General features: G+C 39.6%; 2 protein-coding genes and 1 long non-coding RNA gene across 7 annotated transcripts in view; all 3 read right to left on the bottom strand.

Moving 5' to 3' along the window:
• Positions 1 to 30,229: 30,229 nt before the first annotated feature.
• Positions 30,230 to 115,211, bottom strand: CYB5R4 (cytochrome b5 reductase 4). 5 transcript variants are annotated; one of them, XM_082405872.1, is made up of 16 exons: positions 114,979 to 115,211; positions 109,508 to 109,661; positions 86,971 to 87,071; positions 81,971 to 82,052; positions 68,783 to 68,812; positions 66,563 to 66,623; positions 65,088 to 65,145; positions 63,379 to 63,472; positions 61,533 to 61,565; positions 59,446 to 59,568; positions 47,281 to 47,421; positions 45,517 to 45,669; positions 42,585 to 42,735; positions 42,189 to 42,275; positions 33,053 to 33,217; positions 30,230 to 30,910 (listed from the first exon to the last, which is right to left on the bottom strand). In XM_082405872.1, the coding sequence occupies exons 1-16, from the start codon at positions 115,051 to 115,053 to the stop codon at positions 30,856 to 30,858; spliced, it is 1,563 nt and encodes a 520-aa protein (XP_082261998.1). In that variant the 5' UTR covers positions 115,054 to 115,211; the 3' UTR covers positions 30,230 to 30,855. The 5 variants fall into 5 exon arrangements, with proteins under 5 accessions (XP_082261998.1, XP_082261996.1, XP_082261995.1 ...); XM_082405870.1 differs by lacking the exon at positions 47,281 to 47,421 and having other exon boundaries at positions 114,979 to 115,196; XM_082405869.1 differs by lacking the exon at positions 61,533 to 61,565 and having other exon boundaries at positions 114,979 to 115,196.
• A 1,260-nt stretch (positions 115,212 to 116,471) lies between these two features.
• On the bottom strand, positions 116,472 to 141,484 carry RIPPLY2 (ripply transcriptional repressor 2). Its single transcript, XM_082405895.1, has 4 exons — positions 128,342 to 141,484; positions 120,987 to 128,014; positions 120,608 to 120,672; positions 116,472 to 117,542 (listed from the first exon to the last, which is right to left on the bottom strand). Exons 2-4 carry the CDS (start codon positions 121,353 to 121,355, stop codon positions 117,395 to 117,397), a joined length of 582 nt encoding a protein of 193 aa, XP_082262021.1. The 5' UTR covers positions 121,356 to 128,014; positions 128,342 to 141,484; the 3' UTR covers positions 116,472 to 117,394.
• Positions 141,485 to 143,868: 2,384 nt separating this feature from the next.
• The window catches only part of LOC309635088, a 16,120-nt gene continuing 15,809 nt past the window's right edge, over positions 143,869 to 144,179 (bottom strand). The window contains exon 2 of the long non-coding RNA XR_014248627.1: positions 143,869 to 144,179. This exon is cut by the window's right edge and continues 15,507 nt beyond it. This is a non-coding gene — a long non-coding RNA (uncharacterized lncRNA).

Raw genomic sequence — 144,179 nt, 5'->3', positions numbered from 1 at the left:
CTGCTCACCAGCAATGCCTCAGCAGTGCTCAGCATCACATGCAAGTCAAGCAAGTACATCCTGCCCTTCAGGGTGCCTACAAGGCATGAAATCAGATTAGGTGATGAGAGCAGATAAAAAGGCCTGTATAAGCACAACCGTGCAAACCCTGGACAGACACATCAAATGCGTAATAGACTGTTGCTTTTTAACGCCAAGCCAAAGAACTTGGCACAGAAGGGACCGACTTTAATCTGTGAGAAAGAACAATAGTCGGCAAAGTGATTCCCTCTAACTCCTATATTCCATCAACTGGTAGCAGAAGTAAAGCTATAGGACGCTCCCCCAGATAACAGCCTCTCCTTAGAGTTCTCTTTTTGGTCTAAATGTGGGTATGACAACACTGGGCAGTGTTTCCCCCAGTGTGGGCTGAGAGCCCTTTTCCCCATAAATCACCAGGGCGGATTATTTAAAAACGTAATTTTGTAGACTCCATCTCAGAGCCAAATCAGAAGCTCTGGGGGGTGGGGATGCTGGCAGTGTGTATTTTAACCAGATCCCCAAATGTGAGACCCACCCATGTAGAGAATATGGGGTTTTACTAACATAACACATTTCCCAAATGTGCCTGGAGCCCTGAGGATCTTTTTAAACAGACTCCCAGGCCCCTTCCCTGGAGATGCAGGTTCAGTAGGTCTGGGGCAGAGCCCTGGAATCTGTATACTTCATAAGTATTCCGAGTGATTCCTCTGGTGGGGCAGGTTTGGGGAACTCTGATAGGAGGCGATTGCAAAGCACATCCCAGTTAAACTATAATAGTAAATCTGCCAGTTATTGCATCCTTACCACTAAACACTCTGCTGAATGTTTTCCAATGATAGCTCATCTCAAAACGATCGTAGGAGGTAAGTGGTATTCTGACTGCTATTTTAATGCAGGAGGAAAATGAGACTTAGCAAAGTAATTTGAGGTCACAGAGCTCGTAAGTACTGAACTCAAGTCTAGGAGTTAAAGGTCCCTGCTCTTTCCCAGGGGACCAGCCTGTCTCTCTTTACACACCAGACAAGCACAAGAATGGAGTGTCTTCCCTCCTGTACTACACTGGAGAGATTCTCTTCTATGTGGCTTTGCGATGTTTGGAATCAGGCCTTAGTATTCAAGGTCATAAAATACATTCCTCTTCATTTTGTAAAATGTTTTTCTGACCAAAACCTTTTTAGGTTTTCATTTTTTAAATTCTTGGTCTGATGCTCACATTTTATACAAAATTCACTTCTTCATCAGAACACCTGAAGTTTCATACCATCAGGTTCTCCCCCAGTGACCTTGTGGAATTCACCTCTATGTCATAGTGCAGAACTCGGAATTATTTATTACTGCCAAGAGGCTAGAATGAACATCACAGAATCTCCCTCTGAGCAGCTTCAACAAAGATGCCTTGGTCTTAGGTGTTCTTGATCTTTTTTTTTTCTAACTATATCTAATGTTCACATGAAAATTCCAGGTCAGGCTGAACTCCTGAGCTTGTAAACTAATTTTGAAATTTGCTGGAGAAAGCTTGTACAAAAATAATCTTCAGAAAGCTACTTTCTGTGCGTACATATTGCCTGGGGCTGCAGTACATCAAAGAAAGGATTGTGTCAGGGTTAGAAAAGGACATGGGGAGGTCTGGGTGAGGTGGGAGTGGGGAGGAGATGAAGTTGGTCTTATCCTAAATTAATGGACAGTATATGTCATTTCTCATTCAAATTTCAAAGGTGGAAAAAAGAACTTGATGGTGGGCAAGCCAAGCCTGATTTTCAGTGTGGCCACCATCTTAACGGGTTATTTGGTTCTGGGCAGTCTCTGAGCTCCAGAGCAATGGATCATGAGTAGTTCAGATGGACAGGGAAAACAAATCAGGAACTGTTCTTAAAAAGTAATTGCATTTTTGATATACATGTTGTTGGATTGGAAAAAATCAGTATTATTAAAATGACCATACTACCCAAGGCAATCCACAGATTCAATGCAATTCCGATTCAAAGCACCAATGGCATTCTTCACAGAACTAGAACAAAATTTTTTTAAATTTGTATGGAAACACAAAAGACCTCAAATAGCCGAAACAATCTTGAGAAAGAAGAACAGAGCTGGAAGTATCATGCTCCCTGACTTCAGACTATACTACAAAGTTACAGTAATCAAAACAATATGGTACTGGCACAAAAACAGACACATAGAACAATGGAACAGGATAGAGAGCCCAGAAATAAACCCACACACTTATGGTCAATTAATCTACAACAAAGGAGGCAAGAATATACGGTGGAGAAATGACGGTCTCTTCAATACGTGGTGCTGGGAAAACTGGACAACTACATGTAAAAGATGAAATTAGAACATTCTCTAATGCCATATACAAAAAAACTCAAAATGGATTAAAGACCTAAATATAAGACCAGATACTGTAAAACTCCTAGAGAAAAACATAGGCATAACCCTCTTTGACATAAATCTCAGCAATATTTTTTTTTGGATTCATCTCCTAGAGTAATGGAAAAAATAAACAAATGGAACCTAATTAAACTTAAAAGCTTTTGCACAACAAAGGAAACCATAAACAAAACAAAAAAACAACCTATGGGATGGGAGAAACTATATGCAAACGATATGACCAACAAGGGATTAGTTTCCAAAATATACTAACAGCTCATACAGCTCAACATCAAAAAAACAAACAACCCAATCAAAAAATGGGCAGAAGACCTAAACAGACATTTCTCCAAAGAAGACAGACGGCTAACAGGCACATGAAAAAATGCTCAACATCGCTAATTATTAGAGAAATGCAAATCAAGACTACAATGAGGTATCACCTCACCACAATCAGAATGGCCATCATCAAAAAGTCTACAAATAATAAATGCTGGAGAGGGTGTGGAGAAAAGGGAACCCTCCTGCACTGTTGGTAGGAATGTAAATTGGTGCAACCACATGGAAAACAGTATGGAGGTTCCTTAAAAAACTAAAAATAGAGCTACCATATGATCCAGTAATGCCACTCCTGGGCATATATTTGGAAAAGACAAAAGCTCTAGTTTTAAAAGATACATGCACCCCAACGTTCATAGCAGCACTATTTACAATAGCCAAGACATGGAAGCAACATATATATATATAATGGAATATTACTCAGCCATAAAAAAGAATGAAATAATGCCATTTTTCATTAGATTAGAGATTTTTAGACTAGAGATTATCACACTAAGTGAAGTAAGTCAGAGAAAGACAAATATCATATGATATCACTTATATGTGGAATCTTTAAAAATGATACAAATTAACTTATTTACAAAACAGAAATAGACTCACAGACATAGATAACAAATTTAAGGTTGCCAAAGGGGAAATGGGAAGGGGAGGGATAAATTAGGAGTTTGGGATTAACAAATCAACACTACTATATATAAAACGGATAAACAACAAGGACCTACTTTATGGCACAGGGAACTATACTCAATATCTTGTAATAACCTGTAAAGGAAAAGAATCTGAAAAAGAATATATATATATAACTGAATCACTTTGCTGTATACCTGAAACTAATACAACATTGTAAATCAACTATATTTCAACAAAAAGTTGTTTGTTTTGAAAACAATTTTTAAAAAATACTTGAAATATTGGGGGAAAAAGTAATTGCATTTTTGTAATCAGATGAAATAGCGGCCTGTTTAGTTTTTGGGAATGCTTAAGGCACCACTCAGACCTGACTGCTTCAGTGTCCTCTTTCTCTCTTTGTTTTTCCCTTTAAAGAAAAGTTTAACAGTTTTATTGAAGTATAATTGGCATAGATACACTGCACATATTTAGAGTGTACAATTTGATAAGTTTTGGCATTTGTATACACCGTGAACCATCACCACAATCAACATAATGAACTATGCATAAGTTTCCTTTTGGGTTGTTTCTAGTTTGGAGCCATTATGAATAAAGCTGCTATGAACATTTGTTTACAAATCTTTGTGTGATATATGCTTTTATTTCTCTTAGGTAAATACCTAGGGGAGGAATGGTAGGGTCACTTAATTGATGCAGTCTTTTATTTTTAAGAAACTCCCAAACAGTTTTCCAAAGTGGTGGTACCATTTTGCACTCCCACCAACAGTGTTTGAGAGCTCTGGTTCTTCCATATCCTCAACCAGCACCTGGTATGGTAGGTCTTTTTAATTTTAGCCATTCCAATAAATGTGTAGCCATATCTCATTGTGATTTTAATTCACATTTCTCTAATGACTTACAATGCTGAGCATCTTTTCATGTGCTTATTTGTCATCCATATATCCTCTCTGGTAATATGTTTGTTGAAATCATTTGCCCTTTTTTTTAATAGCATGTTTTTTTTTAACTTTTGAGTTTTAAGAGTTGTTGTTGTTGCTTTTTTTAACATTCTGGATATAAGTTCTTCATCAATTGTATGATTTGCAAATAGCTTCTCCTAGCCTATGGCTTTTCTTTTCATCCTCATAGTCCTTTAAGAAGCCTGTTAATTAGAGGAATCAAATCTGCCAGCAGCCTGGGTGTGGCATGCCCACTGCCCACTCAACCCCATGTGAGAAGAGCCAGAGGAAGGCCTAGGACCTCCAGCAGCTGTGAGTCAATGCCCCAAGGTGATGTCAGGGTCAAGAGTGGAGGGCTGGTGCCAGGGCAGGCCGTGGGCAGGGGAGACAGGAAGGGCATCTGCTAGAAACAGGTACTGGGCTAGAGGCTCCCTCATATTTCCTTACTCTTGTCTCACACTCAGTCCTAAGAGTTAGCCGCTGTTACCCTGATTCTATAGCAACTTGCCGAAGGCTACAGAGCCTTCTGTAGCAAGGCTTCAAATCAAACTATGTATGTCTGACTACAAAACCAGTGTTTTGGTTTTCGTTTTGTTTTGGTTTTCACGATGTCACCCTGTCTCCACCACAGCCTTGCATGGCCGTGGGCTGGGATAAGTGGGTAAGACCGCCAACCTAATCGAACACAATACCAGTCCAACAAGAGTTCACTGAAGCCCATCTGTGTACGGAATAAAGAAAAAATCGTCTTAAATAAGCATCTGAAGGCCAGAGGATCTCATGGGACTCTTATGCCCTAGAGACAGGGCCCAGTCATTTTATAAGAAATATCGTAAAATGCACATGCTTTGTCCACCATATTGTTTGTACATAGGAAAAGGCCAGTCACTAAATTAGCCTTGAGAAAATGGGTCGTCTTCAACGAGCATTTGAGGAGACCCTAGTATTGCTGCGTTTGCCAATAGATAATGTAATAGATAAAGTAAGTCCATCAACCTGAAAAAAACTGACTGTAATCACTCACTGGTGTGTGGTATCAACAGAGGCAATCCCGTGTGCAACTGATCCAATCTGAAGTGATTTGAAGGCTTGGCCAACATGATGTGACTAATTCAAATGTATAATAATGACCTGCTTCTCCTGAACAAACTGCAGACAAAGATTCTGTGCTTCCAGGAGACAAGTCTTCTCCAGTTGCCTTGCCAGTGTCTGAAAAAGCCTAAACTAGAAAGGAAGGTTTATTTATTTTTTTTACATCTTTATTGGAGTATAATTGTTTTACAATGTTGTGTTAGTTTCTGCTGTATAACAAAGTGAATCAGCTATACATACACATATATCGCCATATCTCCTCCCTCTTGTGTCTCCCTCCCACCCTCCCTATCCCACCCCTCTAGGTGGTCACAAAGCACTGAGCTGATCTCCCTGTGCTATGTGGCTGCTTCCCACTAGCTATCTATTTTACGTTTGGTAGTGTATATATGTCAGTGCTACTCTCTCACTTAGTCCCAGCTTACCCTTCCCCCTCCCTGTGTCCTCAAGTCCATTCTCTACGTCTACGTCTTTATTCCTGTCCTGCCCCTAGGTTCATCAGAACCTTTTTTTTTTTTTAGAATCTATATGTGTTAGCATACTGTATTTGTTTTTCTGACTTACTTCACTCTGTATAATAGACTCTAGGTCCATCCACCTCACTACAAATAACTCAATTTCGTTTCTTTTTATGGCTGAGTAATATTCCATTGTATATATGTGCCACATCTTCTTTATCCAGTCATCTGTTGATGGACACTTAGGTTGCTTCCATGTCCTGGCTATTGTAAATAGTGCTGCAATGAACACTGTGGTACATGTGTAGTTTTGAATTATGGTTTTCTCAGGGTATAAGCCCAGTAGTGGGATGGCTGGGTCATATGGTGGTTCTATTTTTAGTTTTTTAAGGAACCTCCATACTGTTCTCCATAGTGCCTGTATCAATTTACATTCCCACCAACAGTGCAGGAGGGTTCCTTTTTCTCCATCCCCTCTCCAGCATTTATTGTTTGTAGATTTTCTGATAATGGCCATTCTGACCGGTGTGAAGTGATACCTCATTGTGGTTTTGAGTTGCATTTCTCTGATGATTAGTGATGTTGAGCATCCTTTCATGTGTTTGTTGGCAATCTGTATATCTTCTTTGGAGAAATGTCTATTTAGGTCTTCTTCCCATTTTTGGATTGGGTTGTTTTGATATTGAGCTGCATGAGCTGTTTGTATATTTTGGAGATTAATCCTTTGTCAGTTGCTTCATTTGCAAATATTTTCTCCCATTCTGAGGGTTGTCTTTTTGTCTTGTTTGTTTTCCTTTGCTGTGCAAAAGCTTTGCAGTTTCATTAGGTCCCATTTGTTTATTTTTGTTTTTATTTCCATTTCTCTGGGAGGTGGGTCAAAAAGGATCTTGCTGTAATGTATGTCATACAGTGTTCTGCCTATGTTTTCCTTTAAGAGTTTGATAGTATCTGGCCTTACATTTAGGCCTTTAATCCATTTTGAGTGTATTTTTGTGTATGGTGTTAGGGAGTGTTCTAATTTCATTCTTTTACACGTAGCTGTCCAGTTTCCCCAGCACCACTTATTGAAGAGGCTGTCTTTTCTTCATTGCATATTCTTGCCTCCTTTATCAAAGATAAGGTGACCATATGTGCGTGGGTTTATCTCTGAGCTTTCTATCCTGTTCCATTGATCAATATTTCTGTTTCTGTGAAAGGAAGATTTATTGATCCTTTTAGTCAGGATGGCTTTTTCCAACTACACAGGATTTGTAACACAATCCAGAGATGTTTATTCCCAGTCGGAACTTATTTTTCTTCCCTTCCTCTGTTTTTTTTTTTCCCCTCTGAGTAATTTCTGCTCTGAGAGAATGCTCTTCTCCACCTCCTTCTGATGGAATTTGATATTTATACACAGCAGAAGGATACCCCGTGAAACAGTTGTGTTTGAAAGATAATACTTTCACTTGTCCTAGACGTGGAAACTTTGTTCTGGGGGTAGAATGGTCCGTCTCAAGATGCAGCCAGACATGACCCAATAGGGGAGGGTGAGGCAGTCTCTCACGAGCCAGGATGTGGGTCCAGAGAACTGCTCACTGGGGCAGGCGGGTGCTGGGGGAAGGGGCTCTAGAACTGGAGACCCCCACCCCCATCCTGAGTCTGACTCTCTTCTAAAGGTTGACCAAGCCCTACTGCACTTATCTTCAAATGTATTTAATAAACAATTATAAAGAGCTTACTGTGGCCAGGCATCATCCTAATCACTTTACACAGATTCACTCGTGAAATTTTCATTATTGCTCTGTGAGGGTGATACCGTTTTGATCCTCACTATACAGAGGAAGGAACAAAGTCACTGGCAGGTTAACAAGCTTGACCCCAAAGTCACCCCAAAGCCAGGAGGTGGTAGAGCCTGACAGTGGGTGTCTGAGTCCACTCCCTCTATCCCTACCTGTGCTGCTTCCAAGAAAAGCCCGACGTGGACAACGGGCCATGGCAGCAGTCACGGAAGAGTCAGATGGGAGCAGGTGGCACTCAGGGGTCCAGGCCAAGGGAGGGTATAAAGGAAGTCTGTGGGACGATAGAGCCAGGACTCAGGCTCTCAGACCAGCCCACATGTGGGTGAGGAAGGAAGCTCTGAACCAGAAACTCCAAATGTGGCACCCGCATTCAAAGCCTCAGCCTTGCTTCTAATTTGTCTTATAGCTAAACCTGATGGTTTGATTAAGGAATCTATTCATTCATCCATTTGCACATTCATTCACTCATTTATTCATCATTTATTTGGTCAATCAGTCAGTCATTCAAAAAACATTTACTGAATGTGTCATACTGCCAGGAACTTTGCTAAATGCCAAGGAGAAAACATAGCAATAAACCACAGACTGTACACTAATTTAAGAATTAATAATATCCCTAAATTAAAATAATCCCTGCTTGAGAAGCCCAGGGAATAATTTACATTTAGACCTATTTTTAAATGAAGGCTGATTTAAATTGAGATAGAGAGGAATACGTTTGCCCATGAGTCAACAGTAGTACACATCTAATGTGGAGCCTATTCATTGAACCATTTTGGTCAAATGAGTCCATTTTCCCCCTTTGGCTAAGCTAATACTAAAATTAAAGAAAGGGTAATAGGAGGTGAAAATATAAGTTTTGACTTCAAATTCACTAAAAAGAAAAAAAAAAACTATAGGTACTATTGAACCATACATTTAAATGCTAAATCAATGTTATTGTTTGAGCAGCTGTTCTTTTATGAACAATTTTAGAAGGCATAAGCTAAATTTTATTTCATTAGCAGAGTATAGCTTTTCAATAAACAATGTAAATATAATAGGCAATTTCAATTAAGGCATTAATTAAATAAATTGGGTGAACTAGGGTTTAATTTAGACCAGTGGTTCTCAAATATTTTGTCCTCAGAATTCCTTTATGCTCTTAAAAATCATTGAAGACCCTAAAGAGCTTTTGTTTATGTGGATTATATTTATTCAATATTTATCATTTTAGAAATTAAAGCTAAGAATGAAAATATATATTAATTGATTTTAAAATAACAATAAACCCATTTCATGTTCACATATTTATGAAAAATATATTTTCTAAAACAGTAATGTTTAGGAACAAGAGTGGCATTGTTTTACATTTTTGCACATCTCTACTGCCTAGCTTAAGAGATTCTCATATTTTCTTTTGCATTCAATCTGTTGCAATACACAGTTTTGGTAGAAAAAAATCAAACTTCACAGAGATATTTAGTTGGAAAGGAGAGGAGCATTTTTAAAAGCTTTATTATTGAGGTTAATTGACAAATAGAATTTTTAAATATTTAAAGTGTACATCCTGGTGATCAGATACATGAATAGATTGTGAAAGGATTCTTCCCATCTAGTTAATTAACTTAGTATAATGCCCCAAATTCCATTCCCATTGTTACAAACAGCAGGATTTCCTTCTTTCTCACGGCTGAATAATATTCCACTGTGTGTGTGTGTGTGTGTGTGTGTGTGTGTGTGTATGTGTGTGTGTGTGTGTGTGTGTGTGTATATGACACATCTTTATCTGCTGACACTTAGGTTGTTTTCATATCTTGGCTCTTGTGAATAATACTACAATTAACATGATAATGCAGATACCTCTTCAAGATCCTGTTTTTTGTTTCCTTTGGATATATACTCTGAAATGATGCTCATGGATCATACGGTAGTTCTATTTTTAATTTTTTGAGGACCCTCCATACTGTTTTCCACAATGGCTGTACCAATTTCCATTCCTACCAGCAATGCACAAGGATCCCCTTTTCTCCACATGAGAGGAGCATTTAAATAGCCTTTAAATAACTGCGGATAACCTTCTTTGGTACAATACCCAAACTCAACAGCAGTACTTTCTTACAGGTAAACTGCATTGTGGAACCTGAAATATCAATGAACCTTTTGTACTTTGTAACATTAAAATCCACTGGTCTATCTTGTACTTCAAGTCGATCTCTTACTTATGCATATATTTTTTTACTAGATCACATATTGGTAAATATCCGCTCATAACACTGTGCAGATTTTCCAAATGTTGATATCAACAAATTGTACAATATCCAAAAAAATCACATTTATCAATATCTCCATCGATCTAATCAAAAATTATCTTTTTTAATTTTTTAAAATTTGGCTGCGCCAGGTCTTAGTTGCAGCATGTGGACTTCTTAGTTGTGGCATGCGGGATCTAGTTCCCTGACCAGGGATTGGACCCGGGCCCCCTGTATTGGAAGGGCGGAGTCTTATCCACTGGACCACCAGGAAAGTCCCAAAAATATCTTTAAGTATTGGGAAGCTGTCAAACTCACAGTAGAAGATACAGGTTTTCCAAAATTCGAATCTCTTGAAAGTCAAAACTTTATCATTAGCAAAAAATACAAAATTAGCCAAAAATGTCAGTCCTGGCAGTGACAGTCTACTTTGTTAGTTTTCCAAAAAAATGCCCGCCAAATCCACCAGTCTGAATAATCATGGTTTGTATGTCATTTGTTCTATTAAGTAAAAATGGTCTTCTACATATAAAGCTGCCAGCTCAGCTTGCAATTCAAAGAGCTTTTCCTTAAAACAACTGTCTTCAGTCTATAGCAGAGATGTCTTATGTGTCCTCACTGTTTTGTCTCACATAATATTTTCCTGTTGCATCAAGGTCATTGTTAAGTGAAACTGGCATTTGTTTTTTCAGGGCGTGAGTGATGCTGGAAGAATACAAACACCACTGGTGCAGTGCAATTGCCTTAATTTGTATTAAGGCACCAGCGTTTTTACCCACCACAGCTTTTGCGTCTTCAATAAAATGTCAACACATTTGTCCCAAGGATAAACCATAAGATTCAGAAAAAGTGGTTCAATGCTTTGAATTTTCCAGTGCGGCTGGAGCTTATTATGGAACATTCATGTATAGGAACCTCTTCTTTGTGCTTAGTTAGTGCTGATATGAGATGAACGTCAGCAAAAAGTCAGTCCAGCCATGTCTATAGACCAATCCATTTGTAGGGTGAAAAGTGCAATTCTGCAGAAGAGATGTGAACTCCATCTTCACGTTTGTAGCTAAATCTTGAATTCACTGAGTTGCTGTAACCTTGGAAAGTGGTACTGCTGGGATTTCCTTTACTTACTCTCTGTCCAGCAGGCAGTGAGCAACGTCTGATTACAAAATCGTTACAGGATTTATTTGTCTCTGAGTTGTTTGTGCTCCTTCAGTCACATAACTTATCCTAGAACATGCTTCACGGAGTTTTCATTTCTAGTTCAAAAAGTTGGAACAAATCATTTTTGGCATTTAAAGAGCTCATCAAGTCTATGTTTAAAATACTCGATTATTTATTCTTTAAACTCTGAGTTACTGGTCTCAAAATTGGCAAATCTAAATTGGCAATATAGAATGACAATTTAATTGATACTCTATATTATCTGAAAATTTTCTGTTGCATAAGACCCAGTTGGCAAATTATCAACACCCACAAAATGAAGGAAACAGAACTTTTGTCATTTGTTTCATGTAGAGTTTTGCACAGTCTCTTTTGAGAGTCACAGAATTCTGTTGTGTCAGTTTCCACATTCTTCCGCATCTTTAGACATGGATGGTACAACTGTGGGTTGAGAAAGCAAATCGTCTAATCTTTCCTTTTTATGCCAAGATCCCTTCTTTAAATATAAGAAAAATATATTATAATTTTAAATTTTACAATAAAATTATTGAACTCAAAATTTTCAAATATGTTTTCAATAAACTTTTAAAAGCATTGCAAAATTGTGTATACAGTATGATCTCACTTAAACAAAAATACATATGTGTATATATCTAAATATAAAAAAGACATGCAAGAATGGCCACAGACATGTTAATGGCGATCATCTCTGAGTGGCGGGATTTTAGCCATTTTTGCTTTTTCCTTTATATTTTCGCGTATTGCCTTAATTTTTGTTGTGTTTTTAAAATAGTTTTTAAAAGCTATTTTCCTTGTTTGTTGCAGGGAGGGTACCCGTTCCCAACCTTGGATGCTGCTGTTTGACGTGCTGTGGAAAGGAGGAGTGGGACTAGTCAGACGGTTTGATTGATGAATCTGATGGATCTGCCCAGAACTAATATGGGAAAGAGAACTTGTCCATGCTAATCAGAGCTTGCAAAGTTGTATTTGAATACCAAAACATGAATACTTTTACTTGATTTACTGAGAGAACTATAGCTGTCAAATTCCACCAGAATATCATCTCATTCTTTTCCAAATCACAGTGCCGATGGGAGAAAACAAATTATGGAGTCATAGAAGGCCAGAACAAGAAAGAAATTTTAGAGATCATCTGGCCCAACCCTGTCACGTTACAGACAAGAATACTGGGCTCCAAGAGGAGGAAGTACGTCTTCCAGGTCACGGAGAAATCTCGGAGTGTGTGTGTGGTGAGGACCAGTGCCATTTGGGAGGCCTGAGATTATGTCCTCATAGAGCCCTGATTTATCAGCCCTGGAGAAAGTGTGTCCCAGCCCTGACTCTCCTTCTCTCCCTTATCAACATCACCAAGACTTCCCATAAGAGTCTTGTCATGGCTCCAAGATGTCTTCTTATCATGGTTTAATTACATTTACTCTACAATCTTCCTGTTTTCTTCAGAGATGCCACCTCATCCTCATAAACATATGATATTGAAGTCTTAAGGCAGAATGAGCAGTCTTAATGCATTAATGAGTCGGCTGTTAATGTTTATTACTATCAGTTGCTGACTGAATCCTATTTCCAGATTCCAGAGTTCAGTCTCTGCTGAACCCATCATTTTAATTCCTTTAATGTATGTGCTGTAAAGATCATCAGCCAGCAGGGCAATGGTCTGGAAAAGTGAGCAAGGGATTGAGAGGAAATAAAGGAGTTGCTCCAAACTCTACTGCAGGCACATTCCTTGCCCTAAAAAATTGCTTAAACCTACAAAATGTAAAGCCAGGTTGCACTGAATGTGGCTGCCTAGCCATCTGGAAACACTTCTGGAAAAAGGTGGGGTAGGTATTACAGTTCTCCAGAGAAACAGAACCAACAGAAGATATATATAACAGATGGGTAGATAGATAGATAGATACATCGATCTATATATAGGAATATATAGAGAGAGAAGATTAATTGATTGACTGACAGAGAGAGAGATTTATCGTCAAGCAGAGTATGCTGTATTGATTACCAACCTCAGGAAAGGACTCCACACACTTATGCCCATTGCATCTTGGTATTGGTGTGACCAAGGAAGACACTACGCAGTCAAGCACTAGATAGAACAAGTCTTTACTCACATAGAGAAGGGGCAGAGCAGGATTAGCTCCAATAGTATGCCGTGGCTCTCACGGCTGGTGGGTCCACCTCCACCATGGCCAATGCAAGGCAATTGCCTATGAAGCCCCAAGCTCCTGAGCGCCCCTCCCCAGCGGCAATAGAAGGACCCTGACCAGGTCTGAAATACCGAAAGATGGGGGTGTGCCTGAGGGCCGCTGACATACCTGCTTAAACAGAACAAAGGGACACTCATCTGGGAAAAACATTTCCACACTAGGTGATAACCTACACGGGCTGTATGGGCTCTTTATCTCTAAGGCCCAAGGCCCGTTCTTATTCCACCAGATTGGGGTGAAAATACTGTGCACATGACACTGTCTTTGCCAACATTCATTTTAAGGAACTGGCTCACATGACTGTTGGGGACTTCTAAGTCCAAAATCAGTGGCTAGAAAGTCAGGTAAGAGTTGATGCCGTGTCCTGAGTCCAAAACCTGCAGGACAGGGCAGTTGGCAGGCTGGACAGTCAGCAGGATTTCTATGTCTTGAGGCAGAATTCCTTCTTCAGGAAACCTCAGTCTTTACTCTTAAGGCCTTGAACTGATTGGATGAGGCCCACCCACATTATGGAGGGTCAACTGCATCGCTTACAGCCTACTGATTAGTCACGTCTTAGAAATACCTTCACAGCAACATCTGCATTAATGTTTGATCAAACAGCTGGGCATCATACTCTAGCAAACTTGAATTTTAATGCATTGATTACCTTCCTTATGCCCTAAATCACTGGCTCCTCTCTGGAAGAGTATCACTGATTCTTAATTATCCTCTCACTGTGCCATTTCCCTGCGGGAAAATGTTCAGAGGGTCTCCACTGCCACTATAGTTATATACAAACTCCTTATTCTGACACATAAAACATATGACCTGGCCACACACATCACCTGCCATCACTCATCCCCATGCAGGCAGCCAACCTGTTTCCCAGGCTCTTCCAGGCTCTTGTACTTGCTCCCTAGGCTGCCCCCAGCCCTGCCCATCAAAATCCTACTGCCTGAGAAAGGTCAGCTCAAAGACCAAATCCATTCAAAAATCTTATTTGTTGCTCAATTGAAAAATCTCCCTCTTCTATGTTTTCAAAATATAGTTCCTTTTTTTTTTCTTTTTTTTTGGGGGGGGGCATGTGGCATACAGGATTTTAGTTCCCCAACCAGGGATGGAACCACGCCCCCTGCAGTGGAAGTGTGGAGCCTTAACCAATGGACCACAAGGGAGGTCCCCCAGAATAGGTTCTTTAAAACTTTTATTTTTAATGTTCTGCCTTCTACAGAGACCTTTCAAATTCACTATATCCCTTTGGAATGTAAGCATCCTGAGGACAAGGATCATCTTGACATCCTCACAGAACAGGCGTTCAGAGATCCAAATAATTTCAGAGTCTGAGAAATAAGGGAGTAGAACAATGTTCTCAAGGTTACCAAGCAGCATGAGAATAATCTTTACTTTGAGGTGAAAAAAGCAAAGTCCTGCTGTAACTACCTGCCCCCTCTCTCCTCCTGCACACTGCCCTCTGAGACCACTTCAGCCCCACCTGTACACTCCAGCTGCCCCGACCACGGCCTTGGAGGAAGGAATGTAAGGTGTATGAGATCAAATCCTCTAATCGCTGACCCTGCTCTCACTTCAGACTCCCACTGTGCTTCCCCAGGACTGAGACCCACTCAGTCCACCAGACCTTAAAGGACTAGACTCCTGCCCACGTCCATCCTCTCATAACTAACCAAGAGTTACCCGAGGCCGCAGCTGTGGTTAGGGAGAGGAGCGTGGGCTGAGTCTAAAGATCTGGGTGTGAGTCCTGAATGTTCCACTCACCAGCTTGGTTAGTTATGTAACTTCCCCCAGCACCTCTTCCCCATCTGCAAGGTGAGCATTATTGATACAGTGCAATGCGTAGGGCGCAGGGTTTGGTAAGGAATAGGTGAGATGCAGCTCATGAAAATGCTCTGTAACATTTGCTACAGATCTCAGTTATTCCCTTGATTGGGTCTCATTGCAGCCCCTCTGCCCCGGAAACACTTGGAATCAGGGACTTACCCCAATTTACCAGCCTTTCATGTGGGGTCATGTGGGAGGACAGAGGGAAGGAAAAATGCTCACTGAAGTGAGAAGACATCATGAGACAGAAAAGCGAGAGGGGCAGCTCCCTATAATCAATGAATCAGTTTATTATAGGGTAACTTACTCAGAGGGTGGGATTGGGATGGGAGGTGGTGGGGAAGAAAATGATCTGGAAGAATGTGGCATTTGCAGCTGCATTCTGCACCGCCAAGGGGCCATTGGGACAATTTTATAGTTAACCTAGGGTATGGGGGGGGCAGGGGTAGGTGCTTAGAAACAGGAAGTACATTCTTAAGTCAAGATTCATGAATGGATAACTAGTTTCATGGGCACCGGGAATACGTCACCAAAGCTTTTCATCATTGTTTGCGGACTAACTCAGCATACAGGTTACCTGGTCCTAATGACTATTAAATAATACCTATTAACTACAAAGCCCTTGATGACAGAGAAGTGATTTGCTGCACAGTACAGTCCTGGATAGGGTCAGAAGAAGGACAGGAGAAACAGTAAGGGCCCAAGATGGTATCAGTTATGCACATTCCGCCCCCAACAACTTGATGGCCCCTACAGTCTTATCTGACATTCTTCCACATAGACCCAAGAGCCGGATATAAAGATTAAGATCTTTATATCAACTGATGTAAGTGTAAGAAATTCTAACACAATTTTCTTATGTTTCTTATGGCAATAATTTTGAAGTTATTTTTGAAATAGAACATTCTCTAAGAATGTTTAGGTCCTCTATTTGCGGCCCCTTCCCACATGGTGGGGTCAGCCTGCTGGTCAACCAGCATGGTCTTCATCTAGCTTTCATGTCCTAAGGCATGGCTTTTACTGACTGGATCAAGCTGGGACCCAATCCCTGACCACCCTGGGCTGGCTTAGCTGATACTCTCTTCTAGAAATGACAAGGTAGGAGAAAAGGTCAGCAAGTGGCAGGGTCTAGTCATCTGAGGGCACATGCAGGTGGCAGACCAGCCAGGTGAGACGGGAGCCCATAGCTCAGCCTTGGAGGGGCTCTAGTTGAGTGAGTGGCACCGTCCTCCTTTAGGTGAAACCAGAGAGTTGGTACCCATCTTCTGTGCTGGACAGCACCACCGCCGATCCAATAAGAAAGGGATGCTCCACCACTCCCTCCTCCACTCTTCCCTCCTTTCTTATTCCTGGAGCGTTTCAGCAGATGCGACACTGGCTCCTCTGTGGCCTGGCCTCACTGCCTTTATACGGTCCACCAATCCCTTCATCCCTCTGGCCTTAACTGCTCTTACCCCTCCATGCCCGCTCTGAAAGGGATTCCACCAGCCTTCCTCCAGGAAACCTGGTATGATTCCTTAAGACTAGGGAAGGATTCTGTCTCTAGCTCTTGTGGTACTCTTTGCACATTTCTAATGCAGCATTTATTGTAACGCACCACACTTGTTTGTTTACTTATTTGTACCCACTAACTTAGGAGCATCTGGATTAAAAAAAAAATTATGTTATATTGAGAGATGGAAGTGTCCGCCCAAAGTGGGCTCAGAGGACATCAGAAATTCTGAGTTAACAAAAGGACAGGATGGGTGGGTGACCATAATGATCTAGATGAACAAACTTCCTAACAATTGCGTATCACTTGGGTCCTTGAAGATGCTGGGAGTATAGGGAAACTCCTGCCGTTTGTGTGGGCCTTGGTTCCGTGTGAGTAGGCATGCATCAGCAAGGCAAAATGCCAGAGCTCAGCCTGGGAACTGTGACTTAGAAATAAATTATATAGATAGTCATCGAATAAATTATATAGATAGTCATCACTTTCTTATATTCTCCTCCCTTGCCTACCATGCTGTAACATATCATTTATGAGCTCTGCAATGAATCACAACAAGAAAGAAAATAGTGATCCCTTTCAGTTTGCCTCTAAGATTGCATAGAAATTTGTTATGCAATAAAAACAGCACTAACATTCTCTGAAAATATTCCCCTAGAACATACCTTCTAGGGCTTTCCAAATAGCTCAAAAGAAGGGTTTCAAAACTTTTCCTGTAAAGAACAACTTGAGTCTAGCACTTCTCAGAAGAAATGCCAGCCTCAATTTTTCTCGGCTTAATTTCATTTCAAGAATAGTACATTTTCTTCTTCCTCCAATTAAGCTCCACTGCCTGGTCCCAGGAAGAAAAGGAGTCGTGGTAAAGCAGCCACAGTTAATAGATGAAGAAAGGAAGAGCAAAGCAATGAGACTGACAACAAAAATACATTTGGGAGGATGGACAAAACCAGAAATTCATTATTTAAAAACACTAATAAAATAGCTAAAGCTTTGAAAAGACTGATGAGAGAGAGAGATAACTAGCAAATAACAGGAATGAAGAAAATGCCTTTAACTACAAATTAATATGCAATACCCAAAACAAGAAAATACTATGAACAATTTTTTCCCAGTGAATTAGAAAAGTTAGATAAAACAAACCATTTTCTAGATGAATATGTTCTCAAAACTGACTCAAAGGGGAAAAAAAGCACAGAATCCCTGCTGTAGTCTAAATGTTTATGTCCCCTCAAACTCATATATTGAAATCCTAACCCCTAAAGGTGATGGTATCAGTAGGTGGGGACTTTGGGGGATGCTTAAGCCATGGGAGTGGAGCCCTCATGAATAACATTAGTGCCCTATAAAAGAAAGATCTCTAGCCCCTTCCACCATATGAGGACACAGAAAGAAAGTGCCAGCTATGAACCAGGAAGAGGCCTTTCACCAGAATAGCACCATGCTGGCACCTTGATCTTGGGCTTTTCAGTCCCCAAGACTGTGGGAAATAAATTTCTGTTGTTTATAAGCTACCCAGTCTGTGGCATTTTGTTACAGCAACTCAAATGGACTAAGACAACTCCAAATAGACTTTAAAATATTAAAGATGATCAAGAATATAAAAATCTGCCCATGGGATCGGGGGAAAGTGATGAAACAGTTTTACAAATGAGATCTACCAACAACTGAAGGAACAGATCCCTGTCATGTAGGAATTTTACCATAAAATAGAAAAAGAGGAAGAATTGTCCACCCCAAAACACACGTTACATGACCAGTATTACTCCGATATCAAAACCAGGTTAGAATGATTTAAAGAATGAAAATAACAACACTAATCTCACAAACACTGATAAAAACCTCCTTAATAAAATATTAGCAAAGAAGATTCAGTGATTAGAAAACAAAACAAAAATTATGACCCAACTGGGTAACTGGTTTTATCCCAAGAATATGAGTTAAGTTTAGAAAAACCTATTGTTTTTTAAATCTATATTTTATCTACTATCACATTAGCTGAATAAAAGGGAAAAACAAAATCATCTCAGTAGATGGAGAAAAACTTTTTTTTAATTTATGATTTAAAAAACATAGCATATTTGTTTGCAAAATTAGAAGGATATTTCCTCAACTTAATAAAAATTTTGACACAACAAAAAAATCATACTTAATATAGAATAAGAAAAACATTTGATAAAATTAACATTATTAAAAATTAAAAACACAGATTCACAGATACAGAGAACAAACTAGTGGTTACCAGTGCGGAGAGGGAAGCGGGGAGGGGCAAGAGAGAGGTAGAGGATTAAAAGGTACAAACTATTAGGTATAAAATAAGTTACAAGGATATATTGTACAACACAGGGAATATAGCCAATATTATATAATAACTATGAATGGAGTATAACCTTTAAAAGTTGTGAATCACTATATTGTACACCTGAAACATATAATATTGTACAGCAACTATACTTCAATTAAAAAAAATTAAAAACAAATGCCATGCACATATATTTGGAGAAAACTGTAATTCGAAAAGATATACACACCCCAGTGTTCACTGCAGCACAATTTACAATAGCCAAGACATGGAAACAACCTATGTCAATCAACAGATGAATGGATAAAGAAGATGTGATATATATATATATATATATATATATATATATATATACACACACACACACACACACACACACAATGGAATACTACTCAGCCATAAAAAAGAATGAAATGCCATTTGCAGCAACATGGATGCAACTAGAGATTATCGCACTAAGTGAAAAACTCAAAAAAAGGAAGACAAATACCATATGCTATCACTGATATGTGGAATCTAAAATATGACACAAATGAACTTATCTATGAAAGAGAAGCAGACTCACAGACATAGAGAACAGACTTGTGGTTGCCAAGGGGGAGGGGGTTGGGGGAGGGATGGATTGGGAGTTTGGGATTAGCAGATGCAAACTACTATATATAGAATGGATAAACAACAAGTCCTACCATAGAGCACAGGGAACTATATTCAGTATCCTGTGATAAACCACAATGGAAAAGAATAAGAAAAAGAATGTACATATATATATATACACACACACTTATATATAACTGAATCACTTTGCTGTACAGCAGAAATTAGCACAACATTGTAAATCAGCTATAATTCAATAAATTTAAAAAAACAACAAAACAAAAGTGCTGTGCAAACTCGGAATAAAAAGGCACTTCCTTAACCTGGTAAAATTTGTAAAACTGTAGCAAATATCCTATTTAATGGTGAAACATTAGTTTTAAATAATTTAAAAATTATTTTAAAGGAAGAAATAAAACAATCATTCACAGCTAGTATTCATTATCTAACTCAAACTTGAGAAAACTCAAGAGAAAAACAGACCAATTATTAGAATTATAAATTGAGGTCAGAATAAGACAAATATATATAAATAGGTTGCATTCCTACACACAAATATATATATATGCATACAATTTTAAAGCATATCGTATATAATAGCAACAAAATGTAAGGTACTAGAAGTAAATCTAATGCAAATGTGCATATTTTTATGAAGGAAATTATAAACATTTATTGAAAGACATTAAAGAAGTTCTATGTAAGTGGAGATATATCCCCTTCAAGGATAAGAGTGAATATGATAAGGTTGTTAATCTCCCCCAAATAAGCTATAAAGCTTCAGTTATAATCCCAACAGTATTGTTCATGGACTTTGACAACTTTGTCTTAAAATTTATGTAGAAGAGCAAAGAACCAAGAACAGACATGACAATTCCGAAGAACTTCAAGGTGGGTGAGGACCCTCATCTTGGCAGCTACGAAGGTCTTCCTAAAGCTTGAAGAATGAAGCAACATGGTACAGGGAAGGGACAAAGAAACCTACGAACAGAATGGGAAACTCAGGCATTGACATATTCATAGACGAAAACCTGACACGTGACAGAAGTGGCTTTGGAAATCAGAAAGGAAAGGACAGAATAGTCCAGTGTTTTTCACATTTTGTTTTACCAATTACCCACAGTGAGAAATGCATTTAACACTGTAACTCAAACCATACAGTCATGTGTATGTAGGTAAATATATACATATAACGAAAACAGAAGATTCAAGGAAAATAGTTACAATTACTATGTGCAGTGCATTCTGGTATTTTTCTATTCAGCCCTGTTTTATTTAAAACACACACACACAAAATTGTTGCAACCCATACAGTTGATTCCATAAGCACTACAGAGTTGTAACCTTCAATTTGAAAAACTGCACTGTGCAACAAGGTTCTTGATAGAGAGTTCTGTGCAGTGGGCATGCTAGTATGGTTCCCCAGGGGTTGGAGAGGGAGTTGATTTGTAGCGTTTGCCCATAACTGTGGTATAAAAATTCCTGCCGTGGCCCATATGAGCTAGCAATGTGTTTAACAACCAGCTAACGCGATGCCTGAGAATTAACAATGAACTTTCATGAGCTGGTACGAGGTAGCTGCAGCACGCTGCTGATTCTAGGATAACTGGTTACCCATATGAAAGAAATAAATAATCAGACCTGTACACCACACCATATATGAACATTAATTTCAGGTGAACTAAATACCTGACACATGAAAAACAAAGATGTGAATGTGAAATGTGAAAAGCAAAAGTTAGAAAAGTGCAAAACAAAAAACAGTACTATGTCTTTTTAACTCCTGAGTAGGAAAGGATTCTTAAATGATGTGAAAATCACAAGCCACAAAGGGAAAGCTTGATACGTCTGACTACATTTAAAATAGACATTCCTGAGCATTAAAATTCATCACTTAAAAAGTGAAAAAACAAGCCACAGACCAGGATACAACATTTGCAACTCATATACATTCAGAATTTTATAGGAATTCTTATAAATCAATAAGAAAAGAAAACCCTATAGAAAAATACACAAAGACACGTGCAATTAATTTACAGCAGAGACGATCTAAATGGCAGAAGAAAAAGGAAGAGAGGGAAAGAGGAATGGAGGGAAGAAGAAAGAAAAAGAAAAGCTCAATCCCACTTGGGTTAGATGTATCAGCTGGGTTCAGACTGGAAAGCAACATTCACACCCAGTCTTTCAATTCAGAGGAAATTTAATTCAGAGACTTTGGAAACCCAAAAGGCGAGGCAACCAAGAGACATAACTGCAGGAACCCCTAGGCTGGAAAGGAAAGAGAAGACATGGTGTTTTCAGAATCCAGGACCTGGGGCTTCCCAGCAGGCCCTGAGTGGAGAAGGGGCCATCCAGCTGAGTCAGAGCCACGGCAGGGGCTGGCCAAGGTGAGCTGGGGCCATGGACACCCCATTGGAGGCAGAGTGGATGGGCAAAAAGACCCTGGCTTCTCCCATTTAACCTTCCACCAGTGCTTCACATTAGCTGAATGAAAACGGAAGCCAGCAGGCAAGGGACCCAGGGAACTGTCCTTTTAGAGACGGGTTCCCTCCAGGATAAGAGAAAGGAAAGATCTGAGAGAAAACATGTAAATGCCCAACACATCAGGGGATGCACTGAGACCACTCTGTATCCACTAGATCTGGAATATTTCTAAAGTCAAACAATAAAAAACATTTTAAGGATGTGAATGTATGAGAAATCTAATACACTGGTAGTGAACGAGGAAACTGACACAACCAATTTTGAAAATAGAGGTTTTTTTTCTCTAGTAAAATAGAAGGTGCACACATCTGTGACCTAAAAATTCTACTCCTAGGTATAAATTCCAGAGAAAATTCTCACATATATGCACAAGGAGACATGTACAAGAATATTAACCATTTGGAGATGGTTTCAAAAGTGGAAATAATTTCAATGTCCATCGTTAGGAGAATTAATTTTTTAATGTTATATATTCATATAATAATGGAATACTATATCACAGTTAAAACGAAGGAACTAGTGCTACATGTATTAACATGGATTTATCCCTCAAACCATGCCATTAAAACAAAGCAAGGAGCAGAAGACCATATACAATATCATTCATATAAAGTTTAAAAACATAAAAGACAATTCTGTATTTTGCACAGGGATATTGTTTAGGACCACATACAGAGGATAAAGTATAAGAAACATGCAAGGGAAAGATAAACACAAAATGCACGATAATGGTAACCCTGGGAGTGATCTCGAGGAAAATGGCATCATGGAAGGGTCCCTAGGAGTCTTCATCAATATCTAAGTGCTTTGCTTCTCAGGTTAGGTGGGCAATACTTGCCTGTTCCTGACAGTTTCTCTCCACCTTCTTATATGTCTGAAATATTTGATTTTTATTAAAAAGATAAGGAAGGACTAGCATTAAATTACTTTATTACTCACCTATATATATATCAATCCTCATATTGGTCAAAACTCTGAAATGTGTTTATAAGAATTCATAACACAAAGCTGGTGTGAGAAATAGAAATGGTTGGTAAATTGCCTGTTAATTACTCCCTATGTTTTTGGACTTACAAAGAACTTGTGATCTTTCCTCCAAAAAGGTCAGCTCCTTCGTTCCATCAAATATATAAAAACCCAGAACATTTGGAGATAGTATTAGTGGCTAATATGTATTAAGTATGTCCTCTGCTTCAGGCACCTATGATCCCCACTGTATGTATGAGAAAAACAGGGCACCAAGAGAGGAAGTCGATTTCCCAAAGCCACCTAGCTAATCGGGGACAGAGCCTTTTCCACGCTCACTCTTCTGCCCCACCCAGGTCAGCCCTTGTTTTTCTGTCTTACCTCGGAGTAATTTTTAAACCAGGGTAGATGAAATAAGGGTGCTTCTGGCAATCTCTAGACCTGACCATAACGTGGAGGTTTCTAATGTCACGGAATAGAAAACAAAATTCAGAGGGCTCTCTGGGGAGAAGCGAGCACTCCCTATGGGCACCCCTGGCTCTGAGGCCACGCGACAGCTCCCACCAGCGTGTGACCTTGGGCAAGTTAATCAAACCAACTGCATTCCAGTCCCGGTTCTACCACTTTCTGACCCGTCACTTAGCTTCTTTAAGCCTCATCGAAAAAACAGAGTATTTAATACCTTCCTCGTTGAGTTTGTCTGAGGGTGCTAAGTGAAAGCATGTCAGAAGTTCTTGCACCCTGCCTGCTCCGTAACCTGAGATGGTTACCAACGGGGCAGAGCCAACAGTGCCCATCCCTTCCCAACTCCACATTCAGTCACCTCACGTTGAAATTGGCCATAGTGAGACAGGCTGGGACCTGGGACCCTTTGCTACAGTGCTTGCACCTGGGCAAACATCTCCCCAAGCAACAAAATGCAAAGAAACTATAAGGGACTAAAAACAACTGTGTGCATGTGCAGTTGGGGCAAATTATGGACAACAAGATACAAAAAGACCAAAAAAAATATCAGCTGCCACTTCTGAAGAGCCAGGAACAAAAGCAGGACACTGCGCACGCCCCCTGCACTCAACACCACCAAGGAAGTGGGTAAAGCATCTAAGCCACCCCTCCAGCCAGACCCCTGGACACAGCCCTACCCTCACCCCATATAAGGAACCAGCTCAGCCCCTACCTCGGGGCTCAAGCCAGCGAAACTGTGGCTTGTTCTCGCTCCCCTCTGCTGCAGCAGGAAGCCCAGTAAAGCTTTGCCTGAATTTCTTGTCTGGCCTCTTATCAATTTCTATTGATTAAGAAGGCTAAGAATCCTGGTCGGTAACAGCAGCAAAAGGACTTAAACCACAAAAATGGACAAATTCTACAAATCAGGGCTTTATTTATTTATTTTTCTAAGAGCTGGTTGTTAAACGTTTTACCAGCAACCCCTGCAGGACTGTTGGAATTGGTTTGTCAACTATATAAATATTAGCTATTATTGTTTAAGATGTCATGACCAAGAGGACAAAATGGAGAATGTTTAGGGGTGAAAACAGCTCCCACAAGAACATGGCCCTCCATCTCACGGAACACCTGTGCGGCACACACAGGTAAGGCCTTCCTCTGTGCCCAAGCCGGGACGGTGGGGTGCCAGGGAAACAGCAGTTTTTCCACAGCCGGTCCAGCACAAAGGGGCCAACCTCCACGGCTTCATTACTGAGTGAGCAGGTGGTATCTTCACGTGTTACTTTCTAACCTGACCAGCACTGTGCTTTTCCTGAAACCCCAGTAAGTACCGGGAACCCTGTACTTGGTTGCCTTTGCCACTTCCTAACTGGGTGAGGGAGAATGCCCCTTCTTCTAATGGTTTACTGCACAGAATTCCCATCTCACTGAAGGTTTAGAACAATTAATTCAAGATTTTAAAATAGGAAAGTATCTATATTAAAATACACCAGACAATATGTGAAAGGCAATGAGGAAAATCTAGATATATAATGATTTCTGTGATCTTTTTTCTCTAAACTGTGCAAGAATGTGGCTATCCTGAGACTTGCCTTGTGACAATTCTTCTATTAGTAAAATATTAACTTGCTCAGAAAGTGAGCAATCCTCAGCATAACAAACACCTGAATGTATTTTACTAAGAATTTCAGCAGCTTCTCCCTTAGACATGTTTAGGAGCCAGAGTTATTTGTACCGAACACAAATAACTGCGTTTCTCAGCATGTTCGAAATGAGAGGAAATGGAATTGTAATGAAGTCCACACAAGCCGCCTCAGCAAACACTACAATAAAAACACTTCCCTCACTATTCTGATCACCACGGCTTGAGATGGCTAATTAGAAAATCCTGAGTCAGAACATAAGCTCTTCAAATTCGAGGAAGAGAGGTGCCAGCACCATTTTCAGATTTACCTCCAAGTGTCCAGTTGCTAAGAGACATATGGACAAGATGTACTGCAACATGGAAACGGTTGTTCCTCCCAAACAGCCAAGCTTACACAAAGCCTGTGTGGTTTGTATTTGCCTCCACGGCTACAGTGATGATTTGCATTATTTAATGTGTTTGCCATTGTACCGGGATTAAAGATGTCTCATCATCGTCCTATTTGTCATTAGCTGCCCGCCTCTCAGACCTGTCCCTTCCAGAATGTTCTCCCCACGCTATCACCAGAGTTCTCTTCCTAGAATGTTAGTCATTCATTTATCAACTTCACAGTTGCCTTCTGCACTGTTATTTAGTTTACACTCTTAATTTAAATTGATATATACCCAAGCTTATTCTTGCCCTAAGCACTCCATATGATTTGCTGTCACACAAAGGAAGAAAATATTCGTGAAACATATCTGAAAAAGGACTTGTATCTAGATGTATAAAGAATGCTTCCAATTTAATAACAATCCAATTAAAAATGGGCAAAAGATTAAAACCCTACAAAAGACAATATACCAGTGGCCAATAAGCACATGATAACAAGTTCAACATCAACAGACATCAGACAAATGCAAATTAAAATCACAATGAGATACCACTACACACTAACTTTTAAAAGATTAATAATTCAAGGTTGTTGAGGATGTGGAAGGACTGAAATTCTGATACAGTGCTTGCTGCTAGGAATGTAAAATGGTACAACCAATTTGGAAAAAAAAAAAAAACCTGGCATTTTCTTAAAAGTTTGAAACTGTACATTCAAAAGCATGATTATCTAACTAGTATATGTCTCAGCATTAGATCTAGAAATATACACAGAATAAAATAGGGTTTAAAAGAAAGTTAAATGTACAGTTACCACATGACTCAGCAATTTCACTTGTAGGTATCCATCCAAGAGAAATGAAAAAATACATCCACAGAAAGACTTGGGCGTGAACGTTCTGGGGACAGTAGAAGCTTCTCTCGGGGTGACACCCTTCCTAAGAGCTGAGCACTTGGTGGAGGGCTGGGGGCCGTGGCCTGAGGTCCCCTCGGCTTGCTCTCCGGGTGTGGAACCAGTGCCTCATTACCAGGGCCCCGAGTTCAGTGTGCTGCCCCCCAAGATGGAGCCTCCATTCCATGAGTGGGGACAGGGCAGCAGAAGAGAACTTTAACCAGGAAAGAAAACGTGTTTTTTGTATTTCAGATAGGTGACTCTGGCATTCTGGCAGACAGAGAGAACAGACTTGGGATTGCCAAGGTGGAGGGAGGGTGTGGGGAGGGAAGGATTGGGAGTTTGGGATTAGCAGACGCAAACTAGTATATATAGAATGGATAAGCAACAAGGTCCTACTGTAGAGCACAGGGAACTATATTCAATATCCTGTGATAAGCCATAATGGAAAAGAATATGAAAAAGAATGTATATATAGCTGAATCACTCTACTGTACAGCAGAAATTAACACAACACTGTAAATCAACTATACTTCAATTAAAAACATACACAAAAAACCCACCAAAAAACCAAAGCAGAAAGACACCAAGAGGCTGGGGCTGGCTGAGGTTTCACTTTTCCTTTTTAACCAATTAGCCGCCATTCTAAATATCGTAGACCAAACAGAGACTGGGTCATCTGCCCAAAGGTGGGAGTCTGCAGCTATCAACAGACACAGCCCCAAACTAGTTTAGGACAAGTTTATGTGTCAGAGAAGGTAGACCACAGAGGAAGCTGTAGCCAAGCCTTCGCCAGCATAATGGAGTTAAGTATTCTGGAGTGGAAAGCATCTCTCACTCCTCCATCACATTAAGGTGAAAACTGAGGGCCCATAGCAAGCTCTAGACAAAATACAATTATCTTACCTTGGACAAGTTTCTCTGTTCTCTTCAGACTGTGGTAGGCAGAATGGTCCCCCAAAGACGTCGACACCCTACTGCCTGCAGACTTTGAATGTGCTATATTAAATGGCAAAAGGGACTCTGCAGCTGTAACGCTACAGATTTTAAGATCAGGAGATTATACAGGACTATCTGGGCGGGCCCCGTCTGATTGCATGAGCCCGTAAAGGAAGTGAACTTTCTCCAGCAGGGGGAAGAAAGACTGTAGCAGAAGGGAAATGCAGAGAGATCTAAAGCATGAGATGCGCTGGATCTACCAGTGCTGGGGGGAGCCACGTAGATAGCATGAGAAGGGACATGGGCAGCTATACAAGCAAAGACTGGCCCCCAGCTGACTGCTAGCAAGGAAATGGGGAACTCCAACCTCAAGAAACTGAATTCTACGAACAACCTGAAGGAGCCTGGAAGCTAAACATTCTCTAGCACCTCCCGAGAAGAGTCCAGCCCAGCTGACAACCCGATGTCAGCCTTGCGAGGTCTTCAGCAGAGGACCCAGCTGAGCCCCATTGAGCCCAGACCTCTGAGCCATGGAATAAATGGGTGTTGTTTTAAGCCTTGAAGTTCACAGTAATTTGTCCTTGCAGAAATAGAAAACTGATACAAAACTGACACATAAAAACACATTTTTACAAAGGAAGTAAGCAAGCAGAATTCTCAAGGAAAAGTGACTTTGAGTATAATTCCCTTTTCTTATTGCAAATACAGGACATAGGAGCCTTGGAGCTCTTTGCTCAAGAATAATAGTTACAATCCATACTCCCTTCTGTGCTCCTCAGTACACGGCTGTATTAAATGGGAGACTGAGGCTCTATTTAGGGGATTTTCTAAGGCCCTCTAGCAACACTGGAATGGAGAATGATTTCAGTGAGGTCAAGACTGCAATAGGAATAAAAAAAAAAAAACCTGCACTAGGAAGACCAGTTGTCAGGCTATTGTACTGAGGTGATTGAGGGACCACAGGGCAGGGCTAGCTGGTATGGAGGAGTCAGATTGGAGAGGGAGACACTGATCCCGAATAGTTCTAGAAGAGCTGGCTAGGTGGAAGGTAGCACCAGTAAATCAGAGAATTCAAGAGGAGGAATAGACGTGGGAGAGACTGAAACCATGGATTTGCTTAAATCCACTTCAGCTGCCTTCACTAATCAAGGTGGTTTTAAGACTTGCATGTCCTCCAAGCGGCATGTAGCCTAAACAATCAGATATCTATCTGCCCGAGTTGTTTTCCAGGAACTTGGAGCCAGCTGTGCCTAGTCGGAGCTCAGCTGATTAACACTGGAGAGGCCCACTGACCCTCCAAATGGGCACACATGAGTGGCCACGCAGGGACCTTCCGACGCCAGAGGGTCGAAAACTCCACCCTCAGCTCGTGCTAAGCGCCTCCACTTTTGAACGTGCAGAAGCCTGTAGCTTCGTTACGCCTGCGCAGAACGACAATCCCCCCCTCCCCTTTTCCCGGTCACCCTTCCCCACGCTCCGCACGCCTCAGACGGCCCTGCTTCTTCGTTCATTATCCCATAATTCCCCTGAGTCCCTTGCGGATCTGAGACTTGTGTTCCCGCCTTCTGACCTGGCTGTCTTTTAAATAAACCCTCTCTTTGCTGCAAACCTTGGCGTCTCAGCGTTTCGGCTTGCTGAGCGTCAGCCAAACATGAACCTGGTCTGGTTACAAGGTGGTCACGGCAAAAGCTTAGTTTGGGATCTATTGAATTTGAGGGGCTTGTGGAACATCCAGGTGGTAACTGGATATTGAAAACTGAAGCTCAGCTGATTCTCAAAGATGCCAATTTGGGAATATTATTAACATATACCTTCAGAAGATGCTCATGGGTTTTCTTTTGCTTTAAAATACAGTAAGAAGACGGAGGAAGAGATACAAACAGGGAGTAACCTGGAGGTAATTAGAAAAGGGTTTGGAGGAGAGAGGAAAAAGGAGGGTAGAAAAGATGAGACAGCTGGCTAAGGTAGAATTAATTGATATATTACTAATAAACTACGAAAAAAGGTGTGCCTGGAAAGTTCATGATCTTAGGGGAGAGAAAAAGAGGTGGTCGGAAGGCAGAGGTAGAAAACGTCCCTGTTAGCCACAGGGAGCACTGCCACCTCCGGCCTGGGTGAACGACGATGGACGGAAGAGGGAGACGCAGGGAAAGAAGACAGCGTTGACCCAGCCACTCGCACCTGGGGAGCTTCCTGGGCTGGGGATTCCTAATTTGAGGAATGTTAACATTGTGTTCCTCCTGAGTACACCATTCATTCAGCGAAGACATAGCTATTTACAAAATCATTTACAGGGGAGTTGGAGACTCCCCACACCCCGATTTCTGTAACAGCAATGCTGCCATCCTGAATACGACTGAAAAATCCAAGTTAGCTTAGGCATAGCCGCCTACGCATCCAACAGTTTCCTCATGAAAAGCTCACAATGGCTTTTTTTTTTTTTAACATCTTTATTGGAGTATAATTGCTTTACAATGGTGTGTCAGTTTCTGCTTTATAACAAAGTGAATCAGCTATATATATACGTATCTCTTCCCTCTGCGTCTCCCTTCCACCCTCCCTATCCCACCCCTCTAGGTGGTCACAAAGCACCGAGCTGATCTCCCTGTGCTATGCGGCTGCTTCCCACTAGCTATCTACTTTACATTTGGTAGTATATACAGTGGCTTTTCTTGATACCCGTTGCAGAATCCCAATCTGTGAAAGCTTTTGAAGGCTGCACACAGCAGCAGGAAGCGAGAACAAGATGCCCACACAGCAGAGCTTAGGAGAGCTCCCTGCTGAACCGCCAGCTGTGGGGCAAGCAGCCAGCCAGGGAAGGTACCATTTAGGATGGAGTGTTCCTCATGTTCCCAGCTGGTCTAGATGGGCTCAAAAAGAATTTAAATTTAACCTATTCCAAAGCACCAAATGATTATTTTAGACCATGAGACCAGATGCTATAGTTGCATTATCTTTCCTGATGCCTCTAGTTTTGGCTAAGAATCAAAATAGTTGTTAAGGTTGTCTTAAACTTTCTAAACACATATAATCCAAAGCTGCGTGTGTGAAGTGTCTCCAGAATCTTTTATTGCTGCTTTTAAAATTCCCCGTAGACACTAACCCATACTGTTGCACTCAAACACATTTCTACCACAAAGATTAAAAAGTACTTAAGAATATTTTTTATTCTACTCTGTATCAAGGCCATAGACACACAAAATGTTTGGATCACTTAATAAGTTATAACATTCCATGTTTTCATAGTAAGAACAAGGACATAAATGATCATTTCCTGAGTTTACAGTGCAATGTAAAATTTAATCTGTATTGCTAATCAGACATCTTACAGCATAGAAATGTGATCAAAATGATCATTTGCTTTATCATGTCATAAAACACAAGCGCTTACTGTAGAACAGTGATACAGTTTAAATGGTAAGGAACTTTGTGATTCATAACAAAGAATCCTGTATATACTTGTTGCCATGATTGACCTTCCAGGACAAATATCAGTAGTAAAATAAGTTATGGTACAAAATAAAGTCAACAAGGTATCTATAGTGAAGAAACATTTGATTTTCATTTAAGAAACTAAAACCTGGATTCTAGTTAACCTATATACAAAAATGTTCTTTTAAAAAACCCTAAGTAATCACAAATTTAGCTAAAACAGTTGAATGACACCTCTTCATTATGCTGTAAAACTATGGATCTCATCTTTGGAAAAGTTCAAATCATGCAGCAACCTGAAAAACAAATAAAAAGCACATGTTTCTTAGGGAAGATGTTTAAAAATAAAGAAGATCAGAGTTTACCATCGTAACCATAGTATTTTTTCATTTTCCCCATTTAGCATGTGTTTTCTAAAACACTCCACAATTATCACTTCTAAAAAATTAACAGTAATTCCTTAATATCATCAAATATCTAGTAAGTGTTCACATTTTCAATTGTCTCATAAATGCCATAATTTTTTAAAGTTTGTTTGAATCAAGATCCAATTAAAGTCTACTCACTGTGATTGGTTTATATGTCTTTTGGGTATTTTTTGATCTATAACATCCCCTCCATCTCTCTGTCTCTGTCCTGCAATTTATTTGTTGACAAAATCAGATTTTTAAGTGTTGACTCTCCCATGGTTCTCATTTTGCTGCATCCCTGTGGTTTACTTTAATAATATGTTCCTTTTTCCTTTTATCTCCCAAAATTTAATAATTGGATCGAGAGGCTTAATCAGATACAGGTTCAATTCTTTTTGACAAGACTACTTCATAGTGCTCTCTCATCAGGAGGCACAGAATACCGGGTTGCCTCTCTTTTTGGATGCTCACCACCACTGGTGACGTACGTACACATCTACTAGTTTCATTAGGGACCGAAGTTGGTGACATTCTACTCCTATCATTCTTTATTCGTTTATCAGCCGAGGAATTCTATAAAGAATAACTTCTGCTCATCTATTATGTGGTTATCCAGTAGTATAACTCATACAGAAAAGGCAGAATAAATGCTGGTTTTCTTCCTCTTTATTCACCAGTTTTTGAAGTAAGGACTTGATCCCCCAGCACTCTTACTGTAATTTTCCCCCGCTGAACAGGAGAAGCAGAAATACTGCTTAAGTATAATTCAACTTGGAAAATACTGTAAATGGAGACTGAGATCTTAAGAGTAGCTCTGTTTAAAATAGTGCTGAAGGGGACTTCCCTGGCGGTCCAGTGGTTAGGACTCCACGTTTCCACTGCAGGGAGCATGGGTTCGACCCCTGGTTGGGGAGCTAAGATCCTGCAAGCCATGTGGCATGGCCAAAAACAAAGGAGGTGAAAAAATAAATAAATAAATTGCTGCTGAAAGTAATAAACATTTACTCAGTACTCACTCTTTGTAGTCACTGTGCTAAGCATTTCACACGCATAAATATTATCACTTATTCCCTCGGATAGGCGAGTGCACTAAAGCTTAGAAGGTTTTGGCCCTAGGACACTTAGCTGATGATTGTAGGATGACCGTAAGTGGTGCAGCTGGGATTCCAACCCCAAGCGGCAGCTTCCGGAGCTGACACACACGTTCAGACAAAGGGACAGGACGGCAGAGGAGTTACGAGGCCAACGTGGTGCGGCTCGCAAGCCTCTCGCCATCTGAACCCAAATAAAGGAGCAAGAGAGAAAACTACCTAGCAAATGTCAGGGTCAGTCACATACCAAACAAGGAAATGCAGGCCTTTCAAGGCAGTCATATTTTAAAATCATCTAGAAACCCAATAGTGGCTATATCTAACCAAATATTTTAAAGTGTCATTTTAGAGTTAAATAAGATCAAGGTGATTTTTAAATAAGACGGTCACTACCACTGGTTGTTCTTTGTGCGGAGTTCAACTCTTGGTCTTGGCTTATTTATGTTCTAGTCTCTGGTTTTTGTCTTGCTGTTTGGCTTTCTCTCACTGTGTTATTGATTAATGCTCACCCAGTTGCAGAGAATGATGGAAGATCAAAAGCTACAATGAGATGAACACTGCTTATTATGATATATTTTTAAAAAAATATTATATATTATGAAGCTTTGGTGGAAGAAGAGGTTGAATCTAGTGTCCCCAAAACTATCTGGCACCAATCTTGTGAAAGCGTCCACACTACCAGCCACTACCAGAGGCCATCAAGAGCTGGCTGTGTCTGACTTTTGTGTTCACATCTAACTCTGTGCATAATCCGGGCCTCCGACGCTTCATCTGCATGCAGATTAAACACTTTGTTATTATTTTCTTACGCTGTGACAGACTATTGAAGTGCAGTTTCATATGAATAGGAAGAAATGAGAGCCACGTCAACTGCTGTTTATAGGAGGTCGTCATTTCACGATGCTGGGATTCTCTCTCCTACCACGTTGCTACTCACTTCATTCCTTGTTCTGTAAATGGCATTGGTCCACAAATGCAGATGAGGACTTTGGATGTGTCTAAACTTCTTTTCAAAAATTCAGAAAGCAGAGCTGGTGAAATGTATCCCCGTTTGCCGTTCCATTCAGAAGTAGGTGCTGAGAGAACAAATTCAAGGTCAAATCTGGAGAAAAGAAACATTTTTTTAAAGTCTATTACATTAACTATATTATGAACATGTTTCCAGTTCACTAACGCATCTTTTTCTCCCCTGGAGAACAAATGAATATATGAAGGTTGACACGCTTGCCAGAAAAGCACTAGAACAGAATGTAAACAAACATTTTGCAAAAACATACAGGTAAATCCACATTTACTAAAGATAAACTTTTGCTACAGATAAGAGAATAATTTGACGTTTTCTATGGAACTCATTAGAAAGAGAGCTCTAAAGGATCTCAGAGAACTCCACATTTTTATTAATAATTCGCTTGTATAAAGCACAGCAAAGAGCAACGACCAGTGACATGTGCATTTTCATCTCTGACTCAAACCCCTCCAATGAGTCCTTGACCCCGATAACCAACGGCCTATCTGACTTCTTACTGTTACTGTCTTCATGGCTTCAACCTTGACTTACAGTACCCCTGTGCCACACCCGATGTCACTGCTGTGAATGGCACCACAGTCCGTTTGGTTGCACAAACCGGAAACCCGGGATTGATCTGCCTCACCCTCCACGTCCAAATTCTCCCCAATCCTAGCTCCTAAGTCTGTGCTCTGCTTCTCTCAGCCTCCACTGCCACACCCTGCCTGTTCTCTTTCTCCTTCCGTAATGTTTCTACCACGCCCCACTGTCCAGTTTCTTAGCTCAAGCATCATTTCCAGGGAAGCACTGCAGCCCCACCAGTCTGGAGTCCTTTCGTAATTACACGTGTTGTAGAAATGTTTCCCTTTTCCTCTTCCTTATAGCCTTTCTATCAGGCTGTAAATATGTGGCCACCAAGATGATTATTCTAGTAATGTCTACCTTCCCCATTAGACCAGAAACTCCGTGAGAGCAGGGACCATGTTTGCTTGGGTTATCACTGCACCCCTAATGGCCATCACACAGGAGGCACTCAAACACTATGGAGTGAAACATTTCAAAGAAAAGAAAGGGTACAGAATTACAGTCAGAAAGAAGCACATCAAACCAAGTCTCACAAGGGAACAACAGACCATTTCTTCCCACGGCTCTGTAATCTGTTAAGTGAACTGCTGATGAACAGCCATAGCAAATTCAAAATTCTAAGCTGTACCTGCTCCCTTTGCTCCATTTTTGCAAACACAATTAGTTCTTATCATTTTCAGTAGCACCAGATCGAATGTGTTTCTACATTTTCCACTTGAGTAATATGTTAATCTCAATCTTAAGAAAACCCTGAAGTGAATAATTTCTCTCGTGAGGTGGCCCTGGGAGCCAAACATCAGAACAGAAGCAAGACACGGCTGGAGCTGTGGTCCTCGCCTGGCTGGGCTGCAGCTGGGTAAATGCTCCCAAGAGCGGACGGGCCAGCACAAGCATACAGACCAGCTCAGGGCGCCAGCCGGGGCTACAGAACCCGTCCCAGCTCTCACCAGACCCAGCCTCTAGGGCTTATAGGTCCATCTGTGGAACAAGGTGGGAAAACCATATGCTCTCTTACAACTCTAATATTCTGATTTTATATTTAAAAACCCAACAGAGACGTGTTTTATTTCTTGCCTTCAAGGTTCCCATTTCACTTTAGCAGCAATAGGAATCCACCCTATACAAAACAGTACCCCAAATACTTTCACTAATGTTCTTTCCTTCCCAGCACTTATAATTAAGATAGCATTACATAATTCTGGAATGTGATGTTTGTTTGCTGCGCCATGAGGGCAGAGTCCTTGCCTGTCTTGTTCATACTGTATCCAGGCCTGGCTTGAGGCAAGTGTGCAAAAAATACTTGATGAATGAATAAAGGAATTTATTTAACAAGAAGCCATATTGGTTAAAAATAAACACTATACTCAGAAGAACAAAGCCATACGCTGGCATCTATGAAATTACATATAAAAATGTAAGTGAATTTGTAAGGGCATTTTTCTGGGAAGAAGGTCTATAACCTTTCATCAGATTATCAAAGGGGACCCAAAAGCAGCTGTGGAACCACTATCTTAAGATATATCTAATTATACATAGACAACGCAATAAAATATAGCAATTGCCTTGTTAAATTACAAATAAAAGATAGTCTCCTCTGCCTCTATTTCCAATCAGTCTGTCACTGGAATAAAACTGCTAAGATATATAAATCAATACTGGCGTCCTTTGTCATCTGAAAAAAAAACTTAATTTTCCTATCAGTGGCATGCTTTCTGCAGGCATCTACTAAAGGGTGAAAAATAACTGTGATCCTTACATAAATGGTATAAATTCCTCATGTATTTTGTATTTATTCACATATTGGTCCCCTGGGTATACCTTTGGGTCTCTCAATGGAAAAAGTGACCAGGTGGCAGGGATGCAATTTCCAGGGGATTGTTAGGAGGCTGCTATCCTGTTTAATCTTCTCCTTCGCAGCACTGGAAAAGAGCTTTCACTGGAGCGGGAGCAATCCCAAGGTAAGGCTCAAGAATACATGAATGAAGGATTTCTTATATCATATCAGGATACAGATGGTTACTGTGGATGGTTGCTTCTGAATTTTTCTGCAGGGCAACTTACTGTCTGAAGCATTTATAGCCTTGAGGCATGAGGGGATGCACTGGCAAACGTCCTGAAACTCCTTTCTGCCCTATGATTTCAGAAGTGCCAGAAAGGACTGGGACTCTTGAAAAGGTTACCTGAAAATAAATTCCGAGAATCCATAAAGTGCAAAGCAACATGAGAGAGAGAAAGAGAGAGAAAGAGAGACAGAGAGAGAGAGAGAGAGAGACAGAGAGAGAGAGAGAGAGGGAAAGGCCTGCTTCTGATGAATGCCTATGAGGTCTAAATGTCAATGGAAGTAAACAAGCTTGTCCAAAAAAAATTACTTTCAAGTAGGCTGATAAATGACCTTAGATAAAAAAAAAATCTTGAAATATAAACGTACGCATTCAGTCTAAACCATACACAGAGCCTGAAGTCATTCAACACCGTATTCCCTCCTCCTCCAGGCAATCAGCTTCCCAGACCCACTCCTTCCTATTTCTTACACATACATATCCCTGCCTTCCCATTTTTACTGCCACAACTCCAGGTCCTGCCCTTCTATCTCGTGTCTAAGATGTTGCTCTAATAAGCTTACCCTCATCTATCTGGCACATCATTGTTATACCAGTTCTCCTAAAAACCCAGATCCAATCTCACAACTTCTTTGCTAAAGCTTCAGTGGCTTGTCACTGCCCACAAAGTAGTATTTCAGAGCATTTGGGGCCCCAGCTTTTCCTGGTTTCTCTAGCTAAAGAAAAATGCTAGAATCTGCAGAAAAACTTGCTATTTGCTCATGGGAAAAACAGCTCACAAAATAAACAGCTAGGGGTTAAAAATATTTCTCAAAACGAATCTGATTAAACATTTGTGCTCCTCCAAATGTCAGTGGTCGTCCATGAAAACAAAAGGCTAACCTGTCAAATAAGTTTGGGACTACTGGGTTAAAAGAAGTTAAATAGATTTGTTTAGAATTTCTCAAAGCCTTGAATATGCTAAGTTCATATTAAACTTCAAGAAGGTAACATAGTATACATTATTTCTCAAACTTATTTAATCATAGAGCCCTTTAGGGGGAACATATGAAAATTTCAAGGAACACATTCCAAGAAACACACCCCTGGGACTTCCCTGGTGGTGCAGTGGTTAAGAACCTGCCTGCCAATGCAGGGGACATGGGTTCGATCCCTGGTCCGGGAAGATCCCACATGCCATGGAGCAACTAAGCCCGTACACCACAACTACTGAGCCTGCGCTCTAGAGCCCGCGAGCCACAAGTGCTGAAGCCCACGTGCCCTAGGGCCTGTGTGCCGCAACTACTGAGCCTGCGTGCTGCAACTACCGAAGCCCACGTGCCTACAGCCCATGCTCCGCAAAAAGAGAAGCCACTGCAATGAGAAGCCCGCGCACCACAATGAAGTGTAGCCTCCACTCGCCGCAACTAGAGAAAGGTCACACACAGCAACGAAGACCCAATGCAGCCAAAACATAAATAAATTTTTAAAAAAACCAAAAAACATTGGGAACTGTATTCAATACCTTGTAATAACCTATAATGGAAAATAACTTAAAAAATATATATCTGAATCAATTTGCAGTTCATCTGAAACTAACACAATATTGTAAATCAACTATACTTCAATTAAAAAAAAACCCAAAAAAACACCACCCCTGGAGGAATATCTGGGAGGAACAGAGAGTGGTATAGGGTCCAGATTAGGGGCTCACATAACTGAGTTGCCTCGCAGGCTGGGGAAAAAGAAAGGCGTTCAAGCACCTTGTTTAACTTACTTGTGCTTCTGCAATCACTGGATTTTGCTGTCTTAAATGGGACTGACACATTGCTGGTCCCCAAACTGACACCAGAATATAGAAAAACTTTACTTTTCGAGAGGCTATTGTCAAAATGGATCAACAGGCCTTGGTACACTTTGACTTAGTGACTCTTCTGGTGAATCTTTATCCTGCATAGTTAGAGAGGTACAGAAAAATTTGTACTCACTATGTCAAACAGTAGAGGGTTGGTTAAAGAAATTATGGTATGAACTCAATGACCAAATACAATGCAGCTATGAAAAATCATAGTGTAGTGTGAGTTTTCCCAACTAGCACTACTGGCAGTTTGGGCAGGATAATTCTTTGCTGTCCTGTGCTGTCTTGTGCACTGGAGGCTCTTAACAGCATTCCTGTAGGCTCTTAACAGTCTCTCCCCACTAGGTGCCAGGGGAACCCCTTCCATCAGTTGTTACGATCAAAAACGTTTCGAGACATAAATGTCCCCTAGGGTGTCAGGGTGTCGGGCAGGGAGAAACAGAATCACTCCAGGTCAAGAGCCACAGGTTGAAAGTATTCTATACATAGTAGAATACACACAATTCACTAAAAATGTAGTTATAAAAAGTATAGTCAGTATGGCTACATTATTTAAAAATACAAAACAAAAATAATGTGTGCATTTAAGCATATGTGCGTGCGTGCATGTATGTATGTGTGTGTCTGTGAGAGAGAGAGGGAGAGAAAGAGAAAGAGAATGGAAAGATACAAACCATAATGTTGTTCCTTGGATGGTAAGATTATGGGTGATCTTTTCCCTTATATATTTTTCTATACAAATATGTATTAATTTTATAAACAGGGGGAAAATCAGCAAATCATCAACTTCTACTATTTATAGAAAAGAATATGCTATTAACTTTACTAAAATAAGGTTATTATCTTCAAACATGACTGCTTTGAAAGGGAAGGAAAATACTTATTATATTTATATATTACAAAATGCCATCCAGAAGTCAATCTCATTGTCAAACTGTCCTGCACCTCAAAAAGAATTCTGCAAAAGCAGAGAACTCAGAGCGGGCGTATTCTACTGGGGGACGGGGGAGTACCGTGTGTAAGACTGAGTCAACCAGGCCTCATAACACTGCTCAGTAGTCGAGACAGAGATAAGTGAAATTTAATTTGGATTTCAGTTTACATAGTAATTAGCTACACCTGCTGCTGTACATATTTACCTTCTACTGGAGTTAACAGTCAAGTGTAATAAAATATTTGGATAAAATTCAGGCAAGCTAACTTTTTTTTTCCTGTTGAAATTTTATTCTTAATGACATGAAAACTGAATTGAAACAGAAACATCCTACAGGAGTACAAATGGTCTACCTATTTTCAGCAATTCTGTTAAGTTTAGCAACATGGGAAAATGAAGAGATCCATTCCCTGGATTGCATGAGAAGATAAGCCAACACAATATCCTGTTCCCTGTTATACCCCCATACAGGCGCCTGGGAGACGCTCACAGGAAATTCATGAGTAAATGAATGTTACAAATATGCTAATTCTGGGCGAGGCACCCACGTCTGCTATCCCATGGCCCCCACCCCCAAAAAACCCTATGACGGAGATATTGATGTCCCTGTTCTACAGATGGAAAAACTGAAGCTCCGTCAGATCAAGTGAGTTGCCCGAGGTCACAGGTTAATAAGTTTCCATCATACAACGTTTCGAAGAATTTCCTTTGCTAACTATATTATTTGGATAAACTCTGAGGACAAGCACAGCATGTTTGCTGAAAATGAAAATATTAGATAATACACCAGTCTCAGTTTACATTTTTCCTATCCCTACTTGCTCCGCAAAGGACTGAATGGAAAGCTGTGTCCTAATCCTACAGAGAGTAAGGTATTTCATTTGTTTTAACTATAGAACTTACTTTTTTTAATAGTCACAATCCAATAATAATTTAACCAAGGAGATGCGTTCAAGTTTCACATTCTGCCATCAGAAACTTTATTACTAAAATGAGCAGTGACATAGGAGAGTCAAGATGTAGGAAAGGGTGGTTTAACAGATAAAAAAAATTAAGCCTTAAATGTTAACTAAATGACAGATGTGACAAATTAAAACTACCTTATATTAATTCTGAACTTTCACTTTCCTTCTATGTATGGGACTCAACAATTATGCTTTGAATGAACAGTACTACTGACAGCCATCAGTAAACCTTTAAGGCTAGGTTTCTCCTCTATCTGCATAAAACCTGAGAATATGGAAGGTTCCTGATAAATGTTCCAAAGCCACGTACATACACAAGGCCTCTGTGTTTCCCATTGAGGGTCTGACCCCAAGGCCTTTGTGTTTTCCAGTGAGGGTCTGACCCCGAGTCTCCAGGGGGCACAGATTATCCGATGCTGGAAGTCAGTGCCAGTAGAGGGCCCCCAGCAAGGAGGGTGTACCTCCAGAAAGTGGAAGGAAAGGGAGGGGGCAGAGAGCGCACAGGAGCTGGAGCAGGCAGGTGAGAGCCGGGAGAGAGGGAGGGAGCAGGAGAGAGAGGATAGAGGCAGGCCAGAGGCAAAACACTCTCACCTCTCCCAGCAAACTGGAGCATCTCACTCACTTAGAGCCAGTCATCCAGAAGTGAAAAAAAAGGGGCCTTTCCTCATCCTCAATCCTGCAGCCTATGCAATTCCACCAACCCAAATTATGTGGACCAAGCAAGACAAAGCAAAACAAAACAAAACACACAGGGGACGTTGTTAAAGGGCACTTCATGTTCAGAGGCTGTCAACACATGCCTTTTCACCAATTCTTTTTTTTTTTTTAATTTTTTTAAACTTTTTATTTTATATTGGAGTGTAGTTGATTAACAACGTTGTGTTAGTTTCAGGGGTAAAACAAAGTGATTCAGTTATATATACACACGTTACTTCTTATGTCGAGTTTAACATCAATGGATAGACTAAGAGTACAATGTCTGTTTGCTGAAATAATAGTAAATGAATTTTTCTTGTACAAGCAAACTATCTTGAAGAATACCATGTCCCAAAACTGCCAGAAATACTTTTTTAAAAAAACCTAGCTAAAAAAGTGTAGCTATGTCTGCTTAAAGTCTTTTAAATGCTTGTTTAGGAAACGGGAGCTCAGTCAATACAAGAACACATGTATACAGAGGTCCTTCATAACAGCAATCCAAATATCTGAGGCAGGGCTTCACAATTTCCAAGCATTTACACTATCTTCTCTAGTCCTCACAACAGGCTTATGAAGTAAGTAGGAAAGATGTCATTATTCTATTTTGAAAATAAAGGGACAGGCCCACAGAGCTACATAATTTTTGAATACAGTTTCAAGCTAGTAAAGGGTAGACTAAAAACCAGAATTTAGGTCTTTAGGCTTTTTGATAAATGCTGCTTCCAATTTTCCACTTTGAAAATCAGTGAAAAACATACTTGAAAAACCCAGGAATTCGTATTTCTTTAAATTATGCTCTAAATTGCCATGCAACTACTTAAGTATAGTACATATTCTTAGGTTTATGTTTTAAGTATGTAAGAAGAGAAAACACTTCGATGATTAAATTCAGGTCGTCCTTCATTTGTGCAAATTATTTACTAAAAGAGAAAGAGGGGGAGGATGGGAGACAACAGAGAGGAAAAGACTAGAAGGAACCACGGCATCACCTTCGTGAGACTGTTCAGAAAATATTCAGAAGAACTTGGAGCCCCTGGGACAGCTGCATTTCTGTGGTCTTTAACTTTTAAAATGTCTAGAACTTTATCTCCACCATACTGTCATAAACATAAATACTTACGTCAGGTATTTTGTATGACTTATGAAGTTCTGCAATTCTTAGAAATAGTTTTTAATGATTACAAAAATGCTTCAGAAATATGACAGCTTGTCCAATTCATTCTTCTTCCAAAAATTTTGTTTTGAATTTCCAACTGCTTTCATATCTCTTTAGGGGAGATGGGGCATATGCGTGGTTAAATTATCTCACTTCCTTGGACTGTGCTAGGGCTCTTTTTTCAATGAAACAAATTGCCACCTTGCTGTACTTGCTGCCTCATCTTACCACTGAATTCAGCCTGACTCAGACTTTTTTCTATTACCTATACCAGCATTTCCCAAAGTGTGTACTGAGGACCACTAGTGATATTTAATACGTGTTAATGTAAACGAACAAAAATGAAGAGAATCTTGCTAAACAATGCAGAAGGAATCCCCTTCTTGGAAAGTCACAATGGACATTGGCATAGTAAAGGCTCTAAGAAATCCTGTAGTAAAAAAACATGTTTATTTTTGCTTAACCTATCTCACCAGATTTATTTGATTTGTCCCCATTATAACAAGAAAATCTTGAATTACCAAATTGGCTACACTGGATCATTTTCAATGAAACCTAACTCAGTATAAACAACATAACATAAACATAAAGCTCAGTACATATTTTATTGATACATATTTGATGTCACATTGACCTTATCAAACTATTTCTTTGGGGGAGGTGTACTAACATTACTTACATTTAGTTTTTTGGTTTTTTTTTAAAAGAGAATTAGTGATTATTTTTGTTCTAAGGAGTTCCTGGTCAGTTAAAAACTCCAACCAAAGGAGGCAGGGTATCAACTGACTAAACCTGTATAAATATTTAAAAACAGAGCTAATACCACTTTTATACCTTTTATCCTTAAATGCTAATTTCTCCAATTGGCTTCTCCAAATTATGTCATCCTCTGTTTTATTGAAGAACATCAGCTTCACTTTCCTTAAAAGAAAAAACAACAACAACTCAAAAAGTACTATTTCGATTACAGAATTAAAAATATGCATGAATGGAAAGTCTAAAAGTGAACTAGTGTGAATGTTTTTTTAGTGCCAATTAGGTAACCAAAAATATCAAAAATAAAGGAATCAAGTAAATAAAACAGCTTGGAGTGGAGGAAGAAGAGTGAGAAATGACGACTGAGGGATAACATGTCTGTTGAGGTTCCACTAGGTATTTAATCGATTTAGAATACCTTCTACTAATCTAGCAGTGTTACAAGGGGTAGTAATTAAAGACAAAATGACATACCTGAGACTGGGTATATTAGTCAAGGCATAACTCAGTACTTTAACCATTGGTGTGAAGCCTGTTCCCGCTGCCAATAAAAAGAGATCTTCCAATTCTTGGAACTGGGATATTTTAAAATTGCCCTCGGGATTGCTTACAGAAACATAATCTCCTAAACAATGAAATATACATAAAATCAGGAAAAACAAAAATTGAGACCGTTAACCTAGCTGAATTAAGAACACTAGGAGAAACAGGATGCATAATTATCAGACTACATCTCAGTTTTTAAGGAATGTAAGGGGTTTTGAGAATACTCATTAGGCTCCCAAGTATGTCATTATACTCAAATTATCATTATAATCAAATTAATAATGAGATTTCATTATACTCGTTTCCCAATATTATTTTCCCAAATCAGCTGGAGTCTCTAACATACAAACTACTGCCAAATATTTAACTACAAATTATCAATAAAGGCTTGATTGCTAAACTAAAACTAGGCACTTCAAAAGCAGAGTCCGAGTCTTGTACAGTATAGGGTGGAAAATACACATTCACTACTTACATACTGATTCTTAACCACAGTAATAAGCGTAGTAGGAGAGAAAACTGAAATAGAAATGTATTCTAATATCTTATGTTGTTAGTAAATGTGCTAACTTTGCCTCCATCAAATCTCTGAAAATACCTATCAATTAAAACAAGAGCTGTTCTGCATTTAATTCCCATAAAGACAAAGCAAGATCAGAAACCGTACTTGGGGCATGCTACCTCCAAATTTTCAATCAAAACAGTTGAATAAACCCTTTTCTGCTGTGCAGTTGATATAATCGCTATGTACCACTCATATAAGAGAACTGTCTTTGGGACATTTCAGAAATTTTCAATGTAACTTTAAAAATAAAAAATAAAGCTGACCATATTTTAAAAACAATTTCAAATGCTCTGGTTTATTTTTAAATGTTTGGATGCTCATAATTTTTCCCTTTTTTGTCCATGGCAGGATAGTCAGAATGTTGTAGTAATTGATGAGCTAAACATTAGAAAGTAACAGAAGCTCCTTGTTATAGTTTGAAAGGGACCATAAGATCAGAACATCCTCAGGAAAAAGTCAGCTGGTTGTTTACTAAAGCAGCCTCACAGAATGATATTAACTTGATAACTTTTGTCCACAGTCCAGTCCTTCCAATGTCATCAAATTGATTAGACTCAGGCAAGGACTTGATGCTAATCAAGTTCACAAGAGATTAAATAAAGCACACATGCCAGAATGGCAATGGATTTTCAGCCTGACTACCTGCATCTAGTGACCTGAGCATTACATGCCCCATCCAGGGCATCTCATTCCCAGTATTGGAAGACCAAACATTTGGAACATTTGGAAGGGCAAAATAATCGTTTAAAAGTTGCTTGATGAACATGGAATTGAAACAAAGAAGTGGGTAATTTTATAGGGTAGCTCACATAGGCCATAATGAGGCTTCATGAGTTACCACTGCCATGCCAGTGTACAACCCTCTAAGTGGCACCAGTATCTGTGCCATGACTAGTTCCCCTAGATGAAGTTGAAACAACACTGATCTTGCTATTTTGGCTTTCCTTTCCCAAGCTCTATGCTGACTCTCCACCCTGCTCTCTGCTACACAATCTCTATGGATAGGTTATAATACCATCAGTTAAGTTTCCACCTGCCATATTACAATCATGTTGTCAGTCCTTCACAAGGTGATATCACCTTCACTAGATCTGTAGGTACTCCAAAATTCTTTAGGTTCACATTTATGTTCAATATTTTGATTTATGTAACCACAGATGACTCATCACATCTATTATATGTAGACTGCTGAGCTTAACTTTCAGACAGCAACAAATTTTCTCTATTTCCAAATTTTAGTGATCTACTTCACTCGATATTACTGCTAATAGTGTCTTAAAAGGGGAAGAGCTCTTTTATTGTTAGGCAAAAGGCAGTGAAAAGTTGAAGACACAGAAAATGGAGTAGAAACAGGAAGGGGGAGGGTGTCTCTAAATATTAGTAGATTTCATTATAGTCCCTTTATTAATTCTTTCAAAGTACTTTTACTGAGAGCCTGTTATGTGCTAACTGCCCTGCTGGGTATGGAAAATACAAAGATAAGACATATCTATCCTTAAACTCAAAGTCGTATAAAGAAGGAATATTATTTATTCTTATCCTAGATCAATGAACAAAGTGTTAGTTACCGAGGGGTTCAGAAGAGGAGGGAGGCTTCATAAAGTAAGTGATATTTTAAAAAAGGTACTTGACAGGTAGACAGAGGCATTCTAAAAAACTCAAGCACCTAAGAATGAGGATGACAAACTCCTGGACTAACTGATTAGGTCCTCTTCGTGGCCTGCAAAGACTTGGATGCTTTTTCCCGCTTCACCTCTCACTATACAAAATACTTGTGCTGTTCAGGTAATGGAGACCCATCCAAGGCGTCAAAGCTGCAGAGCAACATGATGAAATCTATCATCAAGGCAGTATGGAAAAAGAACTGGAAAATGCAGATTAATAGAAAGATACCAGTGAGAGGCAACTGAGAGAGACCAATTACAGATTAAGAGAGAAATGATGAAGGCTTGATGTAAGAAGGTGGCAGAAGGGATAGAAAGGAAAGATTAAAAAGTCAGTGAGCGGTAGACTCAATAAAACTTAGTGACTGACTGGATTGGGAGGGAGAAAATGGGAAGACTCAGGGACGACTCGAGTCTCCAGATTGGGTCGAGGATGAACAGTGATGCCGCAAATAACAGATGAGGAATATGGAAGCAAGGATAGGTTGGTGGGACTAAGAGAACACGACTTTGGTTGCAGACATGATGAGTTTAAGGTATGTGACAGACTCCCACAGGGAAATAACTAAAAGAAAGTGTAACTTGTGATCCAATCCAGAACACAATCTAGGTTAAAAAAATACATACTAACCAATCTGAAGATGATCAAGCTCTGGTGTGAAGAGTCCAGCAGGGTAGATTTTGATCAAAAAGTAGATGTATTTATTGTTGGGAAGAACTGGTTCCTTGAACTCTGAGAATAAGGAATCAGATACAGGTGTATATGGCTTCACAATTTCAGTACCTGGAAAAAGTCACAACAAAGAAATTCAAATCTAAATGAAGGTGAAGCATACAAATTTTATGATGCTATCAGTATATATTTAAAACTGTACACTTAATGTGAACTTAATTCTATGTTCTATATGTATGTAGTACATGTATATATACTCTAAACCTATGTGTGCTGAGATAATTTTAACAAATCAGTAATCTACCCATAATATAAATAACCTGTTTTTATTAAGCGTGGCATAAGGTGATGGGGTTTTATGTTAATAAACTTAGACAACCATCTACACCATCAGCATGTAAGCTTTGTAATAGGCCACAACAAAAATGGCATTAAAAGTTTACACAGAGATGCAAGAAGGTACTTGCATAATAATTTTAATTATACACCAAATTTTTAAAAAATTTTTATTTTATTTTATTTTATTTATTTATTTATTTTTGGCCTCACCACACGGCATGCGGGATCTTAGTTCTCCGATCAGGGACCAAACCCGTGCCCCTTGAAGTGGAAGCACGCAGTCTTAACCACTGGACCACCAGGGAAGTCCCCATACACCAAATTTTTAACAATGGATACCGATGGCCAGTGGGATCATCTGAGTTCCAAGAAGGGAAGAATTTCACTTTTTACTTTATATATTTCAAATTGTTTTAACAATTTAATATTTTATATATTACTTTCGTAACTGAAAAGAATGTTAATCCAACTACTTCTAAGAATATAATAATAAAAAACAGGGTAAAATTAATCAGAAGTCATATTTTAGCTAGCCAAATTCCAAAGAAAGAGGAGTCACCACATATTTGAAAGACCAAAATTTTACACATGGTTCCATCACATATACAAAAATTAATCTATGTGTAAATTATAAGACATTGACAATAACCACACTGGGGGAGATACCAGCTATTGAATGATAACGTGGCATTAGTGATGATGGAGAGAAAAACTGAACAGTGCCGTCATAATAAACCTGATTCACCAAATCCTGGCTGGTAGTCTGTGAGGCTGATTGCTGGAAAGGCTAGGAGTGTTATCTTCTTCAGTTTCAAAAGACTAAGAAGATGTTAGACATCGGTAAGAAAGGTATTTAAAACAAGTAAATGAGGTAATTTCAGGACGAAAATGAGGGGAAAAGAATTTACACAGTAAGGAATATGTTTACAGAGCTTCTTATACTAGTGGCACATGCAAGGAAATCATTTATAATCATCCACTCATTTTCAGCTTTATAAATTCAACTTCCTAAATGACAGACCCGTAAGTGGCTAAATAAGAGACGTTAGTGTGTGTTTCTGACAGTTGTCTTCACGGAAGACCATCTGTGTGCTCCCTCACCTCTTTCCTTTAAGGCTTTGTTAGTAATAAATTACAGTGCTGGTGGCACTACCTCTGTGACTAGTGATAACTTCTTTGTTCATACAGTGATGCAGCACAGCCTATAGTTCCCACATTCAGGATCACTGCATCCACAAACCTAGAATCTGGCTATCACTAAGTCTAGCTGCCCAGAAACATTTTATTTATAACCTAAATGGGCGCTTCCTCGAGAGATTACTACTGATTCCGAACTGCTTATAGAAGAAGAAAATGTTTCCACCAAGCCTCTGCTTGCCTTACCTGTAATAGTTAGCTTGAAGTAAACATGTTGCCCAGTTGGCACCTGAAGATGTGTGCTTGGTGGCAGCATCAAGCAGAAAAGCTTCGTATCATGAGTCACATCTTCCTTGGAAATTAACTGGCACTTTCTGTAGTACAAACCTAGAAAGTGATTCATTTTCTCTTAGTGATGAATAAATTAAATAAGAAGTACTCTCAGACCTACCACGCAAAAACACAGGCTCAGCTTTTGCTCTTTAGTGAGCCTGAGTTTCAATAACAGGCTTATGACATTTTAAAAATTCGTCAGTATTTTGAAAATTTTATAGTGTTAGTTTTTTCCATTTTATTTCCTGTGATATCCATTTTCTAAAACCTGTAAGTACTTCTGTCATTTGAAAAATAAGCTCTATAAAATGAGTGTTATTTCCTCATGTCTGTCGTTATAGCATGTTAAAACCATTATAGCCTAAGAAATTAAAGTCTAGTTTATTTCTTCTTAAATTTACTTTTTAAAATAATTCCATCTTTTAAGCCTATAACAGCTATATAATTAAATTGTATATGTGAAAAATACTTGATAATCAACAAAGCTCATTCTAAATTCTTTTCTTACAGAATGGAAAAGTCCTGAAACTCAGATATTTAAGGTTTAACAATACCAGCACTATTCAATAACTTAGAAATATTTCTTGGATAAAGGCAGGAAAAATATACATTCTTGTGTCTCTGTATATGTGTATTATATATACACAAACAAAATTCATATGCATATGAATTATAGAACATTTCAATGGTCAAAATATGATTAAAACAAAAAATAAACTTAGGTTTAAGGGTGTAAGTTCTGATTATCTGGAAAATTAATTTAAGTGAAAAACTGAAGATGCCAAGTTTGTGGTACTAAAATACAAATAAACAAAAGGAATCAAGTATTTCTATAAATACGGGAAATATTTGAAATTAATACCCTAAGCTCAGGAAATATTACTTGTATACAGAGCAAAATAATACCACCTAGATTGGAAGATCTTGTTATAGAAGTTCTGAAAGCCTGAACATTTTCACTTGTAAATTTTCTTTCGGATGTAAACAGCATGCCAGAGTAGACTTTGTTTCATAATTTCCTCTCTTTTGTAAAACAGCATTTACAGAGATGTCAGGAATTAATCCTAATAAAGCATCTTATTATCATAATTATGCTCTTTTTTTTAACCTAAAAATATTTAAGTAGGTGCAGAAAGATTTACTCCAGACCTTAGGATGTGAAGGTCCTACATCGAATCATCAATGGTTAGTGGAAAACTAAAATTCACATAGAATCCTAAGAAATCATTTTGGCCACAGTTTCATCCAATTCTCTTCTTCCCTTGTCCCTTTTGCTCCCAAAGACCCTGGTCACTAAATCTTTCCATCTGTCGCCATGGTAGCTCAGTATGCACATAAACTTAAGAGTACATCGTTGCCAGGGCAAAGCTTAGACCAGATTACAGCTAAGGGTACCGTCCCAGAGTTATCCCGGAAGGCCTAATCCAGTACTGGACCGACGAAGGATCAAAGGACCTAGGCTCACCCCCAAGAAGAAATGAAGGTTCAAACGATCTCCTTATTCCTTCCTCTAGACCTTCCTGGGACCCAGAGTGGTAATACAATATGAGACCCCCATCTATATGTCTAAATACGTGAAAGTTATAAATCAGACAAATAACTGCTAAATAAAATATGTTCTACGCTGTACCTTGAAATATACTTTCATAATGTCCTAGAAGGCTAGGCTCGAATTCAGGATTCTTGAACTCCTCAGAGTTCCACGCAGGAAGATGGTGAAGGGATGAGAGCTGCACCCCCTTGACTGCCTATGGCCTGACCCCCCTCTTCTCAGCCCCACTGTCTGACCCTGAGTGGAGCCCTGTGCAGGTGTGGGCGCACCAGCCCATATGTTAAGGCTCATCTACTTGCTCTCTCCATAAACAGCCTTGGCCACTTCTTGGATAGAAGCGGATTTGGGGCCATTTGGGCAGGGAATTCTGGGGTTCCAGATACCTGGAGTGCAGTGGTGAAGGAAAGCGCCTGAACTCCACATGGATAATTCTTCACCTTGCACACTCCTCATCCTGTGGGAGCCGTGTGGCTGGAGGAGAGCCCTTGTGTTTTCCTCCAAGCACAGAGTCCAGGGCAGGTGCCCCTCCTGACAATTTCACCTCTGGCCTTTACCAGAAAGGATTTGCTAGAGTAAGTATGCACCTCTTTGACTATACTTAAAACACAAGGAAACTCTGGGTTCCAGTGATTGACTGGCTTTCCTTGTTAGAGAATTAACACAGTATTCCTGCTATTTAACACCACTGAGATAATTTCAACATCTTACCGATAAAATAATAAAACTGCCATAATTTCACAAGGACGTGCTAACAATAGGGTCTAAAAGTCTTACGGAAAATTTAAGAATGTTTTCGTCTTTCAGTTGCACTGAGGAGAGAAGTGTCACAGGCACGGACCTGAAAAATGGGGGAAAAGGAGTATAAAGCAGATGCACTGACGACTTCAGTCTGGATAATGCCTGTATTGAAGTGTCAGGTTTTTGGTTTTATAAGCAAAATTATACAAGAAAATGAGAAGCTGAAAATAAGTATGAGATGGTGAAACAAAAACATAAGACAGAAAACTGTCTGCCCAGAAACCTCACTTCTTTTTTTTTTAGTCTTTATTTTTTTATTGAAGTATAGTTGATCTTCAATGTTTCAGGTGTACAGCAAAGTGATTCAGTTATATACACACACACACACACACAAAACACACATTCTTTTTCAGGTTCTTTTCCATTATAGGTTATTACAAGATATTGAATATATTTCCCTATGCTATGTAGTAGAGATCCTTGTTGTTTACCTATTTTATATACAGTAGTGTGTATCTGTTAATCCCACATTAACTTCTTTTAATAACATACATATAATATTGAGACATTCGGCGTAACACTGAAATGCTGAGGATAATATGATAATTTGGGTATCCTCTTTTCTTCTTGTTGGAAAGAAACTATAGCTTTCCTTCTAAAGAGTAGACTTTCACAGGATAAAATAAAGACAAAGCTCAGTGGGAGAGAGACGTGAAAGAGAGCACTGGACTGGGAGTCCATACTGCCTTCACCCTGTCCTGCAGCTCCTTCTTGCTCCTAGTACACTTTTTGTTTTTCTGGCCATGCTACACGGCATGCAGAACCTTAGTTCCCACACCAGGGATGGAACCTGTGCCCGCTGCAGTGGAAGTGCAGAGTCCTAACCACCGGAAGTCCCCCTAGTACATTTTTTTTTTCTAATAAGTTTCTTGGTGGCTTTAGAGGAAACATCTGAATTATTGCATTGATGAAACATTTTACTTTTTTAAAAAAAAATTAATTAATTAATTTATTTATTTATGGCTGTGTTGGGTCTTTGTTTCTGTGTGAGGGCTTCCTCTAGTTGCGGCAAGCAGGGGCCACTCTTCATCGCGGTGCGCGGGCCTCTCACTATCGCGGCCTCTCTTGTTGCGGAGCACAGGCTCCAGACGCGCAGGCTCAGTAGTTGTGGCTCACGGGCCTAGTTGCTCCGTGGCATGTGGGATCCTCCCAGACCAGGGCTCGAAACCGCGTCTCCTGCATTGGTAGGCAGATTCTCAACCACTGCGCCACCAGGGAAGCCCCCCCCCCATAACACTATTAAAGCACCTATCCACTCTCATTTTCCCTGCTGGAAGCAGGGGCTTACAGAAGTTAAACAGCTTGCCCAAGATCACAGAGTCGCTTGAGTAGATGTGGGATGAGGCAACAAGTTATGAGAGTTTCTCGCCCCAACTCATAGGCCTTGTTCAAAAAGTTAGAGAATCATCGTTCTAGAACAGTACATCGTTCTTTAGCATCTTCCTCCTTATTTTGACCACATCAATTCAAGCATAAATGTTTATAGATTATCCCTCCACCCTTTACAACTCCCTACTAACTATTTAATGTCCAAATTAAGGAACCAGTTCAGCAAGTCACCATCCATCCCAGGTACATCTCTTCTTCAACATCCCCGATTCCTACTGTTCTGAGCAACCACAGCTCTTCTTAGCACTCTTTACTACTTTCAATTACCTAAATACAGGTGTCCCCCGCTTTTCGAAATTTCCCTTTCTGCCACTTATCTTTCATGAAAAATCTACATTAGTACCTGTTTTTCCTAACTGAAAGAAATCCAAAGAGGATTTTCACTTTTACGAAAAACGGTGAAAAGGGAAAATAGCATTCAGGGTTTGTCTTGCAGTGAGCTGTTATGGAGGCGGCGTGCACCCCGAGCAGAGAGAGTGGCACCCCAAGCTCCTTCCCTGGGAACTACACTCAGCATCTCAGCATCGAGCCGCCATAACTTTGAACTGTGCCTGTGAGCATCTGTGCTTTGTCTCAGTTTACCTTGTGCATCCGTGAGCTAGATGTGTCCTAGGGTAGCTGCTTCTTCCCTTTACACCATTTCCACTTACGAAAGATTCCATAGGAAGGCTCTACTTTTGGATAGTGGGGAAACCTGTATGATTTACTTACCTCCTAATTTGCAATCTACCTTTACTCATGTCTTCCTCTAAGATCTTCCTGAACCAACATAGGGCAACCAGTTAGTGGAACTACACACTTAAAAAATGCTCCAATGGAAAATAAATAACCCCAAACATCAATACTAACATCTACAATACTTAAAAATATATTGATATACATACCTAGATATGTCCACGCAGAAAAGCCCACAACCTACAGCCATTCAATTCAATAGACATTCCATTTAGAATCTGGGTTATGTAAGGAGCGAAATCCAATATTACATTAACACCTTGGAAGAGGCTCAGAGCAAGACATAATATTGTCTCTTAGCTCAATTTTATCAGATGCCTGAAAGGGTGAAGCCATATGTTGCTGAGACCACTCCTGTTTCTGGAACCTAAGGTTGAATAGAAAGCCTCTGCACACTTGAGGGGCCTTGCCCTGGGAGACATTTTTCATATGATGTGGTGATGGACTGGAGAGTTATTAATGACTGAATGAGATTCTAGTAAAGCACCGGTTTCTTCTTAGCTGTGTATCATTTGATATAAATGGCTCACGGCCAGAGACCAGGGGCTGGGCTGTGAGATAAGAGAAAATCTATATGTTGGCCTCTGCCCCCGGTTCCTGGCACAGAGTTCCTAAAGCTCCTATAATATCCTAAGTGATAAGAACACTAGGAGCATCTCTTGTTCTTTACACAGTAGTTCCCCCTTATCCATGGGGGATACATCCTAAGGCCCCCAGCAGATGCCTGAAACTTCTGGTTTTTTCCTATATATATGTACATATTATACAGTTGTAATGTATAAATTAGGCACAGTAAGAGATTAGCAACAATAACTGATAATACAATAGAACAATTATAACAATATACCATAATAAAAGTTATGTGAATGTGGTCTGTCTCCCTCAAAATATCTTACCGTACAAACTTAATGCCGTTTTCGTCTTAACTAAGTACTTATCATGAACTGTGGCAGTAACTTTTGCAGTTTAAAGTACAACAGCAAAACTAGCACGGATTCCTTTTTCCTTCTTCACAATTTCACAGAGAAGATTTGTTCTCATGGTAGATCTTAGCAACCTCATAATTTGATTTTTTTTTTTCCTTTCCTTGTTAAGACAAGAGCTTTCACCCTTTCACTTAAAGGAAGCACTTTCTGGCTTCTCTCTGGCATACTGGAATTGCCAGCATCACTTCCCTTGCGCTTTGGGGCCATTATTAAGTAAAATAAGGGTGACCTCAACACAAGCACTGTGATCCCGCGAGAGCTGATCTGATAACCCGGATGGCTACCAAGTAACTAACGGGTGGGATGCGCTGGACAAAGGGATGATTCACGTCCCCAGCGGGACGCCTTGAGATTTCATCACACTACTCAGAACGGCGCATAATTTAAAACTTATGAATTGTTTATTTCTGGAATTTTTCATTTAAATATTTCTGGACCACGACTGACTGCGGTAAGTGAAACCTCAGAAAGCAACACCACAAATAAGGGGGGAACCACTGTATTTGTCTTTGACCCTCATCTCTAACATGGGATTCCTAATACCCTTGTAAATTCCTGAGTAATAAGAGAACCAGGAACATTTTTGTTCTCATGAGGTGACTCTGGGTGGGCTCCTGGATGAGCGCTGGTCACCAGAAAGACTCAGCTATGATAGAAGTTTGGAATTTCCAGCCCCACGTCCCACCCTCTGGAGAGGGGAGAGGGGCTGGAAATGAAGTTAATAACTGATCATGCCTACGTAAGGAACCTCCATAAAATCCCAATAGCAGGGGGTTTAAAGAGCTTCCAGGTGGGCAAACACATCAACACTGGGAGGGTGACAGACCTCAACTCCCCACGGACAGACGTTCCTGTGCTCAGGACCCTCCCAGACCTTCTCTCACCCTCTGCATCTCTTCCGTCTGGATATTCATCTGTATCCTTTATCATATGTGACCTACTCTAGCAAATTAATCAAGCCCAGGGAAGGGGTCTTTGGAACCTCCCATCTATAGCCAGTTGGTCAGAAGGACCGGTGGTAACCTGGGCTTGTCACTGGCGTCTGAAGTGTGTGTGTGTTTTGGGGGACGGGGGGAGGGATCATGTGGGACTGAGCCCTTAACCTGTGGGATCCGATGGTGTCTCCAGGTAGACAGGGTCAGAACTGAGTTAACTTGCAAGACAGCAGCTGGTACTGCAAAAAATTGCCTGTTATGGAGGAAAATCTCCAGGTATTTGGGACCAGAAGTGTCAGAAGTGAAGCGTTCTGTGTGAACAGTAAAGGAGACACATAGGAGAGAAAGACAGTAGGGAGGAAGTGAGTTTTTTTCCTACACAGGAAAAATCTGAGTTTTTCCTTTACAGAATCTGTCACAGTTCATACAGCCGGGGTCAGCCAGTTCATACAGCAGGGGACACGGGTTTGAGCCCTGGTCCGGGAAGATTCCACATGCCACGGAACAACTAAGCCCGTGTGCCACAACTACTGAGCCTGCACTCTAGAGCCCGCGAGCCACAACTACTGAGCCCGCGTGTCACAACTACTGAAGCCCGTGTGCCTAGAGCCCGTGCTCCGGAACAAGAGAAGCCACCGCAATGAGAAGCCTGCACACCTCAACGAAGAGTGGCCCCGCTCGCCGCAACTAGAGAAAGCCCACATGCAGCAACAAAGACCCAACGCAGCCAAAAATAAATTAAATAAATAAATTTATTAAAAAAGACATTAAAAATTATTTTAAAAAAATATATATATACCTAAAGTGTATTCAGGTCTTTTACTACCTCACCTAGACTGATGTGAGCTGAATGAATCCTTCTTTCAAAGTGAGGATTTTATAGAGTTAAATATTAGCATTAAGTTAGGAGAAAGGAAGCTCTTTCTCCAAGACTAGATTCAATGGGGCCCTTAGACAATAGGGTCCACATCATAGCAAGGCTGTCACTAGATTTGAACATTTCTGTGCTTATCACTTTTCCTCGGTTCCATAACTAATAATTCAGCCAACATTATACACTGAAGTGCCTGAACTGCCTGAATTCGAAGTTTTTAAACTTTTTCTATTCTATCTTTTAGTATAGTACATAATTTCTTACTCCTTTACAGCCTGCCCCATCTATTCTGTGTTTCTTCTTATTCAGGCCATTCCGCTAGAAGTAAGAAGAAGACAGCAAAATGTCAAAGCATCTTACAGTTACTGTGCAAGCAACGACTTTACACCTGCTGGGCCGAGCAGACAATTTAAGAGAACAAAGCACAGTGAAGTTCCTATTTGCTATCCACAATGTATTTTTTTCTTTTCCAGTCATTCTGAATGCTTGTTTTAGGCAGCAAAGAAACATGGATGCACAGGCAAGGAAGGGGAGGGGAGGGGTGAGGGTGGTTCTTTCTACACCTGCAACGAGAGCTGTTGTTCCCTGTGGCAGCGAACAGCTTGCCTGCAGAATCACAGGCGCCACAGAAAGCCTCAATTAAGTGACTGCTCACAGAGTGCTGACAAGCACATTTACACCTACAGACAGTACTTCAGTGTGTGTGCACGCGCGCGTGTGTGGTGTTAGCAGTTAGGAAGCCCTGATAAAGTATAGTTCAAATAATGAGAAACTGCCATTTTCTTAGGTTAAAAAATAAATATCAGTGATTTCATACAGTTCAACTTGAATTATAAGGACAGTTATAGATTCTATATATATTTAACCTAGAGGTTTATAAATAGCTGCTGACATATCACAATTATGACACAATTTTTTAAAATCTTATTTATAATTTTGTATCCCAATATTCATTTACTGAGTTGTTCATTGGCAAATCTGTATAACTGCCTTTGTCTGGTGATCTAAGTCCCCATATTAAAGGCAATCACAATTAAAATAAACTTTAGGTTGGATACAGAAATAGCAATCCAATTATCTATTAGTTTCTGACTCTTAATAGACACAAGTTCGTTAGTCATCACACACATACACACACACAACTACTCACTCATAATCTTCATCTATTCATCTTTGGGAAGAAGAAAATAATTGGAAGCGCCCAAGTTACAAATGGTAGTTTGGTTCTAGTCATATAATTTAATTTACTAACTATTACAGCTGGATTAAAGGTAAAAACGAAGTAGTTTCTCTTCTCTGATTATATTCTTTGCTATATTTGAATCTTTTGTATAAATAAATTCTAGAAATGACATGAGAAGGTAGTGCACTAAGTCTTCAACTTACATGCTTATTTTCAAACTTAAATTTTTAAACTAAGAAATTTCAGTAAGAGGAAGCCAGCTTGAAAACCAAGAAGCCACGTGATAGACTGAACATTTGAAGCTACTGACAGCAAGTTAATCATAATACTCTGATCATGTAAGTATTCAGCTTTGCTAGTGCAGAAACTAACCTATCGTTTTTGTCATGATTTAAGGAAGAGAAAGGACAAAGAAGAAATCATCTATGCTAATTCTGTCAAACAAATTAAAAAAAAAAAAAACCCCTGAACTCTGAGTCATTTTCCAAAGTGGAAAATCTAATTCACTGAAAAATACATGCATGGCTCTAATTTCAGACAAGAAAGCTAAAGCGAACTACGGTGGTTCATGATTCAAGCCAAAATTTATGGCAGGGATGAAAGAGTTCATGGAAAGCCTCAGGAAATTATAGAAAAGAATACTTGAGCAATGTTCATTCTATTTCCAAATGGAGGTCAGCCTGGGTTCTCAGTATCATTTATTTCTAGGACTTAGCTTTTACCTGGTTTGCTATGATTTTCCAATTACTAGAGAGTCGGATAATTTCAGGGCAACAGACTTCACTTTAATAATACCTCTTTTCATTTTCACTGTCTTTTACCTATTCTCTTCTGATCTGCTACATCACTCAGTTATTCCTCTATGTTCTCTCTCCCTACCTTATACCACACAATTGAGATCTCCTGCTCTGGGAAAATGACTCTATTTGAACTTTCCCACATATGGCTTACATTTTCTTTCTTTACCACTTGCAAAAGGTCTGGCACAATAAGTACCCAGTAATTATACCTGGAAAGCCCTTCATAGTTTTTTGGGGTTTTTTTTAAAGCCACTTTCAAAACATTGCTTGATATTCACCTCCTTCATTCATGGAGAGTCATTTAAGGTCAAATTCATCTGCATCTGTTTGTTCACTTAAGGTAACCTTAGAATACATTCAAGTTTGCACTATGTAACTTGCTCTTACTGGCCTATTTCTTGATACAAGTATTCTTCAGTCTCATGTTTGTGTATGTCCTTTCTTCCGCCTGGGAAAATAATTTCTGATGCCTTTTATTTGTTTCATACCACAATACCTAAAATAGCCTTCTACACACAGTATGTACTCAAAATACAGCCACGTGATACTTTTCTGAAAATTAAAATACTATCCACAAATACATTCTTATAATTTTAAATATTTAAAGATGCTAAACTGAATACATGCAGTTAGTTTCTTCTAACCCCTCCCTAAAATAACAGCAAAGATTTTTTTTTTTCTGTGTGTGTGGTTGTTTTTTTAAGGCCTAGCCTGCAAGGACAATAAGAACAGAAATAAAAAAGCAACAGAAGTTTGGGAGCTGACAAAGCAAAGAGACGACTGGTAACTGACTCAGTAGACTCCGTAAAGCTAAATCCGAAGCTAGACAAACAAAAAGCCAAGAATCAACCCATCTGTAATATGAGATCCCTTTGAGGCTCAGAAATTGGCAGGACCAAGTATCTCTAGAATCAGAGTGAAGGCAGAGCTAAAACCACTTTCTGGAAGAAAGTTCATTTAAGAAGCCTAGATGCCGCCTCCCCCGCTTTCTGAAGTCCTCCCCTACTTCACACGGCCACATGACTGATTCTCTCCTATTCTGGCAAAATATCAGAATTTTGCTCTCTCCGTAGAGGGCAAAACAAAGGGTCTCTAGACTGGGTATATGTTATAGGCTGAACTGTGTCCCCCTCAATTTTCAACATCAAAGTCATAACCCCCAGTACCCCAGAAAGTGACTATATTTGGAGACAGGGTATTTTAAAAAGTAAGTGAAAATGAGGTCATTAGGGTGGTCCCTAATCCGATGTGACTGACGTCCTTATAAGAAGAGGCAATAGGGACACAGACACACGCAGATGGAAGACCATGTGAACACAGCCATCTGTAAGCCAAGGAGGGGCCTCAGGAGAAGTCAACCCTGCCAGCACCTTAGTCTCAGACTTTTAGCCTTCAGACTGTGAGAAAATAACTTTCTGTTGTTAGGCCACCAAATCTGTGGTACTTTTTCACAGCAGCCTTAGTAGACTAATATAGTATACTAGGCAAAAAAAAGGAAATTAAGTTTACAGATATCCCAGCCTTCTTTTCCCGTATAACTTCTGAAATGCTGGATGCGGGGTAGAAGACTGTTTACCCGAGAGACTCTGACAAAATACTGGTGTCAGACTTTTCCCGAAGAAACCATCCAGCCACATACTAAATATTACTGTCAACAAGCCACACCCACATGCACAGAGTTTCCAATCAGCTTTTAGAGTTCCACCCTGAAATACAAGCAGATGGTCAAGGATCAGCAGACATTCAAAGAAAGCATCTAATATGAAAGACAGACCAAAATAAACAAACTGTAGGAACAGAGGCTACACAGGGAGACAAAAACTCTCAAACACTATAATTCTTAAAAAGAGAAGATAGAAAATAGGATGCTAAAACAAAGGAACAAAAATCAAAAGAGTTCTCCAAAGTTAAAAATACGAGAGTAGAAATGAGTATCACAACAGCAGAGCTGGAAGACACAGCGGAAGAAATCTCCCAAAAAGTAGAAGAAAAGGACAAAATTGAAAATGAGAGAGAAAAGACAAGATAATTAGAGAACTGGTTAAGAAGGCTTAAAGTAAGACTATTTCTAAAAAGTAAGAACAGACCATGGAGGGAAGAAATATCAGTATTCCCCAGGCCTGAGGGTCTTAAGTTTCTGTAATGGAAATATTAGCAAAAAAGGATGAACATTCGGCACAGAAGTTGAAAGCAGACCCCCCATTAAGGTACATCAAACTGTGAAATTTCAAAACACTTGGAAGAGGCAAATCCTACCAGTTTCCAAAGAGAAAATATGGAGTGCATTCACTTTGTGAAAATTCATCAAGTAGAACACTTGTAATATACACCTTTGCCTATAAATGTTATAGTTACATAAAAAGCTTTAAAAAATAAAGAAAGGAAAGAAATGAATGGTATCATCCTTTAGGAATAAACTCAGAAACTGGTTTAGGTAAGCAGAGAGACAGTAAATGTGCCTTCTCTAACAGAAAAAAACTAGATGTGCCTACAAGGCATAAACTTAACTTGTTTCTGAACCTTTTATAAAAAAAAAAAAACCTCAAGGAGTGAATGGTTGGACAAGAGTTTGAGTGGGTTTCTACATTTAGGTATCATTACCAAATGACCTTTGTTATGTCTAAACATTAGATAGCAGAGTCAGAAATTTAATTTCTGCTTAAAAAAAAAAGGAGGATAACAGACACAATGTCCATTTTCAACTCCTTAGAGAGAGATACAAGGACACTTTGGCTCACTGCAAGTGGCCTTCCAAACTCTGATACAACTGAGCCACTGACACAACATTTTCATTAACCCAGGACTCAAAATAATAACACAGCCTACCTGTATCTTTCTTTGGAATAAGTGAATTATGATTCTCCAGGGGATGACCAAGGCATTTCCAAGAAGTATTCTCTTTTTTCTTCAGGACAATCTCTATTTTTCCCACATTCTCAACAACTCGCACTGAAAAGAAGATAAATTCCATTTGTATTCATTGATACTAAATGTAAGGTTTTACTTTTAAACCAATCTTTCTCAAACAACCCAAATGTCCCAATCAGATATGAATGACACTGAGCATTTGTGAGATAAATAAAATTCTGTGTACATGTTCATCAAAATTGTTTATGCCTTATATGGTGTTAAATCCAGTTTATGTTAGATTCAGACTAACTTCTTTCAAATTAATTTATCAAGGGTCAAACTAATACATAATGCTAGTTTTCATACAAGCTCAAATAGAGCCATGACAACTAATTAACACATAGCTTAAAAAAAAAAAAACTTAAATATACAAATTAGCCATTGAATGGATCCACAAAAGCAAATTTAATTTATACTCTTTTAACATTTCTTGGGATTTGAGGGGTTCTTATGAGTGAATTCAGTAAACCAATATTGAGCCTAATAAACATAGAAAAAGCTTCAGGAGAATGAATCCCAATAAAGTGCATGTCAATCTTTGATAATTAAAAATCTTTTAGATTCTCTTTTTATTTTTGAATGTTTAAAATAGTTTAGAATACATGAGTACAATAATAAAATTAACTTTTAAAATTGATTAAATTTTATGAATTGAATGTGCTTTTAAAGACCTAAAGTATATTTCTTTTTGTCTTTAGAAACAATCTGTCCTTCCTCACTGTAAACACATAATTCAGTAGCAATGTAACAACTTTTAAACACAGATTAATCAAATCAATTCAATGAGCACTGATTTAAAGCTTAACAAACATAAGAAGTCCTTGACTTTAAAGAGATTAATTTATACAATTTATAGAACTTACTACGGTATAAAGAAAAGGGAAGGTATAGAACCGGTGTAAGGTACTCTGACAGTACTTTAAAACAAGAAACCACATGTATATATGAATATAGAATGGAATATTATTCAGCCTTAAAAAAAGGAAGGAAATCCTGCCACTTGCAACGACATATGATAAATCTAGAGGGCATTATATTAAGTGAAATAAATAAGACAGAGAAGACAAATAGTGCATGGTATCATTTATATGTGGAATTAAAAAAAAAAAAGTCACACTCATAGAAACAGAGAGTAGCAAAATAGTGCCAGGAGTTGGGGCAGGGGGAGGGGGGAATAGAGAGAGCTTGATAAAAGGGTACAAACTTTCAGCTACAAGATGAATAAGGTCTGAGGATCTAATGTATAACATGGTGACAACAGTTGATGACACTGTCTGGTATAACTGAAATTTGCTAAGACAACAGAACTTGTGTTCATACGCATACACACACACACACACACACACACACACACAAAGGTAAATATGTGAGGTGATGGATGTGTTAATTTGATTGTGTGAATCTTTTCACAGCATATACCTTTATCAAATCATAACATTGTACACTTTAAATCTTTAAATATATTGTAATTTTGTCAATTATATTTCAATAAAGCTAAAGAAAAACACAAAAAACAAGAAACCACCATTCTTTGATGAGTCTTCTATTGCTAAACAGCTGTGTAAAATCCACATTGTGTAGTTTTACATGCAGAAATATTCATAATTTAATGTGCTCTGTCAATATTAAATATTTGAATATATACACCTAAGAAAAATTTGTCTGGTCTGGTCAAGTATATTTCTACAAGCTGCATGTCAGGAGTAGGGCCGGAAGGAAGAATGGGGACAGGAATTTTTTTTCTAAGGAGAGGAAAAGGAAAGGGCAAAGAGATGAGATGAAAAAGGGGAAAGAAAAAAGGCGTGGGGGGAACTGAAACCAGAGGGAAAAGAGTACATTTAAAAATTAACGTATTTGCTTATATAGAAAACATCATGTCCTTGTCTGCAACATGAAAATATACAAATGAATAATAAGATAAATGCTGTCCACCCCTCCATGTGTGTGTGTATATATATGTGTGTGTGTATATGTACAAAGATAAATTATTTTTGGTAGCTTACCAGAAAAATCTTCCTGAATCTCATGACTTAGGGCTGGAGAAAAAAAAATTTCAGTTAAGATCCAGCTTCAGTTCCTATGGTCTACAAACACCATATAAGATCATTTAAATGGTTCTTTCATGCACCATTTCAAATCTCTCAAACATATCCTGAGAAGTCAAAAGAAAGAAACTGAACACAACCAAAATACTGTATACAATATTTTGAGACAAATTACTTAAATATGTATCTTCAATTTTTCCATTTCTCTCCCTATTAATTAAGGAGTAAATACTCAATTGCCCACAGGTGGATAACCCACACTGGTGCAGGGATAGTCCCAGACTGACAATGCTACAAACCAAGACGGGAGCAAGGCAGGGAGAGATAGCACGTGAAACACACATACTCCAGGGTGTGCACGTGCGTGTGTGAATACAGGCCGGGACTGGGTCTAGCTCAGCGTTTCCTTTCTTACTGTTCTCTAAGTTGAATATTCATTCAGTTATTGAAAAAGAAAATTATTGGGCATCTATGCGTGTTATGCACTTTCCAGGTGTTACAGTTATCACAGTTAGTAAAAGAGAAAAAGCCCTGCTCTTATGGAACTTACATTCCAGCAGAGGGTGATGCAAGAAGTATTTTTACAAACATCTGCTCTAAAGTTCACTGTGTTAATATAGTTATGTGGAACTTAAAATTCTGCATTATTTTAGTCCTTCTGATCTAATATTAGCAACCAGGAGTTTCACATTTTTGACTGTGGAATTTTTGTTTGTTTTTTATATGTGTGCAAGATACAGTTAGCTACAGTGTGAACAGAACTAGCCATAAAGTATTTGAAACATAATAAATGCTGACACAGAGGTCTTCCTTAAAGAAAAATCATGCCAGAGCTAATGAATAATGTATACTTTTCTAGACATCTGAGTTTTTGATTAAAACTCTCCCTAAGAGGCAATATATATTATATATTATGCTAGCAAAAAATAGGGTAGCATGTATTTCTAGAAGAAATGTTTAAGATTTGAGGTTGATTAATGAATGGGGGGAAAATAAGAAAGAAAAAACATTTATCAACTCCAATCAAATTCAGGACTAAAGGTCCTTCATTAATATGGTAAAGCCATGAGCTGAATCTTGAGTCACCTGAGGCCTGGAGAATTTCAGTCTCTGTTTTGCAAAAGTAAATGAAACATTCTCTACATAAGAATGTGTGCTTAAAATACAGTTTTCTTCTTGCTGTTTTGGTTTGTTTCATTTCTACTTTCTAACTAGAATAACATTACCTTCTTTAAAGGAGAAAAGGATGAACTCCTAGAGTCATTATGGGTGAGAAATGGATTAAGAATCTGCTACCTTGATTCTAGATTTTAGTCCTGATTTCTTTCCCCTGATAGATCTGTAACCTCTCAAAACAGACAGAAGTGAAGTGTATGGTAGGTCTTTGCCCATGAAGGGACAGGCAGCTGAGGGGTACAGTATAACCTTGCGGCTGGCAAGAGACAGGCCGATAGAACAGCGCCTGGTGATGTCTACTCAGCGGGAGCACATGACAGGCAGGCCTCCGGAGATTTATTTGTAGGTATTAAGTTACAGAGTCTTACAAAGCTGGGCCAACAAGTATTTCATATGATTATTGATTTTGATCGCACCTAATTGTTTAAACTTGGGAAAAGTGAGGTTGTACTGCCATTTGCTAGCGCTTTCCTTAGCATAAAGAAATAACAGAAAAAAAAGATCAAAAATGACAAACCAAAATGACAATGGCACATAAAATATTATAGGTACCGAGACTCTACACCAGTAACTACTATACCTAAAGGAAACAAAAGTTGTTTCCATTAATACAGAATAAGGTACTTACCAATATGTATAAGATATGAATAATCCTTGATAACTGTTTCTGCTCTAAAGGAATCATCCCGGTGATCAGCTATTACTGAGTCTAAATTGATATCCTTAAATGGAAATCGAAAAGAGAAGGATTAAAAAGTAAACTTTTCACCAAACTCCTATTACTATACTTTTAAGCTGATCAGTGGAAGTTCATATGGTACTTATTTACAGAACCCACAAGCTAAATACACATTATTACTGTTTTTTGCTCTCTCATACAACCCAGTTCTTCTCCTTCAAAGCATATATCACAATTTTAACTATGCATTTGTCTATGCTTAATGTCTACCTTACACACTCATCTTTACGCTCTAAGTGTAAGGGGCAGAATATTGTCTTCAGAATATTGCTCAGCACCAAGTAGGTGCTCAAATATTTGCTGGATAAATAATTTGGAAAAAAAATTAGAATCAGACAAGAAGCCAAGATATTTGCGTTCATTTTTATCTTTCCACTATTATGTGACACTGTGCAAATAACACAACCTCTTAGGCTCAGCTTATCAAAAAAATAATAATAATAATAAATTCACTAACAAATTTTTAGATGTCTCTAATTTCTACATAGCTTTGGTGCAAGTTATTTTGGTGCCTATCGTTTACACCATACACCGAATACATTATTCCACGTAGAAACCTTCCCCCTTCCCTTAATCATCCATCCTCTGTGCTTCACGGATATCACCAATGAGAGCACACAGACCCCAACCTCGCCGGGCCCTGTCCTCTTGGTTCAGGTCTGCTTGGTTAGGAGACAATATCAAGAGGGAGTGGAAGGCGGGACAAGCAGTGCCTCTCTGGGCCTCCTGGCTCTTTCAGGCAGAGGCTGGTCACTCCTGCGGAGCCAGCAAATCCTGCTGCAGGAGTAGGAGGAACTCACCAGCTCAGATGTGGTTCTGCTACTACAGAAGTAGCATGAATTCTCAGAAATTCCTAGCTGCCAGAACTTGTCTTTAAATCTCCACAGTTCCTCAAGTGTGGGAACCTTGCCAGTTGCTGGAGGATGTGTCTGGAGATACTGTAAGTTGCCTGCTTATTTATCTGATTTCCCAGCTGGACTGTAAGCCTGGTGAGAGTTCAGTCTCTATGAATCTGGCCCATCATTAGATTCCTGAATTCTACGATGGTGTTGCAAATGAAGCAGGGGTTCAATAAATACTTAGTGAATGAATTAACTCCTTAATTTTAGTTTTCAGAGGGCATTTACTGAACCCCGTTAGTGGCTTAAGCATACTAAGCTCCAGCAGTACAGTCTCTCCTGTCTCTTGAATTCCAACTTAAGTGCAGGAAATTAGTTCGTATGGTGAAGTTAAACTGGGACTCTCACTGCTGTTATCCATGCTTAAACACAAACAAAAAAAAATCACAGAAGAGCACATGAAATACGCTTCTTCCTAGTCTACTTTTTCCCTAAGACGCTACGGCGTGGTTGTTAAGAGCATGTACTATGGGGCCAGCCTGCCTGGGTTCAAAACACTAGATCTGCCGCTGACCGTGTGACTTCGGGTAAATTACTTAATTTCTGTTTCCTCATCTGTAAAATAGGGGTGACGAAAGGATCTACCTCACAGAGCTGCTGTAAGTTAATACAAGAAGAGCTCTTAGAAAAGTACACCTGCGCATAGCTAACATTTATTATTTACTTTTTTGTTTTTTCTGATCTTAAAAATGTGTTTACCTTCTGTTTAGTATATATGACAATGGTGACTAAAGCGTCTGTTTGGAACCAGTCATAGCTGTAAAATATTTTAAAAAGAATAAATAATCATGTGCAGTAACATATATTAAATCATTAAATATATAATTTTAAAATATATACAACTTAAAAAAATAAAATATGACACAATGAATACATGATTTAAAACATATAGTTCAAAATCTACAGTGAGAAATATATTTCTCTAGGTAAAGTTTTTTTTCTAAATAATCAGTGGTGTTACCATGAAATAAATAATAAAGCAATTATTTCTCAATTTAAAATACTTATACGTCCATGTATTCCAACTTGGATAAAAACAAACAACATCCTTGACAAGGCACTTTTTATAAAGGTTACATATCTAAAATTCCTTTTATCAGAGCAATAACACAACATGTTTTCTGACATGTTTCTGAGCATGACAAAATCTACATGCTTATTACCTTCACTCCTCCCTCTCACAAATATATTATTACTCCTCAAGAAATTAACTCACCAAGGATGTTTAATGGTCAACAGTAAAAACTTAAGGAAAAACTAAGTCTTCGGTTTTGTAATAGCTATTGATCAAATTGATTCTGTTTTTGCACTTACTACCTGTAGACAGGCCCCCAATGTGAATGCTAGGAGGTGTCCTGAGGCCCTTAACTTAAAATTGAATATGAAATAATTTAACAGGTATAGCAAGTAGAGCCGGAAGCTGCTGTTATAGACTCACAATAGGGGGAAAGGTGGTAAGAGAAAGACTACAAATAACACACATAACCCTAAGGGCATCTGAAATATCATTAACAAAAATATACATGGATTGCTTAATTTACTAAGACAGGGTGCAATACATTTTGAAGGATTTCCATTAAAAACTGATAAAGCAAACTAGACACACAAAAAATAGAATAGTTGAATAAATTATGGATATTCTATGATCAATTTCCATCATATGATAGAATACAGACAAAAAATGCTTTTGCAGAATCTTTCAGGACATAGGAAATTGATCACAGAATATACTGTAACACCGTATTATCAAAATAGAATAGTATGGAAATAGGTATGACATGAATAAACTGTGTGGAATAAACCAAATATTAAGAGTCTATATCCAGGGTTGATGGGATTACAACTGATTTTATCACTTTCTTTTGTATTTCTCTGTATTTTCCAAGTTTTCTACCATGAATGTATATTTTATAATCAGAAAAAATAGTTCTGAATAGTTCTTTTTTAAAGTTGTGGTGTTTAAAATGGGTTAAACTTCAGTTATGTTAAAAATTCATATTTATGGAACAGCTCATTCTCCAACAATGCCTGATAAATGAGGCACTGCAGTTCTTGGGTCAAAGAAGCATAATTAATATAATAAGCAATAAATCAAACTTAGAGCCATTTTTTTAATGTGTATATTTTGGTGTCGAACTGATTAAGCTTTAAAAAAGTAAAACAAGAATGCATACCTTGGAGAACTAGGTCCTTCTTTGGCAAGTGGATCTGTCACTTGGCTCTTGGGAAGCATGCCTTCACAAAGAAAAACAAACAAAATAGCTACAGTTCATCTATGTAGCATTTTTCTTTTTTTCCCCCATCTTTTCAGTAAACTTCTTATTGAAATATTATAAAAGGACACAAGTCATAAATGTACTACTCAATGGATTTTCATAAGTAAAACATACTCTTGTAGCCAGCACCTCCCTGTGCCCCCTTCCACTCAGCGCCCCTCCCCCAAGGGTAACCACTCTTCTTTTAACATCATGATTAGTTTTTGCCTGCATTTGGCCTTTATAAAAAATGGAATCATAAAATATGTTCTCTTTTGGTCTGGCTTTTTTGGTCCAGCTCTATAGACGTTTCAGTTAATGTCAAATCAGCATGATTAATAGTAAACAATAAACCAGGTCTGGAGCTTTCTGAGATTTTATCCAGGATGCTGAATACGTCAGCAGTTTGTTCCTTTTTATTACTGAGTATTACTACACTGTATGAACATAGCATATACCGGAATCTATTCATTCTCCTGTTGATGGACATTTGGGCAGTTTTTAGCTATTACGTAGAGTGCTGTTATAAATGTTCTTGTACATGTATATACATTCTTAAAGAACATCCATCTACATTTCTGGTAGGTATATAGGACATGTGTATGTTTAGCTTTAGTAAATACTGCTACCCAGTTTTCCAAAGTGGTCATACCAATTGACACTTTCTACCAGAAGTGTGTGGGAGCCCTGTTGCTCCACCACCTTGCTGACACGTGGCATTCTGTCTTTTTTCATTTTAGACATTCTTGTGGATGTGCCCCAGCATCAAATTTTATATTTTTATTTTTATTTTTTTAAAGATTTAATTTTTAATTTATTTTTGGCTGCACTGGGTCTTCGTTGCTGCATGCGGGCTTTCTCTAGTTGTGGCGAGCAGGGGCTACTCTTTGTTGTGGTGCACGGGCTTCTCACTGCGGTGGCTTCTCTTGTTGTGGAGCACGGGCTCTAGGCACACAGGCTTCAGCAGCTGTGGCTCATGAGCTCTAGAGCACAGGCTCAGTAGTTGTGGCGCACGGGCTTAGTTGCTCCGCAGCATGCGGGATCTTCCCGGACCAGGGCTCGAACCAGTGTCCCCTGCATTGGCAGGAGGATTCTTAACCTCTGCGCCACCAGGGAAGTCCTCAACATCGCATTTTCAAGGCTCTGGTTTTCTCATTGTTTTCGAAAACTCTGAGAACACGGAAGAGCTCCAAAGATACTATCAGTGATACTATCAGACAAACAACTTCAGGTGTTACATCACAAATTGCATAAAGTAGTCTACCATAAGACAATCTTTTCTAGTTAAAAAAGAAAAGGTAATTCATCTGGCAATCCAGCTTATTAGCTGAATTTCTATAACTTTCTTGTGCAAACAGGGAGAAAAAAACCCCCAATTTTTAAACATACATTAGTAACACGGTTCAGTCAGAGTAGCCCCGTGCATTTCGTAAGTGTCATACCAAACTTTTCTGGGGGGTTAGCGGCAGTGTCAGTCATAATTCCAAGTCATAGTGAACGGCCGAGGAAGCCAGAGCCGCCGAGCCCAGAGGAGGGGAGATTAATAGGCTGGCTACTCAGCATCTGTGTAGACACTGGAAGAGCGCCCGTGCCTGAGGGAGGGACCCGTTCAGCCTGGCCTCTGAGGGTGGAACTCCTAGTCACCATGAGTATTCAAGCTGAGGGCAGATGAACACATGTTCAGGGATGTTACAGAAGGGACTATGGTAAGAGTCAGGGCTGTTCGATGCTTTGTGACCCCCTAGAGGGGTGGGAAAGGGAGGCTCAAGAGGGAGGGCATATGGGGAGATATATGTATGCATATGGCGGATTCACTTTGTTGTACAGCAGAAACTAACAACACTGTAAAGCAATTATACTCCAGTAAAGATATATATAAAAAAAAGAATGTAAACAGTAATTACACTCCTGAAAAAAATCCATCCTATAAAATAAAAACATCAGTATATATAGATAAAAAAAAAAGGAGGGCTGCAATAAGGGATCTACAAAGTTCTCTGCCAAATCCTCTAAGCTTAGGCAAGTAAACACATCCTTTGTATAAAAAATATCTAAATACCCCAAATAATTCTGTGAGGCAATATTGTACACAGTCATGTGAATATGATTCATTTTTTACTATAAATGTATATGACTTACCGTTTAAGAGTTTCTTTTCCTCATGATAGTCTGTACAGTGGTTTAGAAAAAAAGTTAGGTAAGAATATTGTAACATCAGAGAGAAGATCGGTTAATATTATTGAGTTAAAGATAACAGCCCTCTTCTTGAAGGGCTTTCTTCCGAGGCCTGAGGAGAGAAACAAGGCTGATAAACAGATGGCCTATGCTTTAAGTAAGAAATTTCATCTCTGAAGACTGCAGGCCATTTCTGCAGGCGTTTGTCTACCATTTCACTGGGCTTTTTCCTCCTCCTTTGGACATTCTTGTTGTAATATCTTGGTTAATTTCTTTAGAAAGCACATAAAGACCCAAGTTTTGTCCTTGTCATCATATTCTGAATTAGTCAAAACTATCCAAAGTTTATTAGATTACACTTTATATATGAAACATATATATTAACCCAAAGAAAGACACCTTATTATCTTTCCTATCTAGGTGAGCAGTTAAAATGATTATTATTACTCCAAATTTAAATGGCCAAAATGCTGAAAATATGTTAAGACTTTCACTTGTATATCAGTGCAATCAATCATTAGGGGTACAAGCCAGAAAAAAATTTAATGGGTGTTTTCTTTCAGGATGGCAGCCAGCTCACAAATCTATATTATATTTTGATCACCACAAGTTTTATAACCATATGTCAAAATAAAACCCTCAGCAAGTTGCCAGAGTTTAAAAAAAAAAAAAGAATGCCAAGCTAACACAAAATATTCAAGTAGTAAACTAAATTGATAGACATTAATTGTTAAGGTGACATCATCTTGTTTTATAGAAAAAGAAACCAAAGTACGTATATCAAAGCTTTCAAATTTTTTTATGTTCTGATTTTCAATCAACCAGAGATCTGATAATTACTACCACTTCACTCACATGCTATAAAATACCCATGATTAAGGAGGTCAGATAACCATTCTTTTTATTTTCCCCTTTTTACCGAAATAAGTTCATAGCTGAAAGGGATCTTAACAACATACACCAAATTATCATCCGCTCCCCTCATTTAAGGCTGAAAATCAGAGGTCAGGACTTGAATGAACCCCACAGCTCTTTAGCAGCAAAGCCAAGATTAAACTTCATCTCCCCTGAAACTAAGTGCCATTTTTCTTAACATGCCATTGTGAGAGATAATACTTTCTGAAAAGACACAGGACCTAAAAACCATTTAAATTATGCCTCAAAATGAGCTTTGTTTTTCAACTGCCAGATGAAAATCTTAGTCATTAGTTTGCAAGGGATCACTGATGTCCCTGCTTGCTGACTTACTTTCATATAATTTCATCTGCCTTTGCTACTGCAGTTGTGATCATTTGTTTTATCAATATCTTAGAACAAATAGCAAACTCACAGTAACATAAGTAAATTAAACCTAGTTTCAGTGTACAACATAGTTGGCAGTTTGATGAATCTCATTTATCATGTAAAACAGCTTGTTTTTATCTAAGAGGCTCACAGATTTTGAAAACTTGTCCCCAGGGAATTTGTTTCTAGGGAAAAAATATGTCATCTCATATGATTACTTCCTGTCTGATGTGAATTGATTTGAACCTGTCAGAACTTTATGGATCCTGCTAAGTTATTCATTTTTTTCTGAGTCCTTTTTTCTTTAATACAAGAAGTACCAGTAGGAAGAGAACATCTACCTAAATGATATAAAATAACTTTAAAACTCCACCTAGTGTACTTTTGTAACTCTTTTTGAAAACTGAGTCACAGAAATAAGTGAGTATTTTTTTTTTTACTATTAAGCACATTTACATCAGAGTTACTCTAGGCACATGAGATACTTTCCTCTCTAACAAGAAATCTAACACTGTCTTGATAAGTAATTCCATCATTTGGTTGGCTCCATGGCCAAGAAAATTTGCATCTTCTTATAATATTGGTTAGACTGCATTACTCTGATCAGAGCCTCTGCTTTCTGGAAAGGTCAGAGTCCTTCAGAAGGCTGGAGCTGTGATCTATCAGCACTCAACTTTTCTTTGGTAAGAGGGCTGGTGACAATTTTTAATTGTGACCCCAATCTAGTTTACCTCTTCTAAGTGGAGCCACAGAAGGATCCCCTGGGATGAGGAAAGTTAAAAAACAAGCAAACAAACAAACAAACCCTGTCTTACTAGTATACTCACTCATTTAACAAATACCTGTTGACCATCATCTTAATAGGGATAGTGACACAATATGAAACCCTTTGGATAAAAAGTTAGGAAAATACGACTATATGTTCAGTTTGCTTATACATGCGTAAAGATGATTTGGAAGGATCACAATAACACGGTTACCTGCATCTGTGCACAGGAGGGAAAAGGGTAGGTGGGAGACAAAGGTATGACCATGGCACTTCTCATTCTGGAATCATGTGAATGCATTACTGAAAAAATTAAATGAACTAAATTGAAAACTTCAATATGGTCTTTTCAATATGATACGACAAATGTTTTAAAAGAGATATATAGAAGGTGGTATGGAAGGACAGGGATGAGGGAGGGCATTGCTACTTGGAATTTGAAAGGACTTCATTGAGGAAATAATATTTTAGCTACATTTTGAAAATATGTATGCATTTGTCAGGAGGCCCTGAACAAAAACATTCTAGGAAGACAAACACTGCACTTTCATATCTGAATGTCATATTTATCCGTAGCTACATACCCCATCTTCCTTTCTCACTCCAAAAGGCCGTTGTCACGTAACCATCAGATAGGAGCTCCGTCTTATTACCAGGGATCTTAGTCACAAAATCCAAAGTGTACCATTCCATGTTCCCTTTACTGCTTTGCCTGGCCAGAAGACTCCCTGGTTCTCTACAATGTGTTTAATAACCATTTTTCTCCAGAAATTCTTCCTCATCTCTAAAGAGAACTAACTCTTCATAACACACTGAGGCCTAATTCTTGGTTTTGTTTCCAAAGTCATAAACTCATTTCTCAAATTCTATAAAATTTAATAATTTATGTATTTCTAAACTACCCTTCTCTTTTACTCTCCTTAATTTATCTATGTTAAGTATCTTCTGAATCATCTTCAAATTTTGTACATCTCTCAAACTTCAAGGCCCAGAAGTTTACTCCTTATCCTAGAAGTAGTCTACTAGCAGAATTAAAATAAAGGTTTAATAGTTCAAACACATACTCTGAAAAATTCCAGGATTAAAAAGTTCTAAAAGTGCCAGAGTATATAGTTACTTATTCCTGGTCAGTTTTTCTCTCCACTATTCATTTAACTAATCACAGCAAATACTGCATTTTTAGAAGTTTGTATTTTCTGTTTTCAAGGCTATACTTGTCATTTTTTATTCAGTTCTCCAATTTATTAGTTATTTTCTACTCTTGTCCTATCCTCAGAGGGATTAACCACTCCTTCCTTATTTGGTATTACCTATACACAAATATACACATGTTCAAAAATCATTTTTCAGGACTTCCCTGGTGGTCCAGTGGCTAAGATTCCACGCTCCCAATGCAGGGGGCCCGGGTTCGATCCCACATGCCGCAACTAAAGATCCCGCGTGCTGCAACTAAGACCCGACACGGCCAAATAAATCAATAAATAAATATTTTTAGAACAACACTTTAAAAACAATCATTTCTCTCTGAAAACAAAACAAATACTAACTTAAACCAAACACTGGCCAGTCACAATCATACAGCAAGACCCACTTCCTGCTCAGGTCTGCATCTGCCCCCTGACCAGGGACTTCTCACCCCCCATTTTTAATTACCTGTCCCTTATATCTTTCTGGCAGGAATCACTCAGACAGTGGGACCTATAGCACAAAAGCAAATGAAGGCAGCCTGGCTGAGAAAGCAAATCTGCTCAGCCAGTAAAGTCCACTTCATCATGACACCCGCCCCTTTCTCTCCACTAGTAACTGTCTTGCTTCCCCCGTACTGAGCCTCTGAGCTTGTGTTCTGTCCACCCACTTGAGCCCTGAACTGTCCCCATTTTATCAATGAGGAAACGGTAGCTCCTAGAAGAGGGAACTTTGACTGACTATACAGAAGCTGACCTCCCAGCTGGCAGCCAGCCCACCCAATTAGTGATGCCACTAACACCATCATTTTTAAGAATAAAAAACTAATTCATATATGAGGGTTTCTCCATGTCAGCACTAGGAACACTTGGGGCCAGATGATTCTTCGTTGTGGGGGTGTATCCTGTGCCTTGTAGGGCATTTAGCAGCACCCCTGACCTGTCCTCTACCCACGGGAATGCCAGTAGCATCTAGTTCAGCTGTGACAACCAAATCATCTCCAGACATTGCCAAATGTCCACTGGGGAGCAAACTCAACCCAGTTTAAGAACCACTGGCATATACCAAAGAGAAATAAATTATTTGCAAGAGGATAACTTTAATGAGGTGATTTTCTGCCTTACAAAAGGAAGCACCCAGGATTTCTCTCAATGGTGGGCTTCTCCTATTAAATAACTGTAGCCTTTAAGGAAGGTACATATACCTACAAGCCTCAGGATCTTCCCTTTTAAACTGAGGGTGTTAGAACAGCTCTAAATCCCTCTTCCACCTCAAAAGTATTCTACTGATCTATGGTTCTAAGTGCTTTATAGTCAGCAAGTGCTTGTGAAAACTAAAAACATAAAGTATTAGAAGCCATGATAAAACAATGAGAAATTAAGAAGAAACATTCCTGACACTGGGCTATGCCATTAGAAAATGTGACTATTTTACAGAATGGCCATCATTAAAAACTCTACAGATAACGAATGCTGGAGAGGAGAGGATGTGGAGAAAAGGGAACCCTCCTACACTGTGGGTAGGAATGTAAACTGGTGCAGCCACTATGGAAAACAGTATGGAGGTTCCTCAGAAAACTAACAGTAGAGCTACCATATGATCCAGCAATCCCACTCCTGGGCATAAATCTGGAAAAAACTCTAATTCAAAAAGATACATGCACCCCTATGTTCACAGCAGCACTATTCACAATAGCCAAGACATGGAAACAACCTAAATATCCATCGAGAGATGAGTGGATAAAGAAGATGTGGTACATATATACAATGGAATATTACTCAGCCATAAAAAAGAATGAAATAATGCCATTTGCAGCAACATGGATGGACCTAGAGATTATCATACTAAGTGAAGTAAGCCAGAACAAGAAAGACAAATACCATGATATCACTTATATGTGGAATCTAAAATATGACACAAATGAACCTATCTATGAAACAGAAAAAGACTCATAGAGAACAGACTGGTGGTTGCCAAGGGGGAGAGGGTGGGGGAGGGATGGAGTGGAGGTTGGGTTTAGCAGATGGAAGCTTTTATATATAGAACTGGATAAACAACAAGGTCCTACTGTACAGCACAGAGAACTATATTCAATAGCCTATGATAAATCATAATGGAAAAGAATATTAAAAAAAAGAATGTGTATGTATGTGTGTATATATATAACTAAATCACTTTTCTGTACAGCAGAAATTAACACAATATTGTAAATCAACTATATTTCAATAAAAATATATATATATAAAGAAAATGTGACTATTTAAAAAATATAATATATTAAAATTTTAAGAGTACATTTATGATCTGGAACAGTGCTGTCCAGAAGAAATATAATGCAAGCCACAAATATAATTTAAAATTTTCTAATAACCACATTAACAATGTACCAAGAAACGGGTCAAATTAATTTTAATAATATATTTTTACTTAATGCAACATATCCAGAATCTTGTCATTTCAACATGTAATCAATGTAAAGTTATTAGATATTTTACATTCTTTTTTTCATCCTAAATTTTGAAATGCAGTATTTTACGCTTGTAGCACATCTCAGTTTGGAGAGTATTTCCGTACTCAATAGCAGCCACATGTGGCCAGTGGCTGTAATAATGACAGCAAAGGACTAAAAAAAGGGCAAAAAGAACATTTGTCATCTTTGCCAGAGAATGAAGTGTTCCACATTTGGAATCAATAACTGAAGCTCACCTTTTCAAGCAAAGTTTCTCCCTTTATTCATTATTGGTATCTTTCTAAAGCACAATACAAACCACAATACTTTTTAAACAAAGGATTATAAAAAAACCCACTGATTCTTCTCTTGATAAGGACCCATTATGTGTTTTATATTCTGACAATGTTAGCTCTTCTGTGTTCTTCCCAGATACCACTCCTACCCTAGAAGCCAGTAGATAAATGGAAAACTGTCCTCCCAGGACTGCTCAGCTGTGGGGATGCCTACAAAATGCTACTTCTGGCTCCTCTCTGCACTGGGGTCTGGCAGGTCACCCCACCTAAAAGATGGTGTCAAGGATCTCGTATTGAAAGAAGCCCATATATAACATTTCTCTACAGTATATCCATCACCCCCGAAACCCCCTATAAATCCTCATGTCAGCAAGTCTCCACCTACTGTTTCCACTTCGTCTCTGTTTTCATCCTCTATTCCTACTTAATCTGTTTTCATCCTCTATTCCCACTTCATCTCTGATTACACCTCTGTTACCATTTCATCTAGAAGCTCTAGTTGTAGAGTGAACATAGTCTCTAGTTTGCTACAGTTACAGTTTACTGCCTGCCCCCTGTTGTCTCAGTGTAACTACTAATAGAGGCTCCATTCATTCTCCAGTCTGCCCCAGTTTGGACAATTACATGGTCACCCCATCTAATAGTTTCTATCCTTAAGTCTCACGCCAGCAGACTTCAAGGATCAATCTCTGCCTGTAGATGAAAGGCACAGGAGGTACTGTTAAAACAACATTCACTTTAATTATCATGAACATTCTTGACACATTAAACCTTTCTCTTTAGTTACTTTGTCCCTTTCATATGATCTACTAGTTCTGGTTAGCTTGGAGTTCAGACTGTATCTTGCTGGATCTTAAGTCTCTACTGTTCCAAAAAACCCGATCCATTTACTTGCAGTCAACAACTTTCCTGATTTGTAAAATTCTTGTCTTTGCTTCCTAATGCCTTGCAAGTTCTCTCACATCACTACCTGCTACTGGTCTCATCCTAGCAAAACACTTATAATCCAAAAAGGCTTGAGAGTGAAACAGAGATTCATAAACATGTTCTCACATGCCCTGTCAATAATAATGATAATACTTAATTTTTCCCAGAAGCAGAGCCATGGTAAGACACGTGCTGATAATTATAGAGATACAAAGGAATAGAAAATGTAAGCAGCCTCAGTATTGTAGGAGCAGAGGAGCAAAAGTAGCCACCACAGCAATAACCACTTCTACTATTCCCACCACCTGTTGCTTCTAATGCATCAGGTGGTTAGCAAACATTATTTAATCCTCACAGTGACTTTGAGATGTTTCATTCTTAGACCCCATTTCACTGCTGAGCAAAAACACTCAGCTCTGTTAACTGATGCTGAAGATCAACAGCTTATGAGTGTAATTTGAGGCGGAGATGAGATCTGAAGCCATGTTAGTTTCTGTGAAACTTGTGCTCTTTCTACGGATCATGCAGCCTCAGGAACCAATCCCAGGGCCAGAGACAGTGTGAAAAAGGAAACTTTTAATTTATGACTACACAGTATCTCAGAGTCTATTTCTCATTCTGGATAAGAAATATGTTTGCACTTCCCTGAACCAGGTGGTGAGAAGGAGAAGGAATATTCATTATGGTTTAGTTCTCCACCATTAGGATTTAGTCAGAAATCCCAGTTTCCTCAACCCTTCTGATTTTGGTTTCATAAATCTGTTTGTCTTTGTTAGTCTTAACTACCTTCATTTCATCCTTGTTACTGAATGACTTTAGGTTGTCAGTTGCTCTCCCTCAGAACTTTCAAGATACTGCTCTCTTTGTCTCCTATTGATGTTCTAGTAAATTAGCAGTAACAGCCAGTAAATTACACTAGTAAATCAGCTGTCAATTTACTAATCACTGGTTTGTTAGTAAACCTCTCTCTCTCTGGCTGTTGTCTTTGGTGTTCTGCAGTTTTACCATGAATAGTCTATGTGTGGATTTCTTTTTATTTATCTTGATTGGGGATTTGCTGAACTTGCTAAATCTGAGATTTGTGATTTACCAGTTCTGGAAAAGTCTCAGCCATTCAGATGTTGCCTCTTCCTCATTCTCACTACTACTTCCTTCTGGAAATCTGATGACAACTGTTAGATCTTATCGCTCTATCCTCCGCGTCTCTTGCATATTTTTCTATCATTTTGTTTCTATGCACCACGTTCTGTTCAACGTCTGCTGCTCAGTCTGGCAGTTCACTCAACTCTTCTACTACGTCTAAACTCTAACTATTCATGCTATGCACTTTTTAATCTCACCAGCTCCATTTTTCATTTCTAGGAGTTCTATTTTTTTTTCAATTTTACATGATTATTTTAGCAGTCTCTTGCTTTACTCATGTTACCAATGCATTCTTATTTTCCTAATCACTTCAAACATAATTATTTTTATTCATAATTATTTTTATAATTACTCGTATACAAATAATAAAGTCCAAGGGGTGAAATTCTGCTTTTGTTTCTGCTGACTTGCTTCCTCAAGTGTTGTTTAATTTTTCTACTGTACATTAATAACTGGTGATGTGACCCTGTGGGAATTTTAAGGGTTTTAGGTTGAAAGTTTGTTCCACCATTAAAAATGTGTACATAAATCTGCCAAGCAGGCAGGGAAACCAGTAATAGGAGACCATCTTATTTCTCGGTTTGAGGTTTCTAAGACCACATAGGTGGTATATATATTTGAATTCCCAACTCTTACGCGGGCAAGACTGTGGTTACAAATTCTCAAAGGAGATTTCTCTTTCCTCTCCTCCATCACCTCATAAACAAGGTCAAGGCAGACTATCCTGTCATCTCCCTTTGTTGTTGCGCAGATTTCTTTTCAAGCCTTCCCATTTCACTGATCATATAGACTTCAAGAGTCAAGCCACAGGCAGGGATCTCAGCTCCAACTCCCTGCCTTTACAGACCCAAGATCCGGTCTCCCATTTCCTATGTGACCATTAAAATTCCCATGTGGCTCTACGTTCCAAGTATCTGATAAGTGCTTTGGGGAAATGGAGGCATCAGAACGAGCTTATCATCCTGGACTGCTGCTTCTAGCACCCTCCTTTTTTTTTTTTTAAATGAAATATCTGGGGACTTCCTTGTGGAATCTGCTCATTTTAAACGGTGTTTGCCGTATTTGATGAAACATTTTGAAGATTATCTGTCTTTCATTTCCAGGGAGGAAGGAAGGAAACCGTTAAAGTCCTTTTATTAATTTCATGTCTCCTATGACACAGAAGCCTAAGGAGCTGGCACGCTTTCTGACCACACTGAACGGTATTACAGAGAAGCACATGACCTTTAGTACCGGACTGTGTAAACAAGATATGTAATGTTCAGGATGAGGTAAAATTAGTCAGTTAGAAGTTTTCATTAAGAACATGGCCCCTGCTGGCAGTGAATAGGTGAACTCAGGAGCAATTAAGAGAAGAAAGGGATTTGTTTACAAAAGTAAACTGGTTTGGAAGAACTGCCAGACACTAAAGTTCAAACTAGTTTGCTTTTGGTATACACGCAGACCTCATTTTATCGTGCTTTGCTTTACTGCACTTCACGGATACTGCGTTTTTTAAAATTGAAGGTTTGGGGCAATCCCGCATTGAGCAAGTCTATTGGTGCCATTTTTCCAACCGCATTTGCTCGCTTCATGATTCTAGGGCACGTTTTGGTAATTCGGGCAATATTTCAAAGTTTTTCATCATTATTGTATTTGTTATGGTGATCTGTGAGCAGTGACCTGATGTTACCATTGTAATTATTTTGAGGCACCACAAACTGCACCCACATAAGACTGCAAATTCAATCTATAAATATATGTGTGATCTGACTACTCCATCGACTGGCCATTTCTCCATCTCTCTTCCTCTCCTTGGGCCGCCCTATTCCCGGGACACAACAATCTGAAATTAGGCCCATTAATACAACCCTGCAATGGCCTCTAAGTGCTCAAGTGCATGGAAGAGTCCCACGACTCTCACTTTAAATCAAAAACTAGAAATGATTAGGCTTAGTGAGGAAGGCATGTCAAAAGCCAAGACAGTCTGAAAGCTAGGCCTCTTATACCAAACGGTCGGCCAAAGTGTGAATGCAAAGGGAAAGTTCTTGAAGAAAATCAAAAGTGCTACTCCAGGAAAGCAAAACAGACTTACTGCTGACATGGAGAAAGTGTTAGTGATCTGGATAGAAGATTAAACCAGCCACGATATTCCCTTCAGCCAAAGCCTAATTCAGAGCAAGACCCTAATCTCTTCAATTCTATGAAGGTCGAGAGAGGAGAGGAAGGTACAGAAGAAAAGTATGAAGCTAGCAGAGGTCGGTTCATGAGGTTTAAGGAAAGAAGCCATCTCTATAACATAAAAGTTCAGAGTGAAGCAGCAAGAGCTGATGTAGAAGCTGTAGCATGTTATCCAGAAGATCTAGGAAGATAATTAATGAAGGTGGCTACACTAAACAACAGATTTTCAATGTAGATGAAACAGCCTTCTACTGGAAGAAGATGCCATCTAGGACCTTCATAGCTAGAGAGGAGAAGTCAATGCCTGGCTTCAATGCTTCAAAGGACAGGCTGACTCTCTTGTTAGGGGCTGATGCAGCTGCTGACTTGAAGTTGAAGCCAGGGCTCACTTAACCGTTCTGAAAATCTTAGGGCCCTTAAGAACTATGCTAAATCTACTCTGCCTGTGCTCTATAAATGGAATAATATAAAGCATATCTGTTTATAATATGGTTTACTGAATATTTTAACCCCACTGTTGAAAACTACTGCTCATAAAAGAAAGATTCCTTTCAAAATGTTACTGCTCACTGACAATGCACCTGGTCACCCAGGATGTCTGATGGAGATGTTCAATGAGACTCATGTTGTTTTCACGCCTGCTGACACGACATCCATTCTGCGCCCTGTGGATCAAGGAGTCATTTAGACTTTCAAGTCCTATTATTTAAAGAATACATTTTGTAAGGCTACAGCTGCCACAGATAGTGACTCCTCTGATGCACCCGGGCAAAGTCAATTGAAAACCTTCTGGAAAAGAGTCACTATTCTAGATGCCATCAAGAACATTCCTGATTCACGGGAACAGGTCAAAATATCAACATTAACAGGAGATTGGAAGAAGTTGATTCTAACCCTCCTGGATGACTTTGAGGGGTTCAGGACTGCAGTGGAGGAAGTAATTGCAGTCATGGTAGAAACAGCAAGAGAACTGGAATTAGAGGTGGAGCCTGAAGATGTGACTGACTTGCTACAATTTCATGATAAAACTTGAACGAATGAGGAGTTGCTTCTTATGGATGAGCAAAGAAAGTGGTTCCTGAGACGGAATCTACTCCTGGTGCAGATGCTGGTAAGATTGTTGAAATGACAACAAAGAATTTAGAATACTACAGAAACTTAGCTGATAAAGCAGCAGCAGCGTTTGAGAGGGCTGACTGATTTTGAAAGAAGTCCTACTGTGGGTAAAATGCTACCAAACAGGTCTGCATTCTACAGAAAAATCGTCACGAAAGGAAGAATCAATCAACGTGGCAAACTTCACTGCTGTCTTATCTTAAGAAGTTGCCATGGCTACCCCAATTTCAGCAGCCACCACCCTGCTCGGTCAGCAGCCATCAGCATCAAGGCAAGACCCTCCACCAGCAAAAAGATTATGACTCTCTGAAGGCTCAGATGATGGTCAGCTTTTCTCAGTAACAAAGTGTCTTAAAATTAAGGTATGTACATTGTTTTTTCAGACATACTGCTATTGCACATTTAATAGACTGGAGTAGAGTGTAAACATAACTTTTATGTGCACTGGGAAACCAAAAAATTCATGTGACTTGCTTTATTGCAATATTTGCTTTATAGCAGTGGTCTGGAACTGAACCCGCAATACTTCCGAAGTATGCCTGTATGCATGTACTGCTTATTTGTTTTATAGCAAGAGAAAGAAAAAAATCCTTTTTGAGCCTCTGTTACATTCATGCTAATTTACTCACATTAATTCTTAGCCCTATGAAACTGTGTACAGATGAAAAAACTTGAGGCTCAGAGACAGAAACTGCCATCTTTATGGCACAGCCAATAGGCCATGGAGCTAGTGTTCAAATCTAGGTACGCCTGTGCTATTTCTATACAGCTGACACAGGCCTCTAACAATAAGGCCTTGAAATACAAAACTCACTGAACTAAATAAATAGTAGCAGAGTCAGTTCAAACAAGCCAATGTATTCTTAATTTGGATGTCAAAATCAGGAGTTGTTCAAAAGAAAAGACTCCGTTCCATCCACAGTAAAGGATTTAAGCAAAGTACTCCTGCTACTCCAATTGCCTGTCTAAACTTTTCAAAGGGCGCTCTTCCAAAAGAAGCTTAGGAGGAAAGAGATGATCTCCAACACCATGCCGATTGTAGAGTGGCAGTTTGGAAGGTAAGGGAAAGAAATCATTTTTTTGTTTGTTTGTTTTGTTTTTTTAACATTTATTTATTTATTTGGCTGCACCAGGTCTTAGTTGCAGCACATGGGATCTTCGTTCCAGTGTATGGGATCTTTAGTTGCGGCACGTGGGATCTCAGTTGTGGCATGCGTGCGGGATCTAGTTCCCTGACCAGGGATCGAACCCAGGCGCCCTGCATTGGGAGCACAGAGTCTTAACTGCTGGACCACCAGGGAAGTCCCAAGCAATCGGTTTTTTTAAAAGTACTTTAAAATCAGTTTTTATGGTAAAGAGTCAAGCAGTGGAAAAGTTCAAGGCAAATGGGAGACAAAGCTGAGAGGGGAAATTTTACTGTATAACTTTTTATATTTTCTGATTTTTGAGTCGTGAATACAATTACATATTCAAAAAAATTAAATTTTAGGAAACTAGTCTAAAAGTCACCTCTAACCAACTGTTCGAGCTACTCTATGTAACAAGAGAATAAAAGACTAATGAAAACTAAGTAAATAAAGTTCTTTCACTTCCATTATGCTTATTCTCCACACTACGAATGTTCTCTCAAAACATGCCAAATTTTTAAGGTAAAGTCATTGTTTCATTCTAAAGAACTAAAGTAAAATCTTTACAGTGGCTAGAACAGGAGCCCAGTGAAATGAGAACAATTTAGTGATTTCTTTAAATCTATTTGCTGAAATCCACCTAAAAGACGGTCCATGTGTATCACACATCAATGCCAGTTTAGCCCTGGCTCCACGTACCTTTAGGAAAAGCAGGTTTAACGGCCATCCTGCCAACCAGGCATTCTTTCAGCATGGATTCATAGTTGACCCAACGATGAACCTGGTGTGGGAGAAAAATAGCAGAAAAGCAACATGACTCTAACTCCATGAGATGCCCTAATTTTCTTCTGATGAAAACTAAATATTCTTACACGGCTCTGAAAAACTAAGAAGCAGATTCAATTAGCCAACAAGGGAGTGACAAAATGGGAGCATATATAGGGACTTTAGAACAATGTTCTCAAAGTGTTGTCTACAGACCTCTGGAGGTTCCTGACGCCCTTTCAGATACCCACGAGGTCTCGATTAGTTTCATAATAATACTAAGATGTTATCTGCCTTTTTCACTGTATTGACATTTGCAGTGATGTTGAAGTAGCAATGGTGGGTAAAACAGTTTGCATCTTAGCACAAATCAAGGCAGTGGTCTCAATCATTACATTGTTTACCACCACAGACCCACGGGGCTGGAGGGAGTTGGTTTCATTTAAGAATACCCTTCATGAAGTAGAAAAAACAATTAATTTTCTTAAACCTCAACCCTTGGTTACAGGTCTTTTTCATATGCTGCGTGACAAAATGGGAAGTTCTCAAAAACACTTCTGCTGCTAAGTAAGACGGTTGCCGCGAGGAAAAACACTTAGGCAACTGTTTGATTTGCCTATTAAACTGTGTTTTTTCTTGACAGGCTGTTTATCCATAAAAGAAAAAGAATGACCTATAAACTAGTTACTCAGACTTGGGTATCTGATAGACATTTTCTTCTAAATGAACAAAGTGAGACTGTCACTTCAAGGGAAACAACTGACAGTATTTGTTGCCAGAATTACTAGTGGGAATTAAATTTAAACAACCTTTCTGGGGGGGCACCTTCTCAATATATATTAAAAGCCTTAAAATATGCAGCTCTTCCCCTCAGTAATTCAGGAATTTACCCGAGAAAATATTTGCATAAACACAAAGATGCAGGCACCAGGATACTCATCATAGCACTAGTTATATTAGCAAAATATTGGGAACAACCTAGGAGTCCAATTGTAAATAACCAGTAAAGGAAAATCATAATATATTATTCCATAAACGCTATATAATCACTAAACAATCAGGTCAAATAATACCGATACCAGAATCTTTATGTATGTTCCTGAGTAAATAAATATACACTAAAATAGCAAATATGTAAAAAATATATATGTAATTATAAATGCACACTGATTAATATAAATTGAAATTTTATTTACCAAATAGTTATGGAGTCTCCAATAATGTGTAAAGCACCATCTCTGGGGCTATGGGGTTGGGTAGAATTTTAACAGATAGATGAAGGAGAAGGATATTCAAGGAGACAAAGGTATGGGGTTTGTCAATCATGGAACTGGTGATTTGCTCAAAGCACTTCAGTTCCAAAGCAAGTTGCATGTTGAGAATATTTACCTTGATACATTATTTTTAGGCCCTCAAATGCCAGACGAATGACTTTGAATTTATTACACTGTCAATGGTGAGCCTCTGAAACTTGTAGAGCAAGGTGCTAAGACGACTGTCTTTAAGAATACTATTCTAGCTGTCATGTTATCTAAATGGGTACTGAAGGTAAAGATACCGGGACAGTATTAAAATATTAGGACTAGAGAGGGTGATGATGACTTGACCTAAAGGCAGTGGGAAGAGAGAAAAGGTGCAATGTTTAAAGACAGCATCATAGAAGTTCACCAGTGATTAGATGTTGAGGCACATTTGTTACCAAGACTGTTGCCCCAGAACCATACTCCTGCCCCTCCCTCAGACGGAAACTAACTGCCCTTATCGAGTTTCAGGACCAAATACAAAAGGAGGAAGCTGCTCCTAAAGAAATTTCTAAACAACCGGTTAGAACTAACTAGGCCCAAAATGGCAGAAGACCTAAACTCCAGTGGACCTTGAGCCTCATTATACACTCACTGTACTACATTAGCATGCTCTAAGTGACACACCCACCAGCGCCATGACAGCTGACAACTGCCATGACAACAACCAGAAGAGCCCAAAAAAGGACTGAAAAGGAGTGTTGCCTCAGTTCCTGGTCCAAACCACACCCCCAGTTCTCGGATAAGTCATGAATATTCCTCCCACTCTTTACTCAGTTCCCTCCATTTTACCTCAACCTTCCTATATATATGGTGTCTCAGCCTGAGTCAGGTTGAGAAGTTGATCTGCAAACTAGTTCTTGCTTCTCCATTCTTTGGCCACCGAATAAAGCTTGTGCTGTTCCAGTCTCAGCACTGGTTTTGTTATTGGCTATACGAATCCAAGCAGAAAAAGAACCTCCCAGGCTGAGACAAGGGATCTCGGCCTGGGCCAAGACCCTGGCACAGGTCCAGGTGACCACTTCAATAACACAATGAGAGAAGGCAAAGATTACTCAAGTGGTTTCAAGTTCCCATTTCCAGAAAGAGGAAACAGTAGAAAAAAACAAAGGGAAGAAGATGAGTTGATATTATTTGAGGTCACACTGAGTTCAACTGCCAACAGGTTTTCAAATTGCCCATCAGCCAACTGGAAATACGAAACGAGAAGTCAGAAGTGAGATCAAAACTAGAGACAGAAGTCTGACAATAAAGAGATTACTTAATATTCTTTGTACAACTCAAATACTAGATATTAAAGATATAAGAAGCTTCACCACTGTTTCTAGAATTTTATAAAGTTGTTTACTTCTGTGGTGAGTAGAAGTCATAAATAAACATCACTGGTCTTATTAAAGCCAAGGGGAATGCAGCAATCTGGTAACTAAAGTGTGGACAAAGAGTGTAGCCTGACATTTCAGTCATCAAAGGATGTTGCAGCCATAAAGCCATCAAGCCACTGCAGCCGCCCCCTATGGTGTGGCCTAAGAGGAATTCAGGATGGAGAAAAAGAGGATACTGGCCCTAGAGAGTTAAAGTGCATATTAAAGGAACAATTTCAACAAGCCCAGACTCTTGCATCTTCCCATACACAGAAAAGCACTGAAATAATTAACTGAGATGCCTGCTTTTTGTGATTAGTAGTAATGTTTTGATGTTCTACTACATGTTTTTTCCCAGCAAAAGCTCCTATATATCCTGGTTTCTCCCTTACCTCTTTGGAACAGTTTCTCAGAGCTATCTGAGAGGCTATTTCCGGACTACAGTCCTCAGTAACACCTCAAATAAAACATAATTCTCAACTTTTAGGTTGTGCATTTTTTTTTTGGTCAACACAAGTATTGTTGAAACTGCTAAAGAATTTAACAATATAGCAGTTCTTGTGACTTCCCCAAAACAAGCTTATTTCAATAAGGTCCATATAATCGCACAACACTAAGAAATATGAATAGGACTAGATGTTACTGGAAATTCTTCTTGTGGAAGAGTACATTCAGCATCAAGAGGTTATAGGCGCCAACTAAAAACTGGTACCTGCCATCTTACCTCTTCAAGGACTAAGTCACTAGCCACTGCAGCTGCTGACCTTCAACACCCCCTGAAAGGAGTGCAGGGTGGAGATCAGGAATGACGCACTCTGTACTCTGGGAAAAACTTGCAGAACAGGCCTTCAGAGAGTTAGATATTTTCAGGAGATGATTTTATGAGCCCAAATTCCTGCATCTTCTCATATCTCGAAAAGCACTAAGATCATTTAAGGTGACATCTGCTCCTCGTAACTAGCAGTAAGCATCTGCCAAAATGTGTGCTTGACTCCACGTACCCCTCTTCACTAAAATCATATACAATATTGACCTCTCACCCTACCTCTTGGGAACAGATTCTCAGAGCTATCTGAAATGCTGTCTCCCAGGCTATAGTCCTCATTTCGCCCCAAATAAAACTTAACTCACAACTCTCACATTGTGAATTTTTTTTTCAGTTGACACAGGACAGATAAAAGTATGGTAGACAAGTTTTCCGGCAAATGTTCCCAAACTTTCTATTTGGCTTGCACTGCTAGCCAATAACAAATATCATATGACAACGGGAATTTAAATCAGCAATAAGGACCTCCCAAGGAGAATCCTATTATCACCAATGGGTAAGAATGACTTTTCTCTAACCCAGGAAAAACATTAACAGCAAATGAGATTCGGTTATTTAAGCAGATGCACGTAAGTATATTAAAATACAAAACAAATTATATTTCTGGTATCCTGGTCAAAAAATAAATCCTATAATGGATGAGAAGGTAAGAGGAACAGAAATCAAATTTCATTTGTTCAGAACGCAACTCTAAAAATAACCCAATCTGATTCAGGTATCTCAAATGGTAAAAACCCAATACTACAACATGGTTAATCATCGCTAAAATACAAAATAAAGCATTTGTGAGACAAAGGCAAATTTCTATTCTTCTCAAGATAGTTGTTTCAAAATAGCAGTTCAGCCAATTGATAGTAATCATCATATTCTACATGATTTTTAAACAGTATAAGAGCTAATCACTGTTTTTAATAAATATAAGGGGGGAAAGTGACTAATTTAAATATCTTTTGACACATACTACAGAATCTCTGCTATCTCTAGGAAAAATAGGTTTTCTATTCATTAATGATCTTTCTACATAATATGCAGACTTAGTACAGCAAGACAGGTTGATTATGTAACAATCCCCAAATGAGCAAAGACTAAGAGCAAAGAAGCTAAGGGACTTGTTATTTCCTCTAATGGTCACCGCCTCCTCTAAGTCAGTCATCACCATAATCAAAATTGATCAAAACTGAGTAAACTGTTGCCAGCAGAGGAGCAGCAAACACTTAAGAGTGAACTCCCAGATACAGATCTGAGAGCAACACTAAAATGTTAGTAAAATAATTCAAAGGCAAATTAAATGAACAGTTGTTACTTATGAGCATCTTCCCACACTTCAGAATTCAAGCCACACATCTGAAGTTTATGCCCCTATTTTCTTTCCTTCTACCACTGTCGCGCTGCTGAACCGAAGAGCACTCTTCCACTGTGAGACGACGATCACTTCCAGCACCTTACCTGATCAAAGAGGTCAGTACCATCCGATCCTGCTCCTCTCATAAGTTCCTCTTCTCCACCAGGATGATACTCCATATACGGGCTGACGTTATAAACAAAGCCTGCATCAAATAAGGAGAAATAACACCCTAAATGAACTTCTTACAAACTGTACAGATTAGAAATCGAAGTTTCAATACATTTTTCCAAATACATTCCATTTAACAAACCATCATTTAGAAGTATTAAGAATATGAGGGGTCTGAGATTTCACCCTACTTGCAAGCTAACAAGTTAGCCTGCCAGTTTCATGGGTCCTGACAGAAAACACGAGACTCCCAGGTTAGAAACAAAGGAGAGCTTAGTACTTACATCAGTAGCGGTAACTAGAATATCAGCATCTGCATGAGTTCCCTGAACCCCAGTTCCCACAGAGCTATGTGAAGAGGGCCAGATAACACCTGTAAACTCAATGTGCTTCATGACGGAAAAGCAACCTTGAGCTTAGGAAGCTCGAACCTTTTCTAATGGGCAGTAAATACACCTGGCCCTTTGCTCTGGAGGGAGACATGATCTCTATTATACTGAACAGTAAGCAAAGCTGTCCTTTGCTCTAGAGGGAGACAGTAGCTCTACCATCTAAGGTAGTTCACTATGCAAACATCCCTGGAAAGACTGCCTAGAACAATGACAGTCGGCGCGTCTGCTCGCAAGCTATGCAGGTGTGCAAAGACCTATAGAGAACTGCCTCCTAACGCAAAGAAATAATGAAACACCAAATGTAATATTTAACAGTTCTCTCTCCCCCTACCTCTATCCCTCATATTACAACTTCATCGTCCTCTACTGCCCTGGCAGGAGAATCTGATGAAAAAGAATGGAGCTGTCATCCATATGTTGATCATCTCGGCAAAGGCTGAGATGGTGACTGGGCCACTGAGGCACGGTCTGCGAAAGCAAGCACAATTCTTTTCTGCAGTTGCCCAAGGAACCAAGATTATTGTTTAGATCTTAATAATCCTTTCATCTTCCTCAATATTTACTTTATCTGTTCATATATTTAACTATGTTTTTATCTTTTAAGAAGAAGGAATAGGGAACAAGAAATACAGGGGAATAGCTCAATGAATAGCCTTCCCAAGGAAGTGAATTTCTTTTTAATCCTTCACTTGTAGTAAACTAGAGAGCAGACAAATCCAGCCCTCAAGACTCCTCAAGAGTGCAAGGAGGACAACTGGTTTTCTTATATCCAGGACTATTCCTTCTTTATGTAATGACTTACATGAATTTAAATAACCTCAGATAATTTAAAATGTTCATCCTATATAATAATCTTGGAAGGAAAGTAGTTGAATTTCAGACTCAAGAAAGGTACTGTAATTTTTCCACCAGTTTAATTTTGGAAAATAACCAAGCAGTCCAGGTTTCTTTATAAAATTGCTTAAAGGCAATTCACAAAAAGAAGTAAATTCACAAAATCTCTCTTCCAGCAGTCCTCCAAAAAAGTCAGGAAAAGAAAAAAAAAAAAAAAACAACTGGCAGAGTTCCCGTCTCTCCTTCCCCATTCACCTTTCCCCGCCAAATTCAGAAGGAATTTTTGCAATTGTTTAATGCTCCAAATTCCACAGACCACAAATGTCTGAAGTAATGATTAGGATCAGAATTATTCCCAATAGGCTTTTAAAGATAGAGAATGCATTCCAAACAAAAGAATTCCAAACTTTCTCTGCAACCAAACTTTGACTTGGGTTCTAGAGTTTCTCAGGAACATGAAATCTATAACACATGATCATCTAACTTTCTGTGATGGAATCCCATGTATTTCAGCAACCAGTGGAAAGATGACCAGGCAGCTTAACAACTACCCCTGATCACCAGAGAAAGCCTGAGACATCTCATGGTGTTCTCTGCTGCCTGCCAATCCTTTAGATCAACCCTTGTCCTCTCATATCTTCCTTCTGATGGACGAGGATCACTCTGGACCTGAAGAATGTCCCATCCTCTTCAAATGCACGAAATCAGGAACGCCTATAAAATCCCTCACTTTAAGGAATTAAGATTGTTAGTGTCTCAGCCCAAGAAATGTTAGCTCCAACCACACTTGGCAGCGTCAGTAATTTGCTAATTATGAGACTTTAAACCCAGCCCCAAGATGCAACAGGTGCATTTCCTCTGGTCCAGAGGCTCGCTATTCCCTCTTTTTCTTCCTCCCCTATCTCCTTCCTTTTTGCCTTTTCAAAAGCATTTCCTAACAACTAAAATTTGCACGTCTGATTGTAGCCGAAGAAAACAAGAACCTAGCTTTATGCTTTTCCCTCATGCTTTACTGTATTCTATTTGTACGATACATGGCTTTTAAATTTATTTATTTATTTATGTATTTATTTATTTATTTATTTATTTTTGGCTGTGTCGGGTCTTCGTTTCTGTGCAAGGGCTTTCTCTAGTTGCGGCGAGCGGAGGCCACTCTTCGTCATGGTGCGCGGGCCTCTCACTGTCGCGGCATCTCTTGTTGCGGAGCACAGGCTCCAGACGCGCAGGCTCAGTAGTTGTGGCTCACGGGCCTAGTTGCTCTGCGGCATGTGGGATCTTCCTGGACCAGGGCTCGAACCCGTGTCCCCTGCATTGGCAGGCAGATTCTCAACCACTGCGCCACCAGGGAAGCCTCGATACATGGCTTTTAGATAGTAATTTCTCACATGTAAGTTTCCAGACTCCTATGAGTTCTTACCACCTGATTTTTAGAAACTAATTTTACAACATTCCAAATTTTGCAGTGATGCAATTAACTTCCTCCTAAAGCTCTAATTGCTCAGGTGTGGCAGATTTGCACAACTGATTGCCCAATAAATATAAACAAATAGTATTTACGAACCAACGGACATAATCTCAATTTGATGCTAGGCTATTAATAAATTCTGCAAAACCTAAATGTTAATAATGACATTAAGAACAAAAATGGGCAGGAATGGATTCATGAAACATCAATCCTAAATGGTGCAAAACTAGGCTGAGACCAAGATCCTCTGGTCACAGCCCAACTGCTGCTTTTAGATCATTTACATGGATGACTTTCAGTGGTAGAGGGGGACTTAGGGAGGATACCTACCTACCTACCCATCTATCTATCCCCTCCTTTGTGCTTATATTTTATTTTTTGTAGTTTTTTTTTTTAAACTCTAACCAGGAGTAGATACAAGAAAAGGATTGACTGAGTACTGTGACAAAAAGCAACTTAATTTCACAATATATACCTACACCAAATCATAATGTTATACACCATAAACTTATACCATGTTATAGGTCAATTATATCTCAATGAAACTGGGGGGAAAAAAAGAGGAGGAACAACTTACTGAAACCGAAATACAGCAGTTCTATTAAGAATATATACTCTAGTGTTTAAATATCGATACATTATTTTAAAATGGCGTAGCAATATTCAGGGGTATATATATTTTTTTTCAGGGGTATATTTTATAGCTAATTCATCCTAGCAGAGCTGCAGTGCAATTGAAAGCACACAGTCAGAACAACAGCTACACTGAGCTCCTTAGGCAAGGTACTGGTAGAACCTGTTCTAATATTTTCACAGTAAATTATCTTGTTTCTGTTATGTGTCTGGAACTCTGAGTTCTCCAATAAGTTCCTAGAATAAAAATCAGCCACTTCAAAATTACCAATTCAATCACAGAATGACAGTCTTAAAACTGGGAGAATTCTACAGGCAATTTTTAGTCTGCTCTTGCATCCAGTACAGGATTCACCTCTACAGGATGTGTAGACAGCATGTGCACACAGCATACAGGGTCATCCAGCATCTGCTTGGATCCATCCAGTACCAACGCCTAGTTTAAAACTGCTTGTTGAAAAGCTTAGTTCAAGGATCAATATCATTTCAGGTATAACCTGAAAACTAATGTTGCCACTTTACACGCAAAGAACTCTTCCATCTTGGCAAATGCTGCCTCTGGTTTTTCACGTATATTTTTATTTGTTGTAATTTAAACCCCAACTGCTACTGATAAAGACTATGGGCATCTTACAGTAATATATCAAGTTTAAGTTTGCACGTACAAATTTTAAAAACACACACTAAAACGTGTAAAAGAAAAGAAAATATACTAGTTGCCTAGCCTAGCTAACAGCGTTACTATGATTGAGCAATTAAATGTGGTCCTGAACTTCCTAGCAGCTAAGGCCAAAGGAGACAGTAGTTACAGTGGTCTCATTCCCTGATCTTAAAAAGTATTAAAAGGGAACAACAAACAAACAGAGACTCATTAGTTCTTTAAAGGCACAAGACTCCCTTCGAGTTTTTGATATTGATATTGCAAAGATTTGAGTCCCTACACAGGGGCCGTGGACCACATGACATAGTACAATTTAAAAACATGCAGAAACATTCTTCACGTAGCATTCCTCCCATCCTCTCCAGCCTCAGGTAACCACAAAGGTACTTTCTGTCTCTTTAGATTTATATATTTTGGGCATTTCACATAAATGGAATCACACAACTTGTGGTCTCCTGTGTTTGCCTTCTCTCACTCAGTATACTATTTTCAAGGCTCATCCATGGTGTTGCATGTATCAGTACTTCATTCCTTTTTCCAGCTGAATAATATTTCATGTATGGATGGGCTACATTTTAGTTATCCATCCATCAGCTCGGGGACATACAGGTTGTTTCCACTTTTTAGCTTTTATGAATAATGCTGCTATGAACATTTGTGCAAATGGCTTTGTATGGGCACATATTTGTATTTCTGTTGAGTATATACCAAGGAGTGAACTTCCTGGGTCATATAGCAATCTATGTTTAACCTTTTGTGGAACTGTTTTCCATTCTCTGCAGCAATATGTGAAGGTTCCAATTCCAGACTGCTCTTTTTTTAGTCACTACTCCAACTCCCCTTAGAGACGAAAAGCCTTTTGCCACCTGTGGAACCTGAATCACACCTCATATCTCAGATAACTGAACTCAGAACTGGATTGCAGCATGACCCAAACTATTCTCAACCCCCAGCTCTAGATGACACAGCACAATGGAAGACTCAAGTGGACCTTTTATATCTATTAATCTAGCTCCCAGATGGGGCTCCCACAATTTTTCAGGTTAGGTACCCATATATGTGAACCCTAATAGCCCACCAATAAGGAGGGAAGGGCATCCCCATGGTTCAGGCCACACACCCACTAACTAGTAATTTTTCACTTTTTCTTTGTTCTATGTTGTAAGTCAGAGAGTTTCAAAGTATGGTCTGGGGGCTCCTGCAAAGCTCAAGACTCTTTTGGTGGTCCAAGGCCAAAACTTTTTCATAGCAATACTAAGATGCTGCCTGCCTTTTTAAAAAAATTCTTTCACAAGTGTGTAAGATTAAATGCAGAAGGTGATATGAGAATATGGTTGTTATCTATTAAGCCACACATTAAAGATATTTGCCAACATGTAAAACAATGTCACTTTCTATGTTTTGTTTTGGAAAATATAGTTATTTTTCATGAAAATATTATTATTTATGATAACATACAGTGAGTTTATTTTTAAATTCTTTCAATTTCTCAATTTTAATTTCTGAAGGGTAAACAGCAATAGATATGACCATCATAAATAAAACTTCTTTGGGGTTCTCAGTGATTTTTAAAGGAGTAAAGGGATCTTAAAACCAAAAAGTTTGAGAACTACTGCTATAAGTAAAAGTGGTATTTTTATAATTAGCTTTTAAAATAATTTGTTTTAAAATTCAAACACAAATGTAACTCCAAAGCCCCACATTACATTAATTCAACAAAAGTTTATTTAATGTCTATCATGTATATACAAAGTATTATGCTAGTGTACTGCAGTGTTCCTGTTTATTTCACTAATCACCACTGTTCATTTTGTTGGCTCTACAATAAATGAAGGAAAAGGGTGTGCTCACACAGTAAAATCACCGCATATTTCACTGTATTCAAATACACAGATCCAGTTTTGCAAGTACTGTGACTACTTTGCCATCCTGTGTTCAGTAAAGAAACTGCATATTGTTTTCATTATGTTACGTCTGATGTTTATCTAGTTCTAACAACTGCTGAGAAGAGGGTGTTAAAATACACAATGGTTATGGATTTGAATTTTTTCTTTCAATTCTATTAATGTTTGCTTCATGTATTTTGAAGCTTTGTTATCAGGCATAAACAGTCTTCCTAATGACCTTTTCAACATTATAAAATGTCTTTATCTCTAGTAAGAGTCTTTTCTTTGGTAATAGTTTTATATCTGCTATTAATATAAGCCCAATCTTACTATATTTACTGTTTTTTTTTTTTTTTTTTTTGGCCATGCCACACGCCTTGCGGGATCTTAGTTCCCCGACCAAGGATTGAACCACCCAGGCCCAGGGCAGGGAAAGCACCAAGTCCTAACCACTGGACCACCACGGAATTCCCTATATTTACTATTTAGCTAGTATACTTTTTCCTACACATTTATTTTCAACCTGTCTTTATATTTAAAGTGTATCTCTCACAGATATCACGTAGTTAGGTCTTGATACATATACACACACAGAAAATCTCTTATCTTTCAATTAGAATAACTGGTCCATTTACACTTAAATTAGTTACTGATGTGATTGAATTCAGAGCTACCATCTTATTAGTCTCCTTCCTCAGCCCCAAGTTTTCTTTTTTCTTTTTTTTTCCTCCAGGTTTTGTTTGTGTCTCTATTCCTCTTTCCCTGACTTCTTTTGGGCTAACCAAATATTTTTTGAGAATTTCATTTTATTTTATCTATTGGCTTTTTAGTATACCTATCTGCATTATATTTTAAGTGACTGTTCTAGGGGTTACAATATATCCCTAAGTTTAACCAGTTTACTTGAGTTAATGTTGTACCCCTACACATGTAATGTAAGAACAATTCACCACCCTCCATCCCTGATACTTTATGTAACCCCACAATACAATGTTATAGTTTTGCTTTAGAAAGTCATGTATTTTTTAAAAGAGGAAAAAAAGTAATGCTGTCTCTTTCCTCACATATTTACTATTTCCTAAAGATCTCAGTTTCCATCTGGTATCATTACCCTTTAACCTGATGGATTTCCTTTAGAGCTCCTTGTAGTATAGGTCTGCTGATACTAAATTCGTAGTTTTTGTTTATCCAAAAAAGTCTTTATTTCATCTGCATCCTTAAAGTATCTTTAATGATATAGAATTCAGAGTTGATGGTGTTATTTTATTCTCTTCAGCAGTCCTTTTTATAGCGTCCAGGTGTTTTTCTTCTGGCTGTTCTCAAGATTTTATCTTTGGCTTTCAGCAGTCTGAATATCATGTGTCCCTATGTGATTTTCTTTGCATTGATCATGTGTGGATTTGCTAAGCTTGTGAATTGACAATTTTATGTCTTTCACCAAATTTGGAAAATTTTGGGCCAATATTTCTTCAAATATTTTTCTGTTCCATTCTGCCATTCCTCTCCTTCTGGAATTCCGCATAAATATATATTAGACATTTTTATTTTATCCCAGAGGTTCCTGAGCCTCCATTCATTTCACTTTGGGTCATCTTCCTCTCTGTTCTACAGATAATTTCTATTAATCTACCTGCAAGTTCACTAAGCTTCCTTTTTGTTAGGTCCAATTTGCTATTAGGCCCATTTGGTAAAATGTTTTACTTCATATATTGTATTTCTCAGTTCTACATTCCCATTTTTTATAGTCTCCTATTTGTTCATTCATTATGAACAATGATGAGATTTCCTATTTGTTCATTCATTATACATCTATGTTTCTCTACTTCCTTGAGTATTGCTGTAATAGGTGCTTTAAAATCCTTGTGAACTAAATTCAACATCTGGATCATCTCCAGGTCAGTCTCTAATAACTGCCTTTTCTCTTGAGCATGTCTAGAAACTTTGGATTATATTCTGGCCACTGTAAATAGTATGTTGTAGAAATTCTGGATTCTGTTACATTCCTCCAAAGAGTACTGACTGTTTTAGTAGGCAATTAACTTGACTGGACTCAAACTCTAAACTCTGTTTCCCCTTTGGGGGAATGAAAACTAAAACCTCTGTTCAATCCTTTTAGCCTTAGTTAAGCTGCCTAGAGTTTGTCCATATGCAAGATTTAGACAGTTTATATCCCTCTCTGGATCTCTTTTTCTGGATTTTCTTCCTCATTTTTCAGTTAGTACAAATGCCCCAAACTCTGTCATCTAGTTCTTCAGGCCAGCCAAATTCTGTCATCTAGTTCTTCAACTCAAGACTGGGAGTCTCCATCTGAATTTTAGCCACCCTTCACAGTACCAACTTGGGCATGACCTCAAGTCAAATGCCATAGGAAACGGCAATTCACCCAGCGACAGTTCCTTCTTCTAAATATAGATGACCCTTACCCTCTAGTTTCTGTCTGCTTTTGGTTGCTCACCAGTGTTTTTAGATAGTTTTTTTTTTTTTTAATATGTTATTCTCAATTTACAGTCAGTATTTGCTGGGGTTTTAGTCCAAAAGGAGTTAATCAGTTACACCTAAGAGCAGAATTCTGCCTAATATTTTAGAAAACTAGGCAATTATCTTGCTAATTTCAATAGAGACAAATGGAAAAGATAATAATGAAAGATAAATGGATTTTACAATGATTTAAAGGAAATGTGGCCTTGGTATTTAAGAATAATATAATAGAATGTAGGCTTGCAAGGTGTTGGATAATAGAGTATCTCAGGACTTTGGGATTAAAAGCACACATTTGCCTCTCACATTCCTGCAATCTTCCTAATGACTACAAAGAATAAATAAGACATAAAACCACAGAGACACAGAAATCAAAAGAGGACATGAGAGCAATAAAGTTTTGGAAGACTGAAAGCCAAATGATAAGCAATAATTTACTTAGCAGAGTGAAGAAAGGTGAAATAAGGCCTATGTGTAAATTGGAGGGGAACCTATAAAAAAGCCAATATGGGGGCTTCCCTGGTGGCGCAGTGGTTGAGAATCTGCCTGCTAATGCAGGGGACACGGGTTCGAGCCCTGGTCTGGGAAGATCCCGCATGCCGCGGAGCAACTAGGCCCGTGAGCCACAACTACTGAGCCTGCGCGTCTGGAGCCTGTGCTCCGCAACAAGAGAGGCCGTGATAGTGAGAGGCCCGCGCACCGCGATGAAGAGTGGCCCCCGCTTGCCGCAACTGGAGAAAGTCCTCGCACAGAAATGACCCAACACAGCCAAAAATAAATAAATAAATAAATATATTTTAAAAAAAAGAGAGAGCATCATTTAAAAAAAAAAAAAAAAAAAGCCAATATGTGCAGCAGAACCCCCAAAAGGTACAGTAATCAGAGACTCCAGGTAGTTCTGAAAGTGAGGGTGCAGGAGGCAACCAAGTAATAAGCCCCTTTCCCAACCCACAAGAAGTGTAGGTTTACTCTCTAGAGACAAGGAACCAGAGACACATTACACTCAGGGAAGCGGCAATTAGTGGAGGAGGGGCTTGAACTAAAAATGAAAAGTAAAAGTCTACGTGTCAAAACACTAAGATCCACCTCCTACCACCCATCGCAGCAGAACATTTATTTGCAGATGATTGGAAGATTGTAGCCTAAAAGAAAAGATTTACAGACAGTAGGCTGGGGATCCCTGCCACTGCCCCCAGTCAATTCATAAAAAAATGTTCTGCCCATACACGTGGAACTTCCATTCAGCTTTCTGGGCCGTCACTCTCACCATGAAGAGGCAGAACATTTGACAAAAGTCTCTAAAATTAAAATTAGTATCTTAAGTACTTATTAATTGTCAAGCTCTGGTGCAGTTTTTAAGAGGAAAAAAAGCAAAGACTAGAAATGAGACCAGCGCTACCTCAGAGAAATGAGAACCAGACAGCAACTGTCCTGAGTATAACTTAGAGCTTCAAACTGCACCAAATGACTTCAATGATGGCCAGTCTAATTAACAAAAGAGCTAAAAGAATCTGGTCTGAATGCCTCAGTTTGCCCAGGAAAATTTAAATGGAATGTAATAAAGGCCTCCAAGCACTTCAGAAGGTTGACTGGCCATAATTATCAAAGGTCATCTTATGTTACATTATTAGTATTAGGAAAAAGAGCCCTGACATTTAACAGTTTCATTAAAAGGAAACTGACCTGTAAAAGCATGAAAAATTAACAGTCTGAGCAGTCAGTTACACTCTTGAGTATTTTGAAAAAAATCCACAGACTTCTCCTAGAGAGAATAATGACCAAACATTATTAGCACCAGACACATTTACTATTCTTAAACTGGATTTACAACTTACACCAGTAATAAACAAGACACCCTATCTCTAAAAGATCAGTTTTCCGACTACTCCACTCTTTCCTATTCCCTGGGATCATTTCCCTCTGTTTGCCTGTGCCTTAGGGCTACCAATGACAGCTACCAACACTGAACTGCCTTGCTATTAGTTACCTGGAAAAAAACCCCAAATATGTCCTTATGCTTTGAGTTATTTCCTATTTTCCGAAACAAGCCAGCTGCAAAGATTAATTAAAATGTAATGATGGGGAATTCCCTGGCAGTCCAGTGGTTAGGACTCTGCAATTTCACTGCTGAGGGCCCAGGTTCATTCTCTGGTCAGGGAACTAAGATCCTGCAAGCTGAGCAGCATGGCTGGGAAAAGAAAAAAAAAAAAGGTGTAATGATGAACTTAAGAAGTAGAAAGCCACAAGAAAAAATTGCTCCCACCCTTAACAAAAAGAAAAAAGCCAGATAATCCCAGAAACACTGTAAGTTTTTTTTGAGGATTTTTTTTATATATAAATTTATTTATTTTATTTATTTATTTTTGGCTGCGTTGGGTCTTCGTTGCTGCGTGCAGGCTTTCTCTAGTTGCGGTGAGTGAAGGTTACTCTTCGTTGTGGTGCGCGGGCTTCTCATTGCGGTGGCTTCTCCTGTTGCGGAGCACGGGCTCTAGGCACGTGGACTTCCGTAGCTGCGTGGCATGTGGGATCTTCCCGGACCAGGGCTCGAACCCGTGTCTCCTGCATTGGCAGGCGGATTCTTAACCACTGCGCCACCAGGGAAGTCCCAAAACGCTCCAAGTTTCTGAGCCCATCAGTGAGATGAGGTGGGGTAAGGCAACCAAATATCTAAATTCCACAGGGTGACAAGCCCCTCTGAGGAAATGGGACGTATGAACCACTTCACCTTTGACAGAGCACAGCCAAAAGAGATGTTGCTATAAAACAACTGAAATTTTAACAAACTCTTTTAGGGCCCAGTGTGCACTAGTGCCAATTTAGAACGCTGAGAGGCTCAGAAACAAAGGGATTCTGCATCCAGTCAATTCTTTTTTCATAGTCTTGCACTTCATGAGATGCTCATGGGAAATAGCATGAGCAGGGCAGACCTGAGAAAGGTCCATAGGTGGTCCAGGTGTGTAGTACCTGCTCCAAGACTTGAGGGTAGAGCAGGAGTACCAAGAAAAGGCCATCTACACTTTGGGCCTGCAGGAGTACAAGGTGATCAGCTACTGCTGAGGAAGGAGCAAGAAATTCACCCATGTTGCAGATCAACCCTGACACGCAGCAAACGCAGTCTGTTGCTGAGAAGGGACGGTAAAGCCTCCCACCCTCAAGTTCCTGCACTGATATAAGGCCCAGGTTAGCTGCTGCTGGATAGGGCAGGAAACACACATCCTCCTTCACCCTGCATTGACATTAGGCAAATTTAAGGTCAACACTAGAGGAGGGACAGAAAGCCCACTCAGGCCGAGATCCTACACTGATATGAAACAGATGACTTCTAGCACTGGAAGGCAGGCAGAGTAACTGCTCACACCCCACGCCCTCTGCCCTGTCCTCCTCCTCCCCTACTGATATAAGGCAAAGTTCAGCTGCCATGGGCAAGAAATCTGCCTGCATTCTAAACCCTGCACTGAGTAAGAGGCAGTGGGAAAGTGACAGGATCACTGAGAAAGCTCAGCCCACGGGGCTCAGGTAACAGGACCTGCCTAAGACTGAGGCTGAAACAGGAAAACTGCAAAACCCCTTCTACCACCACAAGTCTTACATCAAACAACAAGTAAGAGCAGTCTGCCACTGGGAGAGGGGCAAGAACATGGTGAGAGACCCTATGCAAGTATATAGGGCAAGCTGTCAGCTAAGGAGAGTAGAATAGGGACAATGAAAAAATCCTCCAACACTAAGGCCCCACATCAAAAACAAGGTAGCAGTAACCCACTGTTGGAGGAATTTGAAGTCAGTGGTGCACCAGTGATAACAATAACAACCACCCCAAACCCAGATCAACTACTAACTAAGCTGACTCAACCTAATTGCCAGAAAAAGTGTACCATTTCTTTTTTTGTTTTCCTTCTGTTAAAGAAAGGCAGACTGCCACATGCAGCAGCTCATTTGGATGTGTGTGGAGTACTGGAAGCTTGACTACCCTACGTTCTCCTACAAATGACCTTGAGAGCTTGTTTGCAGGTTCTAGTAGGGGAGCGCAGCTACTCATATACCCCCTTGACGGAAGAACAGTCCCCCTCTATCGGGCAAGGTCATCCTCTTCAACCAAGCATGCAGCTTCGAGAGGGACGCACATGGAGCGGTGAGGGAGAAAGGGGAGACCTGCCTAGCCGTCCAGATCAGCTGAATCAACCCTGGTGATCAATGGGGTGACAGATGTTGCAGCCAGATCACCCTCACATCCGAAAGTGTACCATCTCTGAGTATAAATACCACAAGTTCTACTGTTCATCTATATTCAATGTGTAACACACAATCAAAAAATGGTAAGACACATTTTTCAAAATGATAAAACCCACTGTCAACAGAGAAAAACAGCAATACAACCAGACTTAGACTTAGGTGCGTATACTGGAACTTATCGGACACAGACATTAAAATAACTCTAATTAATATATTAAAAGATCTAGTAGAAAATAAGGTTGACACTTAATAAATGGGAAATTTCAGCACAGAGATGAAAGCTATACAAAGAAGCCTAATGAAAACACTAAAAATGAAAAACATGATATCAGAATGAAGAATTCCTCTGATGAGTTAATCAGCAGACTAGACACAATAGAGGAAAAAATAAGTAAACTTGTAGAAAAGTCAACAAAAATGATCAAACTGAAACGCAAAGAAAAAAATGAGTGAAAAAACAGAATGGTGCATCTAAGAGCTGTGGGACAATGCAGGCTAACGTATATGGAACTGGAATCCCAATAGAAGAAAGGAAGGAGTAGAAGTATTTGAAGAGATAATGGCCCAAAACTTCGTAAAATTAATTTAGAGAACCCCAAGCAGAAAAAATAAAAGGAAAACCACATCATAGTCAAACTGCTGAAAAGCAAAGTAAAATTTTAAAGGCAGTCAGAGAAGAAAGAAGCCTTACATTCTACAGGAAAACAATTAAGAATGACAACAGAGTTCTCATCTATGCAAACTAGAAGATGGAGTGATATTTTTAAAGCGCTGAGGAAAATAAACTGTCAACCTAGAATTTTATACCCAATTATAATGTATCCTCAAAATGAAGGCAAAATAAAGATGTTTTCAGATGAACAAAAGCTGAGAATTCATTGCCAGCAAATCTGTAGTGCAAGAAATGTGAAAGTCAGTTCCTTAAGGGAAATCTGGATCAACACAAAGAAATACCAAGCACTGAAAATGGTAAAAATGTGGGTAATTTTTTTCATTTTCTTAATCTCTTTAAAAGATAAGTGACTGTCTAAAGCAAAAATAGTAACATGTCGCAGGATTTATAGCATATGCGGAATGGATAACGATAATAGCACAAGACACTGGAGAAGGAAATGGAAGTATATTCTTACACTGTATGTAAAATGGTATAATATTATTTGAAGGTAGACTGTGATAAATTAAAATTGTATATCATAAACCCTTACAGCAATGACTAAAACAAAGATGACAAAAAGGTATAAAGAATAAGTTAATAGTGAAGATAAAATGGATTCATTAAAATAGAATGATGACTATGTCAACAATTGGTGAATCTAGCCATGTAAAGGGTTTCTAGAGTTCACTGCATCACTTTTGCAACTTTTCTTGAAAGTCTGAAGCTTTTTCAAAATAAAAGGTTTAATTGAAAATATTAATGGCAAAAAATGGCCCTGAAGAAATCTCCAATATTTACTTAACCCCTATAGTGTGCAAAGTCTGCAAAAGGAAATATGAAGCTGTACAAAGGAGAGAGAACATAGGATTCCCATCAGGCTGCAGCTCACATTCTATGAGCTCAAAAATGAATAACTGACCATGAGTATATATCAGAAATCTGTCCAGAAATAACAAAATTTTTTATTAAGGAATTGATATATTCCCTAACTCTAAGAGCCAATAACCTGGAAACAGCAAAAATGAAAGTCCCTCAACTGGTCACTATTTTGTGAAATCATTAAAATATCCCTACCATATGTGGTTTAAAAGTCCTACATGTGATTCAAAGGATACTTACTGAACACTGCCGATGAGCCATGCCCTGTACTCGATGCTGGGGGCAGGGAGAGAAGCTGCATGTTAATACCCTGAAACTCAATTTAAATAAAAAGACAAAAATAGAAGAAATGGCCCAAAAACGTTATAGATGTTCTAACAGCGGACATACATCAAATACTGAGGAAGAAAGTCCAGGGGAAGAAGCAAAGTCCAAGACGACCAGAAAAAGATGAGGACACTGAAAGGAAGAAGCTGTCGGAGGAAAGAAGGGAAAGAACTGAGGGTGTTTCAACAATGTAGTATAAACAACTACCTGAGGTCACAGAAGAGGCTGGAGAGGACTGATAGGAGCACATAAAGGGTCAAGCCTTAGAAAAGAGTGTGCCTTAGAAAGAATGATGTCTTTGACTTTCCAATACAAGAAATTGAGAAGAAAGAATACAGGTATCACTAACTTGAAGTTCCTCATATTCACAGTGAACACCTATGTGTTGCACTTGGGCTCTTTCTCTCACACAATCACACCACCCAGACTTCGCACGTGCTTTTTCCGGAACCTGTAATATTGTTCCCCTTCCTCTCTGCCTGGTTAATGCCCATTTACCTTTCATCTCTACTCAATCTCCTGGACTCTTCACTCTTAGCACAGCAGACCTCTCCTTCACAATACTCCTCAGACTTGAGTAACACTTTGTGTTCCCTGCCAGATTGTGAATTCCATAAGAGCAGGGGCCAGCTCTGTTTTAAATTTCCATGTCACTCCCCAGAACCTGGTATCATGCATGAAACATAGTAGACCCCAAGAAATACTTATTAAACGAGTGAACCAATATAGAGAAAGAGAAAGTTAAAACCTATAGTCTCTATTTTGTATGAATGACAACTACACACAAAGTCACACAGAAAGCAAAAGCTATAGTTCATTAAATTACTAAAAATAGAAATTGTCTCGGAAGGCTATCCTGTATGACTGTTAATTAGCAATGCTATTTAGCACAAGGGAAGAGCTACAAGTAATAGGCACTCCATCATAATTTCAAAATAAATTAATTCATGAATGGCACTCAAAGTGAGTTACGCATAAAGGCTAAGCCAGGATCCAATCTAGAGTTGAATATGATAAAACAGGAAGCAGTACAGTGCAGTTTAAGCATAACAGCTTAGAATCAGGTTGCCTAGGTTAAAATATTGGCTCTACTCTCATCAGCTATGGCTTTGGCAAGTTACTCTTTGCTCTGTAGTGGGCATTAATGTTTTCCCTTCCCAGTGTCCACTCCCCTTCCAGCAACAGCAGCACTTTTTCTTCAAGGAGTCACATCCTCCTCCCTGACTCTTCAGTGCGGCCCCTCTCTAGGGTAGAGGATGAACTCGTGACCTAGGTTTAAGTGATTAAGTACACTATTTCCCCCTAAATAGAACTACAATTCCAGCAACGAGAACATGATCAAAACTGTGCCAATCAGAGCCAATTCCAAGACTTTTCTTTTAGCTATTAGATAAAAGGAAGAGAACCTGAAAACAACTGGGGTTACAGTTGCTGTGGTCATCTTGCTGCTATGAAGAGTTAGTCCTAAAATGGAGCAAGCCCAGAAGGGAAACTGACAGACAGTGTGAAAGCAGATCCTGAGGACACCACCTGAGCCCCTGTACCAATCCTCACCTCAAGTCAGCTCCACCTGTAACTTTTTAGCCCTCTGCTTAAACCAAGTTAGGCTGGAGTTTCTGACACTTACATCCATGAGTCCCCACTAATATACTTTCTCAGCTGCAGTTTCATCATCTGGAAAATGAGGATTCACTAAGCTTCCGTGCCCTCATCCGTGAAGCAGAGTACCTACTTCATAGGTTTGTTGGGAAAAGTAAACACTTAGCACATAGCACAGATCTCACACATCATCAACTTGCTAAGATGTTTAAAAACAGAAAACACTTCTTATAAAGAATACTGAGCTATATATGTGATTTTAATTAAAAATCTGAGAATTATGTGACTGGATAATAAGTTTAAGTGAGCAAAAACCTCTGGTAAAAAGATAATGGCAACAGCTAAAATGTAAATCAGGATAAAAATCCCAACACTGAGTTTCCTGCTACCAGGTAATTCAGACATTAACTAAGACTATAACAAGAGTTATTGCAAGCAAATTATCACCACAGAAGTATAGATGCCAATGTTGAAGAAGAGAAATTAAAACAGTCACCTCCCCAGTAACAACAAGAGTAAAAATCAGTGAATAGAAAATGGACAAGGAACAGAGAAAATCAAAGCCAAAAGTTAAGACTGATAAACTTCTAGTAAGACTGATAAAGAAAAAAAACCAAAAAAACCAAAGACTATCAATATTAGGAATGAAAGAGGGTCTATCACTATAGAACCTAAAGACATTAAAGAGATAATAAGAGAATGTTATAAACAACTTTATGCCAATATGGTAAATAACGGAGATGAAATTAACAAATATACTGAGAAACGTAACTTATAAAAACTGACACAAGAAGAAGAGAAAATTTGAATTGCCCTAAAAATTTCTTTAAAATTGAATTTGCAATCAAAAACTTTCTTACAGAGGAAATTTCTAAATGTTGGCTGAAGTCTGTAAACCACTGTGTCAATCAAGCAAAACACCTGAGGGTTAGATGAGCCCCGCCCCCCACCCCAGAACACCAGTTTTTTTCCCCTCTAGTGGATTTTTAGTGAATGGAAGGGTGGTACGGAGAGAGGAAGAGTCAAAAAAAGAAAGAAGAGATTGAATAACAATTAAGGAGATAAAGACAGAGTAAAAGTAAAAGAAATCGAATGGTCTCATATGTCAGTAGGACAGAATAAAATCAACAAAGACTAGATTACCTGCATTAATGGTGTATAATAGGCAACCTGAGAACCTACAGATTAGATTAGAAATGGATTAATAAAGGGAAATAGACCTGAAAAAATGTTGGTTTGTATTTCCTAAACAAGCAAGTGACAGCAGAAGGGAGTTGTTCGAGAATCTGCAAACTGTCAAGAAGCAAGTAAGGAGGCTGTTACACAAAGCAGACAAGGTACAGAATAGTTGAGCTAACTGGAATAACAATACAGTATTGTTTAGAGGCACTCTGTATTACTGTGATAATACCTTCTATTATATATCAAAGCATTAGTTCCAAACTTGAAAAACTGCTTCTAGAAGAAAATTTTCAGATAGAAAAAGTTTCTCAGCTAGAGACAGAAATACTACAGTTTCTCAAAACAGCATTGAAGCAGGGAACTAAGAAAACCTGGAGAAAAGAATTTGGTGTTAAAAAAAGTCAGCTCTCTTCTTGGTGGGTTTGAATCTAACCTAAAAAGTATAAAACTTATTTTACTTTATTATTACTGAAGTATAAATAAAAGATAGCCTAAAGAACTACAGTCAATTCTCATTACTCCAGGCAGTTACGTTCTACAAACTCACTTCAAACACTGAATTAGCCAACACTGAACCACTGCTCCTAAGGGAAAATATTAATACAAGGTGAGGTTCCTGCAAGCCTCTGGTCACATTTTTATCAACCAATCAGAACATAACCTCGTTTAATGTATGTTCTGCTTGACATCTTATTCAATACATACTGTAGATTCATGAACGCTGAATTCACAGCCAACAGCACTATGACTCATGGCTGAACAAAGCTCATCTAACAGATATTTTCTCCAGAAGGCACATGACCACATTCTTGGGTCAGCACTTCAGCACTCTCCTTGCGGGGCAGGGGGCATGTATACAGTGAAATCACCAACGAAAAGCACAGGATGTGAAAAATGTCGCACTAAAAAAATGGCGAAAAAGACACTTGTTACTGTAAGAGAGCTGGAACAAGAAGGCAGAACATTGCCTTGTCTGACCTCGGCTAGGAACGTGTGCTCGGGCAGCACCAATTTTTCACTGCACTGCGCATGTCTGCAAATTACTATGAAAGCACTATGAGTGCTGATTTGGGAGTTACAAATAAATTTTAGTGAGTAGGCAAATTTGAAACCCAGGAATAATGAGGATTGATGCACTCACAAAAATTTATACTACTGTCATACGAGTAAATTTTTTAAAAGTTTACTGTAAATGAACCTAGAAATCTAGGAAACGGTAATGGAAAAATACCATTTCTTGGAATCAATCTGCCAAGATTTTTTAGTTATTGAAACATGAAAAATACAAACCCATTAAAAGTCACTTTTACAATGGTCTCAAGCAGGCCTCTTCAATTTACTAGCATATGACAATCAGCATTAGGAGAAATCAAAATCTGTTCATTTCTAAGTTATAAATGAAATCCATTAAATCCCACTTGGGGAACTGAATTCACTAAATTTTTAACAGCAGAATGGCCAACATATTTACTGTAATCAACTTTTTAGAAATATCATTTATTTCAACGGACTGTTATTGAGTATCAAGCCACACTTCCCCTCATCCTAAGATTAAAATGATGCCAAAAGATGATTTCATGACTTAATACATCATTACCCACACTGATTACATACTACAGTAAAATATACTACAGGAAAAACAAAGTCTGATCTAGGCTCTACAGAGCTCTCACAGATGAGTGATTTAGATTTTTATTCAAACACCTAAATGTTCATGTTCAAAGCTTCACATATTTGTAAATCACCTTTAGTTCTTGAGAGAGAGACAGAGAGAAATAGCAATAAAAGAGAAAACTACAATTGCATGAATTAATGAGAAATTCAACAAAATTTTTGAAAAAGCTATCTCTCTCCCATCCAGTCCCTCAATGTCCCAATTAACTCTTATTGCATTATAGGAATTACATAATTTACAGAGAAAGGTGAGAATTAAGTGAACAAATCAGAAACTCCATAAACCTGCCTTTGAGATCATTCCAGACCAATGCCCACATTTTACAGTCAGCTGCCAGCCAAGTGCTCTTTTTACACCATCATTTTTAGGAACGTGACTAGATTTAGCACACCTGAACATTAAGCAGAACAGCTATGTACTCAAAAAAAAAAAAAGTCCCCCAAATATTAGCTATAAAAACCCATGCCAAAGTGTATATTTTCTAAAGAGACACTGTGTCTCCCTTGGTCTGATCAAGCTGAAATTTGAACTGATCTAAAAATGGGGCAAGTGTTAGAAAATGAAGAATCCAATACTTTAAAAAAAGAAAAAAAGTTATACGTTGATACCATGCTTCCCTGTGGTAGAGCTTTAATTAAAACTTGGGTCCAAACATTAGCACTGACCTTCGAAGCTAAATTGGCATACACTCCCTTTAAGAAGGTATCATTAACATTTTAAATTAGAACAGCTAAGAAGAAATAGACAATTACATTCAGTCCTGTGCTTTCTTCTACTTTCATAGAGGATTGTGTTAGAAATTACCAGGAATTTGTCTGTCTCTCATTCATCCTACTTTGCTGCCTTTGTCAACATCCTGGTTCACCTATTACCACCTGAACTTCTGTAAGAGCTAAATGCTTTCCTAGTCTCATTTCAATTCACAATGCTCACCACCAGACTACCTTTTCCAAGGTCTTCTCTGTCCCCACATTCAAGCACCTCCAACAGTTCACACTGCCATCAAAATTAAGAACACATTTCTCAGCTTGGCTCTCAAGGTCCTCCGTAATCTGCCCTAACATGCCTTCAGAGTTTTCTTTCTTGTAATTCTCCAACAGGCAGCCTAAGCTCCAGAACATACCTCCAGCTTTTCTGTGTCTAGACCCGTGGTTAGCATTTCCCTCCGCTTGGGTGTACTTCCCCCTCCCTTCCGGTTGAAGTCCTGTCCACCCTTTCAAGGCTTATCTCTATCACAAAAGCGTCTCTGATTTTCCTAACCCACATGTCTCCCTCCCTGCAATCTGACATCACTTTCTTTATAGCCCTCGTAGGGCACGTCACTCAGACTTGTCTAGCAGTTATTTATCTTCTCCTCCTAGGGTGGAGGGTCCCGGGGCAGGGCCTAAATCAAATGTTTCTTTATTAAAATTAAAAACCAAACTCTGTCAAAAGGGGAAAAAAAAAAGACACATCTTACTTTGCAATCGGGGGTGGGGGGAAAGCCTAATTATTAGTAGGGTAGAATACATTCTCCAACAGAAACTTTAAAAGAATTTATCCTTAAATCAACAACCTTACCAGAAGAGTGTCATCCATTCAAATCATTACGGGAGATATGTAACTGGGAGCAACATGTATTACTTTTCATACATAGCAAACCTGTCCCTGATCTCCATCAATACATCAAATGAATAATAAAGTATGACTGTATTGTAACGATGCCTCATTTATCTAATAGCGCTAGGATGTGAAGGGTTCACATGAGAGAGTTTTCTGAAAAAGTGGCTTCCTACTGCAGAAACAGCTCAGACACGCCCGTAGCCTGGACCAGCTGAGAAATCCTTGTGGGAAACTGACCTCCACTTCACCCAGGCCAGCAGAAGACACTTGGGCACAGTGGGGAGGTCATTTTGTGCCAGTCACCTGCACCTGGTAAACAGGTATGCAGCACAGAGAGAAGGCAAGGAGGGTATTAAAAACCCTATCAAATGGCAAAAGGAGCTTTTTGTGTCTGGCAGAATCCTCATTCCAAGTTACTGGTCTATCCACAGTGTATTAATCCTTGAGAAACTTTGAAAAGTTGACCATCTGTTCTTCTGTCTCAGAACAAGCTATGTCATCCCCTCCTGGAAGATTCCATACCCTCTGCCACTGAAAAACATTCCACGCTCTAATTATATCTGTTAAGGATTGAATTGTGTACCCCCAAATTCATGCATTGAAATCCTAACTTGCAATACTTCAGAACATGACCTTATGTGGATACAGGGTCAATGCAGATGTAATTAGATGAGGTCATATTAGAGTAGGGCAGGCCCCTCCTCCAATATGACCCATGTCCTTATAAAAACAGCAAATTTGGACTCAGACAATCACACAGGAAGAATGCCATATAAAGATGAAGTCAGAGATCACAGTGATGCTACCACAAGTCAAGCAACTCCAAAGATTGCCAGCAAACCACCAGAAGAGAGGCGAGAGGCATGGAACAGATCTTTCTTCAAGCCCAGAGAAGATATCCTGATCTTAAAGTTCAGCCTCCAGAACCGTGAGATAATAAATTTCTGTTGTTTACGCCACCCAGTTTGTTGAATTCTGTTTGGGCATCCCTAGCAAACTAACAGTGCTACTGGCGTCTTTCCATTTACTATACCACTGATCTACTGTGACCACCACACACCTCTTCAAGCAACCAAATTTCTTAAGAATGATAAGTGTTGCACTAGTTCAACAAACACATACTGATGACCTCTATGTGCCAGGCACCGAGGACACAGCAGGGGACTGACATGGTCCCTGCCCTCATACAGGTGACAGTGTCATCAGGATAACTGACAACAAACCAAAATTATACAATGATAAAATTACAACTGCGATAACAGCAATAAGTGACACACTTCCTTTCTTCTTTAAACTGAGGATAGTGGATATATGGAACCCCGTCTAGATGACTCCAGGACATTGCTATGGAGACCCAGTGCACAGCTGCAAGCCCTTTATTGTTTTTGCTTCCCTCCCAGACGCCAGGTTGTAGCACACCATGAGATCTACTTCCATCAACTATCATTCTTTGCTCACTCTCTCCCAATCTATCCCTTTCTAGCTTGGGGCTTCTAATTTGCTGTGGGCTAGAAAAATCAGGTAACTCATATTGCTAACAAGCGTGGATTAAGTAATAAAAAGAGCTGCAAGTGAGAACTAAGGATTTGGCTTTAATGTGGGTTTCCTGATTTACTTTAGATTCTCAGAGACATTTTTTCCTACAGAATTCTGTTACACGGCACAAAGGTGGAACATTATTCCATATAAACTAGGTGTTACTGAATAATTTTATTACTTTGGTATTAAATTGCCTGGTAAACACTTGTTTTCTTTCAAACGGAATACAGTACGGGGATGCTATGTGAACAGTGACTTAGGGAAGAAATACTGCCTAAATTCAGAATTAGACAATTTACTGCCCAGTGTAAGGCATATTTTTGTTATCTAATTGCAAATCATATCACCAAATAACAGGACCAAGGGGTTGTATAGCATTAAAACTGGAAACCCTAGCCAAAACGTTTTGCAGTACGTAATAAATACCACCTACCTCTTATGCATATCCAACAATCATCTTTTTTGTTGTGTTTTTTAAGTTCTTCTTCAGTTACTTCAATTAATCTTCCTTTTAATCCTGTTAGGTCCTTTCCACTTTTGGTCAGTCGAATCCAATCCATAAGACTTCTGCCCTGTTTCAGAGGGACCTCAAAAAGGAAAAGGGAAGAATTCAATGTGGCTTTTTCGAGTAAGCTGCTTTCCCTTCCCCTTAGGGCTGCTGGTCTTCAGGCCACTTCATTATTGATTCCCACTCCAAAAGATAAGAAAACTCAAATATAACAATTCTAAAAATCTTCTTCAGCTTTAGGAGGTGGTATTAGAATTATAAATGGAACCCTATATAAAGTACCTGGGCCATGAGGTGGGGCTTAGAAATTCTGGCACACAAATGTCCATCCAAATGGTATCATAGTACAAGGATAGTACTGAACCCAGAGTCAGAAAACAAGTTTTGGTCCTGGCTCTATCGCTAATATGTTCTAGTCGCTTACCAATTTGGACCAAAATTTCTTTGCCTTAAAAATCAAGGGATTTGGGCTTCCCTGGTGGCGCAGTGGTTGAGAATCTGCCTGCTAATGCAGGGGACACGGGTTCGCGCCCTGGTCTGGGAAGATCCCACATGCCGTGGAGCAACTGGGCCCGTGAGCCACAACTACTGAGCCTGCACATCTGGAGCCTGTGCTCCGCAACAGGAGAGGCCACGATAGTGAGAGGCCGCGCACGGCGATGAAGAGTGGCCCCCGCTTGCCGCAACTAGAGAAAGCCCTAGCACAGAAACGAAGACCCAACATAGCAATCAATCAATCAATAAATAAATCTTTAAAAAAAAAAAATCAAGGGATTTGATAGAAGAAAATAGAAACAACTGGCTAAAGTTGATTTTCCGGATTTTCAACATACACAGAATATTAGAAATCACATGAGATGGTAATATGTTTTCTAAGAATCCACTGAGAAACAAAGGTTATCAAATAATGGAAATTAATAAAACTGTGGCTCCCCATATTCCTTATAATAATGTCTCTAAACTGTCACACTCCAGGGAAGCGTTGGCAAACTGGCCTATGCCCGTTTCTGTATAGCCCTTGAGCTACAAGTAATTTCCACCCATGGTGGTGGTGGTGGAGGTGAAGAGACTGAATCCTTATGACGCCCTCAAAGCCTAAATTATTTATTACCTGGGCTTTGCACAAAACTTTGCTTTCTCCTGCCTAGAGGGTTTAATAACAGGATGTTTGGGATTTTGTGGGTTTTTTTTTTTTTTTTTTTTTTTTTACAAAACACATTTTCAAAGCTTTTAGATAAGAGGTACAATTAGTGTTTTAACCAGTTAAGACACCCTAGTGGAAATTTTTCAAGACATCTAACCTGTATAACTAGTTTGTAACATAGTACCAGATACCTGTTTAACATAAAAACAGTCATATTCAAGGAAGTTTATTGCTATTGTGTCCCCCCAAAATAGACTGAAATCCTAATCCTCAGTGTGATGGTATTAGGAAATAGGGCCTCTGGTAGGTGATGAAGTTGTTGGGATTAGTGCCCTTATAAAACAGGCATTAGAGAGTTCCCTCACCCCTTCCACCAAGTAAGGACACAAAAAGATGGCTACAAACCAGGAATCGGGGTCTCACCACACACAGAATTGGCCAGGGCATTGATCTTGGACTTCCCAGTCGCCAGAAGTGTGAGAAATAAGTTTCTGTTGTTTATAAGCCACCTATGATATTCGGTGAGAGCAGCCCGAAAGCACTAAAACACACATCTCACGTTCCTGAATCATATCTATTTTAGACATGCAATTGCCCCCAAAATAACCAAGTTAATAGGTCTGTGGTGCCTTTCCAACTTCACATTTCTTCTTACCAATCCACATCATCCCATTCTTACCATCGCTAAAACTCTCTAGGTCTCTTGGTCTTCATAAATGAAGTAAAGTGTGAGAATACATATGATCTTTCCCATCCCAAACCACTTCTTTCACCACTCCATCACCTGCAGGGTAGTTAAAAGTAATCTTTTGGAAATGCAAATCTAATCTAGGACCCTCCCTCCTTCAGTGGCTCCCCATATTCCATATAATAATGTCTCTAAATGCCCTTGAGTGGTTTACTAGGCCCTTCATAATCTGGTCATAGTTTACCTCACAAGCTCCACGTTTTAACTTTTGCCCCTTCCCATTCTATACTTTTAGGTAAATGGAAACTGATTCCGCTCTCTCCCCCGCAGACATGACTTCCTCCAGAAGCCTTTTCTGACCCCGACTCCTTCAAGGTCATAACAGACTGTTATAGTCCCTATGGTATTTATAACTGCCTCTTTACTAGTCTGTGAAGCCTACTGGACTAAACTCTTTGACAACAGAGATGCTGGGGCCCAGGGAAGGCCATGCAAGAGGAACACTTTGACTGTCCTCTTTGTCTCCCTGAAAGCAGGAAATAAATCTCCCATGTGAAAGGTGCCCTCCCTGTACTGGGAGGCAGAAAGACATCCTTCTCACCAGAGATAGGAAATTCAGGGTCAAGAAGCCTGTAAACAAATCTTGTTATTTGTTTACTAATTTACCACCCAAGCCCAAACTTTGCTCAAATTCCTTACCATTTCAGTATCCAGACCTAAGTTTCTTTGTCCCATCAATTCCTCTCAAATGTATTGTCTGTCTAAAAAGTATAAAAGCTGCCTGCTTTGGCCACTTCTTAGTGTAATAGGGAAGAATCTATTACAAGTTAATCACTAAAGGGATGTCGCCTATAAGTTTAAATTATACGTAATGGCCCATCTCTGGGAACCCGGCTATCTGGGCAATGAGCATTAAGCTAAAATACCTTTGTTTAGTTCACAGGAAACATCCTGACCAGGCCCACCTGTGAATGACTGCAGAGAGGAAGAAATTAACACATCCTCTCTGGAGGCTGATGGGAAACAGGGAATGTTTGACTTTACTCCCTCCCCTTCTAGTATAAAAGAAGCCTGAATTCTAACTCAGGCAAGATGGTTCTTTGGGGGATGACCCCACCAGCTTCTCCGTTTGCTGGCTTTTCAAATAATGTCATTATTCCTTCCCCCAGCAATTCGTCTCCCCCTTATTGGCCTGTCATGCTGCGAGCAGTATAAGCTTAGACTCATAACATTAGACCCCATTTCTACAAGACTTCTGTGCATGCCAATTAAGTTTGTTTCTTTTTCTCCTGCTAATCTGTCTTGTGTCAATTTTGTAGAAATTTCCCCCTCCCCAACAGAGATCACATCTCCAGCATATGGTAGGGTCTCAATAAATATGGTATTGAGACCCAAATATGGTTGGGTCTCCATGTCTCTGCTTCTTATTTGTAGAAAAAGCTTCAGTCTCCTAGGCCTTTCCAGAGTTCCAAAGAGCAGAATCAAACAGCTAATGACTACAGAAGTGAGAAAATGCAGAAACCAAGGAAAAGTAGTCAAGCAAGAAAACTACTAAGAGCTTGAACAATAGTCACAGGACTCCTAGTCCCTCCTGAAGACATACAGATAACAACATGATGCATATCCTTGAGTTCTTTTACGGCAACCAGGACCCCAAGGGATAGAAACTGCTGACCACAAACACGAAGGCCCCAGCCTGGTTGGAACAAGAAGGTTGCGGATTGAGATTTCTAAAATATCACCATGTTACCTCACCACCAACCAAACAGAAGAATGTCTGCAAGCTAATCATGCTCCCTGGACCCTCACCCCAAATGTTGCCTTTGAAAACCCTTGCCTGAAAGCCATCGGGGAGTCTGGGTGTTCTGAGCACTAGCTGCCCGTTCTCCTTGCTTGGCGCCCTGCAAATAAATGCTGCACTTTCCTCCACCACAACCCAGTATCAGGAGATGGCCTTTGCTGCGCATCAGGAAAGCGAACTCAAGTTCGGTTCAGCAACAATTTCACAAAGGGGGAAAAATCGTCTGAGTTTTCTCTTGAATTGCACAATAATCGTATTTTATTCTCTTTCTGGACCCAAAGACTCACCTTTGCCATCACCACCTGGGGAAAAGTTTGTCTTTGCCTCTAAGTTTTCTCCTTTAAATGATACTGAGAACATGGCTGGTAGTTTTAATGGAGAAGGGCAGCAACTCTCATATTCTAATCCAGAGATGCTTTCTTTGAAAAGGCTCTACTATTCAGCCAAGCACTTAGCTTAAGGAGAGAAGCAGGTCAAACACCAAGGAGACGAGGACACACGACTGGATGGCTGCATAATATATGCAGCAATAAGTGAAAAGTCACAGTCAGAGTCACATCACATCAAGCCTACTGGGTCCAAGGCAGCATTTCTTAACCAGTTTTCTTTTCTGTGAAATGAAGATAACGAAAGCACCCACTTCATAGGATCATTAGAAAGATTAAACAAGTTAATACATGTAAAGCACTGAGGTCTTCAGTAAGCACTAAATAAATCTCAGCTTCATTATTATTACAGTTGGGGTTATAGACTTCTGAAAAGCTAATGAAAGCTACAGATCCCTGAACCCATAATTCTAATCTAGAGTCAAACTCCAGGTCCATGTGGAGAACATAGAGAAAGTTGGTGAAGTTCCCAAATGATGTCAATGCTAAGGCTCAAGAGTTCAGAAATGAAAAAGGAGTGGCCCGAGTAGGTGGAAGTCTTGAAAACAAAACATGAAGATGTGGTTATTGAATGAGGAACTAACAATCAACAGGAGCAAGCAGCATTCATGTTGCAATGAACACAGGAGACAATTCTATTAAATTCTGCAAATATAAAACACATTTGTGTTCCACCTGTTGGTAACAGAAGCTACGTGCAACAAAAAGTTAAAGAGTATTATATTAGCTTCAGAGTCAGCAAATGACATCAGTAAAAAAGGCAGTGATAAAACAATCAGGTACCAGAGGAAGAGAGAAAGGCAGTGTGACTTGGAGAAGTGTCCGTAAACCTAACTGGAGGTTTGTAGACACTTGTTCTCGCTTCTCCAATCTTCCCTAGCTCCCGGAGTCCCCACCCTTGGCGGGATGATCACTGGTCACTGTCGCTAGTGCTCAGCCTTTCCTCTCTTCTAGGGAACTCACATCGCTCACAACCCCTTCGGAAAGTGAACAAAAGAACGGAGAGGAGGTTATGTTGAAGGAAGGAAGCTAATATTGAGTCCCTACAATATGGGACGCACAGAGCCTGGCCCTATCATACATCTGAATTTAATTAATGGGAAAAGAGTTGTTAAAAGGGAACTGACAGAACGGGATAAAGGGATGGGAAAGAAAAGGGGCCAGTACGTAAGAGGGAGGGAGGTCAGGAGAGCTCGAGGACTGGAAACGGCATGGGATCTGAAAGAGATCGCCAGCAAGGGCGGGAGGGAACGAAAGCTAGAGGTGGGGACAGGAGGTGGGAGAGGGGACGGAAGGAGAGAACGGACTGTGCCGGAGCATGAAACGCTGGCGGGAAGGGAGGGCTGCGGCACGAGACCGCCGGAGTCACCCGCTTACCTTGCTACGCCCCCCGGAGGAGACGCGCTGCTGCGAGCTGGAGCCCGGGAAAGACTGGGAAGGGACGTTCAGCATCCTGGACCCTTGGCCCGGGCCCTGCCCGGGGTACGCCGCCCAACGGGATAGCTCGGCGCGACCCCTCCGGAGTAACACCTCCGGCTCCGGCTCTGAGGCCGGGCAGAGGCCAAGCCCCCAACCCACTTCCGGGGTCGCCCGGGGTGAGGCGCGCCATGACGCAGCACGTCGAGGACGCGAGGGGCGGAGCCAACGAGACCAATGGAGAGCCGGCGGGGTGGAACCAGGGCAAAGTACGCATGCTCCGTTCGTCCGGCACCCTGAATTTCAGCACCGCAAAGAGGTGACAGCTATTCCATGGAAAGATTGAAGGGTGAAGCTGTTCCTAAACCTTGGTGCTGACTGAATCTGAGAATAAATTCTTGGAGACGCCTGTTAACCCAGAACACAAGTGTCTGCCCATTGTTGAAGCACTACCATCACACTGCTTGAAATATGGAATAAAATAATACAATTAAGGCATTTTGATTTCTCAGAAATTCTCTCTTCTGAGGCACCACGCTGTGCAGGAAAGAGAACCTTTAAGAGTTAAGATGTCAAATGCAAACAGCCACTCCTGCTAGGTGAAGAGAACACTTCACCTTTAAGAACTCTCGCTAATGATTAACGAATGAGTCGCAGAGGTTAATAAAGTCTCTTTCTGCTCCATTCACCCACTCACAAGTTCTTCGTCCTCATCTAACTTCCTCTCTTCCCTGAAAGATAAAGGGGACTGAGGACTGCTGCAGCCCACGTCCAGATGTAGCGCTGAACAGCTAGCCACGTTTAAGAGTCAGATAGGTTTAGTTTGGATGCCACCGCTGCAGTTAATAAGTGAGCATCCTTCTGCAGGTTACCTTAGTATCTCAATGCCTCATTTCCCATCCGCATAATGGATTTAGGTTTTAGTAAGAATTAAGTGAGACGTCAAGTGCAAATTACCTAGCACAGTGCCTGGCTAATAGTAGGCACTCAATAAATGTGGCTGTGGCTTTTCATACTATTCCACCATATTAATGACAGCAGCACAAATACTGTGCAGGTAAACACCAGTCCCTAATACTCAAGGTCCAGATTGGTGACCTGGTGGTTTTTTTGCATATCTCTTGGGGAACACACATATCCTGAGAGCAGAACCCAGTGAAAGAAGAAGTTTTCAGGAAAAGAAACATAGTTCTAAGTAACTCTCCATCCTCCTGCCATTACTAACTTTTCCTGACTCTGAAACATGGTTTGAACTTGCTCTATTTCAATTGCTTTGTCCTTAAAGTGCCTGGAAGTCAATGCTTATATTTCAATTGCTTGCCACTGCAAAGATTGTATTTGAGCTAAAAGAACTTCATGATCATAGTTTACTATGTTACCTCTCCCATGCAAAGTGCTCCTGTTTTCTCTTTCATTAAAAGATGATGTATTCTTCTATAAGTCTATGTTTAAAAAAAAAAAAAAAGCTAATCTCTAAGAATTTCTTATTTCACTTCCTGTGTGAACATTTTTACATGAGACTCTCAGGAGCAGTGATCCACAGCAGCGATGGAAGGTGATGCTGTTGGAGAATGTTTCCTATCTGCCAAATTTCTTAGCTCCCTCGTGGACAGAAATGGAAAAACAATACTATCAAATTCTGGCCTTTTGTCTCCCCTTTTTTAGACTCCATGTAAGTCACGTCCATTTAAATGTTTTGTTTTAATTCTGGGGATCCCTCAGTGTAGTGCCATAAGTACTAAACACCCATGCTATTTTACTACTGGATTTGAGGACAGCAGAAGGGTATTAAAGTAAGAATTACTTGACTCATCATTCATTAAAATCCCTACAATTTAATAGCCCTAACATTGATTCCCAATCTCAATTATAGACAATGATTTACACCATTTTTCACCATCTGCTAGCTAATACATAATAATATTGTGTGATTGGAAACATAAGGGGATTGTCGTCATTATCTAGTAAGATAATATTCATCTGTAACTACAACATCCAATGGGGATCGGTAGGAAATACCAGATGTTACAAGATTCAGTCTTGAAAATTAAATATTGTCTTTCTTTGAAAAGTTTTATTTTCAAAATTATAGCTGAAGATAAATTTGTAATTTGATGACGATATCCAAATTATCTTTTATAAGCCCCAAATGTTTATAATACAATCAAGGTTCCATTATAAATAAAACCTACTTTTAAATTCCAACATTGAATTATAGTGTAGAGATAAAAAAGGCCAAACTACCATAGTAATTACTAAATAGTTCATTTTATTAATAATTTATATACAAATAAGTTAATTTAAAAGGATTATGATACATTTGTACACTAATCTAATTTGTACCTACAAGCTTTGAATGTCATCAAAAGTAATCAGATTAATTTTCACAGATCAGCTCCTCAATTTCTTCTTCGCTATCAGAATCTTCATAAAATGAAATTGTGGCTTGAATTGGAAATTTTTTCAGAAGAGCTTCTGCTTCTTGATATAAGTAATCGTAACACTTTGATTTTGGCCAAAATAGTCTGAAAGAAGCAGACAACATAATATGCTTTATTTTTTTCACATTCAGAATCCTTCTACTCATGAAACGTTCAAATTTCAAAATCTCCATATATTTAACAACTGATTTATGCATTTAGATAGTTTAAAATGCTACTATCACAGCTTTCACAGAGTCTACTTGACAAAGTATCAATAACTGGTTAATTACTTTAAATCTTTATCCAAGCTATAAATTGGACCAAACAAATTCACACTAAACCCTTCGTGAGCATAAGATCAATATTTAACTTACTTCAGGCATTTATGGATATATTTATTCTTACAAAATACAGAAGAAGATTTGTCTTCCAATTTCCAAATTCCTTTGGGAAAAAAAATGAATCCTACCATGACATTAAAAATTGTGATGATAGCCAACTTTATAAAGATGTCAAAATATTATGCATCTTACACATAGGCAGAAATTACCTAGTATTTTGCTTGAAACTCAGACTTAGCTCTTAGTTACAGATGGAACCAAAGCAAGTTTAGAAAAGTACAAAAAGCAACCTTTTCAAAAGGCTACCTCTGACCCCAACCTCGAGCCCATCTCTCTCCCCTTTCCCCACCCAACTAAATTTTGGAACACCATATTAAGATGTTGAGAATTAGACTGGTTTTATACAAATAATTTGTATGTAAACGTGATTACCTCAAAACTTCAAATTTCCAACAAATATTAATCTTGCCATCTGATCTTCTATTATTTTTCATCCAAGTAAAATAAAAGGACAAGGCTGAATCACCAGCTACAGTACACAGTATTTTAGTATACAATAAATAGCCCCACATACCCATATAATAGACTGATTCTAACAAAGAGAAAGTTACATATGTTCACTATACTCTATTTTAAAAGGCAAAAAAGTAGGCCATGTAGTTTATAAAGGTTTCTAGCCAAATAGTCTCTTTTTAAGCTTATAAACTGGGTGCCTAAATAAACAACCATCAGTAATTCAGTCATTCAATAAATATTTTAGTGATCTCTTGCGCCAAACATAATTCATAATTCAAAGATGAATAAATCATGGTCCCTACCTTCAGGAAGTTGACAACTGAGTAAAAAGAATCAGAAACACACATTACTACTCAAGATAGAACTTAATAAAAATACAGTAAACTTAAGAGAAATACAAAGAAACAGCTACAGTAGTTCAAAAATGGAAGTGCTTATATAGGAAGCAATTGATTTTCTAATGTGTAAAACTGCCAAACCCAAAGAACGTTGTTTAATTGTTATCACACTCTCTCTCCCCCGGAATCTCTCACTGGCCATTTTTCTTCTAGGGACTTCATACTTTACTGAATTCTCCCCTGTTCTGAGTGATTCTTCCCAGTCACCTTTGTGGACGTCTCTTTCTCTGTAGACAGGTTAGATGCTGGCCTTCCCCCACCATTTCATCAAGAGTGATCATCTCTCCTCTCTCACTCCTCCAGATGACCTGACCCACTGCCATGATTTCCACAATTGTTCATTTACCAAAGGCTCCCAAGTCTGTCTGTATTTCCACTTAAGAACTTGACTTTGGACCACAGACCTGTACACATGCTGCTCTCTACTGGAATATCTATTTGGAGGCACCATAGACACATTAAATATGACAAATGGAAAATTCGACTCAGTATCTTGCTCCCCAGATCTACAGTTCCACCAACTTGGGCATCGTTCTGTCTTTTTACTTCTACTTTACCTCCCATATCCAATACATCATAAGCCTAATCTACTGTGCCACCTAAGTATTCCCCGGATTCACCCAGTCCCATCCCCACTTCCAATGCCTGAACTTCAATAACTTCCAATTTCACTTTTGGTGTTCTAACTAAACCTATATACCATTTCCTTAGTGATTTTTCTGAAACCTAAATCTGATCACATTACTCTTGGTTAAAATCCTTTGAGTAATTCCCAATACCATCTACAGAATAAAGTCCATGAGTTCCTAATGCCACATACAGGATCAGGACAAAACTCTTGTACCAAGGTGAACAAGATCTGGCCTCTGGCTTCCCTGGTGAAATGACCACAGCTTCACACACCCAAATGCTAGTTCCTTGATGCTCCCAGAAGGAACCATGCTGTTCTCTTTTTCTATGCTATTTCTTCTGCTCCCACGTTCCCCACCTACCATCCATCTGGTTAACTTCAAGACTCAGCCAGGTAATCACACCTATGATACACACTTCCCTGACCCTTCTCCACCCACTCTGACAGAGTTAGGCATAAAATTGACCAAACTAAACTATTAAACCACTTCCAAAGGGCTGTGATTATTTTTTTCTCTGTCCTTCACAAGGTCTAGCAAAGGGTAGGAATTAATCAACATGGATCAACTTCTATGTGCTATTATAAACATATACACATTCTACAAACATTATATAGCTCTTCATCTAACAGCTCTCTAAGGCAGGCAGACTGCAGAATTAACTTTCCACCTGATTAAAAGCTACAAAGAATCTTGCAGGGAGGCTGACTTCCCAGTAGCTAGGAACAGTAAACTAGCTCCTAATTGTTGGTCAAATAACTTTTGGTCCCTTTTGTGATCCTTAGTAGTCTTTAGGATTTTCATCATATTTCCTTTTTCTCTTAACACGTCAAGCTCGATTTGTTCAGTTTGCTGTAAACCATGATTGTGAATACCATTCTTCCTTCTGGTTTGCAAGAGAATAAGAATATACACACTCTGCCTGGTGTGAAGTCAATTTCACTTGAACCCTTTGGCATTAAAAAGAAATTGTTTTGCAGGCACAAGATGTCACCGTTCTACTTTTACTAATACCGCCCACTCTCCCTCTTCGTAATATATTTTTTAAGCGTTTACTAAGTGTGCACTGATTAACAGTTCTTTTAGGGGAGAGCGTGAGCGCCTACATTTTCCAGTTCGATGAGTAAAGGACCTCTGGGACGAGGAAGATAAAGAAACGTTAAAGATAGATTTTCCAAAAGAGAAAAACTTCAGGACCAGCTGCTGAGCAGGGCTGGACGAGGCCCCCGGCTCTTCCCTGTGGCTGCAGGAGCAGGAGACCTTCGATGAGGCCTGTCACTCACCTGACTGGGTGTCTGTATCGGGAAAGCTTTCCTGAGGCGTCCGTTATTCCGGGGCCATCTGGCATCTGGAGGTGTAAGGAAATGGATCGAAGTTAGCACTCACCTTCTAAAAAAACTGCAAACCCTGGCGACCAAGCTTTCCTCTCGTCTGCAGGGAATGTGACCGCGGGGCTCTCAGTAGCCTCGCTCCCGGCCCGATCTGTGCGTGCCAGTAGCTGTGGAGGACGCACTCGTCGCTTCAGCACCGACAGGGCCACCGGTATGGCCACCAGCAGGCGCGATCTTAAGCGAGGGGAAGGCCAGGCGCGTGTCTCCCTGGGGCCCGGCGTACCCGGCGTTGATCGATCCACAGCGCCCCTGGGAGGCGCGGCTCACTCACCGCCTCCGCGGCGTGGTGCGGCGCCTCCTCCTCCTTCTCGCCACGGTCTTCCACCCACGGTCTCCAGAAGCCTGCGGATCTGCGAGGTGGGCAGCACAAGGCGCGCATAGGAGACGTGAGCCCAGACCCGGGAGAACCGACCGCATCTGAGCGAGGGCCTGGAGGGTGCGGGGGTGAGAGAGCGGAGGGGAGGAGCTGGGGAGGCGCAGGCGGGAGGGATGGAGCGGGGGAGGCGCAGGGCGGGGCCGAGACGCGGTACCCGGAGTCCGCACCCCCGCGCCGCGTCTGGCGTTCGGGAGCGGCGGGCGGCTGGAGGCGGCAGCGCGCGCGCTGGCCGCCTGGGTTCTCCGTGGTCTCCGCGGTCTCCATGGGCAGGCTGGCCCCTGGCACCCACCCTGCCCGAGCGCGAAGCCTTATATAGCCCCCGCGGCCCGCTACATCTTTACACGTCCTCTCCCTCTCCTCCCCTCTCACCCCTGCCGGCCGCGTAAACAAAAAGGCTGCGCGTGAAGGCGCAGCGGCCCGAACCCTGGGGGCGAACGCGTGCAACTCCCAAATGGCCCGGGGAGCGGGTTTGTCAAGCGAGTGTTAATCGCTCTTCCACACTTGTCTGCGGGGGGTGGAAAACAACATTCGCCCGAGCGGCCAGTTTCCTAGTGAAGAGTCTAGGACGGGTTAAACTTAAGCGATTCTACACGTTTTGTGTATTTGTGCAAAAAAAGGCCGAGTGGCGGGTCATCACTGCTCGACAGTCTCACGGCTTTTCGCCTTCAGCAAATGCCACTGGTTCTGCACTCCTTACGAAAGGAATATCGGTTTGGGGAGGATTTGTTTGTTTTTTAATGTGCTGACAGACTAGGTTCCTCCATCTGCCTATTATTATTTGAAGATTAAAGATTCACAAGAGTTGAATTGTAAAAGACTGAATGTTCCAACCTACAGGACCAGAGGCTGGAGTCATAGGATTTTGGCATAGAGTTCTACTCTGTCTTCTCGTCTTTGCGATTTTCCCCAACATCTTATCAGTGTCCTCCAAAGATAAGTCTTGAGTGTCATCTGTACAATTCTGTCACTCTTGGCATTTTGTCACTCAGTGATAATTAGCAAGTTCTTTTGTGGGTGTTGGGTATGTGTGGAATAATAATGAAATCCTGAAAAGTTATGATGTGGAATAACTTAGTCAACCTCTCTGTGCCTGTTTCTCTTATTTAAGTTAACCCTTACTTATCACAGAGGCCCATGAATCTTGGTAAAAAAAAAAAAAAAAGTTATGCTTCCAAGAAAAGATGATATATAAATGTCATGATTTTTGTCCAAAATGTTTTAAATAATAGAGTTGAACTTCCTCTTGAAAGTTGTAGAGAAAAACCCCAAATGTAGGCTGTAATGTTTCTGCTATTCATTCAATTACTGTGTAGGAAAGAAATCCATCTAATTAATACCCAAGGGCCGATAATGATCTACCTGTCAGGAAGGTGAGATAGGGTTTGCTTCAGATAGAGAAATCAGTGAGGATAGGTATCTAATGCATGTCTCAGTGCCCTAGAAGTATTGTTAGGCTAAATAAAATAAAACTTATAGAATGTTTGCTACAGTGCCTGACACATAGTAAGCTCTCAATAAATTTTGTTATATAAAAAATCTAAACACTTAACAGATGCTAAGCTATCTGATGACATGGTTTATCATATCCATTTTGTAAACATCTTTTAGGGTATCTGTAATGTGCTAAGGTCTGCACTTTCCAGATATAATTGTGAATAAGATATCCCCCTGTTCTCAAGAGGATCGCAGTCATTGCCATCTATGGCCATCACAATGGCCACATGAGCAAAGATTTTTTTTAATTGCCACGTTCAATAACAAAAGCACATTTTAAGCAAAGAAGTAGTACAAGGGAGGGAATTGATAAGTCTGTTTGTTGCAACCAGGAAAACCTTCTTAAAGCAAAAGAAACCAAAATTGGGATTTCTAGAAGAATCAGTCAAGAAATAGTGGAGCCTGTGTGTGTGTGTGGTGCAGGAGTAGGAGAAAGAGCAGTGCTTCTAGGGATTAGGTGTTGCTGGAGCAGAGATGTGGCTGAGAAGAGAGAAAAGGCTTGGACTATTAAGAGTCTAATATACCACGATAAAGCACTTAAGCTTTATTTTGTAAGCCCTGGTGAGAGATTTTAAGCAGGAGGGTGGAATAATCAAAGTTTTCATTTTATAAAAATTACTCTGGCAGCCACATGGATTTAGGGGAGTCTGACACTAGAGACAAGGAAATCATTTACAAACTCATTGCAATAGTTCAGGCAACAGATAATGAGAAGATGTATACTAAGGATGGGAATGAAACAATATATTTGACGGATACTTAGAAATAGAATCTACAGAACCACCTGCATCATAAAACGTGGGTGGACATGAACGCGAAGTCTAGATATGCTTCCAGGTTTCTAGCCTGCTAAAGCGGGTTGATGTTGATGGCTCAAAAAAGACGAAGAGAACTGAATACAGGAAGAAGAGCAAGTGAGATGCTTTTATGTTCTTTCGTTCTGTTAATAGTGCTCAAGGAAGCAACAATGAATTTGGTTTTGGATCTTGAATCAGTCAGGTCGGGCTGGGCTAGACCGCAATAACAAATAGCTCCAAACTCTCATAGGCTTAAAATAATAGACATTTACTTCTCACTCAGGTCACATATTCACTTTTGTTTGATGGGGAGCTACTGCACATCATCTTCACTTAAGGATAAAAGGTGATGGAGCCTCTTTCCTCTAGAACGTGGCCGGTTGTCATAACACAGAGAAGGGAATAAAATTAATAGATTTTAGAAGGCTTAGGAACACATATATTGAGAAGATATCCAGAGGACAACCAGAAATATGAGATCTGGAGTTTAGCAGAGAGTTTACAGCTAAAGATTTAAATGTGGGGATCATAAAAAAAAAAGAAGTAGAAATTAAAACGATGGGAGTTGATAATTTTCCCATAGAAATTTTGTAAGCTTGAGAACAGGAGCAAGGACAGAGCTCTGGAAAGCAACATTTGCCTGTAAAATGAGAGGGTATGCAAAAAATAAAATAAAACAAAAATAAAACAAATGAAAAACCCTCACTTTAAAGGAATGGTGAAGGTGGTAGAAGGTGCATTTATAGAGCAGGGGTGGTGGAAACACGGGATGAAAGAATTCTAACAAGGAAGGAAAGGTCCAAGGTATTAAGTGCTACCAAGGGGTCAAAAAAGATAAGGACATGTGTTAATTGAATTTGGCAGTTAAGGGGTTATAAGTGACTTTAAAACACCATCTTGAGTGAATGGGAGTGAAAGATTTTTTACAGTTAGTTGAGCTATAGAGGTAAAGAAATAAGAACAGTGAGATGATGCTACCATTTTACAGGAAAAGAGAGAGAAGGGGAAGCCTGGGTCAGTAGAGGGGTTTTGTTTTTAGCGTGCAAGAGACAGGAGAATTTTTTTTAAAGGGAAGTTAATGGTCTTCCAGAGGTCAAAATAGTTCTTTTAAATTTGGCTGTGCCAGGTCTTAGTTGCAGCTGGCAGCCTCCTTAGTTGTGGCATGCGAACTCTTAGTTGCAGCATGCATGTGGAATCTAGTTCCCTGACCAGGGATCAAACCCGGGCCCCCTGCACTGGGAGCGCAGAGTCTTAACCACTGCACCACCAAGGAAGTCCTGAGACAGGAGAATGTTGATAAGATGAAGAGAGGAAGCGGGGAAGGAGAAGCATCTAGAGAGAGGGCACCGGACCTGGACGATGGCTCATGGTCCTGCAGGGGGAAGGAAGCAATGAGATCAATAGCCCTGGGGAGGATTCTCATGCGACTGGAGAGTGTGTCTCAGTGATGATAGTAATCCAGGTCTGGGAACACTCGAGAAACAAGTTTAATCAAGGGGACTAGAAATGGTGCGGGGAAGGATGGGTGTATTGTGATGATGAGACGTAAATCCAAGAGAACATCAGTTGTCTTAAAATTGTGAAGGAAAAAAAAAAAAAGAATGAATTCCTAGAAGGAAAAAAGGAGAACCAATGAATGAAAATAGGGCAAGATTTATACTTGATCAAACTCAGGCAAACTGAGAAATAGAAATATGGACTATTAGAGATAGAAGATCCTAAATCTTCCATTTATACATTTATTCCACTTCTGCCACCTATTTATACAGACATTGAAGCTGATTTCCAGTGTGGCAAAGGCCAATCAATATTCTTATTACATTTTAAGTTTATTTTAGAAGTCTGTATGAGATCACTGGTACATTTAAATTATGTGCTTTTTAAATTGAGATATAATTGACATATTATATTCATTTCAGGCGTACGTAATGTTTCAACGTATGTATATATTGTGAAATGAGCACCACAATAAGTCTAGTTAACATCCATCATCACACATAGTTACACATTTTTTTCTTGTGATAAGAACTTTTAAGATTTATTCTCTCAGAAACTTTCAAATATACAATACAGTGTTATTAACTGTAGTCACCAGGCTATACATTACATTCCCAGGACTTATTTATTTTATAACTGGAAATGTGTACCTTTCCACCACCTTCACCCTTTTCAACCTCCCTCCCCAATCCCCACCTCTGGCAACCACCAATCTCTTCTCTGTATCTATGAGTTTGGTTTTTTTTGTCTTTTGGGGTTTTTTTCAGATACCACATATACGTGAGATCATACAGTACTTTCATCTTTCTCTGTCTGACTTATTTCACTTAGCATAACACCCTCAAGCTCCATTCATGTTGTTGCAAATGGCAGGATTTCCTTTATTTTTATAGCTGTTCATTGGGAGGTTTTTGGATTACTGATTCATCCTCCTTACTAGTAGCTGGTCTGCTCAGATTTTCTATTTCTTCATGATTCAGTCTTGGTAGGTTGTATGTTTCTAGGAAATTATCCATTCCTAAAATATGTGCTGTATATAACATATCAATATGCTTTCCATAGCACAACAATGAGGATTAAAATTAGATTAAAAATATAAAAACCTTAATTCCTTCAACAAGTACTTATTGAACACCCACTGTGTGCCAGGCACTGTTCTAGGAGCTTGGGATATATCAGTGAACAAAACAGACAGAACTCCCTACCTTCATGGAGCTTACATTCTAACAGACATCGAAGCCACCAGCTTTTATATTTTACTAAAAAGAAAGGATTATAAATTCACCTTACATATGGTGCATGTGTACCCAACATGCTTTATTTTTAATCTTTGGATTTTTGAATGACTACAGGATGAAAGAAAGGGAGTATATCCTGGAGAGAGGGTGCTAGGTGAAAGTCCCTGAGGAGGAAGCATGGAAAAAATCGAGACCACATAAAAACAATGGAAAAGGGCTTCTATCTTATCCAGAAAATAATAACCAATGAAAAGAAAAATTAGAGCTTCAACTAGTTTCCCATTTTGAATGTGACCTGATGTTTCCCTGCTCTTTTCCACGGAGAGGATGACCTCAGCTCGGGCCTGACTTATTCTCCACTCAGAGACTGAGGTGAGAAGCAGCAGTGTGAAGGGATCTGGGGAAGACAGTGACTCACAGCTGCTGTTGCCACCATGTGCCTCCGGAATAAGGCCGGTTTCGCTCGCACAAAAGCAGGGCCAGTCTCAGTTCCTGTACCTCCCCTCTTATCTGTGATCTTATGAATATTATTATTTTTAAATGATAATGGCTGCCTACCTAGCTAGACTCCTTTTTAAAAGATTGTACATATAAAATGTGTTCCTTTCTGGGAAAAGGATTCATTTGTGTCTGAATGCCAACAAAATCATACTTATTAACATTTTTGGTATTTTATTTCAATGATGTAACTATGTTTTCACACAGAAAAGCTGTGAAACTGTGAAAAAGGCAATATAAAACCCTGAACATAATACATATGAGGAATCTTTTTGAAGGGGTGTTAATGTTTTAAAACTGGATTGTAGTGATGGTTGCACAACTCTGTAATTTACTAATATTATTAAAATGGGTGAATTTTATGGTGTACAAATATAATAGAAAATGGAAATGCCTATGTCATGACATAGTAGATCATTCTAAAGGTTAAAGTAAAACTAAGATTTAAGGAAGGCAATTAAGTTTTCAGAACTCTGATTTTCTGTTGCTTAATTTATAGTAAAAGTTGAACTTTTGGAATTGAAGCAGAGGGAAGTGTGTTTGATAGACTCATCTTATTCTACCATTCCACAGTCATTTGTGCAGATTTTGATGGGTTTGCAGAGATGGGTATGAAGCAACGTATATTATGATGGAAATGCCATCATTATGACATATGCTTAAACTTCTGCTGAGAAATAAATAAAATACCTTGAAATGCCTAAAAAGAAAAAAAAAAAAAAAACACTTTAAATATGACCTTAAAGGACGGATTCCTAACCATACTCAGTCTAGGCTTGAAGAACTAAATACCGCGGTCAGAATGAAGCCTATCTTAGATGTTTCTGATTGGCTGGTTTTTAAAAACATGCATCTTTCGTAGAAAAAGTGATTGCTATAATGTCTATGATCACTTTAGAATTTGTTTTAAAGCAGACATTGTATTTACACTGGTCTCTGGACAGTTCTAGGTAGTTTTATTGCAGTGCAGTTTCCCTGAGTCTCCACGTGGATGGATCCTCCAGGGCAGCGGTCCCCAAACTTTTTGGCACCAGGGACCGGTTTCATGGAAGACAATTTTTCCTCGAGGGGCGGGGATGATGGGTCAGGTGGTAATGCGATGGGGTGCGGCAGATGAAGCTTCGCTCGATCACCAGCACCAGTCCGCGGCCCGGGGGTTGAGGACCCCTGCTCCACGGCGATCAGAGCAAGTTTTTAAGAAAAGATTGTATTGGGTCTGCCTTAAGGACCTCGGACTCCAAAGCATCGAGTGCAGTGACAAATTATCTGTCGGACCTTTGTCAGCAATGTCTCCACTACTGCTGATTTGCCAGAACCTAGGACCTCACACTGAGGCCATTAAAAAAGGAGCATTTGAATCACCCTAACTTGAGATGGAACCAAAGAACAAGCCAGTGTACTCAAGTGACCAGGAATTTTATTTTTATTTTATTTTATTTTTTAAACTTTTTGGGTTTATTTATTTATTTATTTATGGCTGTGTTGGGTCTTCGTTTCTGTGCGAGGGCTTTCTCTAGTTGCAGCAAGTGGGGGCCACTCTTCATCACGGTGCGCGGGCCTCTCATTATCGCGGCCTCTCTTGTTGCGGAGCACAGGCTCCAGATGCACAGGCTCAGTAATTGTGGCTCACAGGCCTAGTTGCTCTGCGGCATGTGGGATCTTCCCAGACCAGGGCTCGAACCCGTGTCCCCTGCATTGGCAGGCAGATTCTCCACCACTGCGCCACCTGGGAAGCCCAGGAATTTTATTTTGCATTTTTAGGAAGTTAAACACATAAATGTGTTCTAAACCTAATAGTAAGCTAAAATTCTCTTTTCTTCCCCTTGCAGTTGGACTGGCACTTCTGTGGTCAACATTTTATGCCAATAAAATCTCATTTGAGATAGTTGACTTTAATAGAGGTCTTTTTTCAGTCTGAGGATCAGATTCTTAGTGAAAGGTGGTGTTTCCAAACTTCAGGCATTTGAGAATCTTCCCAGGTGTAAGATAAAGATAACAGTTGTGGCAAAAACTAAGAAGTGAGCAGAGCAAGTGTGTGTTGTTTTAAACCAAGAAGGTGCTCACAGATGGCTCAGAGAGAGATTTAGCAAGTCTGTGCTAATCACACTCATACATGGGAATATCTCCATGGAAAACAGCCAGATTCCATTGTACCCCTTCAGTAACTTGCTTACTTCATTAATAACAGTAAAGTATAATATTTAATGGCCTAAAATATTCCATGCTTTGTATTATAGTTACAGCTGGATGTATATTATTAAAACCACAATGAGAGTTCGTGAGAGGTGGCCCCCAAAATATATTGAAGATACAAAATATTTGCTGAAGTTTAGATTTGGACAGAGTATTGTGAGTTCTTGATGACCTAATTTCTTGACATTTCTAAACTTCTGTGTTAGCCCCAAATAGGTTAAGTTCTCATACTTAATAAATTGTATGAAATAAAAATACAATCTATAAAAAAAGTATCCATTTGACATAAAAAGAGATTGATTTGTCCCATTATATAACTGTTTTACAATGTTTCACCACATCTGACACCTTATGTTAAATATCCATTAACTATACAATTTTAATATCTTATGTTATTACATATCAATGGCCAAAATATGATAAGCACCAAGATTTAATTTTAAATTTTGCTTTCAGAATATAACATAAAATAGATGATTCAGGAAAGAAAACTAGATTCAATTAAATATCTATTGATCAACCACTATGTGTCAGGAACTGTATTAAGCTTTGAGCATACAGTGTAAAATAAGACCAACATGTTTTCCAGCTCTCATAGGGCTTATATTCTAGTTGGGAAACAGAAAATAAACAAATGCATGCACAAGATAATTACAGATATTTGCAAGAGTGCTATAGGCAGAATTAGAAGAGTGATTTAATACAAAGTAGTTGGATGAGGCCTCTTTTAAACATGGTGGTCAGGGAAGGCCTCTGAAGAGATGACATAAGCTGAGGCTTGAAGGAAAAATGACAGAAGACTATTTCCTAAATGATCTATGAATCATTCCTGCTATAGCCAGACCATACAGAATCATAGCAGAAAATATCTACCTGATCTTGTTGATTCATACTATTAGTGGGAGACCAGACAGCTGGTGTGTGGGTTGCTCTAGAAAAGCAAGGACACGTTGAATAGTATTTTCTCTGTATTTGTTTCTGAATTTTATTAATTACTTAGAGAATTACTTGGCCTATGGAATGAAATTTACATTCTTTAAATATATAAATGTTCTCGGCTTAATGGGGAGCCAAATTTTAACTGAAAACATTAAGTGTAAAAGATGTGATACTATAATGTATCAGCAGCGACACATGCATAATAATTTAAGTAAGGAAACAAAAATGTTGTAGTATTAAATTGAGTAGAATTGACTTTTTGTTATTATTGAATAAATTATAGACTACAAGCTAAGAATGAACTATCAATAAAAATTTATGAAATTGAGACTCTATATTTAATGCTGCTAGGCATTAAGCTCTCAATGACAACTGATTAATTAAAAGAAGGAAAACAGGCAACTATGATCTTTATAAAACGTCTCTGAATTTTATCTATTATCTCATAACTGTCTTGGTTACCACAATGAGACATTTCAGTTGTCATGATTTTGCAGGAACCTACTGGTTCCCTAGTCCATAGCTATTCTCCATCCCCACCCTCATTCTTGCTAAAAGAACTCCAATTTTGTGCAGATATCAAGAAGTCAAATGATTTTGGAAAAGCTAAGCCCTTCGTCACCCACAAAGGGAGAATCATGATTGGTCTAAGTTAATCATGGTAACCTCCATCCCACTTGCCAGGGATTGGTTTGAGCAGTCATGTGATCCAATTCTGACCAATGATATGTGAAAAGGAGTCAGTGTTATGGCGGCAGGGTGCTTCCAGGAAAAGTCTTTCTTGCTGCCTAAAAGAAAAGCATGGGAATAAGCATGCCACTCCTCCATTTTCTACCTCTTGATCTTGTATAATATTTACCTTTGATGTTAGGATTTGGGGCTCATAAGAACTGATATGAACCAGGATCCTGAAACTAGCAGGTTGGAAGGATGTAAAGATCCTGGGAACATTTTAATGCCGTTGAGGTTATCAAATAATCATCTGTGGAAATATCCAACATCTGGACTTCTTATATGAAAATAGGAATTTTCTTATTTTAATTTTAGCTTCTTTTAGATGAGTTTTAGTTATTTGCAGCTGTGTGTATCTTCATTCAGTGACTAGTTCTATTCTCAGGTCGTATGTAGTAGATTAACAGAATATACTCTTTTGTAATCCAGATATACAGTTGACTTGGTATTTCAATAGAGACAGGTCAAACTATGCTTCCCAGCAATGGGATGAGTATTCACCATGCAATTGCTCCTTTTGTAGGTAAATTCAAATTGTTACCATTATCTCATTGATCCTTAAAATCTTCACTGTAGAGAAAATGCTGTTTAGTAGTTCTCTCTTTTGAAAGATTAAATTGAAATTTTCCAAGCAGGGTATTTTCTAAGGCAGTGGTTCTTAAGTCTTTTAGTCTCAGGACCTCTTTAAACTCTTATTATTGAGGATAATTATTTCAAAATAAAAAGTTAAAACAAAAATTATTGAGGGCCCCAAAGACCTTTAGTTTGTGTGGATTATATCTATCAACATTTACTATATTAAAAATCAAAAGTGAGAAATTTTAAACTATATATATTTATTTATTAATTCCTTTAGAATAACCATTACCTGTTGCATATTAATATAAAAATATGTATTTTTATAAAAATAACTATACTTTCCAGAACTAATTTCTTTGGCAAATCTCTTTAATGTCTGACTTAATGAAAAATGATTGGATTCTCATGTCTGCTCTGCATTCAACCTGTTGCAATATGTTGTCTTGGTCAAAGTACATGAAGAAAATCTGGTCCCAAACAGATATGTTTGGAAAAGAAGGCATTTTGTGAACCCTTAACTGCATTCTCGAGATTCCACAGAAGTCCTGCACACTTCGTGACCCACTGATCTATCATGGTCAGACTATACCGACAAGACTTTGAGAATCCGTGTTGTTTTGTTTTCCATCATCAGGTAGTCACAAGCAAACACGGTAGATTAGAATTAGATCCAATCCTCTGTCTTTTCAGGAAAATTTCACTCTCCATAATCATGATAAATGGCTCATTCTATTAACCAACCAAATCTGTCTTAACTTGAAAAATTATTGAAAGAAAATTCAGGAGAAGACTGAGATGAGAACCTAACCCCCCCACCCCGGGGTTAGGACTTCAACATATGAATTGTCAGAGGACATGACCATTCACTTCATAACATGAAAGTCTTGAAATTCTGTCTTTGAGCTCAGAATCAATTGTGAAATGCTTTATCTGGTAGTCATTAATGTCCTCCAGTAATTCTGGCATGCTCACCCTAGGTACATGGCAAGGTGCCCTTTCCGCCTGTCCCATGAAGTCAGGTGTGGCCTTGTGATGTATGAGTGGAAGTGATATGTCTCATTTCTGAATGGAAGCCTCAAGAACCAATGATCACTTTGTCATGTTCCTTTCCCCCTTGTCTGGATGGAGGAGATTCCATTGGTCTGAATAAGGAAGATATGGAGCAGGACCTCCCACTGACCAGAATTAAACCTTTGTGATTTTGGAGTTGATTTTGGAGTTGTTTGTTCCTGTGATGTAACACAGCCTGTGCTGCCCGATTCACTTTACTTTTTGATCCATTAATGAAGAATGCCAAGGAAGCAAACAGTATAATCATAACATTCTCTCTAATTTTAACAAGCTGCAAGACCAGATAAGAACTGTATTGCTTTTGACCAAAGGTTTACCAGGAAAGAAATATATTTAATGTGACCTTTGAAGCAAATTATAATAACCAAAACAATACCAAATTGAGATGAATTTCTAATGTTGTAGACAACATTTTGGAGTTGATTTTATTAAAAAACTCTTCATTCATTCTAAAAATATTCATTTGCTAGGCTCTAGAGAGATACATCGATGGAATCCACCCTCATGGAGTAAATTATTCCTGAAAACTTCATAGAAATTATGAGTCTAAGTCAGAATTCTGTTTGATATTTAAGTCTATAGGCATGGAAAAGAACAAAGCAATTTATCATTTTGTAAATGAAGTATCTTAGTTTAAGCTTCTATAGCAAATTTCCACAGACTGGGTGGCTTAGAAAAAATAAGAATTTATTTCTCACAGTTCTGGAGATTAGAAGACCAAGATCAGGGTGCCAGCATGGTCCGTTTCTAACGAGGGCTCTCTTCCTAGCACGTGGACAACTGTCTTCTTGCTGTGTTCTCACATGGAGGAGAGAGCTAGGGATCTCTCTGGGGTCTTTTTTATAAGGACACTAATCCCATTCATGAGAGCGCCACCGTCATGACCTATTCACCTCCCAAAGCCCCACTTCCCAGCAAGATCACACTGGGGTTAGGACTTCAACACATGAATTTTCAGAGGACATAAACATTCACTTCATAACATGAAAGTCTTGAAATTCTGTCTTTGAGCACAATGTAATTTTGATGGATGGTTTTTTATAGGTGACCAAGGTAAGTCATAGGCGTATTATAACTATCATTATATAACTAAAAATGTATTTTAGATAAAGAGACTGAGGCACTGGGAAGTAACTTGTCTAAAATCACCTAGCAGGTAACTGACAGAGCTAAAGTTGGAACCCAAGCAACACAACTCCAGAGATTGAGCTCTATAACCCCTGTGTTATAAAGAATCAAAGATCAGAGCTGACCACTGGAAGTACTCACTAGAAGAATGCACAGGCTGGGTGGCTGGTCTATGAAGAGTAGGTTTCCTTTCCTGGGCTGGGGTCTATAGTCATGGACTCATCATGTTTGCAGAGCAGAGGATTATCAGGAGCAAGGCAGTCCTCAGTCCTAGGAGGGCCTGAAGTTTTATTTCTACGTGATAGCTAAGAAAGGTTACATTAAAATAGACACCGAGCTTAACCTTCCCCCTCCCCCTGTCCTCAAGTCCATTCTCTACATCTGCGTCTTTATTCCTGTCCTGCCCTTAGGTTCTTCATAACCTTTTTTTTTTTTTAGATTCCATATATATGTGTTAGCGTACGGTATTTGTTTTTCTCTTTCTGACTTACTTCACTCTGTATGAGAGACTCTAGGTCCATCCACCTCACTACAAATGACTCAATTTCATTTCTTTTTATGGCTGAGTAATATTCCATTGTATACATGTACCACATCTTCTTTATCCATTCATTTGTCGATGGACACTAAGGTTGCTTCCATGTCCGGGCTATAAGCTGGGACGAAGTGAGAGAGTGGCATGGACTTATACATACTACCAAATATAAAATAGAGAGCTAGTGGCAAGCAGCTGCATAGCACAGGGAGATCAGCTCAGTGCTTTGTGACCACCTAGAGGAGTGGGATAAGGAGGGTGGGAGAGAGACGTAAGAGGGAGGAGCTATGGGGATATATGTATATGTATAGCGGATTCACTTTGTTACAAAGCAGAAACTAACACACCATTGTAAAGCAATTATACTCCAATAAAGATGTAAATAAAATAAAATAGACACCTAGATATTAAAACTTTTGGAACTTATATGGCAATTGATTATTTACAGTCTATCTAAAGTTTTTAGAGTGTCAGGCGCTTCTTTGTAACAGGTCCGTTTAATCCCCCGTCGTTTCAGTATAGTGCCTCCCCACTCATGCTTCAGCTGTGTCTGTTGTCCTCAGATCCAAAACTTGTCAGGGTTGACCTTTCCAGTCTTCAGCTGTGGCAGGGCAGAGGTGTTTGCCTGGTGCACGTGCTGGGGAAGGGGGTTTCTGGCTGCTGCAAATCCAGACTTTCAACCAATTCTTCCGTGTTCAGCGTCTCTTTACATTCCCATCTTCAAAGGGACCTGGTACCTCCAGTGCTTGATGCCTCTGGGGTTCTGTAGCATGAATCAGCTTTTTTGTTGTCAGGATGTTGCTCTCTCCCACTGCTGGTTTAGGTGTCAGCTTTCTTTTGACTGATGAGTCAGTTGCTAATCCTCCTTTCACTCCCCTTCTCTTTGCCCTTGAGCATGGATGCCTTTTTTGTGGTTCCTTTACCATCATTTTGAGTAGGGTTTTAGGAGAGAACTGAGATAAATGTGTGTATTCAATCCACATTTCCAGATAGCTCTTTAATTATGTCATTAAAGGTAAGTGGGATTGAAACAGAACCAAGAACAATCTCTAGGTCAGTACAAATTCAGAAGGATATGCTCTTATTCTGATAAGACTATCACTGACAAGCTGCTGTATGAATGTTAATTTCTGACTGAATGTTAATTTCTTACTGAATGTGAATTCTAACAAGATTGTTCCAGAGCTGGTTTCTATAGACAATTTAACTCTATTTAAAAATGTGCCACGATACACATAATGCATACTCGATGTTGAATCTAGTAGTTTATTACACAGATTAGTGGAGGGTCGCACGATGAGTTCACATTGACTGGGTTTTTTTGGGGGGGGCAGGATGGTACTACTTCCTCAGCCCGCCCACTCCACACCTTGTCTTCTGTCTTGTTCAGTGATCGTTCTGACTGTGGCTAACTTAAGGAAAAGGGAATTTACTGGAAGGTTACTAGGGATTCATAGACGCAAAAGGAGGCTGAAATTCAAGAGAGGGAATGACAGAGACAAGGAAACTCAGAAGGACCATCACCCACACAGAACAGTCAGGTCAGAATGTTGCTGTTGAGGCTGCCACTGTATAAGAATGATCGTCAAAGAGCCCCATCCTTGCTACACCCTCTCAGGATTCAAGGTATGGCAATGGCCTCTGTCCAACCCAAGCCACTACAAGGGGATGATATCAAGTTGCTCACAGCCATGGGAAACTGAACTTGATCCTGCTAGGACCTTCCAGGGCATGTCCAGCCTGCCCCCCCAGAGCTGTCCACTCACCCATCAGTGGAACTGAACATCTAGCTCTCTCTGGTCTTTCAGCCTAGTAACACTATCAGAATAGTATTGCTGTCCTGTTGGGCTATGATAAGGGCCATTCCTAAGGATGACAGAACGGGGAACTGGAAGGGAGCTGGCTCCCAACGACTTTGTGGAACTGCCATTCCTGCCCTGGGCTGCCTATTGCCAGATTTCTTTTAACTGAGAGAGAAATAAACTTTTTGGTTTAAAGAAAAAAGTGGGGAAGGGGGTATTACTCTAATGGATTGAAGTGATCCTAAAACCAAGAATTCAAGCCTAGAAAGAATGAAGCAGGCCAAACTACATAGTATTTTTTTTCCAAACAAATTTAATTCTGTTCCAGTCCTAAAGAAGGGGAAGGACCTAAATTTTAAAAATAAAAATTGCTCAATAACTGAGTCATTAAAAAAATTAAGCCCCCTCCCTTAGCAATAAATACTGAAATGATATACACACATGAGGCTCAGGAAGGAGGCAAGAACAGGAACCTTGGGGACTCTGTCCCATGACAAGGTCCCAACACTTCTCCCAACTCTGTGCTCTTTGCCTAAAACATAGAAGAGCAATGAAAGAAGCAGAAGATATACCAGGGACGTGTGTGGCCCCAGAGAGAGCTGGAACATAACAGGAGAGAAAGAAGACACAAAGTGTCTTACAGGGCAGAGGAAAGGAAAGTTGTCATCTAAAGCATCCCCCCAATTCCAGTTGCGTCGCTGGATCTGGCTGGTGCAGCTGCCAAGTGCCCTTGAGCTTTTCTCCTCGCCTCCACTCCCTCTTTAGCATGCCATCCAAGGAAGGTCATTCACACTTAGATCAGGCAGAGGACAGATCAGTACTCTTGCCTTTCAGCTTCTAGGAAACGGGAGGTGAGAGCCAGGAGTTCCTGCCCCCAAGAATTCCCCATAAGAGATCAGGGTGCTGGCGGGAAGGGGGTTGTGTATCAGACACCCGCTGGGCCCTGCATCACAGCCCGAGCCTCAGCACTGTTCACAGCTGTGACTTTGGCAAATTACTGTGTGGCTTCACACTGAGAGCCCCTTGCCTCCAGCACACTCTGAGCGCCCTTTGCTGCCTGCGCCCCGGGGCCGCTGTTCCAGGACCGGGGCAGACGGCTCAGCCCTGAAGTCAGGAGGGTCATTTCCTCCTGGGGCCAACCTCAACCAATGGGTGATGGAGAAATATTTCTCCCGGTCAAATTGTTCAGTAGACAGTTCTGACACTATCTATATACTCCTCAGCAGGCCCTGATGGGATCAAGCCCCAGTTGCCCACCGTGGTGAAGAACTTGATAAAATAGCCTTGTAGTAGTTTTTCCTTCTTCCCTGTTTTACACTTTCTGGTTCCTTCCTCTGGCCCCTCAAGATCACATGCTAAATAAACAGCCTGCACACAAGCCTTTGTTTCAGGCTCTGCTCTCAGGGAAGCCAGGCTGAGACAGAGCAAGTGCTAAGGAGCCAAAACAAAGCTGGCTTCAGGGATTATATCCATGAAAACAGCAAGCAGCATTTATGTGGGTCCTATTCACTCTAATTTTAAATATTAGAAAAATAATTGTACGGTGTATCCAAGGTGTCGGTAACTGTGGTCCCATCTCAGAGGTCCCTGGTGTGGACAGACCTTGCATGTACAGTTCAGTACCCCTAGTACAAGCCAGACCTTTTCACCACCCCACTATCTTATTAGGTGTCCAGGATATGACACCTCTTGGACTCACAGGCATCCTGAGGTGCAGTGGGGAGGTAGGTAACCAGGGAACAATCAGAGGGAACCCCAGAAAAGTCTTTCTTTCTAATATATGCCTCCTACTGTACACTCCCTGGGTCTGGTGCCAGTGCCCCCTAAGTGATGTTCTCTTGGGGACTAAAAGCAAAATCAATTGGTGTTTTAGTCATGACAGTGCTGCATTAACACACATACCCCAGATTTCAGTGGCTTAACACAATGAAAGTTTATTTCGTACTTTTGCGAAGTCCAATGCACATACTCCAGCAGCTTTCCAGGACGGGTGTCCTCCAAGTTCTTGCCATCCTGTCGATTCACAGGGTGTAGTGAAAGGGAAAGCAGGATCAAGCGTAGATGATGTCTTACATCCCAGGCCTGGAAGTGGTACGTGCTTCTTCCATCCAATCCCATTGGCCAGAACCAGTCACATGGTCCCACCCAGGTGCTGTGGGCTCGAGACTGCAGACTCCTTGTGTGCCCAGGAGGGAAACGAAATGACTTGGTGAGCTAAGGAGTGTCTCTCTCTCCTCTGGCCGGAGGCTCTCGCTCCGTGATTGCTGGGCCATCATGGAGGAGGACTCAGATCCCTCTGCAGGCCCATTCTCATGGCACCGGGCTTTTCCCCTTCTTGGGCCACTTGCCCCAGTTTAACTCCCAGACTTCTGGGGTCCCAGCTGGCATTGCTCATCTCTTGCTTCTCTCTTCAGTTGCCCCATCCCCACAACCTCTATTCCTCTCCATACCCCATGTTCTTTTACAACAGACTTCAAAGACTTTTTAAATCTAGAGCCTAAATCAAAAGCAGCCAGAATAGTCAAATCCGTTTCTCCAAGAGAACAGAAGCCTCAGTCTTTGAACCCTCCCAGGGGTAAGAAATAATTACATTCCATCCCTCTCATTCAGCAAAGAAAAGGCTGAAAAAGAACAAAGCAGTCAAATTTTCACCTTCAGGGTGACTGAATATTTGTATTCTGCTATGACTCTTTCATGTCCCCTTTTCTCCGTCCGCATTGTTCCCTTCCCCATTCAGGGCCTCACCATCTCCCACCTGGACCTGTCCAGAGTCTTTGCATCTATGCTACACAGTCACTGATATCTTCTAACATGAAAATCTGTCCAAGTCATTCTACAGAGTAGAAACTTACAATAGTTCTCAATATCCCATAGATATGCTTGCACTCAACAGCATGATACCCATGGTAGGAAGAGTAATGCATCCTCCCACCTTGTAAAGGTGTCCACATCCTAATCCCCAGGGCCTGTGAATCTGTTTTGGTAAAATGGACTTTGCAGATGTGATGAAGGATCTTGAGATGGGAGATTATCCTGGATTATTTGGGTGGGCCCGGGATCATCGCAAGCATTTTTGTAAGAGGAAGGCAGAGGATATCAGTAGTAGGAGACATGGTGATGGAAGCAAGAGGTCGGAGTGCTATAAAGAAGGGGCCATGAGCCAAGAAAAGCAGGAGGCCTCTAGGAGCTGGATGAGCCAACGAATGGATTCTCTCCTGGAGTCTCTAAAAGGAGCCAGCCCTGAGACACCTTGATTTTAGCCCCATAAGACTTATTTTGGACTTCTGGCCTTCGGAAGTGTAAGAAAATAAATGTGTTATTTTGAGCCACTAAGCATGTGGTAATTTATTACAACAGCGATAGGAAACTGTTACAGTTCCCGAAGCTCTTTCCGTCTTCAGCTTCAACCCCTCCCTCTTCTATCCCCTCCAACCACAGTGTAAGAATCACTGTTGAAGGTCTGACGGCAAGCTCTAGGGGCTCCAGGCCCCTCAGGAATGTCTCTCTGCCTCCAGTGCTGACTTCACAGTGGGAGGTTTGTGTCCCCAGATGAATGAGTGGTGTGTGGGAGCGCTCTTTCTGTGAGAAGTAATAGGCACCACACTCTGCTCTCTGCTCTCCATAATATTAGATTCAATTATTTAGATTTAATTTGTTAATAGATTGAAGTTTCATTTTCTTTCTTTATTTTTTGGCCATGCTGCGCGGCTTGAGGGATCTTAGTTCCCCGACCAGGGATCGAACCCGTGCCCCCTGCAGTGGAAGCACAGAGTCCTAACCACTGGACCACCAGGGAAGTCCCTGAAGTTTAATTTTAAACATAGGATGAATTTTATTAGTGAGCACCCAACTTCTTTAAATTCTTAATAACTGTAGTTTCCTCATAAAATGAAACAGTAAGGTATTACCTCTGAGAAATTCCTCAACTTGACTGGATTCTTGTCCTAGACCACTTTGCTGGTTCTCTCTTTACTATTAGCCTTGACAGTGGTACCCAGGCCTTTTGAATCCACAGCTGGCTATGGATCCTGATCTCCCCACTTGTACCCCTGACCTGGGAGGAACTGGAGATAATGATGTCACAAAATCATATACAAGAAATCTGCTTTTCATCCTGCCTTTGCGGAAAATTTAGCTTTGTCTCAGGGTCCTCTTACGGGAAATGTAAACAAAGACAAAGGCCAAATGAATCTCCACTGTGGGTTCAATCCATGGCCTTTCTGAGCGTCAGGTCTTCAACCCTAAGACATCACACTATGTTCCTAGGCTTGCCTCGTTGCCTCGTGGTTAAGAAGCCTTCTGCATAGGCTGGAGGCCTACCCGCAATCCTGGGCACTAGGCTGGCCATGCTCAGCTGTTGGACACTAGCTGTGACTGCTAGGACCTGCTCTGGAGTCGGACAGAGCTCCAGGGATGCAAAGGAAGTCAGCGTTTGGAAAGACCTGCAGACTTGGCTCCAACAGCACCTGCTCCATGAAGACTTCCCTGGTCTCCTCACCCCCCCAAGTAGGAATAACTCACCTCCTCCTTCATGCCAGCCCCACTCTGGACACACTTCTGGTCTGGCACCTAACATAGTGAAGCGTTACCATAATCACTTGCTCACATCTGTGTCTTTATAATAAACAGCAAGCTCCCTGAGGGAGAAGGTCATGTTTTCTTCGTCACTGTGTCCCTCCTCCCCAACAAGATGCCACAAACCAGTGTTATGGAGGCACTTAATAAATGTCTGGTTGAAGAATGAATGCATGGATTTTCTATGATCCCCTCCCGGGATCTCCGGGGGTAAGAGATTGTGAACGATGGGTCTGCATAACAGCGTCTCTCTATCGTGCTCATCTGAGACGGGTCGGGCAGGTGGCGGTGCGGTGCAGCTGGCAGTTCAGGCAGATCGCTCTGAGCCAGGAGGTGAAATCAGGCTGAGCCTGGCAGCTTCTCCCTCCTCCGGCCTCTTGAGGTATTTGGCCCCTTGGGCTATTTCCTGGAGGTAGAAACCAAGAGCCTACAGGCTGCACAGGCTTTGGGGGCTGTCCTTGGAGTTCTCTATCCTAAGTATGGGGTCAGCCTGGCCTCTAGGTGTGGCCAGTGGCAACCTGCTCAACAGCTACAAGCATGAAGCCACCAGTTCAGCAGAGGACAGGCTGCAAGATGGTGACTCACCCCTCTCCTCCCTGCTGGAGCCATGAATAGCTGCGCTCCTGTTCTCTGATTTCGGAATAGGGATGCGAAAAGTCTGTCAGACATCTTCTGCCGTTTTTGCAGGAATCCTGTGCTGTCATTTCTGAGCACAAAGAAGGGCCTGTCAGAGCACCTTATTTGGCCCTTGGCTCTTCTGACTAGTTGATGAGAACACTATGTTCTCAGCTGTAGGACGGAAGCCTCTTCCCTGAGGAAAAGACATACGGAAAATCAAATCCATATTTTGCATTCATTTAGAGGGAAGACGCATAGAAAAGGCCAGAGCCTCATTCACAGTAAGCATAAAAATATATGCACAAGGGTGTACAGAAATAATGAAACGATGAGAGAAATTATGCAATACAGCCCCCAAATTTCAGAATACTATAGAGTTTTTAAAAATGGATATCTATTAACACTGATAAATAACTCTATAATATACTTTTAAGTGAAAAAGCAAATGATCTAATTTAGGTTTTAAAAAAAAACACCCGGGCTTCCCTGGTGGCGCAGTGGTTAGGAATCCGCCTGCCAATGCAGGGGACACGGGTTCGTGCCGCGGTCCGGGAAGATCCCACATGCCGCGGAGCAACTAGGCCCGTGAGCCACAACTACTGAAGCCTGCGCGTCTGGAGCCTGTGCTCCGCAACGGGAGAGGCCGCGACAGTGAGAGGCCCTCGCACCGCGATGAAGAGTGGCCCCCGCTTGCCACAACTACAGAAAGCCCTCGCACAGAAACAAAGACCCAACACAGCCAAAAATAAATAAATTTATAAAACAAACAAACAAAAACACCCTATAGATGTATATGTATGCCTGTGTATTTTGTAAAAGCAAATTTCTATAAGAAATATATAAATAAACTATACTGGTGAGAGGTGGGTAGAAGGTAGAAGGTAATTTTCATATTTTTATTCATAAATCTATTTTGTTTAAATTTTTATAACCAGCATCTACTTTTTATTTAAAAACCAAAACTGAAGAAGAAATTAAGTTAATAGAAAAAGGAAAATGGGCAAAGAAAATGAACAGTTTTTAAAAGAAAACATACAAATTACAACTTACCAAAATGTTTAAATGTCTATTTTAACTGGCTTGAAAGAAAAGCAAATTAAAGCAACATTGAGGTGCTATTTTGGGCACATCAAACTAGAAACTATTCTTTTTTAATACTAGTAAGTAGTCTGGATGAGAATATGGTGAGATAGATAGTCACATTCTTTTCCACTGGTGGTGGGAGTTTATAAAATGTACATTGGCATATTAATTCAGAAGAATACAGGCAAAATATATTTGAACCTTAAGAAAGTTTTACTTTTATATTTTTCTCACCAATTCCAATTCTAGAAACGATGCAAAGGAAATAATCAGAGATATGATTAAAAAATTGTATATCAAAATACTCATTACTGTGTCATTCATAAAAAACAAAAAAGTAAAAACAACCTACACATTCAACAGTAATGAAATTGTTAAAGGATAATATTATGCAGCAGTTTAAAATCTTGTGCTCAGAGAATATTTAAAGGCATGTTAAAATCTCATTGTATAATTCAGTGAAATCAGGGACAAAATGCATTTAATTGTATGAATTCAATTTGGTAAGCAAACAGAAATCTAGATATGCATATGTATTCGTACAATCATAGATAAAAGACTAGAAAAAATAGACGAAAATATTAAAATTTGTTAGAGCCGGGGGTTGCAATTACAGGTGATTTTTATTTCTTTATAATGTTCTACGTTTTCTGTTTTTTCAGCAATGTTCTTTCTTTCCACTTATAATCAAGAAAAATAGTAAATTTAAACTAAAATAATATCAAAAGTAGAAGGGGAAAACTTCCTAGAGTTCTTTTTGACTAGCATCAAACAAATAAACCATTGGCTATGTGTATGTGATGTACTCTTAGTGAAATATATTTTAAGGCAGAGAAAATTTAAAAAGCCGGTAATGTCTACTTGTAATTTTCCATAAGCTTTTAATGTTGAATATATTGGCTTTTTGAATTTGGAATCACATAGTTCAAATAAACATACAGCTGCTTTGAAAGGTCCATAAGTATTTTTACACCAATCAGGGAATTCACATAGATTCAGCTGGGTTGTACCCACTCAGTACAGGCAGGCATATACATAAAGACCTTGTTACAAAGGATCTGTGGTTTCACGGTCCAACTCCAGCTCTGATTGAGCTCTGCACTGAAACAGGATTTAAGGCATCTGTATTTTGAATGCAGAGGATAAAAGAGCTCACTTTATCTCACCACCCTCTCCAGGAAACAAATGCTCCAGATAGCAGCCTGGCACCAGCAAATGCTCCCCGGTTGCTTCACTAATGCCTCATCTTTACATACATGTTACTTTTGCTGAGAGGTTTTCTTTTTTTTCATATGAGCATAGAGGATTCTTGGGGGAAAAAAAATTTTTTTAATGACTACCCTTAAAAAGTATTTCTTAAAAAAGTAACTCTATATACTTTATATGGGTGATGTTACACAGTCACCATCCTTGATAAGAAAATTCCTGCCAATTTCTTCATCTTTCCTTGGGAGGTCCAGATCATAAGAGAAAAAGTATTCAAGTGAATCTCGTTATTTTCTGTCCAAAATTGCTCTCTTCCATATTCAAACACATTTAAGAAACCGCAATCAAACTCTTTGGAGACTAGGCAGTCTAGTCCAGATTTGATAAACATTTATACTTTACACTTCGTTTAAAGTAAACAGAAAGAGCTGGTGTTGGCTGGAGATCAGTCTGTATGTGCTAATGAAAACACTCCACATGGTCCAGGTGGCATGTGACAGGCAAGTGTTACTCACACAAATACCTGGGAAAAGACAATGCTCCCACATAGCAGGGGCAGCAAGCTTTGTCCCGTTCAAGTGATTTGTCAATACATTAAAGGTACCGATATTCAAACTTGGGTTTCTCTAACTAGTCCCAGTGTCTATTTGACTCTCTTTACTTCTGATTTACAAAGTCATGCCATACTCCAATACCCTCTCACGGAGAGTGAAAGATTATTCAGTATTTGGGATAAAATAGACTGTAACTTGAAAGTCTCCCTCATTTGGCTCAATTTCCATGTACTTTGGCTTTTTCTTTTTTTTCTTTTTTTCTTTTTTACCATGGAGTGTTCTTCCTAGAAACTACTCTATCAAAGGGACTTTGTAGGAACTCTCATTCCTATTTGCACATTATTTATCTTAATTTCCAAATTACGTAATCAATTCCAGAATAATCTAAGGAGGAGGCAGGGTAGCTAACCAAGATGTGTATAAAGTCTAACCAGTTGCCAGTGGCCTGTGGCACATCCACATATGTGGCCTGTGTGACACGTCAGCATAGACGCTCTTCTCTGGGGCTGTCGAGTCAGTCCGAGGGTCAGAAGAGCACAGGTTCCTTAC

The sequence above is a fragment of the Balaenoptera borealis genome (genome assembly GCF_965194805.1).
Source record: "Balaenoptera borealis genome assembly, chromosome: 9".
In the NCBI taxonomy this organism is placed as follows: domain Eukaryota; kingdom Metazoa; phylum Chordata; class Mammalia; order Artiodactyla; family Balaenopteridae; genus Balaenoptera; species Balaenoptera borealis.
Note: the sequence above shows the minus strand (reverse complement) of the source record. Positions and strands in the feature narration are given on the sequence as shown.

Excerpts from the sequence above, each read along its gene's own strand:
- CYB5R4 (XM_082405872.1), bottom strand. The coding sequence starts at position 115,053 with ATGCTGAACGTCCCTTCCCAGTCTTTCCCGGGCTCCAGCTCGCAGCAG. Across the intron at positions 66,624-68,782 it reads GGAAAAGAAACTCTTAAACG|GCATGCTTCCCAAGAGCCAA; the intron begins GTAAGTCATATA and ends TTCTTTGTGAAG. Across the intron at positions 47,422-59,445 it reads TATTCCAAAGAAAGATACAG|GTTTGTACTACAGAAAGTGC; the intron begins GTAGGCTGTGTT and ends ATCACTTTCTAG.
- RIPPLY2 (XM_082405895.1), bottom strand. The coding sequence starts at position 121,355 with ATGGAGACCGCGGAGACCACGGAGAACCCAGGCGGCCAGCGCGCGCGC. Across the intron at positions 120,673-120,986 it reads CGCACCACGCCGCGGAGGCG|ATGCCAGATGGCCCCGGAAT; the intron begins GTGAGTGAGCCG and ends TTACACCTCCAG. Across the intron at positions 117,543-120,607 it reads CGATACAGACACCCAGTCAG|ACTATTTTGGCCAAAATCAA; the intron begins GTGAGTGACAGG and ends TGCTTCTTTCAG.